General features: G+C 39.1%; 1 protein-coding gene and 1 pseudogene across 9 annotated transcripts; both read right to left on the reverse strand.

Moving 5' to 3' along the window:
• Positions 1-14,500: 14,500 nt before the first annotated feature.
• Positions 14,501-86,504, reverse strand: Fam135a (family with sequence similarity 135 member A). Of its 9 annotated transcripts, XM_048354708.1 has the most exons (25): positions 86,344-86,504; positions 84,430-84,518; positions 76,932-77,015; positions 74,518-74,633; positions 67,148-67,227; positions 63,017-63,156; positions 62,837-62,907; positions 60,770-60,943; positions 59,431-59,557; positions 58,404-58,557; positions 53,876-53,956; positions 52,235-52,284; positions 45,114-45,269; positions 38,336-38,409; positions 36,838-36,992; positions 34,261-36,610; positions 33,097-33,257; positions 30,393-30,484; positions 28,738-28,835; positions 27,538-27,689; positions 25,909-26,019; positions 21,172-21,285; positions 18,688-18,738; positions 17,420-17,480; positions 14,501-14,649 (listed from the first exon to the last, which is right to left on the reverse strand). In XM_048354708.1, the coding sequence occupies exons 4-25, from the start codon at positions 74,592-74,594 to the stop codon at positions 14,640-14,642; spliced, it is 4,539 nt and encodes a 1,512-aa protein (XP_048210665.1). In that variant the 5' UTR covers positions 74,595-74,633; positions 76,932-77,015; positions 84,430-84,518; positions 86,344-86,504; the 3' UTR covers positions 14,501-14,639. The 9 variants fall into 9 exon arrangements, with proteins under 9 accessions (XP_048210665.1, XP_048210666.1, XP_048210667.1 ...); XM_048354709.1 differs by lacking the exon at positions 14,501-14,649 and having other exon boundaries at positions 17,329-17,480; XM_048354710.1 differs by lacking the exon at positions 14,501-14,649 and having other exon boundaries at positions 17,329-18,738; positions 34,261-36,022.
• A 6,088-nt stretch (positions 86,505-92,592) lies between these two features.
• Positions 92,593-96,405, reverse strand: LOC125357791 (annotated as a pseudogene).
• Between the last annotated feature and the right edge of the window lie 47,774 nt (positions 96,406-144,179).

Below are 144,179 nucleotides of genomic sequence, written 5' to 3' on the forward strand. Positions count from 1 at the left end.
TGTGGCTCATGTGGTAGAACACTACCCTTGAATGAAAAAGCTCAGGGACAGTTCCCAGGCCCTGAGTTCAAGACCCATGACAACCAACAACAGTAAAAAGTGATGTTTCTCTCTCTGAACCTGACTTACTTCACTTACCATAATTTTTCTAGGTCTGTTTCCCTGCAAATGATATAACATTTTTCTTTCTAGTAGGTAAGTAAAATTTGTATCTATCTGTATCCAAATATCTTATTTTCTTGCCTCATTGATCCATTGTAGGGCATCTGGTCTAATTTCATGCCTTGGCTGTCATGAATAGTGCCATAAAGAGTATGCATGTTCAAGTGTCTTTACCATATCCTGACTTGCAATGTCTAGATAGATGCCCCAAAGTGCTATCATTAGGTCATAGGGAAGTTCTATATTTAGTGTTTTGAGGAATCTTCAAAGTGCCTTCCAGTGGGGTTGCACTAGTTTATATCCCCTCCAACAGTGCACCAGTGTTCCTTTTCCCCCCAGAATCCTCACCAAGATTTTTTAGTGCTCGTTTTCTCTATGCTGTCCAATCTAAGTGGGGTGAGATGCAATCTCAATATAGTTTTTTATTTAATTAAATTTTATTGTAAAGGTGATGTGCAGAGGGGTTACAGTTACATAAGGTAATGATTACATTTCTTGTCGAAGTGTTACTCCCTCTTCATTTCTTCCCACTAAATACAGATTTGATTTGCATTTTTTTTATGGATAGGGATGTTGAATACTTTCTCATATGTTAAGAGGCCATTCTTACTTTTTCTTCTGATAAGTATTTAGTCCTTTTTCCCATTATTCTTGGGTAATTAATGGAGGGGCTAGCTCTTTGTATATTCTGGATATTAGGCTCTTATCAAAAGGTAAAGATCCGGGCTGGGAATATGGCCTAGTGGCAAGAGAGCTTTGCCTTGTATGCATAAACCCTGAGTTCACTTCCCCAGTACCACATATATGGAAAATGGCCAGAAGTGGCGCTGTGGCTCAACTGGCAGAGTGCTAGCCTTGAGCAAAATAAGGCCAGGGACAGTGCTCAGGCCCTGAGTCCAAGGCCCAGGACTGGCAAAAAAAAAAAAAAAAAAAAAAAGTAAAGATCTCCCATGCTGTAGGCTGCCTTTTTAGCTTAGTAACTATGTCTTTTGCTGCACAGAAACTTTTTAGTTTGATGCAATCTCATTTTCATGTTTCATTACCAATTTGTTGATCCCCAAAACTCTGCCCAGAAAGTTCCTTTCATGTGTGTGTGTGTGTGTGTGTGTGTGAGTGAGTGTGTTGTGTGCCACTCCTGAGGCTTATACTCAGGTCCTAGGCACTGACTCTGAGCTTCTCTGCTCAACGCTGACACTCTACCACTTGAGCGGCAGCTCCCTCCCCACCTTTTAGGTGATTAATTGGAGCTAAGATTCTCATGGTTTTCCTGCTGGGGCTGGCTTGGAACCACAATCCTCAGATACCAGTCACCAGAGTAGCTAGGATTAAAGGCCCCTCCTCAGGGCACCAGCTCTGTCATGGCTTACTTTTAAAATTATTTTCCCAAAACTTTCATGCTTTCCTTGTAAAACATGCCTTGTAAGTTATCCACAAATTTTTGGAAATTGCATTAAAGAGACCAATGGCCTTGGATTATAGAAAATTAATAGAGAAAATGAGAATTCCATTTTATTTTTACATTTTTAAAGGGTAACTTTTCTGGATATCCATTCTTAATTACTTAAATATATTCTTTGATGAAAATATATTTTTAACTTTGTAAAGCATTAAATTTATGTACTTTCAGTCAAAATGAAGTTGATGTACATTCTGTATGTACATTTTAACTTTAAAATGTTAATACTAAAATGACACTTTATCAGCAAAAGCAAAAAAAAATTGGCACGTATTTCCTGAGGTCTGTTTCAGGCCAAAATTTCCATATTGCATTTCTAAGTTACTTTTTCTTAAATAAATTAACACTTCTGTGTCATTTTAATTATAAAAAATAATCATTATAAGCAAAAATATCTTAAAACCTGATGCTTGAAGTTAATGCAATGTCACCCTTCCCTCTGAATCTTGTTTATGTAGTACATGACTCTTATGACTCAGAAACATTTTTAACTTCTGTACATTTTCCTGTTCTTTTTTTATATGATAATACATATCTCGCATAGTAGGAGTTCCAGTGTTTGATGACATAGACGTGTTTTTATAAGACTACAGTTTTGCTAACTATAAGTGATTATGTTAACTATCCTGTACTAAAACTACATACACTATGATAGTGAGCCTAAGAGATGCTGAGAAGACTCAGTTGAGTGACTGTTGAGGGCTTCCTGGCTAATAAAAAGCCCTGGTCTGGGACAAAGTGCTAATTATTTTGGACACCTACATTTAATTCCAGTTTGCTAGAAGTAATTCCCTGAAAATGTTTGAGGATATAAATTTCATACTGTTCCCCACAATAAAATTTAACATATCCCAGTACTTCAAATATTATCTAGAACTTTCAATAGCAAAAGTATAACTGATTAAGTAACAACATGATTAATGGGAGTATAAAATAGCTCTTTAAACTCTAAAAGTAAAAATAAATAACAACAAAACAAAAACATTTTGATAATATAGCATGAAGTGTATACTGGTCTGCGCCCCCCACCCCCCCACCCCCCCACCCCCGTCCTTGGGCTTTGGTTTCTGTTGGCTGTGGGGCTCAAACTCAGGGCCTGGTCACACTCCCTGAGCCTCTTTCTGCTCAAGGCTAGCCTTCTACACTTGAGCCACAGCACCACTTCTGGATTTTTCTGAGTAGTCTATCGAAGATAAGAATATCAGGGGCTATTCTTCACCAAGCTCGCTTCTAACCAGGATCCTCAGAGCTCAGCCTATTGAGTAACCAAGATTACAGGCATGAGCCACCAGTACTAGACTTACACTGTAAGTGCAGTGTAAAGCACTAAATACAAGAGTAATTGCATTTGAATTCTAGCAACCCTGTACAGTGAGCAGAGAGATTATTTCTGTTTACAGCTAAGGAAACTAGCTCACTGTTTAATTAGACATGAGTCACTCTGATCCTCTTTCTGGGGAATTCATTGCTCTTATGGATTATCAAGCACTGTGACTATTATTGTCAAATTACTGTTTGATTTGACAGTGACTCCAATTTTTCTTTTTCTTTTTCTTTTCTTTTTTTTTTGTCATTGCACTTGAACTCTGGCCTTGGGTGCTGTCCCTAAACTCTTCAGCTCAAGGCTAGTGTTCTACCACTTAAGCCACAGTGACACTTCCAGCTTTCTAGTGGTTAACTGGAGATAACAGTCTCCAGGACTTTCCTGCCAGAGCTGGCTTTGAACTGTGGTCCTCAGATCTCAGCTTCCTGAGTAGGTAGGATTACAGGCGGCACACACCAGCCACAGCTCCAGTTTTTCTTTTGTTTGCAGTTTGTTCTCCACTCTTCCTCCTCCTCCTCTGCCTCCAAACCTGTCCTTTGGCTTGAACTCAAGACTTGGGTTCTGTCACTGAGCTTCTTTTGCTCAAGGCTACTGACCGCTTGACCCACAGCTCCACAGCTGGCTTTTTGTGAGTAGTTTATTGGAGAAGAGTCTCATGTGCTTTCCTGCCCTGGCTGGCTTATATGATAATAGATGAGTCACCAGCCCCCCAGCTTCTATTTCCTCTTTCTCAGCAGTATATGTGCCATCAACCACAGTCTGAGGTTGTTATTGTTACGGGGTTGGAAGGAGGAGATTCCAGTCTCCCCAAGAGTTTCCCTAGTCAAGATGGAGTCATCTGCTCCCTACAACAGTTATCTCTTGCTTTAAGGGAATATCTTTCCTACCAACAACTAATGTCAGTAGAACGAGTCACTGAATTTGTTATAATATGAAAATGAAGAACTACAATGAAAAGTTTGGGCAATCTACTTTACTTACATGTGTGTCCATTTCTGGATCTTCATCTGTAGTCCACTACTATTCAAATGTAGATTTCATGGTGTTATAATAGCCCTACATTTTAACAAGTGATTCAATATTTGTACACAAAAATTAGAATTTTAGGGAACAATTTAGCTATATAAATTTATGACTATCTTAAATTAGAAAAAAATCTACATTATAAAGTTGTAGGTTTTGGGCTGGGAATATGGCCTAGTGGCAAGAGTGCTTGCCTTGTATACATAAAGCCCTGTGCTCCATTCCTCAGCACCACATATATAGAAAATGGCCAGAAGTGGTGCTGTGGATCAAGAGGCAGAGAGCTGGGCTGGGGATATGGCCTAGAGGCAAGAGTGCTCGCCTCATATACATGAGGTCCTGGGTTCAATTCCTCAGCACCACATATACAGAAAATGACCAGAAGTGGTGCTGTGGCTCAAGTGGCAGAGTGCTAGCCTTGAGCAAAAAGAAGCCAAGGACAGTGCTCAGGCCCTGAGTCCAAAGCCCAGGACTGGCCAAAAAAACAAAAAGAAGCTATTGGGCTGGGGATATAGCCTAGTGGCAAGAGTGCCTGCCTCGGATACACGAGGCCCTAGGTTCGATTCCCCAGCACCACATATACAGAAAACGGCCAGAAGCGGCGCTGTGGCTCAAGTGGCAGAGTGCTAGCCTTGAGCGGGAAGAAGCCAGGGACAGTGCTCAGGCCCTGAGTCCAAGGCCCAGGACTGGCAAAAAAAAAAAAAAGAGGCAGAGAGCTAGCCCTGAGCAAAAAGAAGCCGGGGACAGTGCTCAGGCCAAGAGTCGAAGGCCCAGGAATGGCAATAAATAAATATAAAGTTGCAGGTTTTGTGTGTGTGTGTGTGTCTGTGTGTGTGTGTGTCTGTGTGTGTGTGTGTCTGTGTGTGCTACCAGTTCTGGGACTTGATCCCAGGCCCTGATCAACTATCCTTGACCTTTTGTGCTCAAGGCTAGCACTCTATCACCTGAATCACAGCTCTACATCCACATTTTTGGTAGTTTATTGGAGATAAAAGGCTCACAGACTTTGCTGTTCTGGCTGACTTTGAACCAGGATACTCAGATCTCAGCTAACTAGAAAGCTAGGATCACAGGCATAAGGCACTGGCACCTGGCTTAAAATTGTAGTTTTAAAAATATATTTTGCTGTTTTACAAAGTCATTTATTCACAATTTTAAAAAAAATGGTAGTTGTTATAATACATAGTTCATAAAGTACTAGTTCTGTGTTTATAGTTAAAGGACTATTAACTAGAGTCTAATGAAACTGCATTTTATGAAGTTTTTGCCATGTGGGTGTTGTGCCAAGTCACGAGATGACCACCAAGAAGGCCACCGAGACTCAGACGTTCCGAAATGCAAAAGCAAGGCAAGGCTTTATTTAAGCAAGCTGCAACTCGGGCCTCGTCCTACTCACCAACACAGCGGAGGTTAGGAGGGAGCCCCGAGCTGCGGGTACACAGGGCTTATAAAGGCAAAAACAAAGTTACAGCAATCAGGTGTTCAAGCAAGCAAGATTAGGACACAGGTACAAATCTGATGCTGCATCAGCAGGACCCAGAGCTTGGTCATCTATACTTTGGAAGAGCCAAGACATCCCTTGTAAACTCAGTTGGGAATGTGACTCAGGAAGATGCATGAAGAGGCTCCTGGTCATGGCATCTTACCTGTGTCCACAGAGCCCTGGTTAAGCCTTTAAAGGGATGAGCATAGAACAGGATGTGTATCCACACCCTACTCAGAGAGGCCTGGGGTGGAAAGGGAGGAAAGAGGCTGGGTGTCAGGATGTTAAGGATAGGGACCCTTCCCTAAAGAACTGAGGATTGATGAAGGGCTCCTACTCCATTAACAAAAGGGCTTCTGTACAGTGTGCAAGTGACCTTCTCAGGAGGCCAAGGCCCACCAAGACTCAGCAACAGGAGATTAATCTACCTTCCTCAATGTGGACATGAAGCAGCTAGTCAGGTCAGAGTCTCGAACTTTCAGGAGAGCCTGCTGCCTGACAAGAATGGGAGAGAGCAAATGGGCTTTGAGTCCTCAAGCAGTCTACACCTATGACTGTGGCCAGCTTCCTCACAAGTAGCCCTTTGCTGGGTATCTGGGCTCTGCTGGATATAGGAAAGACCACAGGCCTGGAATGGGCCTGGGGTTCTCCATGTGGAACACAGACAGATGGAACTCACAGCAGGAACCTAAAATGCAGTAGTCACTGCTGCCTCCCTCTGACTCTGCAGGAGCCAGCATGGCAGGAAAAAGGGATCCAGTCCTCCTGGGGCAGGCAGACAGAGAGCTTCCCACCTCCCATGCCCCCTCCACCTCATACTTGCCCTCTGCTACCAACATATCATCCTCGGAGCTCAGGAACCCCTGGGTGGGCAGGCCCAGTGCCTTCCTCCTCATCCAGGCCTGAGGACTGCCAGGGGTGCACTGGCTATAGGTAAGCAGTGTGCTGGCCTGCCAGGTTCCTGGCCAGTTGTTCCTGGCAGGCTGTAGAGAGGCTCTATCAGCCCCTGCCCAGGCCTGAAGCAGATGACAGGGTGCAGGTAAGGATTCAGGCAGCATGCTGGGACCCACTCTGTCAACAGCAGCTTGCTCTTCTCTAGGAAGCTCTTCTCATGTCCAAACCCATTGCTGAAGTGTCACCAATACCTACAAGGCTCTATATCCCCAGGATATCAGCCTGGTCTCAATCCAGGAACTGGAGTCCCTTCAAGTCCCTCTCTGCTCCCCAGCCCTAGCTCAGTAGTCTGTACCTCGGTGCAGACATTTACAGGTGCCAAAGACAAGGAAGACTCCAGATGGAGAGCTGCCCACAGCCTTGTAGAAGTAGCAACTGACAGTGGATACCTATGCCAGTACATACACAGGACAGGAAACAAAGTCAGAATCCTTCTATGGGGGCACATGACGCCCTGCCACAAAAAGATAGCTGGTGCCTCAGGGTCCCAGCAACTCCACCAAATATTCTCCACAGACCTAACCCTCCATCACTGTACTGCTCTTAAATCGGTGATCCACACAGAACCAGACCACTCGAGGGTCTGGGTCACTCTAGCAGGTGCCATGTTACCATCAGGAGGAGTACAGGGCCTTTAAACATGATGATACAGTCCAGGGGTAATTACAACCCTATCCCCACAGACCCCAGGGAGGGAAGTGTGCAGGGTCAGCCAGTCCCCAGGGAAAAGGACCCCTGGGAGGGAGGTGTGCAGGGTCAGCCAGTCCCCAGGGAAAAGGACCCCTGGGAGGGAGGTGTGTAGGGTCAGCCAGTCCCCAGGGAAGAGGACCCATGCAGGAGGTGTTCAGGTCAGCCAGTCCCTCAGGAAAAAAGGCTAGAGAGAGTCCTGCTGGGAAGATGATCACCACCCTTCTCCCATCCACACCCCTAAGGAAGAGGCCAAGCGTCCACCATGCAAGGTGACAGAGAGCAGGAGCTGCGCCCCCCATCTCTGCCCACCCACTTTGCAGGCACCAGGATGGTCAGCCAGCAGCACCACTGTTCTCTGTTTAGTGGGGTGATGATTTACCTTCTCTCAGTTGAGAGGGAGCTTTCCAAATATTTAAGCATATACAAAGTAGAGAACAAGCTATAGTGGCTCCAGGTTTCACAGTTCTCAACCATCGTCACATCTTTTTATTCTTTAACATCTACTCTCCAATTAGAGTGTGAAGAATCTCATAATTATCCATAAATATTTCCATGTGTATCTCCAAAGGTAAGTTCTCTTCAGAAAATCAATACTGTTGCTACATTATATAGTAGCAGCAAGAATTCCTTTATTTCATCAAGTAGTCCATTTACAAAGTTTGTTCATTGTGACAGTAATTTTTTTTTTTTTTTTGGCCAGTCTTGGTCCTTGGACTCAGGGCCTGAGCACTGTCCCTGGCTTCTTTGTGCTCAAGGCTAGCACTCTGCCACTTGAGCCACAGCGCCACTTCTGGCCATTTTCTATATATGTGGTGCTGGGGAATTGAACCCAGGGCTTCATGTATATGAGGCAAGCGCTCTTGCCACTAGGCCATATCCCTAGCCCTGTGACAGTAAATTTTAAAATATTTTTTTTCTCTACTTCAACACCCAATTGCAGGGACTGCTTGTATCTACTAAGGCATCTTTTTTCTTTGGGTATCTTCTTTTCTCCCTTTCCCCTGCAGAGTTGTTACACAGTTATTGCTCCAATCTGATTTTTCAGTTGATGTTGCTAAATACCCTTCACGTGCCATTCACTGTTGTTCTAGCTCTGACTACCTCGGGAATTTAGATAAGTTTTCATAGATATCAGTATCGTTTTCAGCAAGTTGTTAATAGGTGATCTTTCCTTGTTTCTATTTTGGTGCTGGTCCTGGGCCTTGGACTCAGGGCCTGAGCACTGTCCCTGGCTTCTTTTGCTCAAGGCTACTACTCTACCACTTAAGCCACAGCACCACTTCTGGCTTTTTCTGTATACGTGGTGCTGAGGAATTGAACCCAGGGCTGCATGTATACAAGGCAAGCGCTCTACCACTAGGCCTTATTCCCAGCCACAACCTCTGCATTTTTATTTTTATTTTATTTTTATTTATTTTTATTTTTTTATTTTTTTGGCCAGTCCTGGAGTTTAGACTCAGGGCCTGAGCACTGTCCCTGGCTTCTTTTTGCTCAAGGCTAGCACTCTGTCACTTGAGCCACAGCGCCACTTCTGGCCATTTTCTGTATATGTGGTGCTGAGGAATCGAACCCAGGGCCTCATGTATATGAGGCAGGCACTCTTGCAACTAGGCCATATCCCCAGCCCCAAACTCTGCATTTTTAATGTGTGTTATTTAGGTTATTTTTGAAAACATTCTTTGCATGTAGAGTGATGTTTGTGTGTATCAACAAGGAAGTTATTTTCTAGTAGCTATGTCTGGCCCTACCCCTAGCCCCTAGACCAAAACCCTCACCCTCTGACTCCCCATAAACCCTCACTATCACCATAAAACCCTCACCCTCACCCTAAAACGCACACTCACATCACCCTAAAAATGTCACTCTAACACTCAGCCTTACGCTAACTCTGACCCTTAAAATCTATAACAATAAAGTTAACACAAGCACTTGGCCCTAGGCCTGACCATGCCTCTACACACTGGGCCTAAACCAAGCCCCTGGTGCTGTCCCTGCCCCTAGTCCCTGGCACTAACTCTGCCCTACCCCTGGCCCAAACCCTAGTCCCTAGACATGGCCATGCCCCTAGCCCCTGGCCATACACCTGACCCTAGCCCCAGAGACTGGACTTGCCCAAGTAGCTAGCCCTACACCAGCCCCTAGACCCTGGCTATACCCCGGCCCTTAGCCCCTGCCTTAACCTTTGGCTCTAGCCACACAACTAGCCCATGCCCTAGCTCTATCCCCAGCGCTAACCCAGTGCCTAGCCCTACCCTAGCTGCAATCCTAGCCCTAGCACAAGACTGAGCCCTACCCCTGGCCCTATCCCTAATCACTAACCCACACCCACACCCTTATCCTAACAACCCTAACCACCCTAACCCTACCAACCTTAACCCTAACCCTACCAACCCAACCCTAACACTAAATCCCTCACCCTAATCCTAAACCCTCACCTCCACCCTCACCCTCACCACCACCCTAACCTAAGAACTCTGACCCTAACCCAAAAACCCTAAGCATAAAACCCTAACCCTAATCCTAACCCTAAACCCTAACTCTCAACCTATCTATGAATATGTGCAAAATATAAAGTGCCTATAGTGCTATTACAATTAAAGCCAGAGTTTGTGAGAAGCACTGGTTCCCTTATTCTTTTGAGAAAGAAGACTGCGTCCCAGGCAAAGTCCAAACATGTATTCCACTTCATCTTGCTTTCAAGGCCTAGCTCTCAGCACTTGCAGCACTGAGGAAGGAGGCAGCATCCCTGTCTCTTAACCCTCTCCATAGCTGGCTGTTCTAACCTCTTTGTAAGGCCAGTTCTCAGTGTTCCAAGTGTTGTCCAGGGGACATTCCAACCTCTCAAATCTTTTCCAGGTCTGACAGCTGTAGGAAACAGTAAACGCAAAGCCATAAGGTCAGCCTTAGAACACTGGACTGCCATTCTCTGTCACTCAGAAGGCTGAGGGTGGCCCTGTCAAAACCTACTGTGCTTAGCATTACAATGGCCACAGTCTTCACCCTCCTGTTAATCCCGAACATCACAAAACCTTGGAGCCCTGCTGGTAGCCTACGAAAATTGGTTGTGGGCTGGGAATATGGCCAAGTGGCAAAAGTGCTTGCCTCAAAAAAGTGCTTGCCTTGAAAACTGGTTGCTTATCTTGTTTAGGGGTAATTGCCAATCCTAGAATTATTCCTCCCCAACTTATCTCCCTTATCTCTTTGATGTAGCCACCTTTCTGCCCTTATTGAAGTATTCTCTTTGATGTAGCCACCATCCTACATGTACTTTTGTATGATAATAAATAAAAACCCTGTACATGGGACCAGCGACATCTCATGCTGGACAGAGGCAGCAGGTCCCCTGGTACCCAGTAAATCAATTCCATGGTCCGGTCTTGCTCCCTGCTGCAGTGCCCACTCGAAAGGGTTTGCAAGCTCAGCTTCAGAGTTTCCTACACTCCCCCTTTTTTTTAAATTTGAACAAGCATTATTTTCACTTTAATTTGAGCTAGTGCAAGCTGAATGCTAGACAACACACACTGAAAGAGAAATGGGGCAACAAAATTATTCCATGATTGTAGTTGGCAGTCCCCAAAAGTGCCACAACCCAGGAAGCCATCCTGGGAGTTCCCCGTTGTCACTAATTTTCATCTTGCTCAATTCCTTTTTGAGCTTCTCCTACTGGCTCTGATTTTTTTAAGATTTGCCAATTATATTAAAATAACATATCCTTCAAACTATTCATATCCTAAATGATTATCAGCAAGTAAGTATATAGCAGTTCAATTCTATAAATCCATGTTCTTAATGTCCTCTCTTGATTTATAGCTATACCATTTGTTAGCTTGTTAAAAAGACAAGCTAACTGATTAAATTCTCTTTTACACACCTACCACAAGTTCAAGCATGGGTAAAATAAAAGCTGCTGCTACACCTGTATGAGCAGTGTTTAACAATACACGATCCTCATCACAATTTGAAGGGAAATCGCATTTAGTTCATCTCACACTTTGCTTACTAAGCAAGCAACAGAGATACCATCCTTCCAATAAAACAGAGTCCTGAATAATATTCTTTAGATTTGATATGCTTTTTTTTCCACAATAGAAAGACTTGCCAACACCAAGTCTTTTTCCTTTAGACAGAGTAAGGTTTGCTATGGAACAGTTGCTAAGATCATCTACACAAAGCATAAACATTGATGTTGCACCATAAGTCAAGATTCATAGTTTATTCAAAGATTTCATCTTGATAATATCATCCTGAGTTTCATTCTTTATCCTTCACTACTGACACCAAGTCCAACTAAATTTTGTGATAGAATATTTTGTACAGCGGAGCTTTCCTTAATATAAAAAGAAGTTTCATTTATGGTATTAACTGACAACTGAAGCCAAATATTTGGAGTATCAGTAAATTCTGATTCAGGAACCAAATATATAGTAATATACTTTCCTGAAAGAATGTTGTCTTGTGGGTATCCTTTCTGTAATTTGGAACAATTATATTTCCCTTCATCCTCAAGGGAGACCATAGCTTGACTATACCAAACTGGATATTATCTTTTTCAGATTGAACAGATGTTTGTCCAAGGTCCCTCAGACCTTTTCCAGCTAAATATTTCAACTCCATCTTTAGGTCCCACTTCTGAATTGTTATACATCACAGTACAATGGTCTACCATTGTGCCATAAGAAACCCTCCAAAAGAGGTTTGCACCATGAATGAGGCACTAGCTGTATGAATAAATGCCATCATCATTACAAAGAAGGACATAACACCAATTTCCTATCCACTACATTTCAAACGTCGTTCAGATTCCTGGGAAAGACTCTGTCCCCATGTAGGAATGGTCACTGTTCTAGTTCACGCTGTTCTTCCTGTGCCTTCAGTCATCCTCATTCTCTGGAAGGATTCCTCCAGGGGTTCCTTGATTTTCTCCTCATTCCTGGGTTTTAGTTTCTGGGCTGGCAGCCAAACATCTGTAGGATCTTTTATATCAGTATTTATGAATTTCCAATTAGGTATCATTGTAGAAGGCAGTCTTGGCTATAAATCACCATGGGATAAATGGCACTTGCCATTTCCATGATTTTTTTCTTTATCACAAATACTGGAGTGTTCCAACGACTTAATTAAAGGCTCAATATGTCCAGCTTTAAGTTTCAGTTGAGATAAAGGATGTAAAGAACCCAGCTTTTGTGTTTACAACCATTGATCAACCCATATGGGGGTGGTAGTGAGCCCTTTAAGAGGCAGGGTTGGGGGGGAGGATGCTGATTAATAGCCATCAAGACAAACCCAGTGGGGAGAGAAAGTAATCTGAGTATCCCATTGTTCCATAAGATCTCTTCCACAGAGACCAATTCCTATATTGAAGGTTTTATATGCCCCACCATCAGGTCCTATACAGGTCAGTATAGAAGCACTTGGCCAAGGCTCTTGTACATTTCCTACTCCATACCCTCGAATGTTGTTTGTTTTTCCTGTCCTTTCTCTGATTAGCAGGCCAATGTTTCTGGGCAATTACATCTGCTCCTATATCTTATTAATTCTTTGAATGTTTGTGATTTATGTTAAGATTGTACTCAGGGTGATCAGGCCCAATAATAGTATTATACCAAACTTGCTTGTTAATGTTTCCAAACACTCCTTCCCATGGATGTTTTGTATGGAAGCAGTGGAGGCCAGGCAATTCTTTCTCCCGTTTTGATATGCAGTGGAGACAATGCTGAGGCCATAATTTATATATGTCTATTAAGAGTGGCTCACTCGCTCATTTCCTGAAGGAAACAGGTGTGCACATAGTTTGTCTTAATGAAATTTAATAAACCTTAGACACATTTGTTAATACCAAAATATAATGACCTTTTGAAATTTGAGTTTAAAACTGCCCGTTTTAATTTTAACTTCTAGAATAAGGGATTTATCTAACTTGGCTAGTTGGTCACAAGCAGCACATGCAGTAATTACAATTTATTCTTTTAACTCCTTTGACAAAAAAAAAATCACACTCCTCATATGTAGTCAAAAAGTAATTCCAAGAAATATCAATACCAAAAATATCACTATGCAGGAAAGCACTTTAGTTTAATAAAGACTACTTTTTCTCACACCATCATGACAGTTCTTATGCATTAAAATATTAGATTATTTTGAACATGTTCATACATATACATACACACATAATTGTGTACAAATGTTTTAGAATGCACTTAGGTTTTAAAAATGAAAACTGGCTGTAAGCATTTTGGGAATTCTAGTGGCAAATGACATCTTTTGATTATTGTATGATAAAACCATGAGAGAAAAACAAACATTAAGCAACACAAAATACATGACAAAATGAAACACAAAATCTTTTACCAGACAAACAGGATTTAAAGACTGAAGTTTTAATAGATTACTGATTCCTGTTTATGGGCCTTCTTAAGAGACCCAAATACCTCCTTCCATTGCTGTATATGCAGTGTTCTTTGTGGAGGTAACCAATAACAGTATTTTTCTGCATATTGTTTTCTATATATTGTATCCTTTTTACTTTCACTCCTGATGCTGCTAGCAACATCTATTCCAACTTGAAACACTCCGCACTCTTACTTTCTCTTTGACCCACTGTTACCCTGGCCCTGAAATGTGTCCCAGTTTACCTTTCCTGCATCAGCAACTCCTCAGCTTTTCTTCAGTTGACCTCTTTGAATACTATGATTCATCTATCACTCCAACCCCACATTGGGTGCTACCTGTTGTTAACCACAACAGGAGAAAGCATAACAGTACTAGAGCAGAAGAAATAAAGGACAGAGACATAGAGAGAGAGAGAAATTCAGGGGGGACCAGGGGGCCCAAGGTTCACTGGCACTTGGACCCCAAGTTACCACAAGCAAGCATATTCATTTGAGTTCACACAGGCAAGGTTACCATGGATACATGCAAAACATAAATTGTCTATAGTCCTACTACAATTAAAGCCAAAATAGTTTGTTAGAAACACTGGTTGCCTTACTTTGAAAGAAGACTGCACCCCAAGCAGATATGTATTCCACTTTATCTAGCTTTCAGGGTCTAGCTCTCAGCCCTTGGAACAAAGGTGGTGACATTCCAGTCTCTTAATCCTCTTCAGAGCTGGTTCTTCTAACCTTTCCAAGGCTAGTTCTGTGTTCCAAGTGCTATCGAGGTGGTGTTCCAACCTCAAACCTTTTCCAGATCTCACAGCTCAGTTTCGAGTTCCCTACATTCTACAGTCACAATTCCAAGTGTCTGGACTCTACACTGCACATCTTGCTCTCAAAACACCTCTGGAGGAAAATAGAAACTTAACTGACATAAAATAAACACTGTAACGTCAATGTCAATGTGGTCCTCAGTGCCACACTGTGGGAAGTGGGACTCTGCTACAGTGTAGTAACACTGTCTGTCATTCATCCAGTATGCAGCTTGTTCTTATTACCTGCCTTCTTGATTGCTGTCAGAAAAGCAATTTTTGGCACAGAAGAGCACTTCTTAGGGGATATAACTTTTTTTTTTTTTCTAAATTGGAACTGGTCTCATTTCATCTCATTTCTCTAGGTAAAGCTAGAAAACACAGTAGAGTGATGGCTTGAATAATGGATTTTTAGGTGAGTAAACTCAAGACAATACATTTTCCTCCCAATATATTAAAGTATCAGGCTCAGTTTTACAAATTACACACACTATTATAACTACATGTGAGTAAGATCATCCATGCCTCAGATTCTTGACCCAGCCACTAAGAAAACCTCATAAGCAGAGGTTCTGGTCAAACACACAAGGCATAGAGGCAGTGGTGGGAAGCCCAGTGCAGGAGTGGCTTACCATAGTGTTTTTGTTTTATTAAGGAAGCTTAGGACATGGAATACATTGCTACTTACTCACCAGCCTCTGAATTTCTTTTTTTTGCCAGTCTTGGAGCTTGGACTCAGGGCCTGAGCACCATCTCTGGCTTTTTCTTTTTTTTTTTTTTTTTTTGATCAAGGGTATCACTCTACCTCTTGAGCCACAGTGCCACTTCTGCCTTTTTCTGTTTATGTGGTGCTGAGGAATCAAACCCAGGGTTTCATGCATGCTAGGCAAATACTCTACAGCTAAGCCACATTCCTAACCCCCAAATTTCTATTTTTATTTATTTATTTACTTACTTATTTATTTTTGGCCAGTCCTGGGCCTTGGACTCAGGGCCTGAGCTCTGTCCCTGGCTTCCTTTTGCTCAAGGCTAGCACTCTGCCACTTGAGCCACAGCGCCACTTCTGGCCGTTTTCTGTATATGTGGTGCTGGGGAATCGAACCCAGGGCCTCATGTATACGAGGCAAGCTCTCTTGCCACTAGGCCATATCCCCAGCCCCCAAATTTCTATTTTTAACAAGTAGCTTACATGATTCTCACCAAGGAATTTTTACCACTGTGCTACATCAAGTTCCTTTCTCACTGTCTCACACATGCTGACATAATTTCCTTATACTATACAGGGGTAGTGTTGAGGTCGCAATTTTGTCCATAAGATAAAATCATTACAAGAGGTGGAGGGCCTCCCTAAAGAGGTCAAACTTTAATAATGCCAAAAACAAAGACGGCAGAACCAGAGGAGATAATGCTGACATCCTGGATCTAGGAGACAGTAGTAGCCAAAAAACAGTATTGTCAATACATGCATATAGGTAGAATTTTAGATGCGATGTCTATCAGATATGATCTGAGCCCAAGTCTTCATACATGCGAGCTAAGTACTCTACCTCCAAACATCTGCAAACTCCTCACCTTATCCTTTTAAATTGAACTTTGATTCAGGTTCTTAGCTGTCGAGACTGACCTCAAATTTGTGTACCACCATACTCAATTTTATGTCTTGTATCAGGTACTATTACTAAGCCAATTTTGTATGTCTGGTGAATCTCAGGGCCACTGGGAAGTTGGAGAAGGTTCCTGCTGTCTCTGATGCCCAATCACTTGAGCACCAACACAATGGTCAGCTGGAATTCCCATCAGATTCTCAATCTGGAGATTGAGCTGCAAGTAAGTATTTGAAATTCAGTTATTAGAGGCAATCATGCTAATAGATGCATACAGTACAGCTTATCTTATGGTCAGAACTAGTTTAGTATTTTTGTTAACTGTTTTTTTTTCATTTCTGTTTTATAAACCTGCCAAGCAGATTTAGTTCCACTAATTATGAAAGCTACCTGCTGTTCTTCAAATAAATCCTTTCCCCCCTGATGTTTCCAACCAAGAACTGCTATTGATATACTATAATGAATTTCACTCTCTAAAAATCAATTATATATAGCATGTCAGATACACTTTCTCCCTCTTCTTCAAAACATCACCTGACGGGGTGCTGGGGATATGGCCTAGTGGCAAGAGTGCTTGTCTCGTATACATGAGGCCCTGGGTTCAATTCCCCAGCACCACATATACAGAAAACGGCCAGAAGTGGCACTGTGGCTCACGTGGCAGAGTGCTAGCCTTGAGCAAAAAGAAGCCAGGGACAGTGCTCAGGCCCTGAGTCCAAGCCCCAGGACTGGCCAAAAAAAAAAACAAAAACCAAACATCACCTGACCTGACACTCTGAAAATGGAGGTCAGTAGTGTATGATGGTTTCCCAGATAAATCAGAAATTAAAACTTAGATTTGCAAACTATGATCACTGGCATGTTTTTAAAACTTGTATCAAAACAACCAATGACCACCAACAAAATCTTGTGAGCAGTTTACCTTTAAATACTGCTTATATTATTATCAATGACAGGAAATTATCTAAACTTAGAGGATCTAGGATGTTTCAAACGGAAAAACCAAAGTATATGAAGATGAAAAATGTGTGGCAAAATACATGACAGTTTATGGATAAACTTCTATTTTCTTCTATAAGGCTTTGGGTATATTATTGCTTAGTCAATTTGTGAAACTTGAGTATGTCTTAGAAATTAATCAAAACAATCAACAAAATTCGTTTAGCTACTTGCAAGATATAAAATACTGGCCCACAGAATAAATTTAGTATATTTACCTATAAATAAAAACATATACAGTCATTCACTGCTTAATGATGGGGACACATTCTGAAAAGAGACTTCAGTGCTGTGTGAACATCAACTGTATTTACACAAAGCCAGATGGTATGGCCTACTGCACAGAGATGGTATATGTTTATGAGGTCCACTGCTGACTGAAATAGCATTATACTGTACCACTATCATCCTAAGAATAAGTAAAGGACTACACGTTTTAGCTACTCCTCAAAACACATATTTCTTCATTTATTTACACCAGAAGCAATGAACACAATACTGAAAATAAACATGCATCAATTATATAACTCATACTTACAAAAACCCTCTGTCCATTACAATTGATGAAGGCAAACAGACTTTCCATCCACCCTTAGTGCATCACAAGAAAAACGGAAGAAAAATAGTGAATTTAAAGTTATTTAGCACCTTTAGTGGAGTCAAAATTTAACATCTCCATATATCAAAAACATCTGCATCTGCATCACCAAACATGTAAAGATAATTTTTTCCATTTTAACATGAAGCATTTTATTTACATTACTCTTCGGATCAATAAATTGTAACAATAGTTAACATTTATCTAAATTCATAAAAGTATTACATAAATTTCAACATTTAATTATTATGTACAAACAAGAAAGTATATGAAAAAGTTAAAGAATGAGTCAAAAAGTTCAGGCAACATTACCAAATGTAGCAAAATTCCAACCAAATCAATGCAGAGGAAATTAAAAAATTTGTATATGCTGCTAATGTGAACACAAAAATTCCAGTAATGAGTCAATATGAGAAATGATGTTTAAACCAACAGTAGAAAAATATTGTAATAGGCATGATATGTGTGTAATAGCGATAGTAATGGTTTTGTAGAAAACAGTCACAACACTATCATGTCTGAGCTACCTGGTCTGATGACAAGATAAAGGGATGTTTTAAGAGTAAAGAAGTTGATCTCAAAAATATATTTTAGCAGCCATAATTTTATTTCCAGTTAAAATACAGTAAAATGTTAAAAGAAAAAGTTATAGTGAGCTAAATAACACCCCCCCAAACTAGAAAATTAAAAATCCCATGCTATTCTAGCAATAACAGCCTGTAGTAAGATGTAGTCTGATGTAAGAATCATGAAAGCCAATCAGATGTCCATATAGGCTTAAAGTTCCACTGAAGTTCCACTAAGTTCTACTTAGGTAGCAAAATATATGAAAAAGTAATAGAAAAGTAAAAAGATAAAATTTAAAAAATATTGCACAGCCACATTACTTAGAAAATAAAGTTGATGTTTAAAAAGCTCTACTCATGGATGATATAAATTATCTTCCATATAAAAAGGTATAAATATTTCTTAGAACTTAATTAACTATTATAATACATCATTTAAATCACTGTTGGATGAGGTAATTGTCAAGTCTCTAACAATGTTTTTATCCTACTGGAAATATTTGAGGGCCGCAACCAGAAAGAATTTCTCTAAAAATATTTCTGAATCAAGAACAGCTATATGAGCAGCTCTCCCAATGAGTGAATCTGCTGTATTGGGCAATGCATTGATAACATTGTATCGAACCAAATTACAGTCTTTACTTTGTAGAACTGGGCGAAGCAAGTTGTGGATCATTTCTGAATAGATTTGTCCTAGAGAGAAAAAAGAAAACAGAAAAAAATGTTACCATGAATGATTTTTTTTAAAGTAATTTATTAACTCTCATGTTTCTTTGACAGTTAATATTCTAAATTACATTGAGAAAAAACATCAACTTCATATAGTCTGAAGAATAACAACTTGACTGAAAGAATATAATTACTTTCTTGGTTTGAAGGTATACTTATTTTTTTTTTTTCTGCTTTTAATTCACAGGTGTACTCCTGCCAGTCCAGGGCTGTAATCCTAGCTACTCAGGAGGTCGAGATCTGAGTTTGAAGCTAGCCTAGCAGAAACATCCATGATACTCTTTATCTGCAAAAGGCAGTTAACAGAAGTGTGTGCTCAAGTAGTAAAGCCCTCTCTAGCCTTGACCAAAAATCAAAAAACAATAACAAAAACGCAAAAAAGAACAGCCAAGCTAGAGCATGGTGCCTGAATTCATGCCTGAATAGTGATATGAAAGCAGGCAAAAAAGAAACACATACAAAAACGAAGTTGTACTTTTCCTTTTTTGGTAAAATCTTAAAATGGGTTTTCTGAGGTCATGCTAAGTATGAGAGAAAAAGATTAAATCTGTATTCATACAGATCACTGTACAAGTTAACTACAAGGCAAACCATTGCTTATAGATCTTTTTTTGGGGGGAGGGGAGAGTGAGTGGTACCAGTACTGGGGCTTGAATGAAGGAACCCTTGCTCTCTTTTGACTTTTTTGTTCAAGGCTAGTACTCTACCACTTGGATTTTTGCTGGCTGACTGGAGAGAAGAGTCTCATGAATTTTTCTGACTAGACTACCTTTGACCCTCTATCCTCAGATCTCAGCCTCCTAAGGAGTTGCTAGAATTACAGGCACCCAGCAAAGCTACAGATTCCTAACAGATGACAACCAATAATTGCATGGCATCACTTTCAGAGAGGTAGATTTTCTTTTTTTTCTTGTTGGTGGGTCATGGGGATTGAACTCAGTACCTGGGAGCTGTCCCTAACCTTTTTTGCTCAAGGCTAGGGTTCTGCCACTGTGAGCCACAGCTCTACTTCCAGTTTTCTGGTGGTTAGTTGGAGATATGAGTATGAGTATCATGGACTTTCCTGCCCTGTCTGGCTTCAAACCATAATCTTCAAGTTTCAGCCTCCTGAAGATTATAGCCATGAGTCACTGGTACCTGGCTAGAGAGGGAGATTTCTTATTGCAGGACAAACATTGAATGTAGTCCCAAGGAATGGTCAGGGGGGAAAAAGTACAATCACAGAAAGAGCAAAAAGGTATTTTAGAGAAAAATTAAGAAAATCTAAATTACAAAACTCTGTTACTCTTTTTTCTTAGTTTTCATTGTAAGTCATACTGGATTTCTGGGACATACTAGCTATAAACATGTTTATATAGGAAGAACTTCATACTTTCTTTAGTAGATTTACTTGGGATCACTAATAGTTAGAGGACATTCAGCCGCCAAAAAGCCAGAAGTAGAACTTTAGGAGGCTGAGATCAGAGGACAAGAGTTTAAAGCCAGCCTGGTCAGGGAAGTCCATGAGACTCTCATCTCTAGTAAACTACTCAAAAAAGCCAGAAGTGGTGCTATGGCTCAAGTGGTAGAGCACTGGCCTGGAACAAAAGGAGCCCAGGGCTAGGAATGTGGCTTAGTAGTAGAGTGCTTGCCTAAGCATGCATGAAGTCCTGAGTTCTATTCCTCAGTACCACATAAACAGAAAAAGCTGGAAGTGGAGCTGTGGCTCAAGTGGTAGAGTGCTAGCCTTGAAAACAACAACAAAAAAAGCCAGGGACATTGCTCAGGCTCTGAGTTCAAGCCCCAGGACCAGCAAAAAACAAAATAAATTAAAAAAAAAAAAAAAAAAAAGGAGCCCAAGGACAGCACCCGGGTATAGAGTTAAAGCCCAGGACCAGCAAAAAACAAAACCAAGTATAACAACTTAAAATTTATAACACACTGATTTTTAAAAAGCTTTGTCACAATTCTGAAAAAGCAAAAGACTTAGAGTTAAAATCAGCCTTACTCCAGAAAAAGAAGTGGGAGGTGTGAGATCAGCTTCCTTCTGGATGAACACGTTCTATCTCTAGGATTACTTATATAATGGGCAAACAGGACCCATATCACCTTCTAGCTCCAAAGAACTATGATTTAAATATCTTTTGTTATTAACCAACAGTTGTCATCTTTGCCTCTAAATGTTACCCATCAGAACATGAAGCATGACTGAAGAGGAATACAAAGCAGATTGCTTTGGAAACAGAAAAATGGAGAATCATTGTTTCAGAATAAAGACCTTAGATGGTAGGAAAGAAAGAATTGAAGAGAAGCTGAGGACAAAGAGCTGTTGATTATAGTACATAGAAAAGGAAGTTAAAGAAAAGAGAAAGCAGAAAGTAACACGAAAGTAACTAAAATTCCCATTTATTGCATTACCTGACTGCTTGTCCTTTAAAGCTGTTTTACACATTTCAATGCGGGCAGAATGGTAAGGAACATAGCGATCCTGTAGGGATCCAACCAGCACAACATTTTTGAAATAATGAAGTCCTAAGAAAATGAATAATGCAATGATTAGCTACATTTAAAACTATTATCATATAAAGTAACCAAGAAGTAAATTTATTTCCCAGGGACTATGAAATTTTTGTTGTTATTGGTTGTGGGGCTTGAACTCAGGTCCTTGGCACTGTCCCGGAAGCTTTTATGCTCAAAGCTAGTGCTATACCACTTGAGCCACAGTTCTATTTCCAATTTTTTGTGGTTAACTGGAGATAAGAGTTTCACAAACTTTCTTGCCTAGGCTGGCTTTGAACTGTGATCTTCAGATCTCAGCTTTCTGAGTAGCTAGGATTATAGGTGTGAGCCACCGGCACCCACCTATTATGAAAATTTTGACTCTTAATATATATTACAAATCTTTCCTTCAAAGTACTATATATTCTCTACAAAAAGCCAGCAAGGACTGATATGTAGTGGGAAGCTAGATATGTCTGTGCAACTTGAAAATAGGGACAAGTGGGGGACAATGAGGGAAAACAAAGAAAGGAGTGACAATGCCCAAGAAGCACTGTACCCATACCTGACATACAGAATTATAACCACTTGTACAAGGGGTTAGAATAATAATAATAAGAAGAAGAATAAATATAATAAATTAAACATTGTGGATTAAGTTTCATTTGCAAGTATATGGTGACACCCTTATCTTCCAAAGGATAAGAATATCCTTTTTAATATTTAAGGATACTTTCAAAGAAACAAAGTACACTTTCCCATAGAAACAAAACATTCAATGCATTGCCATTTAAAGCTGTTATTTTCAGTTTTCAGTGATGACTGACTAGTATTATTTATGTTTTCTGTAAATATGAGAATGATATCAGGAGAACACATGCATTTCCAGTGACAAGAATAAGTGATTTTGCCACAAATTTTGTCAAATCTTTAAAAAAAACAGAAACAAAAAACTAAAGAAATTTAGAGCTTAGGAACTTGGGTTACATTGCTAACTCATTTAAATAATGAAATGTTACTGACTTCCTTAGCATCAGTAATATTCTAATAAACTATCTGGCTTGACTAGTAAGTAAAATTTATGTGCTCTCTAAAGAAGTTAGAAATTAAGAATGGCATTACAACATTAGAATTGAAATGTACAGACATCAAATTTTATTCTAGAGTGTTTCCAAGTAAAATTTTGGTACTTCACAGTAACTTTTGAGTTTAGATTCTTAGAAACAGGCCAAATGCTAGGACTATTGTGGAGTTGAAATGTGGAAGAACTTTATGGACATTTCCTTTCTCCCCTGGAACTCAAGGACCAAAATCTGGAGAAGGCAGGACATACATAATGGCAAGTAAGAATGTATAATAGATATACTATGTAAAAAATAAAGCCATTCTTCTTTTTATCTAATGAAAAGATATCATGTTTTTGGGTGATGATTTGGAAAAAATATAATTCTATAAAGATAAGTGAAATAATCAAATGTTTATAATAAAATTAATTACACAATTTCCTTTATTATAGAAATGATAGTAAAAATGAGTATTTCCCCTTCTTGGTTAACATTTAGACTAATCTTCAGTGCATCACTGGGATTGTCTCCATGTCCTAGTGTTTGGGTTTTCAAAGGGTGCACAACTAGCCTGTGAGTACTTAAGTCTCTTCATAACATGGATGGGTAAGCATGGCTTTGAGAAAATTTTCAGATCCCAACCTGACAATGAGTTCTTTCATAAAATTGGCTTATTTTTCCTCACTTTTAAGGTATATGGCCCCTGAGTGAAAGCCTCATATTTTCTGAAAATAGAGTTATGGCTTCTATGAATAAATTATACCAAGGAGTTTTTGAAAGTTTTTTTTTTTGAGGGGGGGGTCTGGTATTATTGGGGCTTAAAGTTAGGGTATCATGTTCTTGCTCTTGACCTCCTGAGTTCAAGTCTTTTATTCATAATGACACAGCTAACAGCTGTAATATAAATTCCAAACTCCTTTCTGGTTTCAAACAAGATTTTTATTTTATTTATTGACTGATAAGATTTGAAGGCAGTTTTGTGGATCAACATTCAGGGACCCTTGCATGCTATGCAAGCAATCTAATATAGAGTTATATACTTAACAAAGTTTAAGATTTTACAGTGTGAGTGGGAACAGAGTATTACACTATTTTTGCCTTGATTTTTCACTTAATATTTTAGGGAAAGTCTTTTATGTCCGCACAATACAGTACCTGTTTTCAACCACTATATAGCATTTCTATATTTAAATTTTAGTATTTCTCTTACAAACCTACCAATGGTCATATAGGCCTGTTCTACTTCATATAGCAGGGGATATATAAAAATCAAAAGGCAAAACAATAAAACCTACGGTGATGAGCAGTCTTTACCTACTTTTGTGTATCAACTCAGTACTGCCAAAAGAGGGGCAAAAGAAAGGTAATTTCTTTTTACTAGTAGTATTTTGTAATCTTTCATCAGAAAAATTGTGTTTGCAAACAAAAAGACACTATTGTAAATACGTGGGTTTTATTGAAAATAGTCTTTCAGCCTTTAGAAATCACACAAATTTAGACTTCAAAGATATTTTCTTCATTTAAAACTAATGAAGAGAGATGGCTCACACCTGGCATCCTAGCTATTCAGGAGGTAGATTTAAGGGTCAAGGTTCAAAGTTAGCCTGGGCAGGAAAATCTGTGAGACTCCTATCCAATTAACCAGCAAAAACCAAAAAGAAGAGATGTGACTCAAAGTGGTAGAACAGTAGAGCCTTGAGTGAAAAAGCCAAGTGAGAGTGTGAGGTCCTGAGTTCCAGTCACACACACACATATGCATAGCACAAGGGGCGCGCGCGCGCGCGCGTGCACACACACACACACACAAATAACTTTCAATTAAGGAAAGCTAATGATACATTGCAGAGTAACAGAATGCTTCAAGTGGAAAACTCAATAGGGAAGTTTCCTTAAATAAAAAAGAAAACAGAGTAAAATACTAAAATTTGATCCAAGTAAATTTATGTTTCCCCAAGAGAATGAGAACTTGGCTGTTCAGATGAAACTGCATCAGTTACCAGACCACCACATGCAGTACTTTACAAGGGCCTTAACCAACTTTGGGTCGATTAAAATATGAAAGAGAAATGATCACTTCTGATCATTTTACAATATGTGAGAAGAATAAATTAGTTAAGTACATTTTTTGAGAAAGGATCCCTCTATGTCCTCAGGCTGTCCTTGAACTCCCAGACTCAAACTACCTACTTGGCTCACCTTCTCAAGTATCATTTGAAGCTTATTTAAATTAAACAATCTAATCAAAGTTTGAACTGTAACTAACACTCATGTATGATGTCCAACTTTTCCTCTTAAGTGGTAATTTTAGGCTATTACATCCTGAACAGGATGTAGTAATCAGTTGTATAATACCTGTTAAGTAAGTTTGAACAGGTAGTGTAAGGTAAGCAAATTTTAAATTTCAAACCCTTATGAAAGAATTCCAAATTTGAAAAATCGACTCATACCTATTATTATAATAATAAACATAGTAATATCTGTTCAGCCAAGAAAGTCATGAGCGACAATATCTATAAAGTAAAATTTTATAGTTTCTTAGGACTGAAAACTAAATTTCACTTTGTATAATATAAAATAAATACGAAGACCTAAGGGAATAATTATGTTCAGTTTGGCTTTTCATACAGCTTTGAACCTGTCAGTGCAATGCTATGAACACCAAACTAACAAATAATGTTTCTCTTGCCTGTAATCTTTTACAACATGAGACAACATTTGTGAATTGTAACCCCTTTGGTTCAACTATTTAATGATAACATTTCTCTTAAAAGTGAAGAAGGGCTGGGTGCCAATGATTCATGCCTGTAATCCTAGACACTCAGTAGACTGAGATCTGAGGATCATGGTTCAAAGCCAGTCCAGGCAGAAAAGTGCCTATGAGATTCTTGTCTCCAGTTAACCACTCAAAACCCACAAGTGGCACTCAAATGGCTCAAGTGGTAGAGCGTTAACCTTGAGCACAAAGAGGCTCAAGGACAGTGCCCAGGCCCTAAATTCAAGCCCCAAAGCCACCACCACCAACAACAAATGTGAATAAAGTTGAACTAAAGATGCAGTAAAGTGGAAGAGAAATATTTGTACCCTATTACTAAGAAAGCTGAAAACTCTAGGTCTTGGTCACTCAGTAGATATGAAGAGGTCAGTAGATATGAAGAGTAGATATGGAAGGTGTCTAAAACAACTTCTAAGGTGAAATAATTTAAGAAACAATTTTCAGAAGTGATGGCCCTGAAAAGGGAGAACAGAAAAATGTGTGGGAGTTGACTCACTAAGAAGAGTCAGGAACTAGAGTGAGGAACAGCTAGAAGGATAGGAGGGCTCAGACTTATAGAAAACTCATGAAACCAGACTTTAATAAAACAGGCACTGATTTCAAATATAAAAATTTCTAGAACGATTATAAACCACAGCTTATACAATACAAAACCATGGAGAAAAAGAGAATTATGTTATTAAGAAGTTCTGTTGTTCTGTAATTTCATTTCTACAAAGTAAAGTAGAATACTTTTTAACTATATGAAAGAAATGCCAATAATTTGCTAAAGGCTTATTTTTTTAAAAGTGCATATTTACCTAATTATTATGTACTTACCAGCTTTATTACTGAGTTTATATAAAAAAGTTTGGCGAGGGTCAGAGTGATCTCGACATGTCAGTTGCAAAAGAGAACCTGATTTTTTCCATTTCTGCATAAACCAGAGACCTAGAAGGTTGTTTATAATGTTAGTATAAATGGCAATATATGCATACGACAGCTATTAGCATTGGTTTTCGTCTATAGTTTCACTTGACTTATAGGATCAGTTTTCTTATAATGTTTTCTAATAACAGCTGATACATTCAATTTCATATGTAAGTTACTTCTTTATATTATGAAGGACTCATTCCACTGGATCTTCACTTGAATAGAAGTCAAATTTCATTCATTCAAGACTAGAATATTCTTTTCCATGAACGCCGTTTCTGGAGTTCCATAGAGGGAAAGAAAGGGAAGTACACAAGGAAAATGCTCTTTAACTGATCAAATTTGACACCCTAACCCTATTGTTAGGTTCTACTTCGTGTGATATAAGGTTCTTATTTTCCTTGTGCTTTCTCTTAGTGGCACTGGGGTTTGACTTCAGGGTCTTCTCTGGTGTGATGCTGCTGAGCCAAGCCTCTCACTGTTACGTTATTTTGAGCACAGGGCCTTGCTTTCTACCAGGATGCAAGACAGAGCCATGATCTACCTACTTTTATGCCTCCCGTGACTGGGATCACAGGCACATGCTGCCATGCTACCTTGCCTCCATACAGATGGAGTCTCACAGACTTTTCTATCCTATTTGACCTGGTGCCCTTCCAGTCTCAGCCCCCATGTGGCTTGGGATGACAGGTATGTACAACTGTGATATGGATTAAGAAGGGGGTCTCACAGACTTTTCTGCCTTGGTTGACATTAACTTTTAATCCTCCTGTCCTCAGCTTCCCAAGTAGCTAAGATTACAGGCATGTAAGATTACCAGCACCCACTTGCAGCTTTTTTTTTTTTTTTTTAAAGGTCTTGCTATGTAGCAAAAGATGGCCTTATACTTGAGATCTTCTGTGCTGGGATAATAAACATGTACCACAGTTCCTTTTATTTTCTCTGGCTGTGCTGTGAAATTACCAATATAATTAATATAAGACAGGGGGAAAAATAGGAAGTGGGAGCTGTCCCTGTGCCTCTCCACAGCACTACTTTTGGCTTTTTCTGAGTAGTTTATTGGAGATAAGAGTCTCATGAACTTTCCTGTCTGGGCAGGCTTTGAACTGCTATCCTCAGATCTCAGCCTCCTGAGTAGCAAGGATTTCAGGATTGAGCCACCAGCGTCTGGCATGCATTAATTTCATACAAATTATTTAATCATTTAATGCCACCATCCAAAATCGAAGTATCTTATAACTTTAAAATATTTTATTTATATGTTCAGCTAGTACATGGGCCAAAAGGAACAAAATATTCTTGTGATTTTTGACAGACACCATCTCATTGACTATTGACTATTCAATATCTGAAATGACTTTTGTGAACTTATTTCATGTATATAGCAAAATAGACAACTGGTTACATCTTCTGTTTCATGAAATTTCAAGTATGGGACAAATGTAGTGTATACTAAACATTAGAAAATACTAAATTTGTATTGAACTTTCTGCCTACTTCATATTTTTTTAAAACACAAATAATAAAACTTTTTACCTGTATTAACTAGAGCACTGCTGTTGTAGAGGGTACCAAGATGAGGTCCAGAAAGAGAGAGAAAAGTATGAAGTTTGCTGAGGTAATATTTAAACCTTGGCCTTGTAAGCACTGAACGAATGATTAAATTGCCCAATGAATGTCCAATAAAGCTTTAAGAGAAAAGAAAAAAGACATTTCTCCCATAGTATTCATTTTTAAAACAAAAATACGCTCTCTACAAAAGATTCTTACTATTATTACTTAAATATATAGAAATAACATCAGAAAATAGTTACCTATAATTAGCAACTATGTAGAAATACATTATAAAAATAGTAGTATAATGATTACATTATATGTCTCCTAAAAAACCACACATAAATCATATTAAAGTCATTTCAAATAAAACACCAAAATTGTACTTATAATGGCAACTTAGGAAAAACTGCAAACCTATTTGTACTACTGTCTAGACTATACCTTGAAAGCAGATAATTTGATAAGAATAAAATTTTAAAAAATTAATTGACATAATTTTTATTATCAATGGGATAGTGTGACTATTGAAAATGTGTACAATGTATAATGAGCAAATTATAGTAATTAGTATTTCCATTTCCTCAAAAAACCACTTCTATCTGTTGTCAACTTTTGAACTCTTCTAGCTATTTTATACATTAAACTGGACATCTTTTGAGTAGCAGTATTTACAAGGCACAAGCAACATATATGAAACCACTAAACTACTTTCTGACTCCAAAGACTTGCTTTTTTTTTTGTAATTTATTTATTAATTAAACAAAAATTTTCTGACAAGGTGTTATGCAAAAAGGGTACAGTTACATAGTAGGGCACTGTGTACATTTCTTGTGATATCTTACACCCTGTTTTTCTTTCCCTTCCCTAGGTCAGGTAGACATATAGACAATACACAATGTACCAAGAATATATACAGTAGCCACGTGGCCTACGCCCAAGAAAATTCGCCTAGGACTTTAAATGTAATGTCGACATTAGACAATATGTCTACAGTAGCAAAGACTTGCTTTTTCTGAACATTTTCAAATATATGAAATCATAAAATACAGCCATTTTAAAGGTTTTTCTTTTAATTAGAATTTTAGTTTTACTTTTAAGATTAGGACAATAAGAAATTCATAGAAATATAACATTCATGAAATTAAGGGGAATATACAAACTGATTATTACATAAATTACCTTATTTTTGAGACTGTTAGGCTATATATCTGAATATATTGTATTATTTCATCCAAAAGACGATCAGTCATGCTCTCAAAATCAGCAAAAGTATCATTCTAAACAAAATAAAAAACAGACACATTACATACTAACATATATTACATATTAACAGGTATATTACATACTAAAATATGTGGTCACATTTGAGAAACTATGTGAACATAAGCTAGAGTTGTTGTTATTGTATTGTTTTCTTCCTTTGAGACGGAGTCTCCATGTAGTCCAGACTGACCTGGAACTCATGATTCTCCAGCCTCTACCTCCCAAGTTTTAATTTAGGTTTTGCCAGTAGTGGGTAAGCCCAACTTTTTTTTCAAAGTTACATTAAAATGAATAAATAGTAAGTTTCTAGAGAAACAAGTTCAGTATTCTTAACACTTGACTCATTTACTAATTTGTTTAGTGAACTACTAGTATTAAAACAAAGCTATCTTAATGACTTAATGAGACAGAATATGAAAGTGTGGAAATGTTTCATATATGAAGACAAGAACTCAAGTGAACTGGAAAATATTCTTTGGATAAACATATTAAATTTCATAGAAAACAGAAAAAATATTATTGGGTTTTTTTTTGTGTGTGTTTGTGTGCTATAATTGAACTCAAGGCCTTGCATTGACTTGGCTGGAGATCTATAGCTTGAGGTATTCCTCCAGCCCTGCTTTGGTTGCTAGTTAATTGGAAACTCAGTCTCGTGGACTTTTCCATCTGCACTGGCTTCAAACAATAATATTCTGGATCTTGACCTCCTGAGTGGCTAGGATTATAGGTACTCAGCTCAGAAAAAGTATTTTGACCAGATAGTTTATTAAATCACATTTAAATGTTACCGTATGATGTTAAATTCCTTAAAAAGAATATTTAAACTACCCTGAATACTTCCTACCAAGACACCATCCAAGACATCAAAACATTATAATCTTGTATTAATTTATCTTCTATGTGAATTTTGCCCAATTAGACATTGTGCCTTATTTTACTAAGTTTTGTTAAAAATCCAGCCCTATGTTCTCAATGAAAAAGAATTTACTCTTAAAGGGGCTGGGGATATGGCCTAGTGGCAAGAGTGCTTGCCTCATATACATGAAACTCTGGGTTCGATTCCCCAGCACCACATATATAGAAAACAGCCAGAAGTGGCGCTGTGGCTCAAGTGGTAGAGTGTTAGCCTTGAGCAAAAAGAAGCCAGGGACAGTACTCAGGCCCTGAGTCCAAGGCCCAGGACTGGCAAAAAATAAAAAATAAAAAAGAATTTACTCTTTAAAAAAAATCTAAAAGAGGGCTGGGGATATAGCCTAGTGGCAAGAGTGCCTGCCTCGGATACACGAGGCCCTAGGTTCGATTCCCCAGCACCACATATACAGAAAACGGCCAGAAGCGGCGCTGTGGCTCAAGTGGCAGAGTGCTAGCCTTGAGCGGGAAGAAGCCAGGGACAGTGCTCAGGCCCTGAGTCCAAGGCCCAGGACTGGCCAAAAAAAAAATCTAAAAGAAATAGAAAAACAGAAAAAGTATTTCTACTGCCATAGGCATACTGAAGCATATTTCTATCTAATATTTAAGGTGAAACAGATACAAAAATGCTTGCTTCTACCAAAAAGACTGTCATACTGTACCTGATTTCTCTCAGACATAAGAAAATCAATTCTTCCTCCAGGTAGTCCAAGTTCAATATACGTTTTTACCAGTCGGAGATCTGCACTGTTACCTAGGAGGAAACATGATGTTTAAAGACTAAGGTACCAGGGCTGGGGATATAGCCTAGTGGCAAGAGTGCCTGCCTCGGATACACGAGGCCCTAGGTTCGATTCCCCAGCACCACATATACAGAAAACGGCCAGAAGCGGCGCTGTGGCTCAAGTGGCAGAGTGCTAGCCTTGAGCGGGAAGAAGCCAGGGACAGTGCTCAGGCCCTGAGTCCAAGGCCCAGGACTGGCAAAAAAAAAAAGACTAAGGTACCAAGTGGATTTCTCAAGGCATCCCCTAAGTTAGATAAATGACTTTTAGTTTTCCTTTGTCCAAAGCCAAGAATTTACTCTCAGAAGAAATAAGCTATACAATGAACTATACAACTTGTGGAGGGGGACAAAAAGGGGGAAAAAAATAGAAGAAAACAAGGGAAGAGTTGACACTGTTCAAAAAGAAATGTCCTGGGCTGGGGATATAGCCTAGTGGCAAGAGTGCCTGCCTCGGATACACGAGGCCCTAGGTTCGATTCCCTAGCACCACATATACAGAAAACGGCCAGAAGCGGCACTGTGGCTCAAGTGGCAGAGTGCTAGCCTTGAGCGGGAAGAAGCCAGGGACAGTGCTCAGGCCCTGAGTCCAAGGCCCAGGACTGGCCAAAAAAAAAAAAAAAAAAAAAAAAAAAAAGAAATGTCCTCATTACTTGACATATGTAACTGTACCTTCTCTGTATATCACCTTTACAAAAAATTAAAGGCTTTTATAAAAGATGGACTGAGGCTTCTCTACACTCATTCTAAGATTAAATGGGATCAGTTATTTAAGGGAAGATAAGGCAGGGCAGAAAAGACAAGACAGGGAACATGATATTTTAACGAACATCAAAAAAAAGATTCAAAAGTTACAACTAGGAAGTAAACAGAAAAAACAGGTAAGCTCCCATCCCTTCCATTTTTCCTTTTATTAAAAAAATAAAGATTAAGCTATAAAATTAGGAGAAATAGGAGGAACCACCTAAGTGTGCCTTCTCCAATGACCCCAGGAAGGAAGGGACCATCTCAATCTTCCTCCTTTGAAATGGTAAAAATCTGGAAAGTATTCATAAATTGGTAAAGACAGAAAGAAAGGCAAAAGGAAGTTCTAAAGGTTACCTATGTTTGTGATGAGCTTCTCTCATCTGCCCCACTTAGAACCATAGTCTAAGGATTGGGAGCTGAGTGTATATTAGCAGCTCAGAAACTATGAAAACTAAGGGGAAGAAAAGGTATAAAAACTACAGGTAACCTGCCAAACTCAAAAGAAACATAGGCTACATGGTTTCCCTCATTTGTAATTACTGTATGTTATTTTAAAAGTTCCTTATAATTACTTATCTTTTACATTATGGGAATTGAATTCTGCTGTAGCAACCATAATATATTGATGTACTTACTAGTTTCATAAGTATACTTATGTCAGAATGGTCTACTGTTCTTTTTTTTGGGGGGGGGGTAGCATGATAGCATAATGAAACTTGGTTATCACTAGGTTAGTAACTTTAAGGATGAGGTGGATTCCATCATTTTCTTCTTCTTCTGGTTTAATTTATGCAACATAGGGATAGTCTATTTACTAAAAAATGCAAAGAACCTTCAAGTCTTCTTGCTGAGATAATTATTCAACTTTATTATTTGGGGACAAGGAGGAAAGGTAAGTATTGAAGTACATTTTTTTCTGAAATATTTTTTGTTAGGTAAAATTAATATTTTTTTTGAGAATTCAATACCAAAGATCTTTGCTTAGTATTCCCCCCCCCCCCACCTCACCCCATTTGGTGCTGGTCTGAGGGCTTGAATTCAGGACCAGGGCACTGAAGCTTTTGTGCTCAAGATTAGTGCTCTACCATTTGATCACAGCTCCAGTTTTTTGGTGGTTAACTGGAGATAAGAGTATCATGGACTTTCCTGTGTGGGCTGGCTTTGAACTGTGATCCTCAGATCTCAGCCTCCTTAGTAGCTAGGATTACTGATGCCATAAGCTGTCAGTGTCTAGCTGTTTAGTATTTTTTTAGCCCATAAAATCTAGTTTGTTGTCACAGAATCACATTACAATGCAGTTTTTACTATGTATTTACATTACATTATAATAAATACCCTCCAAGGGTAGACACTTTTATCCTCTCTGAATAGTTTCTGCATCTAGAATAAAAATGCTGAGTAACCAAAGAAGCTGTCATAAGGCCATAACACAAATTTTCCAAGTTTTTAGATTTTAATGTACAAATTAATTTCCAACCTAATTCTTAGCTATATTCTGGCCCATGTGGTTTAAGAAGCAAACTGTAAAAGAATTAGAAAGACAATCTGAGGGAGACAAAATAACTGTTATAAGGCGACAACTAACAAGACTAAGAAGCCAGACAAGTAAAAATCAACAAAACTGTTGACAAATGATCATCAGTTTCAAGGTAATTTTATGTTAAAATAAAATCTAGTATCATACTTAGTAAAATTAAGCATTTTTCTGCTTCGGAAGGTATTTAAAATCCAATTGATTTAAGCAACTGAATATATTTTAAAGTGAAACACTGAAGAAAAGAAAGATCTATGAGAAAATAATATGGTGAGTTGCTATTGGTTAACTTGATATCCCATACCATCTAAACCATGCACACAGACAATGAGATGCACTCCATCTTCAGAACCATCTCCTTCCTCCATGCTAAAATACGGTATTGATGAAGCCAACAGGGGGGCATCACTGTACATGAACCCAGGGAGTTTAAGTTGCTTCAATTCTTCTTTTGCCTGAAGGAAGCTGAAAAAAATATTATAAAATATATTTTAACAAAAGATTATAACATTTTTTTATTTTAGAACCAAAGAAACAATCACCTAAAATTTGTAGAACTGTAGAAGGGGAAACCCAGCAATTCTGTGTGTGTGTATGTTGTGTGTGTGTGCGTGCGTGTGCGCACATGTGCGCTCAAGTGAGTAGGGATAATAGTCAGGACCTCAAACAGCATGTTAGGCAAGTGCCCTACCAAAAGCACTTTTTTGTTTTTGTTTTTCAGATAGGTCTCAATTTATTTAGTGATCAAACTTGTAATCCTCCTGTCTCTACCACACAAGTAGCAATACTTAGTTGTAGCAAACAAAAATATGTGGGCTCATCTTAATAATATACACTAGACCACTGAATCTTCTCATGAAGATTCAGAGACCCTAAGAGAGGTATCCAATATGTGGTACAGTTAATTTTAGGTTCTAGAAACTTTGTATGTAAATCAGAATAATTTATGTACTTTAAAAATCTACTGTATACAGGTCCAGACTTCTAAATGCAGATTTTGTAAACTGGTCTGGGTGGGAAGCTGTAAGGTGCACTGAGAATCAGTATATGCAAGTACATCTGTATCATCCCCGATTTTTCCAGATTTTCACTGGTTCATGAAATCAATTCTGGAAATGACTGACAACTGAGGCAATCAGGGCTCAGTAGGTTTAAGAAGTTTCTACCTCCTTATTACTTATGTAACACTGTCTCTATTTCCTAGCTGTAAACATGATACACAGCTTTTGTCTACAAGTTAATGGGTAGAAAACAGAGTATTAGCTCCAATTATTATGTTGTTTTAACATAAAATAACCAATGCAAAATTTTTATCAGGAATGTCTAGCATACAGAAAAGACCATTTGGAAACTATGAGTATTCCTATATTGTGTCTAGTTACCCATGTATGATAATCAAAGGAGAAAACATTAGTTAAGACGTTACAAATTTATTTAATAGAATAGACTGTTGAGCTCCATTACTTACGCTTGTATTTGAGGTTTTGGTGAATTTTCATACCAAGAAATTGAAGATGTGAAGTTGTAAGGAATGCTGCATGGCTGCTTTGTAATGGCATCAAATTTACTTTTCGAAGAATATTTAAAACTACAAGGAGACTCTCGTGGTGCAGATGGAAAAGATAAACACCCAGAAGTACAAACAGTAGGCATATTCATCCCATCCCTTGGATAATCACTGTTAACTTTTTCAGATTTTCTAAGTCCTTCTTCAGCTTCAGCATCTCTGCTTATATAGTGAGCATTTCCTGTTCCATCCAAAGCTGGATAATGTGTTTCTTCATAATACCCATTTTGAACCATTTCTTGATCCTGTTCTTCCTCCTCATCCTCTTGGCCCTGTTCCTGCTGAAGATTACTATTTCCTTTTCCACAGGTTTCCTTCTGAGAACTATCGGAATTGCAGAAGCCAACAGCACATGCATCAGAAATACAAGTACTTCTCTGAGAGCCAAAATAATTTTCCACAAGCCCTTGCTTTACTACATCATCACTGGCTGAAAAAGGCTCACTCACACTCATATGAGCTTCACTTTCAACAGTTTGGGCTTCTGAATAAATTCGTTGGAGATCTAATGGATCATTACTTTTTCTTTCCACAGTCCTACCATCACTAACTTCTCCACTAGTAGAAATGGAACCTGAAACAACACAAGCAGTGCCCAACGAAATCAGCTTTGAACTTAATGCAATTGCTGTTTCTGCAGAGTTACTACGTTTATCAGGAGTCTGGGACTCTTTATAAAGAGTGTCCAAGTTAGGTTTGGAGTTGCAACTACTTTTTACAACACTGGAACTGTCTTTATCTGGAAAAACAAGTTGGAAAGGGTCTTTAGTGCTTGAACTTGAGGAATGTATCGAAGTTTCACTGTCCAAATGCCCTGAAAATGCAACACATTGCTGTTGCGAAATAATACTTGACTTTTTAGTATCACCAGATTTTGGTAAATCAATTGTTCCTAGACTTAGTACAGTTTTGCTATCTACTAGATGGCATTCAGGTACAACAGATTTCTTAGGTTTTTCATCAGGTGACAGTTCATCATCAGAAGGTAGAGAATTTATAGATGTCAACGATGATTGTATCTCACTAAAAGCACTTGTACTCTCAGTGCAGTGACTTCCTAATGAAAATTTTACATTATAATCAGGTTTCACCAAGAGCTGAGGAAATAATCTTTCATTGAAAAGACCTTGCCCTTGTGCAGTTTCCATGACTATCTCAGGGTTTGGATGGGTTGCAAAAGAACTTGGTTCACTTTCAACACCTGAATCTGAAAATCTAGAAGAGGCATAAGTGGTATTAATATCTGGTAATTTAATTGTATCTCCACTTACTGAAACATGATATTCTTTTGTAGAAAAAGCAGGTGGATTACTTCTAAATTTAGCTAATGATTCTCCAACAGAATGGTACTTTGCTTCCTGCAAAGCTTCCTTTTCAACTGTTACTTCTATGTATTTCGATTTATCATTAGGTTCTAAGGATTCAAAGTTGGGTAGTAAATTCTCCAGAAACAGTTCTTCTTGTCGCTCTGTCCAAGGTCCTATTTTAACTGTTACTTTCTCCTCACTGAAAGGATATTTACTACTGGGCTTCCCTTCAAGAGTTCTAGCTTCTGAAGGTGGGGCTGTTTGACGACCATGGCAATCATCTGATGAGCTTCTGGATGCCAGATTTTGTTCCATGGGTGCAGTTTCACTATCATCCTGGCAGAAAGCAAGTTTACCTGAAATGGACAAATTTGCACAAAGATTTAGGCTGCCAGAGTTCAAAGCATTGAACTGGTCTGCTTGCATGTTTTCAGTATCTGGAGACTTTTGTTCAATTCTTTCTGTATTAGTTGGCAAATAACTAGTTTCCTTTTGGCTTGTCTGTCTGGCGTAGGTCTTTGGGTTAAAATTATATCCACATATTGTGGGATCCAGACCTTCCTTCTCACTATGTGAAAGGTTGCCGTCACAGCATTTGTTTAGATCATTTGATGGTGTACTTTTCAAACATTTGTAGCCTACCAAAACCACAGAATCCTTAGAGTTCTGTTTTATTAATTTTTTTGTGCTTTCTGGTTTCATGGTTTTTATGAGCTTAGTGACCTTAGCCTTGGACTTATTTGATTCTTCATTCTTTGCTTTTAGAGATTTTGTTAGTGGATTTTCACCTTCTGTATACCAAACACTGGAGGCAACAGCCGTTCTGACCTTCAACTCTGGGCTAGAAAGTCCTGCTACAGAGCTTTCTTCAGTCTCATGTTTATCCATTTTACTGGACTCTGATCTCTGAAGATTCTGGATTCCCATCCAGGGTGCATCTAAGTCTTTTATCCAAAGAAAGAAAGATTCATGTTTACAACAAGTATGAGAACTCATATGATTAGAACTAGTTTGTCTAACTATAACTTTCTAGTATCCTCGAAAATACATAAAACTGCAGGAAAATTTTTTTTTTTTTTGTTTCATTGTAGGGAATGGTTTTATGTATATTTGAAAGAATACACTGAAAATGATATATGTGGCTTATATATTTTATTTAGGTTATACTTACCTTCAACAACTGAATCTAAATACCTATCTTCAAAGATTATAGGTAATGAATTGAGATCTCCATCTAATTCACTACATTCAATAGGTAGGGGTGGAAGAGAACTGCAGAAGGAAGTGGTTTTGATAGCGGTGCACATCTGTAGATGACTCTGAGCACTGAAAAATATTTCTTAAGTCAGACTGTAATAAAAAAAAATTATACCCAACTCCACTTTACAATCTACCCTGTTCTCTTCCCCCACCATTCCTATTCTTTTGTTTTATAATATAACCCCCTTATGAAAGAGCTTCTTGGACAGAGATAAGACCGTGTTAAATGAAAATTATGGTTTGGTGACAGTAAGCTGACTTATCAATTTATAGTCTGTTGACAAATTATTTCTATCATATTCTTCTATGATTTCACTTGTTATTTCAAGGTACCTATGATTGGGCTTCACAATTTGCTGTGAATAGTATGTAGAAAGGTACCAGAAGCTTGATGCCTACTGATTATTTGTTGAGAACACTAGGAAAAAGTGGGCTCCATTGTGGTTGCTTTACCTAACACAAAGTAGCTATTTTTACAAAAGGTATATGACTTTCTAACACAAAACTTGACTGTTTTTTTTTTTTTTTGACATGACACTATATGGGAAATTTCAAACAAAATAGAATACAAATTTTCAGGGACACATCATCACTGAGGATAATGAACATTTGCCACTCTTGTTTCAGTATACCCTAATATTTACTACCTATCCACACATTCTGTCACTGCTTATGGTAGTTTCAGGAGACAGTTTATTAGAGATAGTTTATTAGAACTGAAATATATAACTCTTAGCTGTATGATTCTGACAAATAAAAATACAGCATTTCCACCCACTCAAGAGAGTTCCCTCATGTCTTTCTCAATTTCTTGGCACAAATCAACTGGAAAAGGGCCACTGTTTTGATTTTTTCACCTTATTTTGCTTGTTCCATATGGTCAACATATACAAAATTATACCGTATTCATTCTTTTATGTCTACCTTCTTTTACTCAGTATAATGTCCTCAAACTATTCCTTAAAGCCAAACAAGATCAGACATAAATATACTCAGGATGAAAAGATGAAAGGACAATTTTCCTGGACACTGTAACTATAAATCAGTCATACAACAGAAGGAAATGTCAGTCAGGCTACCTATGGAAATCTGTAATAAAAATGATGCATGTAAGAGATTATGACCTGTGAAAATAAAGACAGAACAAAATGGCCAAATGGAAAGCTGGGATAAAAACTGAATGGGACAGTTGAGGTTACAGTATATTTGATATAAGAGGAGACAGGCAAAATACATTGGGTTACTTATGTAAAGTATGAGGCTTTCATGAAGTAATTAATTCATAAGATTAAACCCAAAACAATTAATGAACATATTTCTAAATTTCTTTTATTTTTAAATACTGTATAAATAAATTCTGGTATAAATCTTATGCAAAAAGAAATGTCATCTTAATTTACGCTACTCACTGAAGTTCCTGGAATGCAATAGCAGCTTCTCTAGGATGTTCAAAGCAAAAGAAAGCCTCAGAAAATCTGCGAACCTAAAAATTCCCAAATGGCATTATTAATAACATGGAACATTCAAGTCAAGCTGGCTTATAATAGTGAGGAAAGAAGCATATATGTATGTTAAAAAAATTTTTTTTTCTGGTCCTGGGGCTTGGACCATGGAAGGACTACTACTTGGCTTTTTGGTGGCTAAATGGAGGAAAGAGTCTCACAAACTGTCTTGTTGGTCTGGCTTTGAACCATCATTTTAACACCTCAGTCTCCCAAGTAGCTAGGACAAAAATGTTTACAGAAGAATATTCATAGTATCTTCACTCAGGATAACCAAATAAGGACAAACAAATCATCAAGGGGCAAATAAATTCTGAAATACCACACAATAGACTACTACTCAGAAATAAAAACAATTGACTTCTATAACAAAGCAAGATGAACTAACTTCAAAAGATCATAGAGTGAAAAAAATAAGTTTTATTTATGTGGGTTTTAAAAATAGATAAAGTTAAAACTATGGTCATAGAAATCACTATAGTGACTACTTATGGAGTGAGGAAATTGTACAAGGTCATTTTCTAAAGTAACAAATTTCCTATATAGTGGTTGGTTATCAAAATGGTACCAATGACAGACTCTTGTATCAGTTAGCAAAATTTAATTTTTCTGTTTCTGTCCTAAATCTGGGTACCATCAATACTTTACAAGTCTAAAATATGTATTGAAATCAGGCATGCGAGTGTGCTGTAACAGAAATATACAAAATAAATTCAGGTTGAAAAGATTGTTTTTTCTCGCATTGCAAGGTAACTGTATTAGTAGTAGTTTTAAGCACAATAATACCTACAAAGAAATAAAAATTAATCATACCCTTTACAAATTTGACTGCAAAAATAACTACTGAATGTATCTGTACCTTTACTGGATCCTTCCTATTGGGAGGGAGGGGATAAATGCTTCCCTCCTATCCTGCTATCTTATGTACTGCCGGGCATTATCAAGAAAGTCAAAAGAAAGCCAGACCCCAATGGCTAATGCTAATGTCTGTGTTCCTAGCTACACAGGAGGCTGACATCTGAGGATAGTGGTTTGAAGCCAGCTCAAGGCAGACAAGTCTGAGACACCCTTATTTCCAATTAACCACTAAAAATCCAGAAGTGAAGCTGTGGCCCAGTGGTAGAACACCAAGTATGAGCAAAAAAGCCAAGCGACAGCAACCAGGCCCTAAGTTCAAGCCCCATTATCAGCACATAAAATAAGATAATAAGTAAAAAATTAAAAACAATATACAGAAGAAAAAGTATTTGTAAGTCATATAAATAAGGGCTTAATTTCCAGAATATATAAAGATATTCTAAAACTCAATGACTAAAAGACAAAGAACAGAATTAAGTGAGAAAACTTGAATATATTTATAGAAGGACTTGAATGTATTACATACATTTCTCCAAAGAAGAGATATAAGTGCCCAATAAGTACTTAAAGGGTATTCAAAATCAAGTCATTGGTGGAAATGTAAGCCCAAACCATAATTTAATACAATCACCTGCTTGTTAAGTTGACCACTTAAAAAAGTGAAGAAAATAACAAGTTTTGGCAACGATGTGGAGAAATTAGAACACTTTTTTCCATAGCCTTTGGGAATGTAAAATGGCACCCACGCTGTGGAAAATAGTTTGGAGGTTCCTCAAGATGTTAAGCAGTTAAGCAGTTATATGGCCTAGTAATTCTATTCCTATGTATATAACCCAAATAAATGGAAAAGGTATGTAAGCAAATAGTTTCAAATAAAGTTTTACAGTAACACTTTCAAGTACGAAAACAACCCATATTATTTTGTAAAGACTTCTTTCTCTATAAAAGGCTTCTTTCTGTAAGACTTTAGGCCTGGGGCTCAAAAGGTAGACTAGTATCTGACTAACATGTGAAAGGCCCTGTGGTCAAGCCCTAGTACTGTAAACCAAACAAACAAACAACAATAACAACAACAAAAAACACTGAGATCCCAGGCACAAGTTATAATTAACATTAAATACATTATAATCCTTCAAGGGATATCTTTGGAAACACTAGAAATAAAAATTAGTAAAATTCCTGGGGAGAAATAAAACTACAGTGAAAACATGTTTGCTTCTAAGACATGTGAGAGATACTTCTCCATAGTTCTATTGCATTTCTCCATCTTTTTTTGTTACTTTATATTAATTGTACAAAGAGGTTTTGTTGGGTTATTTCCATATATGAAAATAATGTATTGTAATCAAATTCACCCAGCACTGACATTCTTTGTTACAGGCTAGCTTTTCTAGGATATTTATATTGGGAAAAGTCTTGGAGACAGAGATAAAGGGAAGATTTTGCACATTTTTCGAAGATACAGACCTTCCTTAGAGAAAACAAACGTCTATCATTTATTACAGTATTTCTCCTTTAATCAACCTATATGTGGCATATTCAACATAAGTTAATCAGCCAAGAATCAGAAAACATGCACTTTTAGAATCTAAACAAACAATACCTTAAAACAATATTAAATTAACTTACTAAATCACAGATTTAATTTAATCCAAGTACAGATTTACATTTCTTCTTTTCAGTATAATTCTGTCTGTTTTCAAACCAGTAAGGAAAGATTTCATATCAATGGTTAATTTCTGTGACTGAGCTCAATTGTGCTGCTTCTGAATATATTCTTTAACTATCTATATAATTTTTTTTGGTTAAATCTATCCCTGCACAAACATAAATGACCTTTGGAATATTCTGGTTAGTGTAAGTTTAGATCTATATTCTAACAATACCAAGACATTTCCGTAACAAAGTTACTGTTGAACTGAAAAACAAAGCCAGATTGATATGCTACCATTCCTATGGCTTTAGTGATTCCCTACATGTAGGAAAGGGGAACTTATTATTCCTGTTTAAGTAATAGTATTTTCTAATACTTGAATTACCTTTTCTTAATTCTTAATTAAAAAGAGTAAGAAAATGGAAGCTCTAGATATAACGTTAGAGAATTTCTTCGGTATCTCATTCTTGTCTTGGTCTCTTGTGCCTCAAACCCCAGACCTTCTGCGGTGCTGAAATTTACCATTTTGCTTCTACTCTATTCTGGAAAGCTTCATCACCACAAGAGGTCATGTTATAAAGTTATCTTGAATATATGCTACCATTCTCTTTCCAGAGCTTCCATGAAGGTGGGACTAGATATTAATAGAATGATTTTTTAAATTAAAAATACAGTTCTAAAAAACATTGAAAAAAGTACTTTCCCACATTAAACATTTCTTGCTAATTGCTTTTACTTATATTGTATTCTAAAAGCAATTTTGACTTCAAAAAGATTTTTATGAGCCAGGCATTAGTGGCTCACCTCTGTAATCTCAGCTACCCAGGAAGCTAAGATTTGAGGATTAAGGTTGAAAGCCAGCCTGGGCAGAAAAGTCCATGAGACTCTAATCTCTAATTAACCACCAGATAAGTGGAAGTGGAGCTGTGGCTATCTTTGAGCAAAAGAGCTCAGAGACAGTGCCCAGGTCCTGAGTTCAAGCCCCATGACTGACCAAAAAGAGAAAGAAAAAAGAAAAAGATTTTTATTTGTGGCAACATATATGAGGAGTTGTCACTTGGAATTGGTAAATTACATAGTCCAAAGTCAAATCAGGACTACAACTTCTTTTTGCAAACAACTTTATTAATAAAGTCATGCTCACTTAATTTACAAGTTGTCCTTGGCTGCTTTCATTATACAAAACAAGGCTGAGTAGCTGTGACTAAGACACATGACGCCACCACCAAAAAAAAAACTACAAAATATTTATTGTGTGGCCCCTAACAGTTTGCTGACCCCTTCCTACAGAACAGATGCTTAGGCTGCTGATCACATACCCTGATAACTACTCTACAAGGAAGTAGTAGTCACCTCTCTAGAAGAGGACTAGAAAATTCAAGTACTGAGCTAATAATCCTCTACCTTCAAAAGAACCAGTGAGATGTTTTAATGCTTATCAGTGCCAATTTAACTTAATATGAAAGCTGGCTATATTGCTGATAATACTGATATTCCAACAATCATCACTATTCAAAATCTTGGTAATAAAAATGTCACTGAAAATAGGCTGGAAAATATCTATCCATTCACTATTAATCCATTCTAAACTGCTATCTAAGATGAAGCCAGAAATCAGTGAGTTTGATTCTGTGATTATACTACTTGATCCTCTATAGAATCTCTTCTTGGTCTTTTAGAGAGAACTGATTTTTAATAAAGGACTTCTAGGAAACAGCCCTAAGAAACCCCACAATATTCAACATGACAAGCCTGATTACTACAATGTAGAAGAAAAAGAAAAAAGAAAACAGAAAATAAAGCATACAGGAGAAGTAATAATTGCCAGGAACTGGTGGCTTAAGCCTATAGCTACCTAGGAGGCTGAGATCTGAGTCTCGGTTCTTAATTCCATAGTTCTAAGCCAGCATAGGCAGGAAAGTTCTCTTATCTAAGTTGTCTTAAGTGCTGGAGGGCCAGCCTTGAGCATAAAAGCTTAGGCAGCGAGCCCAGGCCCTGAGATTAAAGCCCCAGGACCAGTACAATAAATAAACAAATAAAAAGTAATAACACAGGTAGTTCTTGAAAAAAAAATCAGTAAAATAGCAAATTTCTGGTAAGAACAAAAGCACAAATTTATCAGTGATGAAACAGTGGAAAAAACTATAGATCTGGCAGATATTAAAAATATCTTTGAAGGGTATTATGAGCTATTTGATTATTTACAAAACATTTAGATTGAATGGGGGAAAAAACTCCTTAGAAAAATATAATTTTAACTTTTTTTTGGTGCCAGTCCTGGGGCTTGAACTCAGGTCCTAAGCAATGTCTCTGAGCTTATCTGCTCAAGGCTAATACTCCACCATTTGCTTCTTAGTGGAATCTCATGGAATTTCCTGCCTAGGCTGGCTTCCAACTGTGATCTTCAGATCTCAGCTTCCTGACTAGCTAGGATTACAGGCCTGAATCACTAGCACTTGGCATTTTAATCAAATCACTAGGGGGAAAAACCCATATTCAAACTGATAGATATCGATCATTTTTTTTAAAGTCAGATTCAAGGAAGACAAAGAAAATATAGAAAACAATCGCAGGTTAAATGAGCCAATAGAAACATTAAAACTGAAGTCATGCAAGCTCACAAACCCGATCTTGACAACAGGGAAAATTGTCTTAAAAAAAGAACACAATAAAAGGTTGAAGGCATGGCACAGATAATAGAATGCCAATCAATGAGCAAAAACATCAGATACCAAAAAGTCCCAGTTTGGGATCAAAACAACAACAAAAAGAAACACATAAGACAACTGATAAAATTTAAATATAGCCATATCCTATATATTAATATTTGATAAGTAAATGTTCATATGTCCACTTAGCACAAAATTCTATATATATTTAAATATCAAATTATCTAAACACAGTTACTATAATGGTAAGTGATTGACTTTGTTATTAGGAAATATATACTGAAATATTTAGAGATAAAAGGATATTATGTCTATCCAAATGGTTGGGGAAGAAAGTCTGCCTTTAGAGATATTTATCTATATACATATATCTATATCAATGTGCATCTACATAGAAAAAGAGAATAACAAAGCACATGTTCTAAATGGTAATTTTGGATTTTCATAAATACTATATTCAGTATTTGTACTAGTTTTGTAATTCTGTAAGTTTTTAACTACATTTTGACAATTCTTCAATTTGCTTTTCACATTCAAGTGTTTAGGCCACTTGGAGTAGAATATTTTTTTCCACATGGACAGTTAACTGCCATATCATTTATTGACAGCTCACCTTTTCCACAATCACAGGCATGTATTATACCAAAAAGGTATCTGTACATTTTTTTCTAAATCAAAATTCTACACTATGCCAGTCTGTCAAAAGATAACATACAGACAGTTTAAAAAAAAGTGTAACCAAAGACTATAATTTAAAATACATGGAGTTAATTTTTAAAAAGGCAATTGTACCTCATGATGTCTTTACTATATTCCTACAGCAAATGTGTATGTCTAGACCACTCTAACAAAGTTTACTTATGTATTCCTATGTAAGGTGAGGGAGAAAAGAGGTGAGGAAAGGAGAAAAGGGGAGGGTTGGGAAGATGGCCTAGTGGCAAGAGCACTTGCCTCATATACATGAAACCCTGGGTTCGATTCCCCAGCACCACATATATAGAAAATGGCCAGAAATGGCGCTGTGGTTCAAGTGGCAGAGTGCTAGCCTTGAGCAAAAAGAAGCCAGGGATAGTGCTCAGGCCCTGAGTCCAAGCCCCAGAACTAGCAAAAAAAAAAAAATGAGAAAAGAGGTGAGGAAAGGAGAAAAGGGGAGAGAAGCTGTATTTAAGTTTTGAGAGGAAGTTTAAGTTGCTGATTTCTATCCAAAATGAGGCCTGACTACAATTCCTGTTTTAAGCTCTGGGGATTATCCTTTATCATTGATTTTCATATATTATTCACCTTTATAGGTAGTATGTTTCACTAACAAGGGTTGTGACTAAGGTACCATATTTATAGCTATCGTATTATATTATTAACTTTGGAATTTAAGCAGGAATAATGATAAATCTCTCTTCTGATTAACCAACATAGTAAATAAAAATCAAGTTTTCTATTCTGAAGAAAAATGTAAAGATACATAATACTTATTAAAATGCTCTAGCATTTCTTTCCTTTAGCTTACCCTCAAGGTATGGTGTTCTTGTGCTAATAGTATTCTTAGTTCTTCATGTAGTGTTATAACTTCTAGAAATTGTCCCCATAAGGCCATCAGAAGTGAGCAAAGTTGTGCAAGATTCATATTGATAAGTTCTGCAAGTTCATCAGGATTTTCTATTTTCTGAAATGACAAGAAAAAAAGAACTTCAGTGCTTTCCAAGACTTCCTCCAGCTTATCAAATATAATTTTACTGACAATATTAATGTAAAGTCAAGTTTACTATTAAAAAACAAATAGATGTGTATGCACACTCAACTCCAGCAATTTTCTACAATTTTATTTATTTATTTGGTGGTCCTAGAGTATGAACTCAAGGCCTTGAGCATGCTAGACAAGCTCTTTACCACTTGAGCCATAACCCTATATCACACACACACACACACACACACACACACACACACACACACACCCCATACATCTTTTTTTTTTAAATAAGGGCTCACATCTATGCTTAAGTGGCCTGGACTAGAAACTTATTTGATTCCTGCATAGCTAGGCCGTTACCACCTTGCTAAACTTGCTAAGCTTTGTTTTGTGAACTTCTTTCCAAGGCTGGTTTTGACCATGATTCTCCTGATTTCTGACTCATTGATGAGCTGAGATTATAGGTATAATCCATTATAATTCTCTAGAAGATGATCAACTGCTATCACCAAAGTACTGAGAATTTTAAATACATTGTATGTAAGGCATGATCAAAGTTGTAGAAACTTTGTTTTGTTTTTTGCCAGTCTTGGGGCTTGAACTCAGGGCCTGAGCACTGTCCCTGGCTTCTTTTTGCTCAGGGCTAGCACTTTACCACTTGAGCCACAGTGCCACTTCCAGCTTTTTCTATATATGTGGTGCTGAGAATCGAACCCAGGGCTTCATGTATATGAGGCAAGGACTTTACCACTAGGCCATATTCCCAGCCCCAAGTTGTAGAAACTTTGAAACACAGAAAGATCATAGTAAGATTTTCCTCCCCAGTCAGCTAAATGAAGTACTTAAAGAGATCTTCAACTCCTCAGAAAGGACTGAAAAACTTTTGGAAATGCTTTTTCCCCTCATTTCTATGTTATCAGGTTCTACCTCAATTGTGGCCAATCCTTTTACAAAGTTATCAAGCACTTCTTTTTCTTTCTAGAGGGCATACATTTCAGAAAGATTAATTTGAGAAGCTCACAGATGAGACAAACAAAAGCTGTTAAAGAAAGCACTTTATCACTCCCCCGCCTTCTCATGGAAGAAACAGAGGGCAAGTCTCACACTCTACTGGCTGTTACAAAGGCAAGCAAATATCAACATGCATTTTGGAGGGGACAGTCCAACCCTCACAGTGAACATATTCCCCATAAACTTCTTCTTTCATTGCCTATGCTGAGCAATGATTGATCTGTGATACTACTTAGCAGTTTTTTAGACTTTGCTACAAAAAAGCAGACAGTATATATTTCTCGTTGTGGCTTCTTTCTCTTGCTATGCTTATTTGGAGACTCGTGTGTGTAGTGGCCTGCCTTGTAGCCCATGCCCGGTATTGTAGTGCATGCCCTTTGATGTAGCACAGAATTTCATTGTATATACTAGCAGGTTGCATATCCAATCCCCTGTGAGTGGATCTTTGGGTTCTTTCTACTATGGGATTATTATGAACAGTGCATAATGTATTCATGAATATTCACAATAAATGTTTGCATCAAGTGTTAAAAAAAAAGAAACCACTCTATTACGAGTGGTTAAGGAAAGTATGAAATTATCCCATTGATTTAATATGTTCATCTAAACTAGTGTAGAGGAATACATTATGTATGACATTGTATGACATGCAGAAGTTGCTAAAGTGTAACTCATTTTGTTGAATTGATAGAATAAGGATAGCTATTTACTTACTTAATTTTTAAATCATTTCTATTATCCTTAAATAGTTATATGAAGGGGTGTCAATTCAACAAGTCAATTTATGTGTACAATGCATCTTGATCAATGTTATGCCTTCCATCATCCAGAATAAGTATTTTTAAACAAAGATTAAGACCATAAATTAAATTTCTCTCTTTTGGGTGCAAGGACTAGGGCTTGAACCTACGGCCTTGTATTCTCAATTGGCTTTTTGGCTCAAGGCTGCTCCTGTACCACTGGAGGATATATGAACTTAAATATTTTAAAAACATGCACACACACACACACACACACACACACACACACACACACTCCCAAATGCTGAGTATCACAAATGATTTTTTCTTTTTAAGTTTAAAACTCTTTAGGTTTTTCCTCCTTCATCTCAATCAAGCTTCCATTTATCTCTCCACATGACACCCAAACTAAGAAAAAATATTAAAAAGTAAAGGGATTATGATTGCATAGTATTCACTTTTTCACTCTAGCTACCAGTACATAGGAGCAATTCAGTATATTGCAGAGTAAGGAATTACTAGCTTCAGTGAAGAAAAAGCACCCTAGAACTTTTAGGCAAACTCAGTAAAGAGTTATGAACTCCAGACTTCTGGAAAGGAAGCCAGTAAGAGTCGACATGTGAGAGAGAGGGATTTGTTAATATATGATAAATCTATAAATATGTTCTGTTCCAGGAAATGATTTTTAAAATTTAGTAAAGCCAAGTGCCTGTGACTCAACCTGTAACCCCAGCTACCCAGGAGCCTGAGATATAAGACTGAGATTTGAAGCTAGCACAGGCATTAAAGTCCATGACACTCTGAACTGCAATTAACTACCAAAAAGCTGGAAGTGGTGGTGTGGCTCCAATTGCGGAGCAAAAAAGTTTAGGAACAGAGACCAAGATCCTGAGATCAAGCTCCTAGCCTAGCATAAAAAAAAGTGTTAGAGACAGATTCCGGGATATGTCCTAGTCACTCAGGATGGCAGTTTGAAGCCAGCCCAGGTAGGAAAGTCTTTGAGACTCTTATCACCAAGAAACTAGCAAAAAAGCTGGAATTGGAATTGTGGCTCAAGTGGTAGAGTGGTAGTCTTAAGCAAAAAACTCATGGACAGCACCTAGATCTTGAATTCAGGCCCTGATACAGGCAAAAAAAAAAAAAAAGATGAGTGCACCTTTAAACTGATGTTTAATAGCTCTTTAGACGTCCTAATCATATATATTTTTTATCATATCAGCTGTCAAAAATGTACCCAAGATGCGGATGGGAAATTTTACGTCCTTCCATGCTTCTGGATTGTGAGAATTAACATTGTGAAAATGGCAATGTTGCCAAAGGCTGTATATACACAAATTCAATGCAATACCTATCAATATCTCAACTTCTTTCTTTAATGAAATAGAAGCAGCAATCCAAAAATTCATACGGAACAATAAAAGACCCTGAATAACAAAACACACCTTGGCAGGAAGAACAGTGCTGCAGGAATATCAATACAAAACTTCAAACTCTGTTACAAAATCAGTTACCAAAAACAGCTTGGTACTGGCACAAGAACAGGCCTGAGGACCAATGAAATAGAACTGAAGACCTAGAAACTAACTCGCAGACCTATGGCCACCTAATCTTAGACAAGGGAGCCAAAAACAATAGCATGGAAGGAAGATAGCCTCTTCAATAAATGCTGCAGGCAAAATTAGTTAAATACCTATAATAAAAATCTAGATCCTTATATATCACCCTGCACCAGAATCAATTCTAAATGGATCAAAGACCTTGAGGTAAGAACAGATACCCTGAAAATATTACAGAAAGGAATAGGAGAAACACTAGGGTTCCTTGGCACAGGTCAAAACTTTAATAACGACCCAGAACCACAACAAATCAAAAAAAGGTTGGACAAATGGGATTGCATCAAACTGCAGGCAAACTGCAGCCGTGCTTCTGCATGGCAAAGGACATACTTGCAAGATAAATACAAAGCCCACAGCTTGGGAGAAGATCTTTACTAGCCATACAACAGACAAAGGCCTCATATCTAAAATATACCCACAGCTCAAGAAATTAAATTCTCCCAAAATAAATCCCCAAAGAAACAACTATTAAAAAGTGGGCAAGAGATGTTGAGACTTTTCTCAAATGTCCACAAACAAGGCCATACTAAAGCTACCAGCACAACCATGTTCATTACAGCATTATTTACCATACTAAAATAGGGAACCAATCCAGATGTCCCCCAGGAAATGAATGGATTAGGAAAATGTGGTATATATACACCAAAGATTTCTATGCTTCCATCGGAAAGAATGACATTGCCACATTCATAAGGAAATGGAAAGACTTGGAAAAAATTATATTAAGTGAAGTAAGTCAGACCCAAAGAAAAGTAGGTTGCATGATTTCCCACATTGGTAAATACTAGAATATGTCTATGATATTCTTAACAGGGGATCTCAATAACTCAATTGCTTTGTGCATTGGATCATATATAAGGAAGCATATCAACATGAACTCCAATATATGGAAATAAGAGATTATTATGATGTCCTATATGTAGTTTTTTTTTCCTCTCTCTCCATTTTTGTTTTTCTTAGTTTTCCATATCTCCCGTCTAGTATATAAGATTATTTGGGGGCTGGGGATATAGCCTAGTGGCAAGAGTGCCTGCCTCGGATACACGAGGCCCTGGGTTCGATTCCCCAGCACCACATATACAGAAAACGGCCAGAAGCGGCGCTGTGGCTCAAGTGGCAGAGTGCTAGCCTTGAGCGGGAAGAAGCCAGGGACAGTGCTCAGGCCCGGAGTCCAAGGCCCAGGACTGGTCAAAAAAAAAAAAAAAAAAAAGATTATTTGATACATGGAAGGGAAAGGGAATCACAGAAACAACAAGACAAAGGATGAACCAATGTACCATTGATTGATACTTGACACTATAAAAACTTTACAACTTGGGGGGAGGGGAATAAGGATGGGTAAGTGGGAAATAATGAGGGTTGGAGTAACAATGATTAAAAACAAATGTTCTCATTACCTTACATATGTAACTGTACCCCCCCATGCATCACCTTTTCAATAAAACTAATACATTTCTGTATATTTTTTCAATTAATTTTGTTTTTCAGAATAAAAGCAGCACTTGATAAAGATTAATATTAGGATGTCACTCAGTGGTAGATAGTTTGACTAGCATATAGAAGCCACAGGATCAGTCTATAACAAGGCAAACAGCCTGGGTTAAGTAATCTATCAGCCTAGTTTTTTAATGGCTACATAATTTATAATAATGCCATTTATTATACTCATATTTGTGCACTGTGAATACTATTATAAACAGATTACTAAATAAAAACTTATATGCGAAAAATGTGCATTTGATAAATGATTTTGAAACAGACAGATGAATTGACCTAAATAACACTGTAGAGACTTCTATCACCAACACTGTATGGACACTTGGTTTCCCTATATCCTTAACCTGCAAGAGAAATTTTCAAATATCACACTAAAAAAAATAGCCAGCCAACTTCCACCTAGTAATCTTTGATTTAAATCTGCATTTCTCTACTTTACCAAAATAGGAAGAACTCCTATTTGTACACTGCCTCTGGGAATCCCTTTCCACAAATGTCATTCCGAAGATGATATGTGGGAGTTCCTTATACAATTTGAGTATCTGTTTTAGTAAAAGGGGAAAGATTTATATGATTTGAAGAGAAACCAGAGTACTGAGCATCTGTTTTAGATATTGCAAATATTCTCCTCCAATCTATTTCTTCCTTTCAACTTTCCATATTTTGTTTTAAAGAAGTTTCAAACTCAGCATCTTAGTTCATTTTTTCCTTTACAATTAGTTCTAAGAAGCCATTTCATATTCCAATATTGGACTGTTCATGGTCCTATTTTTTTTTTTTTTTTTGGCCAGTCCTGGGCCTTGGACTCAGGGCCTGAGCACTGTCCCTGGCTTCTTCCCGCTCAAGGCTAGCACTCTGCCACTTGAGCCACAGCGCCGCTTCTGGCCGTTTTTCTGTGTATGTGGTGCTGGGGAATCGAACCTAGGGCCTCGTGTATCCGAGGCAGGCACTCTTGCCACTAGGCTATATCCCCAGCCCCATGGTCCTATTTTTTAAAAATGTCATTAAGTAGTTGTACAAAGTGATTACAATTCCATGTCAGGTTATGATTACAATGCATCCTGATCAGTGTCACCTCTTCCATCATTCTCCTCCCATTTTTCTTCCTCCCATCACTACCCTCAAGTAATATGGTTCAACTTTTATATAATGCACATTGAATTATAATGACTGCATTTGCTTAACATTCTTCCCTTCTTGCATTTTGTAACATCTTTGGTTCATTTAGAATTGCTTCTGTAGTATGGTATAAAGAGCAATGTTTACCACCCCATTTATAAATCTAATAGTCTTAATATTTTGTCATATACTTACTTTTTCAAATACTGAAACAGATTTTACTCATATGAACTACACACATCTTAGTATTATTTTTAAATGACTACTGCTCTTTTGAACAACTAAATCAAGAACAGTGACTTATTTAAACTATGGTAAAACTCTAGGACAGCATATAAAATTACTTATAAATTCTGCATATGCAGTTTTTAAGGAAAAGGTAGATATCTGTTTCAAAGGAGACTAGTCTTGTGTAAATTTACAGCAAAACAGACACCAAAGTAAATATTTTTTTTTTACTTATGCCTCTGATTTGTTCCATTAAGGTAGCTGACCAAGAACAAATACTAAACTTAAGAAAGTAAAAAAATTTGTTTCCTGGTAAAAGGAAAAGAAAGGGAGAAAGGAAAGGGTGAAAGGGAGGGAGGGAACAAAAAAGATCTGTTCAATTTGATTGTAAGAATGAACTAGAAAAATGTAACCTGATGTTGAATTAAAATAATCCTTTTTACATACATTAAGCCATTTCACAAATCTGTCTATAAATCAATTTAATAAAAGAAAATGTACATTTTCATTAGCTGTCTTTATTAGTTCACTTATATGAAGACTATACTTTTACAAAAGATAAACTGACTTTATGCGGAGGCCAGATATATTTTAATCAGGTAAGTGGTGGTCAACCAATTTATTTTTGCAACTCCAGATAAGTCTGTTTTCTTAAGCAAATGCTTAGAATAGGAATCAGGAATCACTCAAATAATTTGATAATGTGCTTTAAAAAAAAAATTCCAAGTACCTTAACTTCTTCACATAGTTCAGTAAGTCGAGCTTCAACATCCATTTCCTCTGAAAGGAGTAGAGAGTAATTAGAGGAAGTATTTCAAAGTTAGACCTGAAAACTAGCTTTGAAATTATATATATAAATTCTCTTTAGGAAACTCACAAAATGGTATGAGGGATGAGGTAACAAACAGTACAAGTCATGTATCCAATGCCTAATGTATGAAACTGTAACCTCTCTGTACATCAGTTTGATAATAAAAATTTGAAAAAAAAAAAAAAGGAAGAGAAAAAAAAAAGCAAACACTTTCTCACTGTAGAGAGTCATTTTTTACAACAGGAAGAAAATGAAATAAAACGTGTGGTCCAATAAAAAAAAAAACTCACAAAATGGGCTGGGAATATGGCTCAGTGGCAAGAGTGCTTGCCTCATATACATGAAGCCCTAGGTTCGATTCCCCAGCAACACATATATAGAAAATGGCCAGCTGTGGCTCAAGTGGCAGAGTGCTAGACTTGTGCAAAAAGAAGCCATGGACAGTGCTCAGGCCCTGAGTCCAAGGCCCAGGACTGGCAAAAAAAAAAAGAAAAAGAAAACTCACAAAATCTAAATAGCTATGCTATTCTCAATAAAGTTGAAAGTAATATTTTTCCATTAATTAAATGCACATTAATGAGGTAAGTCAATTATGAAATTACTAGATATTCTGATAATTTAATGGTGTGCTTCAGTTTTCATAAGAGGTCAACACTGTCAATAAAATATTAACTGTATGTAAGTTAACTTGCAAAACTGCCTTAGGCAAGAAATGACAAAATATATGATCACCTTTCACTGTAGTTAATATTTTACAATATCTCATTTAATATTTACTGTTATATGTGTACACTCTGCTTTTTATAAAATTTATTCCTAAAAAGTTAAAGTAAAATTATTTATTATAACTAAACCTTTTTATTTTTGGCAGTTCTGTGGCTCAAACTTAGTGTCTCCAGCTCTTATTTGGGTTTCTTGTTCATTGTTGGTGCTCTACCACTTGAGCCACACCTCCAACCTGGCTTTTTCCCTAGTTAATAAGAGATAGAATCTTACTATTTTTTATTCCCTGAGTTTGCCTTGAAGAGGCTATAATTACAGGTCTAATCCACCAACACTCATCTTCAAAACATACTGATTTATATGGTGTATGCTATATCATCTAAAAAGAAATATATAATTTATAATTTAAATAGCAAAACCAAATACTAAAGGCATTTATTTCTGCAATGAATGAAAGTAGGTTTATAAATCACACTTCATTATCAATAACCCAATGTAAAGATAATTACTTTAAGGAAATTTAAGGCAATATCAGCTAGCTACTCAGTCCCACCAATATACATATTTTTGAAATGATGGTCTTTGGAGAAACTCAAAAGAATATGGAAAATGCTAAAGAGATCATTTTAATAATCATTTCCAGTTTGAAGAAAAAACTTCAATATTACAAATCAATTAAGAAATTAACCAAAAATTACCTATAAACTAAATTGTTTCTACAAGGTAAGTTTTGAAAAAAAAGTGGTAGGGATACATTAACAAATACACTTATGAAATTTAACAAAAATTTATTACTAATTAAAAGGGATTCTTTAATTAGCCTATTTGTAAACATACCTACTGTACAGGTGTCTTTCTGGGTTCTTGACTGTTTTCTTCTGAGAAGGCGCTCATATAGGACCTGCATGTTGGCCTTGGCTAGTTGTAAGGATTGTACACAGCACTAGTTACTATACTCTTCTGACAACAAAATTTACTAGAATTTTCCAACTTGTTAATATAGACTTAGTATTGCTCTAATAGAACAGTTAGTGAATTAATTTATCAGAATTACAAATGATGTACACTCAAGTTTATATTAGTTTGTTTTTTTCAAATTTAAATGTGTCACTCAAAAACTTATTTCAGGGGCTGGGAATATGGCCTAGTGGCAAGACTGCTTGCCTCCCATATGTGAAGCCCTGGGTTCAATCCCCCAGCACCACATATACAGAAAATGGCCAGAAGTGGCTCAAGTGGTAGAGTGGCTAGCCTTGAGCAAAAAGAAGCCAGGGTCAGTAATCAGGCACTGAGTCTAAACCCCAGGACTGGCAAAAAAAAAAAATTTTTTTTAAATTTATTTCAATTGTATCATGTTTAATTTTTCCTTCTCTCTTTCCTTTTCTTATAAAACTACATATTCAACCCAGGGCTTTTCCATAGTAGGCCAGTGCTGTACCGCTTGAGCCACACACCTTCAGCCCTATGATTTATTTTCATACACTTAAAATAATTTTGGGGCTGGCAGGAATCAAAGAGCTCAGCAAGGGTACTTCTCTGTTTTTGTCAGAATAGATGTTATGATTTGCCAAAATCTAGATTCCACAAGTCCTGACTCTCATTTTCAGTTGTGCTCAATGGCTCAAGCCAATCATCATAATCATCAAAAAAAAATGTACATCATTCATCTATAAAAAGAGAAAAAGGCAAAAACAGAAAAGAATTATTTTTAAAGGAGGGAAGAGAATTTAGCTAAAAATTTTAAGACATGGTATAGTGTAAGAATTTTAAATTTTAATACGATCCATAATACATTCTATTTTAGACCTCATTATTAAACCTGAAGAGCATAATAATGTTTAAGAAACAACTAAGTTGTATTTTAAATAGCTAATAGTATTTTCACACATTCTTCTAGAGGAGGCATTCAGAACAAAGAAAAATTCATAATAAAGAGAAAAGAAATTATAGAGTATAGAAAAGTTTGAGAATACAGTATTATCAATGAGTCTTTAAAAAAATTCTTACAGAACTGTCCAAGCTATGTGTTCATGGCTAAACTTTTTCAGGAAATAGGAACTTTTTATGTAATAAAAACTGTACTATGCTATTTCAACTATTCATTCATTTATTCAAATATATTTTAAATATATAGGTGGGGGGATATAAGGCACTAATAATCTTAGGACTATTTACTTATGTAAAAATGAAATCTGGGCTTGCTCTAGAAATTTATTTTCTGATGAAATATTTTAAATAATTCATAATATGATTTATATTCCTTTGGAAACTGATCTCTGAAATTATGTGAGGCCATGTTTATTATAATGTTATAATGTATTACACATGTAACCCTAAAGTTATACATATAAAAGTCATCCTCATTTGAGGAAAAAAACTGAACACAAGAATAATCATGGTGAACTTAAATTAATAAAATAGTAAAAAAAAAAAAGGGGGGGGGTAGAGGGCTCACATTGTATAAACTATTTGACATAGGGCTTTGACTCTGAAAAGAGAAATCCTTTTGCTTAATTACTCATTACAAATTTTATCAATAACTCTTAGTTTTGCTTTTTTTTTTTCAGTATGGGGGGGCAGATTTGAACTCAAGAGCTTCACATTAGCTTAGTTTGCTTACTCAGCTGGCTTTTATGACATGAGCCATATCCAGCCCTGCCATTTGTTGGTTATTTTAGAGATAGTCTCATGAATTTTGTTGCCTGAGCTGACCTTGAACCATAATTTTGATCTTAGCTTCACAAGAGGCTAGGATTCCAGGTGTGAGCCACTGACATAGAGTAATTTCTTAGATTTTGGGAAATATTCTTTCCTAGGTTAAATGTGGGTTATGTGATTTTCATATGTACATATTACATGTCAAATGTACTTGAATATATTATGCAGATGGATATCTTATTTACACAGGTATTTATTATCCTATCTCACATATTAAAGCCACAAGAAACCTTGTTTTACTGGATGAGTTTCTCCTGTTCACTTCCCCCCCATTTCCTGAGCTGAACTGGTTTCTTATTATTTTTTTTGTTATGAGAGGAAAGGGATGAGAAGTCAAAGTTCTTCAAAGATGGGGCATCTTCTTTCCCCAGTACCCAGCAAAATGCCTGACTTAGCAGGTGCTGAAAAGAGCTCAGGGAATTATATAGTCCTTACATTTCCGACTCACCTTCCCTTGAGAGTGAGCAAGTAACAGAAATACATTCACATGTGTATGCTTAGGGAGAAGACAGGGCCTTCTTGACTTCTACTATGGCATTCCACACTGAAACTACTAAGTTTTCTTGAGATATCATCACTTGTGGTTTTTAAGTTTTACTTCACTGCACTTGATAAACAGTACTTTTCTGGAATATGTTATTGTCCTTCCTTAATACCTGTAGTTTAAGAATTTTGTGAATATTAAACTGGGAATATTAAACCTAGCCAAAATGTGTAATGTAATTTTACAAAAAATATCTTTGAGTTCAAAATTACCAAATAAAAAAATGACTGAAATACTATATTGTCATTGAGGATAAGTGATAGCCTAAATTAACTATAAACTAGATCCATAAATGATTCATTACTGCGAAAAAGAACATTTAAAATAATTTACATCTATGGTACCAATTTCCCAAAAGATTATTCTGAGGGCAATAAATGGAGGGATTCTAAGTATATAAGGCACAATACATAGCCATAAAAAAACAAACAAAATTTATGTTCCAAATGGTTTTTAAACATACATTGTCTGCCACAGAGAAAAGGTTCTGTTTTCATTTTTGTTTTTAAAATCACAAGCTAAAGCTAAAGTGATTTTTTAAAGCCTTTGGTTCATTCATTGTTTCACAATAAATGGTCTTATGGTTTGGAGTCTTTCATGTTAAAAAAATTCATGTTCTTACTGCTTGTGTATTTTGTATACACTTCGGGATTAATGAATCAAGTGAACAGTTAATGACACTGTTTAGTCAGGTGAAGAAAGTGTTATCTGGACTGATTACATGATGAAATTAATCATATTCACTAGAATAGCCTCTGACAGGTAGGCAGTGAAGTACAATATAATATAATATCCAGCATTTTTTTCATAGCTGAATTTGAAGTGGGGTGCAAATCATTACAACTGATTGTGATTGCTTTTTAACCATACACAACATTTATAACTTAGTAAGTCTCAAACTCAAAAACTAACTTCAATAAGTTATTATTTTAGACAATACTGATTCTGATACAATATTGAGATTGTTGAGGAACAGATCCATGTACAAAGAATAGCGTTTTATTTAAATTTTAAGTTTTCAGAGTCAGGATCTCACTATGTACTCCAACTGATCTAGAACTCAGAATCCTCCTGCTTCAGTGGCCCTCAGCTACTTTTAAGTACAACTGTTTTCTTTCTTTCTTTCTTTCTTTTTTTCTTTCTTTCTTTCTTTCCTTCTTTCTTTCTTTTTCTTTCTTTCTTTCTTTCGCCAGTCCTAGGGCTTGGACTCAGAGCCTGAGCACTGTCCCTGGCTTCTTCTGCTCAAGGCTAGCACTCTACACCTTGAGCCACAGTGCCACTTCCCGCTTTTTCATGTGGTGCTGAGGAATTGAACCCAGGGCTTCATGTATACGAGGCAAATACTATACCGCTAGGCCATATTCCCAGCCCAAAACTCTACAATTTCTGACTTATTCAAGTATATAATGATAGAAAGAACTTATGCTGAAGAGATAAATATCCTTTTTTTATAGCTGCCATTTGCAAATGAAAGTTTATAAAACTACTTACCATACAAAATTCAGATTTAAAAATTGCCATTTCCAATCATTTCTCCTTTGTGAAATGCAATGTGTAAAAGTATTTGCAAAGTCCAAATAGTATACAAAATGAAAGCAATATGATTTTTATTATGTACCATAATTTATAGCCATTTCATTTTGGATTAAATCTGAAGTTTTATTATTTTTTAAAAAATGATATAATTTTCAAAATGTTGAAACACTGATTAATATTATTATTGCCTAAAGTGATATAAATGTATGCAAAAATGTTCCAAGTAACTACAATCTATTTCAACTGTTAAATTTGGAAGTATGTAACTGACTTTTTCCTATTCCATAGGTAATTATATTTATAGAGAAATAGTATATTTACATGTAATTGTTTTTTTCTCTAATAAAAACACTCATTTCAAACGGGGCTCCAAAAAGTTATATCTCAACATTATAACAAATAACCTTAAATTTCAAGAAATGATTACCAAGGGCTGACAAAAGATGGAACTGAGAGAGAAGTGAAAATGAAGCGTATATAAAGAGCATAGTTTTAGTACAGATAAACAGCAACAGAAGAGTGAAAAGGACTTGAATCTTAATGCAGGTCTGGCTAATTTTCACATACCCAGTTCTAGTTTCTGACAAGAAGGGATCTCTTCTGTTACTGTAATGAAGTAGCTGTGCAATCCCTTGAAGGCCAGTAGCAAAGTGGCACAAAGCGTATAATGAAAATGATAAGCATGGCGTAGGAAAGAGTCTGCAATGAGGAAGTTACAGCCCTAAAGAAGGAATAGAATGTCAAGTGTTAAAAACAAAAATTTGGAAATATTATACCTGAAATTTTAAAAGTATTAAGAAACATAAAACTACATATTTGCCAATTTCTAAAACATGGAAACTTCAGAAATATTGTGCAAAGTTGTTCATATAGATAATTTAAACTTATGACAGTGGAAATTTCAGCTACCATGGATCTTTATAAACAAGCAGATTAAATTACTTTTTTTTTTTTTGGCCAGTCCTGGGGCTTGGACTCAGGGCCTGAGCACTGTCCCTGGCTTTTCTTTGCTCAAGGCTAGCACTCTGCCACTTGGGCCACAGCGCCACTTCTGGCCATTTTCTGTATATGTGGTGCTGGGGAATTGAACCCAGGACTTCATGTATGGGAGGTTAGCACTCTTGCCACTAGGCCATATTCCCAGCCCCTTAAATTACTTTTTATAATATGTAATGCATACTATGTTTGTACTGAAATACACTTTATTTTTATATTTTATAGTACAAGTCCCATTTCCTTTCATAATAATAGCTATACTTGTACTATTCTAAGTTGGAACTAAGACTCTGGTCATTGTTTTTTAAGGGCACCTTTGGAACATTTCTACTTATTCTGTTAAGGGAACAAAAGATGATAGTAGGCATTAGATTTCGATTCATTAAGTTTGGTAAAATTTTGAAATATCAGGTTGACTTTCATAATGGATAACTAAGAAATTAATTATGGTAATAATTAGATATGTGATTTGCTAAGCTCAAGTAATTAATTAAAGAAATATCTCATCCACAGATAAAATAGTTTAAAATACTTCTTTGAAGTAAAAGGGTAAAAAATAAAAAGGAAAAGAAAACATAAAAATATATCTAGTTCTTACATCTGGTGATAACTGTCTTGTGTAGTTAATACCAAAAACAACACTTTCCAGAGTGGGAATCATGGAATCTTTGTTTTGTATTGGTGCATTTCTATTTAACCAAGTAGTCTTCACAGGGCGAGGAAAGCTGAAGGAATAAGAAGTACATTATTATTGTCTCAATAGTCTACTTCAGTGTAAGATACTTACAAAAGAAGTAATATAAAAAACAGTACAATTGTGAGTCCTATAGTATTCTTCAGGTTTCTGTTAATTTTTTCAGTTACTTAAAAGACAAACTTAAACTAGGAATTCTTGTTGAAACTAGAAAAAAGAACAGATTCAGGAAACTACAGTAATAAACTTTTAGCATTAAAACCTAATATGTAATTCACATTGGAATTACATTTCTAGAGTTATACTTTTATGAATGTAACTTGTCAAGGAAATTTTCATTAGAATGTTATTACATAGTAATCTATTTCAAAACTTCCAAAAATTTCATAAATTCAAGTTTACATTAGTAATACACTCTCTAATTTATAAATGTGGTAGAAACTAAGTATAACTTCTCAGGACCTAAGAGGAAAGACAATGATGGCAACAAAATCAGTTACAGATCTTATTAGAGAACAAGGAAGGCAGGGCTCTGCACTCTAAAAAAGCTTTGATAAATCATCTTACTGTCCTATTCCTTAAAGCATCATTCCTTATAATAACTGTCAGAATCAAGTTATTATTAAATCAATTGGAGTATTTTCATATAAATTACTTATCTGAAGTGTCCACCTACTGCCCATACTATAAGTATGATTGATCATGTGAAAAGGTTTGAATTATATTCTTACATTGATTAAAAATAATTCTGCCCATGGAAGGGGGCAGAAAAAAAATAGCCCAACGCACTTATACAATCTAGAATACCACACATTTTTAAACTAAAATATAACATACCAGTCATATAGTTATAATAAAAATATATACAATTGGTTAATGTTTCATGGAACAAGTATGACATGCAGTTAAGGAGGTAAATTAGCCTATCTAGAAAAGAGACAAAAAAAAACCTCATAAGTACAGATGAACCAATACTATATACAACCATTTCTGGACAATATTTCTAGACATTTGGGCTGACAAAGATTGCTTCATACTTCTGTAATAGAAAAAAGCTATTGGCCTATGCTCTTGAATTTTATTACTGTATTATTTTTGTACAAAATGAGAGCATGTAAACATTATGATTTTTTAAATTATCAGGAAATAATTTTCAACCACCTTTATTTATCAAAGTATTTGTGTTCACCAGAAAAATGAAAAGCATTCCATGAATAAGAACTAAGGTACTGGTTCAATTTACCTTATTAGTGGCTGGTGTAGTGCAACCAGTGATGCATGAACTGTAACAGACACCACGGAAAGGTGGAAATAATCAAACATTACATTCACATGATGATGAAGCCCTCTATAGAGGCTAAAGTGCAGCTTCAAAGTTCGGTTACTTATTAGTTGTAAAGCATTCAGATCATCTGCCCTATTAAAAAAAACAATGAATTTGCAAGTAAGTATGAAATATTTAGTCAAGGCTCAGGTTTTACAGATTACTTATAACTGACAAAAACATTATACTAATTATTTTTGTTCATATGAGAGTAACGTGTGTGTGTGTCTGTGTACATGAGTATGCTGGCCCTAGAGTTTGGACTCAGGGCCTGAGTTGTCCCTCAGGTTTTTGCTTTAAGGCTTACACTTTCCCACTGAGCCACAGTAACTTTTGGTGGTAATTGGAGACAGGAGACTCACAGCTTAAAGTAAATTTTAGTACATAAGACATACTGTTCATTACAAGATTTTTTAATACAACAGAAGTCAAATCCTATTGCAATCAATCCCCAAAGAAAAGCAAATTATTTTCAGTTAGAAAATTTTGTGAAAATAAGTCATTGCTTTCTCATTACAATGAAAAGCATTTTGCTGTATTTGCCTTGTCAGTAACATGTACACATACAAGAAACTACAACAATGTCTTGAAAATTATTTCCAAAAATACCTTAAGACCCTAATAAGCTACACATTCCTTCCGACAAACCCCACTTAAAGAATCGTGGCTGTTTAAAACATTTGTAATGAACTAATATTACAGTAGTTAACTATGTAAAACATTTTTAATCATCCAGAATGGTAAAGAGGACAAATAAAGCAGACATTTCATTAATACTACTACCTGTAGTACTACGTACAATCTGAACTTACATACAGTAATCTTTCTTATTTTATTTTTCATTTATGTAGTACTGGGGTTTAAACTCAGGCCTCACACCTGCAGACTTCAAATCATATTTAAACTATACTAGCTTGTTCTCTCTCTCTCTCTCTCTCTGTCTGTGTGTGTGTGTGTGTGTGTGTGTGTGTGTGTGTGTGTGTGTGTGTGTTCGATTGTTTGCCTTGAACTCTGGCCCTAAGCACAGTTCCTGAGCTCTTCAGCTCAAGGCTAGTGCTCTACCACTTGAGCCACAGCCCCACTTCTGGTTTTCTGGTGGTTAATTGGAGATAAAGACTCCCACAGACTTTCCTGCCCAAGCTCGCTTTGAACCATAATCCTCAGATCTCAACCTCCTGAGTAGGATTACAGGCATGTAATTTTTTTTTTTAAAGCAAGATCTCAGTTCCTTTTCTAGGAGCACATCTGGACAGAAATCCACCTATTTTAGACTTCCCTTTTTTTCTGGGATGATAGGCATGTCCATCTTTCTTTTGTTGAGATGGAGTCCTTAGACTTTTCTTCCTGGGCTGGCCTTGGAATTTTGATCTTTCCTATTTAGCTTCCCATGTAGACAGGATAGTAGACACATGTCACTATGCCAAGCTATGGGTTGAGAAGAAGTCTTACAAACTTTTTTTGTTTGGATTTGCTTCAAGCCACAATTCTCTCATTCTCAGCCTCTCAAGTATGTATTACATACAAATTTCAAGAAGCATTTCTAAAACTCCATTTAAAATGAGAGGAACAAAAACCTCCAGAAATGAAATTGTTAAACGGATCATTGACTCTTTTGTTTCAAGTGAGTATCAGTGCAGTTTGTATCTAAAATGACAGTGTGCTAAGATGTGCTGGCAAATTCAGAGTACTGAGTTCTAAATACTTGATAAGAGCTCTAGAAATTAATTATTCACAACCAACAAGCCTAATTGCTAGAGTTTAGGCAACTGTTTCACATTGCTTCAAACCGTCTGATTTTGCAACCTGGAGCTCATGAAATCACCATGGGCACACACACAAAAAAATATGGTTTCATGAGACTCTCTAAGAAACAGAAGTACTTCAAAATAGATAGAAAGCAGATAGGCTACATTCCAAACACAAAATGGAAATCTAACAAATCTTAAGACCTAAGGCTTTTAAAGATTATTTTAATAGCCTACTTACGAATAATCTCCATCTGTGAAGTGTAGATCCAAGGATAATAGAAAATTAATTTCCTCAAGGGTTTCTTCAATCTAAAGGAGAAATTACAGTATGAGATGATTTTTTAAATATTTATAAGAAGTTAGATATGTCTTGAAGCTTTACAAAAAATACATATGTATATCCAGTGAGAGAGTTTACCTTTCTTTCATCCAACAACATTTTAACTTTGAAGATCATTACATCATTTAAAACCACCTCTTCATTTTTGTATAGAATTTGAAATGTTTTACTGCAAATCAAAGAATCATGAACTGAAGCTGGAAAGGCTAAAGACGTACCTAAAACAGATAAGATACATAATTTGCATATGAAATACAAAAATACAATTAATTCATTACTACTTTCATGTAAATAATGTACTATGTTGTCTGTTACTCTACTTCCATTACTGTTTAACATAGAGTATTAGAACATTTATATTTAATTTCTATGATGAAAACAGAACAACAAATAAGCATTATAGCAGTTTAAAACTATGACTTCTTTTTTTTTTTTTTTTTTTGCCAGTCCTGGGGCTTGGACTCAGGGCCTGAGCACTGTCCCTGGCTTCTTCTTGCTCAAGGCTAGCTAGCACTCTGCCATTTGAGCCACAGCGCCACTTCTGGCCATTTTCTGTATATGTGGTGCTGGGGAATCAAACCCAGGGCCTCATGTGTATGAGGCAAGCACTTTTGCCACTAGGCCATATCCCCAGCCCAAAACTATGACTTCTTAAATCTGAAAGGTAAAAGAGGAAATCTCCAAGAAGATATTTAGAGCAACTGACTTGTATGTCACAGAAAAAAGTAAAATTGAAACAGCAATTTCCTGAGTTGGTAAAGTTGTTTTAGTGAATTGTCAACCATAAATAATGAGATCCCATAAATCTAAGGCCATCTGGTGAGGAATGAGAGTAGTTTGCAAGCCTTGAAAGTCAAGGCTGGATTTGACACAAGGGCAATCTTATCAAGGACAGTTTCCTTCACCTGTGAAGTTTGGTTGGCCACTGAGTCATTCATGTCGGGCCATTCAATCTGCTTCACAGTATTATGGGACACATAATAGGATATATAATAGGATATTATATGCTAATAGAATATGAGATAAACAGCCTATGAGTCCAAAAAGGACAAGAAAGACTGCCATGTGGTATTGGGGTAACAAAGTGGGGGCAACAGCAGCCTAAAATATTCTGCTTCTGTCTAAATAAAATATTCCTGATAAATGACCTCTTAGCATAAAACCTCAGTGAAGTGAGGAGAAAGAAAGGTGTTCATATTAGGGAAATGAAGTCTAGACTATGCAAGGAGAAAACCTGTAAGGAGGAAGAAGTAGGGGCAGGAGACTGGCACATAAAAGGTATTAAAAGAGAAAACATGCCAGGCACAAGCCTGTAATCCTAGCTACTCAGGAGGCTGAGATCTGAGTATTGCAATTTGAAGTTAGCCTAGGGAGGAAAGTCAGTGAGACTCTTATTTCCACTTAACCACCATAAAGCTGGAAGTGAAGCTGTGACTCAAGTGGTAGAGTACCAGCTTTGAGTAAAAAAAACTACAGGACAGTGCCCAGGCCCACAGAAAAAGCAGTAGAAATAATTCTCAAAATGATACAGAGAGGTGGTAAATGATTTTTTAAAACTTAATGATTAAGGGCTGGGGATATGGCCTAGTGGCAAGAGAGCTTGCCTCGTATACATGAGGCCCTGGGTTCGATTCCCCAGCACCACATATACAGAAAACGGCTAGAAGTGGCGCTGTGGCTCAAGTGGCAGAGTGCTAGCCTTGAGCAAAAAGGAAGCCAGGGACAGTGCTCAGGCCCTGAGTCCAAGGCCCAGGACTGGCAAAAAAAAAAAAAAAAAACAAAACACTTAATAATTAAAAAGGTTTCTGACATGCTTACAAGCAAGGGGTTGGTCATGGGTGTTATGGAAGTAAGTCAGTCACCAGCAAAACATAGGACTAACTCACAAGCAGCCACCTGTGGTGTGTACACTCCACCCATGGACCAGATGGCCTACTAGCTAGATGTCTTAAAGATAGCAGCTAGTGTGGTACACACACACCCCCCTCAGGATACACGACAAAGGAATGCCACCCACAAAGCTAATGAACCAGTTCCAAGGTAGTCAAGATTAGCTAGGACAGGCTAATGAACCCCTACTGTGGGCTAAGTGTTATTAAATAAGACCCTGAAAACAGGCCATAAAAATTTTGGCTGAAGATGCTCAAATCAGAGCTTGGTTCTTCATGGACTCCAACCTTCTAACTCCAACCTCAGATTCAAGTTTCCCTCCCCTCTCCACAGCAATGTATTCCCTTCAGAGAGTGCTGTCCAACAACACCAACGGTTCTAGTTCCCACCAATGTCATTACATATGTTCACTTGATGTGGGAGTGGCTGCTACTTGTTGGAATGTTATTTTGAATTGTTGTATTAGTGAAAGGCATCTCATGTTTGAGTCTTTTATTGCATGCCTTCACCATAGCCATCACCAAATGATTTGAAACCAAGAGTGAGATAGTTTCAGTGGTGGCCACCACATGGCTCAAGTGGCAGAACACTTGCCTAGCAAATGCAAGGTGCCGAGTTAAAAACTATATATACTGAAACAAGAAAAAGTTTCAGGCATAATACTTTTCAATCTCTTAAATATGATATCTATTTATCCAAGAGTTAATAGTGAAAGGACAAAGCAAAAATCACACCTAGTATTAACAAGGAGGTATTAGAATTTGATACACGTAAGACTGAATAATAACCAAAAACAGGACACTAAGCATTGTTTTTCTTCTGGTACATTTCTTTCTGCCTTTCAACCAGTCTCATTTGCTAAGAATTTACATTTTATCTGGTTTTGCCTATGGTCACATCCTCATTTCTCTTATCTAGAATTCTTATCGCCCTCTTCCCCTTTGGTTAGACTTCTCTGGGCTAACTAAATGATCTCACATCTAAACACTTTAAAGTGTTGCTATTTCTTAAATAAAAAATTACACTGAACCAAAATATATCAATTTACATCAGAATAGATTCTTAATTAACTCTTAAACCCGCTGGTGGCACACATCTGAAATTCCAGCACTCAGTGGCTGAGGGCAAGGAATTGTGAGCATTCAAGGCCTGAGCTACAAAGTGAGAGACTGTTCTCAAAAAAACTGAAAAAAAGAAAAAGCATACTTTAAAAAACCTAAGAAATAATTTTAAATTATAAATCAAATTATCTGTGCACATACATATTGTGTGTGTGTGTGTGTGTGTGTGTGTGTGTGCGCGCGTGTGTACATGCATGTCCCATTTCTGAGGCTTGAACTCAGGGCCAAGGTCCTTTCCCTTTGATTTGTTTACTCAAGGCTAGGGCTCTACCACTTGGGCTACAGCCCTACTTCCAGCTCTTTGATGATTAACTGGAGACAAGAGTCTCACAAACTTTCCTGCTCGGGCTGGTTTTGAACTTCATCCTCAGATGCCAGCACCTAGCTAGCTACTGAGTATTTTTAAAGTTCCAACTCGATGACATGACAGCTGCCTTTGCTGATATGACTGCTGCCACTACCTATATTGCTTTCATAGAACTTCCTAGGTCATTGTAAAAATCCAAAACAAACCTAATTTATTGAAGGTTCAAGTCTAGTGCTTGTAAGTACTAAATGACTTTTTTTGGCAGTACTAGAATTTGGAGGTTTTGTATTGGAAAGCCCTCTACCACTTGAGCCACACTGTTAGCCCTTTTAGTTTTAGTTATGTTTCAGATATGATGTCAAGATTTTGGTCTGGGGAAAGAATTAGATGTTGATCCTTCTGCCAATGTTTCTCTGCAGCTAGGAACATAGAATGTATCACTATGCTTGAGTTATTAGTTGAGATAGAGTCTTGCTAACTTTGGCAAGTGCGGACTCTAGCCAAGAGCCTCCTTCCTAAGTAGCTAGGATTACAAATGTAAGCTACTGCAACTAGCATATGATATAATAATGGTATTTTAAAAATCTTATTTCTAATAGAAATTTTTTTCTTATGAAAACATAGTGATTGTTATCTTACTTCAGGCTTTTTTGTTTTTAACCAGTCCTGGGGCTTTAACTCAGGGCCTGGGTACTGACCCTGGGCCTCTTTATGCTCAAGGCTAGCGCTACCACTTGAGCAACAGCGCCACTTCTGGCCCTTTCTGTTTATGTGGTACTGAGGAATCGAATCCAGGGCTTCATGCATGCTGGGCAAGCACTCTACCCCTAAGCCACATTCCCAGTCTACTTCAGATTTTTTTTTTAATGTTGAAAAATATTTTTGTCTCACCTGTTACATGTAACAAACTGGCTTCTACTCTGTGGGGAATTCTTGGTGGAATTCTCATAGATGCACGAATCTGGTAAAAACTAAAGCAAAAATATAAGGAAGTAATTTCAAAACATATTTGAAAGTACATTATGCTCAAACTTCTACGTATCATATGTGTTGAAATAATAAAGTTGACCTAGTCAAAGCAGTCTACATAACATTTACTATCAGTGGAAAAAACATATCATCAGACCTATGTGCCAATATTAGTATAACAGAAGGCCAGCAAGCATAAAGATAAGTGAAAGAAATAAGATATACATACAATATACAATTTTTTACTTCATATGAAAGAGTTGAAAGCAACCCGTAGACTTACAAAGGCATCTGAGAGTTTTATTGTTTAATTTGGTCTATTAACTTTTTTCTTTTAAAATATAATAAAATTGATCTTAAACATGTTTGTTCAAAGGGTTCAGTGTTTCAGTTAGAAAAAGTAAATCTAAATAATATATTTCTATGGTCCAGTTAATGTAATAAATTATTTCAAAATTACTACACAGATAGGCTTTAACTCTTGTAGTCACAAAATGATTGTCTGCCAGGTGTTATTTAGCTTGATTAAATCATACAACAATTTATAGAAACATTACACTATAGCCTATAAAATATACAATTATTTATAGTATTATTTAATTATTTAATGTTTCACATAAAAATAAAGCTACCTATGTAGAAAAATCTATTTGCTTTTTATTTTTGGTAAACATACTTGCTTTTTCTTTTTTGATCAGGGAGGAAAATGTATGAGTGTGTCTGTGTGTGTGTGTGTGTGTGTGTGTGTGTGTGTGTATGTATTTTGCCAGTCCTGGAGCTTGAACTCTGGGCCTGGGCATTGTCCCTGGGCTTCTTTTGCTCAGTGCTAACTCTCTAACCACTTGAGTAACAGCAGCACTACTCTGGATTTTTCTGTGATTAAGTGTAGATAAGTGTATCATGGACTTTCCTGCTCAGACTGGCTTCGAATTGTGATCCTCAAATCTCAGCCTTCTGAGTAGCTAGGAGTACAGGTGTGAGCCACTGACACCCGGCTAGGAAATTCTATTTAAATAATGTATATCACGAGTCACTATGCTGGGGCTGGGCACTGATTGCTCACACATGTAACCCTAGCTACTCTAAGCTGAGATCTGAGGATTGAAGTTTGAAGCCAGCCAGGCAGGAAAATCCATGGGACTCTTATCTCCAATTAACCACCAAAAAAATTGGAAGTAGAGCTAAGGCTCAAAGTAGTAGAGCACTAACCTTGAGCTCAAAAGCTCAGGGATAGTGCCCAGGCCCTGAGTTCAAGTTCCATAGTCAACAGGGGGAAAATAAAGGGAATCACCAACCTGGCTCTAGTGGCTCATGCTCGTAATCCTAGCTACTCAAGAGGCTAAGATCTGAAGATCACAGTTGGAAGTTAGACCAGGCAGGAAAGGTTGTGAGACACTTATGACCAATTAACCAACAAAAAGCAGGCTCAAGTTGGTAGAGTGGCAATTTGGTCTCAGATGAGATCCTGAATTCAAGCTCTAATGACAGCACACACAAACAAAAATCAATAACCTTACTAGATAACTTGTATTTTACTTTGTGAGATATGGTTTTTGTTGTGAGTACTCATTGCTGTTTCCAAGAAAAAGGAGAAATAGTGAATCAGTGAATGGATGTGGATTTGGCCTAGTAGCAAACTGTGTGTGAACTCTCATAATTAGCTCTGTGTACAGAATAATCCTATGTGACCGAGTACCAGATGAAAAAGTGTCTTTAAGTAATATGTACACTATCGGATTTGTTTCCTAGATTTTTTTTGGCAGCAACTATATTTTAAAATGGAAATTAATAAGAAAAACATTAAAATATTGAAGTAAAGCTTATTGCAACGTGTCTCCCATGGCCATAGTCAGCAGAACGTTCTAGAATGCCCAATAACATTTTCTATGTTAACTTTTTTTTTTTTTGGCCAGTCCTGGGGCTTGGTCTCAGGGCCTGAGCACTGTCCCTGGCTTCTTTTTGTTCAAGGCTAGCACTCTGCCACTTGAGTCACAGCACCACTTCTGGCCATTTTCTGTATATGTGGTGCTGGGGAATTGAACCCAGGGTCTCATATATACGAGGCAAGCACTCTTGCCATTAGGCCATATCCCCAGCCCCTATGTTAACGTTTTTTAAAATGAAAATTCTTCATTTAATATATAATGTCAAAATACCATAATTTGTTTTTTTATCTATCAGTTCAACGAACTGTGGATCAGACTGAGGAAATAACATACATGTAATGAACACAAACTTTTTCTTTAATTAACTTACATTAATTACATTTCCACATATGTTCACACATTATTCAAATCAATCTCACCCCCTCTTTATCACTGTCCCTTTCTCTCCTTCTCAAAACAATTGCAACAATTTTCATTATTCTATTTTCTTAGGTACAAATAACCTACTTTGGTGGTATTCATAACTTCATCATTTTTGTTAATCAACCCACTCCCAACCCACTAGTATCTACTCATCCACAAAGGTACAGACTTATTTTGGCAATTATTTTCTAGACAATAAAAACCAAAAATATAACAACAAAAGACATTTCACAACATTCACATTGTATTAGGTAGCTGAAGTAATGATATGACTAACAGTGTAAGAGAGGATATTCATGTGTAGGAGGCAAGCGCTCTTGCCACTAAGCCATATTCCTAGCCCCAAGAGAGGATATTCAAAGACTGTATAAAATACACTGGATTCAAGACCCTTATATAAAGTGATGTAGAATTTTCAAAGATCCTACCAACACATCTTAGATATTCTTCCACACAACTTAATAATTATAGAAGACCTATCTATACAATAGCCACCTGTTTATAGACACCAGGTATAGAAACACTTAAAACAAATGCATATATTACTTCGAATAAAGTTTATTTTTAATTTCCTATATAAAAGTAGACTATTATTACACCAGGCACCAGTGGCTCATGCCAGTAATTCCTAGCTACTGGAGGCTGCAATCTGAGGATTGCAGTTCAAAGATAGCCAGGGAAGAAAAGTCCCCATGAGACTCTTATCTCCAATTAACCATTCAAAAACTGTAAGTGGCATTGTGGCTCAAGAGGTAGAGTGCTAACCTCGAGCATAAGCAGGCTCAGGGGAAGTCCAGGCCCTCAGTTCAAGCACCAAAATAGACCAAAAAAAAAAAAAGTAGAGTATTACTGTAAATACATTTTTAATAAAATTATTGTCACCTTCAAGGTAATTTTTAAACCAAGAAAGTATATTTTAAGAGCAGGTAATTCAGGTTAACCTCTTGCAAAAAAATAAATAAACAAATAAAAAACTTTTAGATAAGCTAAAACAGGATACCAAAAACAGGATAGAGTATTAACAACCCAAATTTAAGCAATAACAAAATCCCAGCAAGGTACAAGTAGTTGGTTGTTTTTTTTTTCATTTTTTGGTTTTGTTTTGGTTTTTGGCCTGACAGCATTTGCTGGCCCATGCAACAAAATCTTAATTTTGGTCTTAAAACACAGTATTCCCAAAATTGATTTTTTTTAATGAGAAGAAAACAACCAGTGAATCAATAAAAAGGTATGAATAAACAGTTAATAGAAAAACAAATATATTAATAATATATAGTATATATAAACTATAACAAATATAAACTATAACATACATGAAAAAATATGTACAAATTACTTATAATTTACATAAATAGAACTATTATTGTAAGATAATCTTTCTCATTTATTAAACTGACAGAATCAGCCTTTGACAAAACAATTTGTTGACAAGGCTAGATAAACCACAATTATTGTATACTGATGTAGAAAATCCAGAATGGTGCAGTACCCTACATACATGGGATAATTTGTCAAAAAGCAAAAACTATATAGGCATTTGTTTATCTTTGGATTTAGCATTTCACATTTTTGTGTGTGAAGATGTCAGGGCCTGCACTCAGGGCCTGGGCTCTGACCCTGAGCTTTTTTGCTCAAGGCTAGCACTCTATCACTACAGCTCCACTTCCGGTTTTTGGGGGGAATGGGGAGAGCTAAGCATCTCACAAACTTTCCTGCCCAGGCTGGTTCCAAAGTTTGATCCTTATATCTCAGCCTGCTGAGTATTTAGAAGTCATGAGCCACTGTTATGTCGTGTGTGTGTGTGTGTGTGTGTGTGGGTGTGTGTGTGCGCGCGCACGTATGTTTAGGAAGGTACAAGGTGTTGGGTCTTCACTAAGTTCCAACAGGGTTAAAAACCTGTTGTATAAATAGCAGTGTTTCTTCCCTGCTGAGTGAATGATAGTGCTTCCTGGTAGCATGCAAGTGTTGAGAGGAAAAAGCTGTGTGCACGTCACTAAAATAATTACAATTTGCCTTTTAAACAAACACATAGGAAAAGTCTGCTGTTTGGAGGAAGAGCTGGAAAATGAGGCATTCAAAACCATATAAGTTATAATGATTTAGCATTTCGATGGCACATTACAATTGCAAAATGCACCATAATATGTATCTCTTTTGGTGACTCTGTATATCCTACTCTAAATGTCAATTCAAAGTTCTCTTGGAGTGTGAGGATTTTTCATAGCACCACCACTGGGACAGAGTTTATAGAAATTTTAAATCTCATTTAGTAATGCTCAGAGAAATACAGCACAAATGACATGATTCTGGAAATAAGAAAACCTACAGATTCCGACTACTGATGCCTTTAAAATTTGTGCAATTTTTTTAGCTTTGTGGGTCTCAAGCTTCATCTCCTTAGACAATTTGTTAAACAAATATTAAAGACTATACGACAGATTTTTTTTTTTTAAAAGCAACTGAATTCAAAGAGAGAGCACGGAGAATCAACAAAAGCAAGTGTTTCCCTTTGCCATGCTTCTGCCGTGAGCCATGAGGTGAGGATCTGGCACACATTTTTCCCCCATCAGAGAGGAAAAAACTATAGGTGACAATGACCAAGATACTTTGTACTCACAAACTGACATACTGAATTGAAATCTCTTTTACAACTACTTAAATATAATTTTTTTTTTATATTACTTTTTTTTTTTTTTTTTTTGGCCAGTCCTGGGCCTTGGACTCAGGGCCTGAGCACTGTCCCTGGCTTCTTCCTGCTCAAGGCTAGCACTCTGCCACTTGAGCCACAGCGCCGCTTCTGGCCGTTTTTCTGTATATGTGGTGCTGGGGAATCGAACCTAGGGCCTCGTGTATCCGAGGCAGGCACTCTTGCCACTAGGCTATATCCCCAGCCCTAAATATAATTTTTTAAGCATGAAAAAAATTTAAAGCAATGATTTCACAAGGTGCTAGTGGTCGAGCTTATAACCCTAGCTATTCAGGAGACTGAGATGTGAGGATCAAGGATTGAAGCCAGCCTGGGCAGACAAATCCTAGAGAATCTTATTCCCCAAAAGCCTAAAGTGGAGCTGTGGCTCAAGTGATAGAGCATTATTGGCCTTAAGCAATAAAGGTAAAAAAGGGTAGCACCCATACCCTGAGTTCAAGCCCTAGTTATCACCGAAAGAAAAAAAAAATGCAGTGTTGCTTTCCATGGTTGACCTAACTTATAAACTTGTCTTGACCAACACACTGTAAAGGAGTTTCAACTGGAAGTACTAGATCTCTCCTTACATGTCTTCTTTCTCTCTTTGGACTGCTGCACCCTCTATGAGAACAAACCACAGAAGAAAATTATAAACAGGTTAGCTGTGTCTGCTTAGCTGAGACCATTCTGCCTCAGTAAGAACCCACAGAATCTGCCAGCTGTGGACTCATACGTGCACCAGCAAGGATTGACTAAGCCAGCCTAGATCAGCAGAACAATTCAACTTACCAGTCTTGTGAGCAAAAATAAATGTATGTTGTAGTAATTCCACGGAAGCTGTGTTTGATGGTAATGGCTGCATTATTATTGGTAAATAATACAGAAACTGATACCTAGAACTGGTGTGTACCATACAAAAAACTTAAAATTAAGTAATAAAATTAAAAGAAAGGAAAAATGATCAAGAAACTGTAGTATATTAGGAAAATGGTAACTCGTATCACAGGTGTGGTGAAGTATGCTACCTACGATAACCTGGAAAAGTTATGCAAACAACTCCTAAGAAACTATAGGAGCCACGAAAGCTAATTTCTAGGCAGGAATTGAAAATGCCAACTAGATGTTCTCAGCTAAGTAAAGTAAGGCTGTGCAGGACAGAAAAGGTCTAAAGAAAGAACTCATTATTTTACATACAGAATCTAGAAAAAAAGACAGAGGGACCAGGACTTGAAGGCTGCAAACAAAACAAGACAGTTCTTGCTTCCCATCTCATAAAAGTAAGCATGCCTAAAAATCAATTAGGGTGTTTTTATAGTGTAGAATGTGCAATATCAGGCACAACAGGAACCCAAAAAGTTTTGTAAATGGGGTTGTAATGCCTTAAAAGCTGCTAGTCGGCTTTATGACCTTCATGGCCAACATTCTATAGTGGAAGGAACAGCATGCCAACAAGCAGAGGCTAGCCTGTGGAGAATGAGAGACTACATGGAATAGAGCACAACATAGCTACTTCTATTTTGTCAAAATGGTTGGTTTTTTTCTTAATGGGTGTGCCAAAGTCACTTCCATAAGACAGGATATTTTTCTTATTACTGTACTCCTGTTATTCATAATCCCTCCATCACCAATTGAAGTTACTCCTAACGCCCCTAAACTGCTACCTACTGTTTCTACTTCTTCTATGCAACCATCAGTCTAATAAGCTCAGTCTTCACCATCTTAGTAAGTGCTGGTTGTAACAACCTTCCTTGGAAACTATTGATGGCAACCTAAATTTGTAATGTCAAGTCTTTTCTAGACATCAGAGGAATTCTAGAGCACTTCAACAGCAAAGCCTTATCTTTATTACCTAGAAAATACCCTATTTCCTAAATGTTCTTAAATATAACCATCATTACTACTTACAAAGATTTGTTCCACTACTCTCTACATTCATGAGGCTATGTACTAAAAGGATCTATGCCTATCTAGTCTTATCCACACTTTGGCACTAACCCTGCATAATGACTTATCTAACATGCTAACCCACAACTAAATCCCTTTGCTCTAATTCTACAGCCTTTTCTATAAATATTTATTGAGGCTTCATCATGTATGCTCTGCACTACTACTTAGCTGTTTTGTGTGTATAATTCACTTCCCCTATTAAGCTCTACTTCAAAGAACAAATATGAGCTCTTACATGTTTTCATTAAAGTCCTCTTAATGCTCAGTACAAGCAAACAAAAGTATATAATTAAATTAAAACTCTGTATTGTATCTTATGCAAAATATCATTTTCACACTAAAATACATACCCTCTCTGGAATAAATCCACATTGTAGAACTTGTTTAGCTCCACAGAGAATTCAACCATTGCTTGAACTTCACTCATTTTCAACTTATTCTCAGAGGACAAATCTGGTAGTAACACTTTAGTTAAAAAGCAGGAAAAATGAAGAGCACAACAAGAATATGAACTTATTAAAATACTATTTTTAAGCTTATTTCATAATATGATATACAAGTAGAATAAACTAGTTCAATGTATCGAACCTTAGTCTAACTCAACTAAATAGCATCAGGATATGGATGTTTACTTACCAAACAGCACTTTTCTCTACAATGTTTCCTTTTACAATACTCTTCTAGGATTTATTTCCCTTGATGACACTTAATGTAATAATAAGTAATGCAACAAACTGCTAAAACAAACTCTTAATTTTATCTTTTATAGATGAAATAGTAGCATTACAGAAAAATTAAGATATCAAATTTTTCTCTTCTAGTTTACATAAGTAGTAGCTCTACAATCAAAATGAAAATTTGCATTACTTAAATTCATGACGCTTTCCCCCCCACCCCTGTTAAGCAAAGAAAGAATTCTTGTTGTTGTTTGTTTTTTTTTTTTGGCCAGTCCTGGGCCTTGGACTCAGGGCCTGAGCACTGTCCCTGGCTTCTTTTTGCTCAAGGCTAGCACTCTGCCACTTGAGCCACAGCGCCACTTCTGGCCATTTTCTGTATATGTGGTGCTGGGGAATCGAACCCAGGGCCTCATGTATATGAGGCAAGCACTCTTGCCACTAGGCCATATCCCCAGCCCAAGAAAGAATTCTTAAATGACTAGTCACTTTTTTTTTTCTTTTTCTTTTTTGGGTGCTAGTCCTGCAGCTTGAATTCAGGGCCTGCACTGTCCCTGAGGTTTTTGCTCAAGGCCAGCTCTCTACCACTTGAACCACACCTCTATTTCTGGCTTTTTTGCTTGGTTAATTGGAGATAAGAATCTCAGAATCTGGTTACTGGTGGCTAACATCTGTAATCCTAATTACTCAGGAGGCTGGGAGGATTGTGGTTTGAAGCTGCCCTGGGTTGGCAAGTCCTGAGACTCTTATCTCCAATTAACTACCAGAAAACTAGAAGTGGTGCTGTGGCTCAAAGTGGTAGAGCACTAGCCTTGTGCAAAAAGCTCAGGAGCAGTACCCATGACCCAACCAAGCAAGACCCATGACCAACCACAAAAAAATAGAATCCCAGGACTTTTGTGTTGGGCTGGCTAGGAATAAACTGTGATCCTCAGATAACAGCCTCCTGAGAGCTAGGATTACAGATATGAGCCACTAGCATCTGACTCATGACTAGTCACTTCTAAATTTATTTATTTATTTATTTATTTATTTATTGGCCAGTCCTGGGCCTTGGACTCAGGGCCTGAGCACCTTCCCTGGCTTCTTCCCGCTCAAGGCTAGCACTCCGCCACCTGAGCCACAGCGCCCCTTCTGGCCGTTTTCCATATATGTGGTGCTGGGGAATATTCCCAGCCCCACTTCTAAATTTTTAAGTAGTATTACAGGTATGAGTCACCAGCATCTGACCCATGACTAGTCACTTCTAAATATTTAAGCAGTTGTTTTCCTTCATTAGAAAAGCATATCCATTTTCAAGGAGATTAAAAAAGAAAACAAACAAAAAGTAAAACAGTCACAACTCTGCCCGCTGAAATATATAGTTTGATATATATTCACATGAGACATTAGTATAGTTTTTATAAAGGTAAGATTAATCACATGTACATTTTACAACTTGCTTGTTTCAGTTAATTTAAGATGACTATTTAGATCAACAATTGTATGCTATTATTTTTAATTATGACTACATTATGAGCATGCTACAGTTTAAATAATATCTGTTGTTGGGTATTACTGTGGCATCATCTTTTGATTATTTTAGAAAATATAAGTTATCCTACCAATAGAACATAGTTAGAAGGCAATTTGGAGTAAAAGAAATTGACAGACAATTCTCCACTAATCTCTGGCATTTCTGAATGTTTTACAGGCAGTGACACTGACAGCCTTTGTTCCACATTATCTTTACCAGGACATTTTCATAGCCCATCTGTCTCATACTAGAACAAAGGGCAGACCTACCTTGTGTTCTATACTATAAAGTCTCCCTCCAACAGAGATGCCAGGTGGGCTTACTGTCCACTATAAAGGCTCAGGTTCCCTTAGTTCAGCAATTCTGTAATACAGCCTACTCATATGTAGGAATTATCCAGTTATGTTGTTCCTGTTGTGACTCTAAACCATTTCTGTCCTTTATCCATGAGTCATGACACTGTGACAAGCTAACAACTTGCAAGTAAAACATATACCCCTCATAGTTCTTAAAATATTTAGCAAATATTCCAAAGTATGACAAATTAAATGCAAAAGAAATGTCACATACTTACCTCTCCTGATCAAAACTTCATTTAAACATTGTATACTTAATCTTGTTCTTCCAATTACTGATTCTTGTTAGAAATATGTTCCCCCTATAAGAAATAGCAATACCTCAAATATAACAGTAAAGTGTACTCCAGAGAAACCTACATTTCTTTATTTACTATTCTCAATTCTTAATTCAGCAATTCAGAAAAATCCTTATGAATACTTCAACAATATAAGTTTTAGATATCTTGAGAAGAAACTTTCCCTAACTATGCTATAGATTTTTTCACATCTTGAATGTTTCTTAAGTAAAATTGTTTGTCTTTCGTATAATTGTTAGGTAAATGTTCAAATGAAGACCATGTTCACTCATCACAATTTTATTTCCCTCCAAAAGTGATTTTACCAACTCCTAAAGTTATTTCACACTAAATAATCACATCAATAATACCAACATTCAATGCAGATCCAAACAATGCTATCTAACATATAAAGATATTCTCCATTTCATAGAAGTAACATTTAATTGAAGACAGCACATACATATTTTCTTATGTGAGAGGTTTTTATATCATGTTGACTAATCTTAAGTCACTGATCACATCTCTGCACCTTACCTTACTCAGACATAGAATAGCTATTCATTAAAATTTTTATTCAAAAATGGACTCAATACCTACTATAGCCTAAGAATTATAATAGTTACAGGTTATAGCTCAGCTCAGTTTCTGCCAAAGCCCAGGTACAAGTGGCTCACACCTAAATTCTAGCTACTTAGGAGGCCAAGATCTGCAAATTTTAATTTGAAGCTGGTTCAGATACAAAAGTCCATTAGATGCTTATCTTCAATTAACAACAATCCTAAAATACAGGTCAGTAGCTTGGTAATCATATTTTAGCAAGAAGAAAATGTACTACTGGAACACCATGACAATTTCCACAGTTATGGTAGTGGTTCTTCATTGTGTTTATTTTGGCAAGAACTGGCTAACTTGTAAGCAAAGATGGTGAGAAATAATCAGAAATGTGGGGTCTTGTAGTCAAGGACTCCAAGACCCAACACCAGGATTAGTATATTTCTCAAAGGAATTTTGTTTAAAGACTTCTTAACAAAACAATGGATCTAGTCTTGTGGTCCAGAGAAGAGTAAGGATGCTGCTGTCCTGTTTATTAGGTGCCTAAAGTTATACACAGACTCAAGATCGTGGCTGCTAGGGCTGGGAGGTAGCTCAGTGGCAAAGTGCTTGCCTTGCAACATCCTGGGTTCGATCCCCAGTACCAAAAAAAGAGACCCAAAAAAAAAAAAAAAAAAGATCGTGGCAGCTAAAATAAGAGATGAAGATGGAACTTATTAAAATAAAGTCATTAAAATGTGTAGGATGCATAGGGAGAAATAAGTCAGACATATTAAGTACATCCAGAAAAGAATTTGGTAAAGTCACTGGCACATACAATTGAATGGAGACAAACATATAGAGCCCCTATTATGTTTCTGACAGATTTGTATTTGGCAAATGTGGCCATGGAAGTGAATCTAATATAAGGAAGAAACGTATAGACAGAAAAGCCAAGGATCATCTCTGGCATTCTTTTTTTTTTTTTTTTTTTGGCCAGTCCTGGGGCTTGGACTCAGGGCCTGAGCACTGTCCCTGGCTTCTTCTTGCTCAAGGCTAGCACTCTGCCACTTGAGCCACAGCGCCACTTCTGGCCATTTTCTGTATATGTGGTGCTGGGGAATCGAACCCAGGGCCTCATGTATACGAGGCAAGCACTCTTGCCACTAGGCCATATCCCCAGCCCCTCTGGCATTCTTAACAGAGAGCAGAACTAAGGACATTCTTTATGGCAGGGATTTTCCCTACTCCTGCCTAGTACTGCAAACCACAAAGCGGGAGATGTTTTACTCATTTCTCATTTCTGATTCACTACAAAATGTTGGATATATGTGAGAAGGATGGAGATAGAACAGATAACTGGGTTTTGTTCACAGGCATGGGACTTGCAAAGTTGACAAAAAGTAATGTATCTCTCAGTGAACTTGGTTTAATTAAACAGGTATATGGTTATGTTTCTTTTTGTTGTTGTTTGTGTCGATCTTGGGGCTTGAACTTAGGGCCTGGGCACTGTTCCTGGGCTTTTGTGTTTAAGGCTAGTGTTTTACCCCTTGAGCCACAATTTCACTTCTGGCCTTTTGTGGTTAATTGGAGGTAAGAGTTGCTCAGACTTTTCTGCCCAAGATGGCTTCGAATTGTGACCCTCAGATCTCAGCTTCATAAGAAGGATTACAGGCATGAGCCACTGGTGCCTTGCATCCTGGTTGTTTCTTTATGGGAGAAGGTAGTAATACTTACAAACACCATACACATGGATATTTGGATGTTTAAAATGGCAGATATGGTTCATTGACATTTCCATTTTTGTCCTCTACAGCTAGTAATATTTGGATTTGTTTTTCATTCCCTAAGCTTGATATTAGGCATAAATTTTGGTCATCTGAGCTGGGTAAGTCTGAATATCTGAGCCATAGTCTTATCTCTACATTTACATTCAGTTCCTTTTTTAGCTGTATAAGGCCAATACACCTATCCATCTTTGTAAGCACTCTCTTGCAAGGCCTAAACATCTCAGTCACTGAATTACATCTTACTTCCAGCCACCTGCCATTTGCCTTAGATCACCACCACTCAGATGACTTTTAACTCACCCCACCCTTAGAATAATATGTACAACACAATGTCATCAGCACTATTTGTCATACAAACTGACTCATGACAAAGCTGAGCTTATTAGAATCATTATGGTAAAGAGAAACAGTGGAAGAAAGGGTGAACCAATTCAGCAGTAATATTGACTAGATACAATGCTGAAAATCAACTATACAACTTGGGCAAGGGAGAGGGGCTAGGGAGGGAAAATACTGGAGGGAAATGAGGGAGGAGATCACAGTGTTCAAAAAGAAATATACTCAATAGCTGACTTATATAACTAATACCTCTATACATCAACTTTACAATAAAATGAGAAAACATAAAGAAAAATCACTTCTCAGGTGCCAGTGGATCATGTCTGTAATCCTAGCTACCCAGAAGGCTGAGATCTGTGAATCACGGGTCAAAGACAGCCTGGGTAAGAAAGTCTGTGAGATTCTTACATCCAATAAATAACTCAGAAAAGGCCAGAAGTAGCACTGTGGCTCAAGTGGTCCACTGACTTTCAGCAAAAGAAGCTCAGAGACAGTGCCCAAGTCCAGAGTTCAAGCACCAGGACCAGCAAAAAAGAAAACTCACTTATCTTCAAACTTTTATTACCACTGCTCACCTACTAAAATGAACTCCACTTCATCGGCCACATGCCACATTGCAGGAGTTAGAGAAATATTTAAGAGAACTAATTCTTCTTTGGAGAGAGAAGACACTATCACTTTCCAAATGAAAGATAATGAACATGTCTTCATAGACAAATACATTTTATTAAGCTATGTGTCTACTGGTGATACTAAATATAGTCCAAGTAGTAAAATAAAATAAAAACCAAATAAAGGTTCTTAAAATGCATCAGTGAATCAACTCTTAAAGAAATAGACTTTTGTTACTATATGTAATTTTCCTAAAAATCTGAAAAGCTTATTACTCTATTTCACGGGTGAAGAAACTAAACAGCAGAAAATTTACATAACTTTCTAAACATCACATAGTAAGGAAATAATGGAAAAGAACAAAAATTCAAATGCATCAAACTCCATGACCTGGATTTCTACCTGCAAAATTCTAAAATACACATCTGAATTGCTGTATGAAACAGACTTACGATCACCAAGACATGAAATAAATGTAGCCACCAAAAGAAAAAATCGAAATCAGAATGCAACAATAATGAAAAAATTATACTTAACTATATTCAGTTTCTCACACAATTAAAATTACTTCCTAATTATGAAATTTTCAAAATTCTCACACACAATACCATTTTTAAAGGCTTCTTCTCTTCTAATTTCTCTAAAATAGTTGTTGAAAGTTGTTTATTAAAGAGAAATTAATTATTACTGATTTTAGAACTGGATTTTACATTAAATGAACATTCTCAAAAGAAGAATGTTTTTAATAAAGCAACTTACAGAAAAACAATTTTTAAACACAATTTACAAGGGACCATACTAATTTCTGAGAGCATTTCTACTGTTCACTTACTACATGAGAACAAAGCAAGGAAACAGAATTTTAATTGCTCATTATGCAACACTTAATAAAAAGCTGCCTGTGGATTGATTTAGATAAAGGAAAAATAGGATTGTATTTTTTTTTTTTTTTTTTTTTTGCCAGTCCTGGGCCTTGGACTCAGGGCCTGAGCACTGTCCCTGGCTTCTTCCCGCTCAAGGCTAGCACTCTGCCACTTGAGCCACAGCGCCGCTTCTGGCCGTTTTCTGTATATGTGGTGCTGGGGAATCGAACCTAGGGCCTCGTGTATCCGAGGCAGGCACTCTTGCCGCTAGGCTACATCCCCAGCCCCAGGATTGTATTTATTCAAGTTTTTCATACAGGCTTTTTTTTTTTGGTGATACTGAGAATTGAATTAAATAATATGATTCCATTTGAGAAAATATTTACTGGAGATTACTGCATGGCTTAAAAATATTTTCATTTATATAGGTCAAAAGACCTTGGGAGGAATTAAAACTAAAATCAAATCAAATCCAATTATCATCTGTTTAGATCTGAGAGAAAAGACAGAATACTGCAATTATCTACTGCAATAATTTTTTAATAATTTTACTCATAACTAAAAGTTCTCTAAGATCACTCTACATGAGTACTCTTTTGAACTCTTCTTACAAAATGACTTTTTGTTTTGTTTTGTTTTTGTTTGTTTGTTTTTGCCAGTTGTGGCCCTTGGACTCAGGGCCGGAGCACTGTCCCTGGCTTCTTTTTGCTCAAGGATAGCACTCTGCCACATGAGCCACAGCGCCTCTTCTGGCCATTTTCTATATATGTGGTGCTGAGGAATCGAACTCAGGGCTTTATGTATAGGAGGCAAGCATTCTTGCCACTAGGCCTTATTCCCAGCCCCACAAAATGACTTTTAACCAGCATTTAATTTTATATTATGCACTGACAAAATGGCTATTAAAGGTGCTAAAAATAGCCTACATACCATATTGTCATCTGATGAAAGATAAAAATGTTAATTTATGTCTTAAACCTGAGTAAGGACTAGGATAACTTAAAAGGGCTCTGAATTTCCCCCAAATTAAAGTGATAATAAAGAGTACATTGGCTTTCATGGTCTTAAACTGTGATTTACAATATGCTCTGGCTGTTGCTTAGTCATTTATAAATAGCAGTATTTTCAAAGTAAGCCTATGCATGGACATTTTATGACATCAAAGAATGGATATCACAGTTAATACTGTTCAAACATCACGAAGAATGCACTTACATCCTAGAAGGTATCTTCAAGGGGATTTCAGATTAAATTAAGAACTATAGCAAAAATGCATTTTGTAAAACTTAGCAGAAATGCTCAAGCCCACTATCAACAAATTTCTATATTGATAACATATTTTAGTAATACTATTTTCTGAGCTGGCACCAGAGGCTTAAGCCTATAATCCTAGCTATTCAGAAGGCAGAGATCTGGAAATCAGGAAAATCTGGGAGATTCTTATCTCCAATTAACCAGCAATGGTTCAAGTGGTCAAGCAGTAGCCATAAGCAAAATAGCTCAGAAAAGTGACCAGGCCCTCAGTTTAAACAGTAAGACAGACAGACAGACACACACACACACACACACACACACACACACACGCTATATATATATAGTACCAATGGCCTGACAGACCTTATACAACAATACAAAAACACACTATTACGTTCTCTGAATTATTTTTTCGGTTGAGTATTTGTAGGGTTATTACACAAAAGTGTCAACTACTTAAGGTTTTTTTTGTTTTGTTTTGTTTATGTGGGGCTTGAACTTGGGGCCTGGGTGTTGTCCCTGAGCTCTCAAAGCTAATGCTCTACCCCTTTAAGCCACAGCACCACTTCTGGTTTTCTGAGGCTTAATTGGAATAAGAGCATCATTAATTTTCATGTCTGGGATGGCTTCAAAATGCGATCCTCAGATCTCATCCTCCTGAGTAGCTAGGATTACAGGATAAAGCCACCAACACCCAGCTATTTAAGTTCTTATTCAGCTAAGTTATTTAAGCGGTATATTCTAATGGTATAATACCTGACATTTTTTTATATTTTGTCAGAAGTTAATTTTTCTTTTAAATTCAGCATACCATTATAGCTAAATATGTACATGTTAAAAACTGTCAATCTTTAGAAATGTTTAAAAACCCACTACAGAGTTGCTTTACTATATTTCTTCTGAAAAACATATAGCTAAAAACTGTTTTCGTAACTTTACTGGGAAACCACTGGGTCCCTTGAAAATACTTTCCATATCACCACTTTGCTTTTAATTCCTACTAATTTCTAAACATTCTTCCTGAAAAAAACATGAGACAAAAACAAGACAAAACAAACCTACTAAACAAAAACTCGTACTCACTTCAAATCTATATACCCCCATTTCCATTTATTTAAACACACATACACATTACAACTGATTCTTAAGTAGCTTCCTTCATTTCTAGTATCAAAACAAAGGAAATCTCTGCTCCACCAAGTCTCTGAACAATCTTCCTGCACACTCTCTAATACAGTGAATAAAGATAGCAACCAAAAACATAAGCCTATAAGCAATTCTCAGTACCAACTCTTGTCCTCTTGTCAAACACTGAATGTCCCAGTGTCTGTTTCACTGCCCGTGAACTTTTACTACTCCAAGCCGGTCCACCATTCACTTGTACTGTACTAGATTTTTCACAGTAATTTAAATTTTTTTTTAAGTTTCAGTTTGATTTTTAAAAATTTAAGTGATTATACTCATATAGTCTAAAATTAAAAAGACAAAATTAAGTATTTCTGTGGTGGCTCTAAGTATGTATTAATGAGTAGGATCTGCTACTTTGAGATTACTGGGTGGCAACCTTTATTACCCACATTGTCTCAGGTGGAAACTGTGAGGTATAGAGGTTAAGTGACTTCTACAAACTAATGTTACAAGTCATATAGCTTGAAAGCTCAAATCTTAACATCAAACCCTGTGTCTACTGTATACCATAAATCCTTCATTTCTGAGAGCATAAAATCAATTCAATATAATACTGAGTATCTACAGACATTAACTATGAATATTTCCTTTAAGAGGTCAGTATTTAAACAAGAAGAAGATTCTTTCAGACATAGCAGTTATCTTTATTTGCACTCAAAAAATTATTTTTTAAAAAATCTCACAAGCTAAGAAATTTCTTACTTCTTATCATACAGAGTCATTGCTGGTCCTAAAGGAAGTGTGGTATAATGATAACAAGCATCTTTCTTCTTTTACCTCTAAATGACCTTGAACAATAAACAATACTTTTTTGTCTTGCTATTTCCATTCTTAGAATCAGAAAACTTTCATGCCTACCTGACAAAGATAATACAAGGAAGAATTTACTGTTTGTGGGTTGTTTTGAGGTTTCAAAATGAAATTCATAATCCAGCTGATCTTCAACCCTAGAGAAAAGACAAACTTGACTTAAAACAACTACTTCATCAGATGCTTCCAAAATGATTGCCATTAGTTATAAAAACGTTTATTAATGCAATCCTGATCACAATAAAATAAGGGGATATGTTTTCACTCTTGTCCAGAAAGTTCTTTTGCACAGTTCAAAAAATTTAATACTTCTGTCTTCATGTATTTCTTCTTCAGTAAGCACACTAATTTTGTCAAATTGGCAAAACTTGTTGTGCCTTTATTACAGAGAACAGGTGCACTGAAGAAAATGATGCAATTAATTGCAACATTAATGTATAAAACATGAAATAACAGATTTTACTATACAAATTTTGCTAAACTTAAACTATGTTCTTGGAAAATGAAATAAACTTTTAACAAATATTAACCCTTTATAGTTTTATGAAGTTTGTCCTCAACTGCTTCTTCTGCCATGACAGGTAAACAAAATTAAAACCAAAGCTTCAGTCACTAAGTGTAACAGTAAATATAGCCAGTCTTTACTCCTATAAATTTGGTGAGAAAAAAGCTAGTGAGGAAAAGTGAAGAGGTTTTATTAAGTTGGAAATTTCAAGAACTGAGTGGACACCAACCTTAAGATAGGAGAGCTGAAAAGATTAAAAGCAGGTCAGAACTCTTTAATAAGAAGTAAACATGAACAGACAAGTGAAAAGGGTGCATCTACACCAAAGTGTTTTGGAAGGAAAGAGAAAACACGCTTGGAAACTGGAAGTGGACAGAACCACTGGACAGAAAGCAAGAAGGCCAAGGGCCAAGAGAGAGCTAGGGCAAGGGAGAGCCCCGGAGGAGCACACGCTAGTGCAAAGCTAGACAAGCAAACACCACAGCACCTGGCAAAAGGGAGTGAGGACAGGCATGCAAGGAGAATCGTAACCTCGGGAGAGCCGAGAAGGCGCGGGATGAAGCCGAATCACCAATGGGGTGAAGATGGAGGGGGTCCTGGGGGCGCCGGGGATGTGGAGGAAACACCCAGGACGTGGGGGTGACCGCGGGGCCTTGGGGGGGGGGCGCCGGGGCCGTAAGGGGGCACCGTGGACGTGGGGGGGGAACCCCAGACCGTAGGGGGGCAACGGGGCCGTGGAGGGGACACCGGGGACGTGGGGGGGGGGCCTTGCCGGGGACGTGGAGAGGACACCGGGGACGGGGGACACCGGGACCGTAGGGGGGCAACGGGGCCGTGGAGGGGACACCGGGGACGTGGGGGGGGGGGCCTTGCCGGGGACGTGGAGAGGACACCGGGGACGGGGGACACCGGGCCGTAAGGGGGCGACGGGGCCGTATGGGGGGCACCGGGGACGGGGAGGGCGACGGGGCCGTAGGGGGGGCACCGGGGACGGGTTGGGATACCGGGGCCGTAGGGGGGCGACGGGGACGGGCGCCAGGAACGTGAGGGGGGACACCAGGGGCCCGGGAGGCACGGGGGCCGTGAGAGGGACGCCTGGGGCGCACTGGGGCCGTGGGGGAGAGACTAGGGCCCTGGGGGGTACGCCCGCCGAGGATCCGGGACCCGCGGCCCAGCGCCTCCCGGAGAACGTCCCGCACCGCCGTCCCCACCGACCTTCAGCAGGCGGGGACCCGGCTCCGGAGCCTCTCGCCGGGACGCTTCGGGAGGCCGAGGACCGGGCGGCGAAGGCCGCTTCCGGCCCGGCCCAGGACCGAGCCGGGGGTGCAGAGGCGCCTTAGCGACCGCGGGGGGATTCAGCGACCACCCCGCCGGCTCGGGCCTGTCCCGACGTCAGGCTGAGAGGCTCAGATTTCGGCCCTGCCCGTGTCAGCACCATTCCGCCCGGGCCCACTCACATCGCCATCGCAGCCACAGCGATTACCGCAGCCGCTTCGTCACCGCCGCGGGTCGGTCACCGCCGCTCCGCCTCGGGCCCAAAGCTGCCGGCGAGCATGCGCAGTCCCCGCTGTCCCGCGTCCCCGTCGCCCAACCGGCGGCGCTACCTGCGCTCCACAGGTCCCGGCCGCGCGGCCCCGCCCCCGGCCTCTGCCCTCAGCGGCCCCTCCCCCCCGCCTCCCTTCCCCTCCCCGCCTCGCCCCACCCTCTCTGAGGACAGGCCCCGCCCCTGTTCTCTGCCTTCCGTCCTAGGCCTCAGTCCTCCGCCCCCGCCACTCCCTCCACTCCGCGTGCGCCCCTCCCTCTCTGAGAACAGGCCCCGCCCCCCTCCACTCCGCGTGCGCCCCTCCCTCTCTGAGAACAGGCCCCGCCCCCCCTCCACTCCGCGTGCGCCCCTCCCTCTCTGAGGACAGGCCCCGCCCCCCCTCCACTCCGCGTGCGCCCCTCCCTCTCTGAGAACAGGCCCCGCCCCCTGCCACTAGCGCCCCGCCCCTCGGTGCTGCGGCCGCTCGGGCTCTAATGCCCCCTGAGATTTCCAGATTTGCTCGCCCGGCTCGGATCCCGTTCCCTCCCGCGAGAATGGGATTTTGCGTCACCAAAGAGCGCCCTCTCCCGCGGCGAGGCTGCAGCGGCCGGCCGCAGTGGTGTGGGACCTACCTCCTCTCCTCTCCCAGCCCTCCCCGTTCCTGGGTAGAGGAGCCGAGTCCCGGGCAGTGGGGACGGCGGAGTCCTCGCGCGCCCCGGTGCTCTCGGGAGCCCGCCGCGGCTGTAAGCGGTGCCCATCTGGAAACTTCTAGGTGCCCCAACGTAGAGACCGCTGAGGAGGCCTAGCCTCCAGCAACAGGCGCGGGAACAGCCCTGGGTGATCGCGTCCCTCCGTCTGGGATCGGCAGGTCTTAGTGGGTGAAGCTGCGCGAGCAGGCACAGCAGTGGATGAAGTGGTGGGTGGATAGTAGTGATGGCTGCCCAACTCTCTGAGCAGACTTACTGCTGATCTGTGCACTGTAAATGGTTAAAATTTTATCTTTTACTGCAATAAAAATGACGTGGAAAAAGGTTCTGTGCACTCATTTGGGAATTATGGACTTGCCCAGGCCGTATGACTTAACCTGTTCTTTTCTTCACCTTTGGATAAACTTTTTTTTTTTTTTGGCCAGTCCTGGGCCTTGGACTCAGGGCCTGAGCACCGACCCTGGCTTCTTCCCGCTCAAGGCTAGCACTCGGCCACCTGAGCCACAGTGCTCCTTCTGGCCGTTTTCCATATATGTGGTGCTGGGGAATCAAACCGAGAGCTTTAAGTGTAGGAGGCAAGCACTCTTGCCACTAGGGCATATTCCCAGCCCTGGACAAACTTTTAACATAATTGGTATTGCCACAGTTATACCATGGTAAGTGGTTGCTAGCATTTACATTTTATCTTCCTTCTGGAGTAGTCCCTCGTCTCCTTGTGAGGCATAGATTTAACCATTTGCAAATGGCATGATGCGTGGTTAAAGAATTTTTTTTCTAAGGAGGTTACATTTCTTTAACAAAAGATACAAGATGGAGCAAAGCCAAGTTTCATTATACAGCTTCCTCCATGGGAACAGCTACAAATGGGAACTGACACATGTGTTACTTCATAACTTAATGTTGTAATATTATTTCATGACTTATTGTGATCGTTTTAGAATAACTATAATATGAAACACCATAACTATCTTTTCAGAAGGAAATTTGTTTTTATTTTTCTTTCTAAATTGATAATGTTGCTTGCATCTAGTTGTTTGGAGGATGATGGAAGAAAGACTATTGTGTATTGTGGACTCAACTCTAGTATTAAAGGAAAATGAAATGTATATAAAAAATTTAAATTATGCATATACCAGTGCTATACTGTTTAGTAAAATATTACAGGGAAAAAACCTGGTAGTTGAGTAATTCATTAAAATACAAAGTAGTTTTCTGCTTGGATCCTTCAGAACCCATCTGTCAGAGAAGACATTTCCTCCCACCACCATGCCTCTAAATCATTCCTGTGATGGTTAATTAGTATCAAGTGACACAGCAGTGAAATAATCCCTATTTTGTGTTACATGCCTGCCTGACACTTAACCTTGGTTTTTTAATGTGATATTTATATTAATTACGTTTTGTGATAGCAAATAGTGTCTCACTGTTAGGTCTGCCCAGGAGAACTGCCCCTCCCCCCTTCTTCACCTGTCTGATACCAGTTATCACCTGTCACTCTCCTGAGTCAGCAAAGGACCCTACTCTGAGGTCACTTCCTCATCTGCCTGAACCACCCTGGACTCATCGCTTCATTAAAATTAACCCATATCTCTTGACCTTTCATATCAAAATGCCACTATAAAAAAAGACATTGCAAGCTGTAGTACTTGTGTGAGTGTGCACATGCATACACACACAAAACAATTCTGATTCAATAAATACATCCTTTCATCTGTTTGGCACAGAAAAGTCCCTTTGATGGCAGCTTTCAGTGCATTCAGACTTGAGTTGAAGCACTTACAGCAGGTTCCTGGTTGCTAAAATCTGAATACCAAAACACCTGACTCACCAAATTATTTCCTAGAATAGTTACTTGGGTGGAGGCTCATCAAGTTAATAACTAAACCTAACTCTCAAGTGTGTTGGCCAAGGACATAATACTGCTTAATGATGCAGTATCCACCCAGAAAGATAAGGAAGCTTTGATATCCTGATCAGTTGACTTGAAAAGGAACATGACTCACTGGCACCCAGGACGTTGAATAGGTGGTTTGAATTGGAAATATTTTGGAAGTTGAAGAACTAGGCCAGTCTTTAAGAGAATGCTCTATACCAAGCCCGAGGCAATTGGGGATTCAAAATAGAAAACTTTAAAAAGCAAAAACCTTGTGTAAGAGAAACAGGCAGAACATTAATATTTGCATTGTGAGATAAGAGTCAGGGTTGTGCTGGCTTAGAACAACTAGTTAAACACCTCTAACAACCTTCTATACAAATATATCACTAAAATGACCTCGGGTATGTCAAGCTCTATCCTGATGCCTGGCTCATAGTGCCACGTTTGTTTTTTTCTCTTCTGTGATTTCCTTTTTGTGTAAAAATAAGAATCTTTAAGATGATACCTTCAACAGCTTTCATATAGTTCATATTTCTAAGGTGTTAGTGTCTCAAATGTAGCATTTTAGATCTTGCTATGGATAATTACCAAACATGACAATAAATGTAGCCATTTTTATTAAATTTCTGGCCCAGAAATTATTTTGGAGAGGGCATTTTGGTACAAAGACTCTTAGCTCACGTTGATACCCTTGCCATGATTCTTGCCAAAACCAACCAACCAACCAACAACTGTATACAGTCAGAATATAAAGATTTTAAATGTCACTGATGATTCTATTTTGAACTGGATCTTTCTGGACCTTTTCATGAGAATATAATGAATTAAAATATAAGCAAATTGTACAACTTATGGTTCCCAAAGCACAACATGAGTTCTGAGTCAGGGTGAAATGTACTCAAAAGATAAAAGAGTACAGGGGCTGGAAATGTGGCCTAGTGGTAGAGTGCTTGTCTAGCACACATGAAGCCCTGAGTTCACTTCCTCAGTATCACATAAACAGAAAAAGCTGGAAGTGATGCTGTGGCTCAAGTGGTAGAGTGCTAGCCTTGAGCAAAAGAAGCTCAGGGACAGTGCCCAGGCCCTGAGTTCAAGCTCCAGGACTGGCAAAAAAAAAAATTTTTTTTTAAATAGAACAAGCCGGGCACCAGTGGTTCACAACTGTAATCCTAGCCTACTCAGGAGGCTGAGATATGAGGATCACATTTTAAAGCTAGCCTTGGTAGAAAAGTCCATGAAACTTTTGTCTCCAATAAACTACACAGAAAAAGCCAGTGTTGCTTTGGCTCACGTAGTAGAGGGCTAGCCTTGAGCACAAAGAGGCTCAGTGACAGCCCCCAAGACCTGAGTTCAAGCCTCATGACTGGAAAAAAAAAAAAGATAAAGTACATATAAAGTATACGTGTATGTATTATGAATATATAAGGAATGAACATCTAAAATACTTAGTTTTTCAATCCACTCAGCCTATATCATGTTCACTTCAAGTGATCATGTATGTAGTCATGCTATATGTTTAGAATTTTATTAGTAAAAAATAAATGGAATATATACACAGTAACATCATTTTTATCTAACAATCCTCCATTTCTTGTTTGATGTTTTCCTGATGTATATTTTCTTTTGTTTTCTAGAATATGCTACCATTGCTACCTTCTAGAACAAAATATTTTTAAAAATCACAAGAATTTATTTGAGTTTGTATACAATGTTGATAGGTTGCATTTTCTTGAGAATTTACCTATTTCACACCCTTCCTTTCCACTCTCCTCCAGTGAACACCCTTGGGGGCAAGTTTCATTGAAATAGATACAGCTTTGTTGTTGGGCTAGTCCAGTTAGACAGGAAGAAACTTGCATGGAGAGGCACTGCTGTGCCCACAGGATCACCCTGGCACCCAGCAAACAAGCCTGCTGTTCCTATGCTTTGCGTCACATGCCTGAAGAAGTAGGACACTGGAACTCAGGAGCTTGTACAGTTTTTTGTAGGGTTGAGGGAAAAAGACAGATGCAGAATAATTGAAGGGGAGGACATGCTCCCAAAGGAGAGGAAAAGAAAGAATGGTCTGAATATTTCAAAGACAGGAAACTTTCTAGATTATGAAATAACCCCAAACACTGCTGGTCAACCTGTGTCTCTTTGAAAGACAACAATTAGATTTTTTTTGAATAATTTCCTAACAGGAAGTAACACAATGGAAACTGGAGAATAGTGGTGTAGAAAAAAATATCTAAGAACTTGGAAGAAACAAGGCTGAGTATTTGATTACAATAGTATGCAAAATTCAAGTTGGGAAAATAGAAAGGGAATTTTGTGCATCTAGTTTTATTAGCTAGGCATAAGATTTCAAATATGTCAAAGCATTTTAACAATCTCATTTTCAAATACAATGGCAAACTATATTATCTTAGTATTGTGACATTTTTAGACTTCCAAAAATGGTAGAAAAAATTGACAAAGCTTTGATTGTATAGATTTCAGAAAAAAATAAAACTATTAGTTTAAAACTGAATAATAAAGATAACTTGTTTATTGTGGGATAAAAAGGCCCACGTTAGTCAAATTACAGAAAATCTATCCTATTACAAGGTAGAGATCTATTTGTAAGATTAGCTATCGGGAAGCAACTGATTTATTTTGAAACAATTGCTTCTAAGAACTATTTTTTCTGTGTGCTAGTCCTAAGACCATGGCCTGTGTGCTGTTCCTCAGCCTTTTCCATTCAAGGCTAACACTCTACCACTTGAGCTGCACCTCTACTTCTGGCTTTTTGCTATTTATTTGGCAATAAGGATCACACAGACTTTTCTGCCTGGCTGGCTTTGAACCATGATTCTACTAAGATTATAGCCATGAACCAGTGGCTCCTAGCTCTTTAAGACCATTATTTTTAAAAATCTTTTGTGCCCACATCCACAATGCATCACACTTTTTTTGGTGATGGTCCTGGGGCTCGTACTCAAGGCCTAGGTGCTGTCCTTGAGCTATTTTGCTCAAAGCTAATGCTTTACCACTTGAACTACACTTCTACTACTAGCAATGTTGGTGATTAATTGGAGAAGAGCATCTCAGACTTTACTGCAGGTGCTGGCTTCAAACTACCATTGTCAGATCTCAGCCTCCAGAGTAGCTAGGATTACTGATGAGAGCCACAGGGCCTGCCTCCTATCAACTCTGTTTTATCATAATAGTTTATCAAGACCTGCATTTCTCTCTGGACACAGAATGCTTGTACAATCTTTTTTTTTTTTGGATGTTCAATGGTTTCTAATACTTTTGTGGATACTTTTATTGGCTTTTAACGGTAATATAAAATGGACATATCTCAAAATGGAAATGAACATATTTACAACAAACCAACACAAGCATCAATCATGGAATTACAGGGTCACTTTTTTTTTTTTTTTTTGCCAGTCCTGGGCCTTGGACTCAGGGCCTGAGCACTGTCCCTGGCTTCTTCCCGCTCAAGGCTAGCACTCTGCCACTTGAGCCACAGCGCCGCTTCTGGCCGTTTTCTGTATATGTGGTGCTGGGGAATCGAACCTAGGGCCTCGTGTATCCGAGGCAGGCACTCTTGCCGCTAGGCTATATCCCCAGCCCCCAGGGTCACATTTTAATTCCTGAATTTTACAGCTCAGCATTAATATCACCACATGTATACAAATGTTGTAAAACAAGTACAGTGGTATATTTTTAATACAAAATAAACATCTGTTTTATGGAAAAAACTATACTTCATATCTACACAGACAGCCCATCTTTTCCAAACAATAGTCAAAATTAAAATTAACTACAAAATTTCCAAACAGGGGAAACTGCTTCAGTTTAAGCTACTCTGGGAAAATGGACCCATAACACATTACAAAAGGTGATCTAAAGACTATAGCTGGGATTACTATTTTTTAGAATTTTTTTTCCCAATGTGCATTGTTAATTGTAGTTTGGGGACAATTTTTTTTTAATCTCAGCAGGATCTCAGATCATAGATGAGCAAACTAACATTAAAATATTTACAGTTAACTTGTTCTAAAAATAAAACCTCTTAACGGTTTGCCTCAATTATTGTAAATTCATTCACGTACATGGAATGTGCTTTTACTCTTATAAAAGCAGCTTTCATATTACACCCTTTTTGTATATGGGAAAGCTTCATGTGCTGCATGTGATTAAGATAACCTAAGTAGCTTTATGGATCAAAATGGCCTCTAGCTGTTAAATGCCATTTGATTCAGCACTATTCCTTTATACTTTAAAACTTGCCCGAAGATCTCAAGAGACACAACTTTACCGACAAAATAGAAAGTGTCTTTTTATCTTCCACAAAAGATTGTACTGGTAAGTGGATGGAGACATCCTCTTCTACCCCACTTAAGTTTTCAGAGTATCAATTGGAATGGAATACTATTGCACTGTTTCTTAACTGTGGTTATCCCCTAAAAGTGCTGATTTTAAAGTAATATTAGCCCATCCATTCTGAATCCATGATTTTGTCAAAATACAGTGAAATTTCTGATGTATAGAATTTAACATGTGCTGTTATATAGGGTGTACTTCCCTCCGAATTTCTGTGAAATCTTCAAAGAAATGGTCCCAGTCACTTGATTTCACTTCTATATGACAATTCAATGTTTTCTATTAAAAATTCCTTTTAAAATGAGGCAACTGATTAAAACACCATGCCAGCACCATTGTATAAGTAATGTTATTGGATTTGCAACTGAAGCTTTAGATTTTTCCTGGTTTGGTTAACCCTCTGCATTAATATTTTATCAACTTTTCCCTCCCCAAAACTGTCCCAAAACCTGAGACTTTCCTTTTTGAGAAGCTATCTCCCATTATTTTTTGACAGCCTGAAAGTCAAAACCCTTAATTACTAGCAAGCAATTAAGTTCCTGGGAAGCCTGGTTTGTTTTCTTACACAACTAAACTCTCCTAGGTGATATACTGTGTGTCTGCTATTCCTTGTATATATTTATAGGTTCAAGTGAGAAAGCTTTCTGATTGAGATTTTCAGCTCATTGAACAGTTGCAGCATTTTAGTAAGATCACATGCTGGGTGTCCCCCAGCAAATATTTTATGAACCAAGGCGAGGTCTTTTCCTGGGGGATGTTTCTTCTTCATCTTCCTCTTCGTCATCTAGATAATCCACTAAGCCAACCAAACTCCCCTTGGTGGCTGTTACTGATGCAGCCACGTTTGTAGTTTTGGAAGAAGACCCATTAGAACTTGTTGGTGGTGTCTGAGCCACTACGGATTTACTGCTTGTTCCATTAGCAGCACTGGCAGAGTGGGAGAAAGTAAATTTGAAGCTACCAGAAGGTCTCCTTTTAGGAAGATTTTCTTTATCTTCACTTTCTTTGGCTTTTTTAGTCTCCATAAATTTTTCATAGCTATCTGGGAAATCATCTTCTGGCTTAGATTTTTCAGCTGGTGCCACTTTTCCTTCTTCCTCTTCATCCTCATTAAACCACATTTCTTCATCTTCTTCCAAAGCCTTTGCATCTCTGTGAAATCTGTTACTACGCAATATAGATGGTATACTGTTCTGTTTCAGGTTTTGTCTGTCTTTTTCTTGTTCATATTTAGTCTTCAATCCTTTGAATGTCTGAACATATTCAATTGCTTTATAAAATTGCTTTATATTCAAGTGCTTTATAAAAGTTCTCAACTATGTGTGAAGTAAGAGACTTGATATCTTCCACTCTTATAAATTCAAACAACTCAATAATAGCTGAATTTAATAGATTGTACCGAGTTCCATTATCCAGAAGAGCATTTATAACTGGCTCAAAAAGATTTCCCTTGGTGATGTAACAATTGTAAAATTCATCTTTAAGGCCAATTATCAGCCTCATAAAGCGAAGAGCACCAGGACAAATTGTATTGTTTCTGTCAGATCCATCTATATCATCCTTTTCACCTTTGTCTTCTGAAGTATTGGTCAAAAGTGGTGCAGTGAGGACATGCATACAATGGTTGCAGAAGAAATTTAGAAACTGACTCTTTTCAGTTTTATTACTTGTGGCCAGCATGTTCTCTGGGTCAATTAAAGCCCAAAGAAGTCCCATTAATTGGACTGCACCTCCTAGTTCAGGATCAGAGTCACAGATCATTTGTTCAATTACCACATTAATGAGAAGGATATCATCATCACTCTGCTGGGCTTCTTGCATCACAAATTCTCGAACCATCGATGGACTAAATTCTACCAGATAAGAAAATATATCCGTAGCAGCTGATCTAACTTGCAAATCGTCCATGCCCATGACAATTTCAAGAGCAGGAAGAATTCCTAGTTTTGCTAAAGTTTTGAAAAATGCATCCCTGTTTTGAGGTTGCTGTATTTGAGAAAATGCACAAAATTCCTTGAAAAAATTAACCAATTCACGCCGTTTATCATCATCCGTAGCCTCATCTGTTAATTGTGCAAAAACTTCAGACAAAAACTTCTCATCTTCATGCAACATGCTGACTATCTCAACTTGTTGAAGAAAATAAACGATGTTAGAGTAGAAAGAAAATTCTCTTCAAAAACAGATGGTGTAGGTAAAATGATGTCCTGAATATACTGTACCCTGTAAGTCTGATGTATTTTTTGTCTTAGTTCAGAGTCTGTTACTGGTATAACTTCTTTAAACTTTGCAGTTTTGGTCAAGAATTCTCTATTTCTTTTTGGCTGAGCCAAAGCAGGGTCATATTCAAGGCATCCCACAACATCCATGATACACTCATCAGAAAACAGCACCTCAAAAACAGTTGCCTTATTTAGGAATAATATTCCTCTAATAATTTCATACAGATGATGTAAACCTTCAGTGTTTTCTAGGTTCTCACAAGCTTGGAATCGCTGCAGTCGTTTTTTAATAGAGCCTTCATTTTCCAAGGCTAAGGCCAACTTTCCCCTACGAATAGGTGAGGAAAGAACTGAGGTAACGACGTCAGCAATCTCTTCAAGCTGATTGAGTTCACCGGTGGGCAGGTCAATCCGATGACTCGTTCCAGGCATTTCTTCACATCGTTCTTCTTCTGATTCATCAATGAGGTCTTGTGTGACTTCTACTGATGGGTCTTTACCTTGAACCTGACCAATGTTTTCCCAGATCTCGTCACAGCCAGCTTTTTCCTGAACACTTGGAGCCAAATCATAGTTCTCAGCTTCTGACCAAACCATTCATGTGTCCTGCTGTTTCTGACACGCCGTGTTGGGATGTATCTAGCGACCCGTCGGACTCTGCCCGAACCAGCAGCGACATCCCCTTCAGCTCCTCCACGTAGGTGGAGGAGACGTGCCCGGTGCCTCGGTCGTCCCCCTGCCGGTCTTCGTTCAGGGTACAGACCTTTACTCGTGGCCGTGTGTCCGACATGGTGGCTGCAGTGCCCGCCGCTCCGGCCGCCGCCTCCCCGCTCGCCCCGTCGGTGCACCTCCTTCTCGAGAGACGACGCGGCGGTGGCGGCGGCGGCGGAGGTGGCAGAGGCGGCGGCGGCGGCGGCGGCGGCGGCGGCGGCGGCGGCGGCGGCGGCGGCGTCGTCGTCTCTGGAGAGGTCCGAGCCACCGAGACCCCTCCGCTGGGAGTCTCCGCCTCCCCTCCCCTCCCTGTGCCCCCCAAGAGCTCGCTCGCTCTCCCCCGCCGCCGCCGCACACTACAGGCCCGCCATCTTGTAACCCGACTCTCGTACAATCTTTTATCTTCAATTGTGTGTGTGCGCGCGCGCGCACGTGTGTGGCGTATGCCTGTCCTGGGGCTTGAACTCAGGGCCTGGGCCCTGTCCCCGAGCCTCTGCTCAAGGATAGCACTCTACCTCTTGAGCCACAGCACCACTTTGGTCTTTTCTGAATAGTTTATTGGAGGTAAGGGTCTCGTAGACTTTCCTGCCTTGGCTTCAAACTGTGATTCTCAGATCTTGGCCTCCTGAGTAGCTAAGATTACAGGTGTAATCTATGCCTGGCTCACCTTACTATTCTTACTTTAGTTCTTTTCATATCCTTTTCTTTTTTTTGGAGGTACTGGGGTGTAATGCCCAGATTTTAAGGCCCCCAAAGACAACCGTCAGAGTCGAGTCAAAGCCAAACCCCAAGGGTCGTTTTATTGCGAGTTCGAACCCGGTCCCCCCTGCACACTCATTCTCAGTGACGCTGAGAGGCCCCGAGCACAATTCCAGCACAGCTTTTATAGACAAGTACAGGGAAGATGAGGAAGACCCCTGGTTACAAGTACATGATTGGTTGACATTTGCCCTAGTTTACAGGTTATCTCAGGATTGGCCTGGGTCTTCCCGCTGAAGCATGGGTCAGATGGCCTTAACCCTGGGGGTGGGCCTCCAGGAGTGGTCACATAGCCACATTCCTGGAGCCAGGCAGGTCCGGGCTGGGGTCTGAGAGCTGTCCAACCTTGAGTGGGCTCCAGGCACCGACAATTAATCACGTCCGGGCACCAGATAATGCCCAGAGTCAGGTAGTACAGAGTTCACAGAAGGGGTGTGGAGGTGGGGGGGCGTGTGGTTACAGAGTAGCTATCCACTTCCTCATGGGTTAGCAGGCAAAGGTACAGAAGCAAAATACCTGTTAGGGGCATAATGGTCACAATTTTATTCTCTATGCTCTTCAGGGGCTGGAACTCAGGACCTTGCTAGGCAGGGGCTCTACCACCGAGCCACACCTCCATCCCTGCTCCTTGCTAAGTATTTTTTGGAAAGGATCTTACTTCCTGCATGGATGTGAGCATCCACTCTCCAGTCTTCCTGGAGAGGGTGGCAGACACACTCACCCTGTCCATGATCACCTCTGTTTTGAGCAATTCTCAGGGATTCTGTAGCCCAGCTGAACTGCAACCACAATCCTCCAGTCTCAGCCTCACACATGGCTTGGGAGGACAGACACCATCCATCCTGGGCTCAGCCATGGGCTGAGAAGAAGATCTCACGTTTTGTCTGGGATCAGCCTCAAACCCTGGCCTCCCAATCTCAGCTATAATTATAGATGTGAGCCACCAGTACCCGGTTTCCATACCCATTTTGTTCTCCATTCCCACTTTCTGTGCTTCAATTTCATTGTATTTTTCCTAAAAACTTAAAAACTTCCTTAAAAACTTTGTTCTGGTGTTGAGCATCAGACTGAGTCTCTTTAAAATGTTCTTATTTTCTAAACATTTTTAAAAAATTGACATATGGCTCCTGGGGAAAAGGGTGAGTAATGATTTTAAACTTTAATGAGTTTACTATTTAATTCTATAATGCTTTGTGGATTTTGATTGAGAAGCTTAAACAATTGTACCTTTGAAATGTGATTGCATATTTATAGCTAAAACAATTTAAAACCGACTGCTTGGTGCCAAATTGAACAACAGTGTTATTTATTTGAATAAGACCTTGCATGCAGTAGTTCTAAAACACCCAATATGGTAGTAGTCCTTTACATGACAAGTTTAAATCAAATGGGGGATATTCAAATAGAGGATTAAAACACCTTGTAGATTTTACACTGTGTATGAAAACTCAGGTCTTCTGATGTTTGCACTGATGTTTCTTTTATTTCAGCCTCACACTTTACATAATTTACTACTGTAATAGAGTTTGTAAAATTTCACTGTCTTAGAGTTTCTATAACTCCATTTTGTTTTTGTGACTCCATCTTAGAGGGCTGTACTCCCACCCTCGAGACTAGTTCTTCATAGTTTGATATTTACAGATATATGTAGCCATTGTTCCTTTCTGTATCTAAATAGCAACCACAGTAACAGGCTATGGAAATGATCGGAGTAATGAGTTATAAAAATAATCATAGTGGTAGTTACAGAAATGCAATGGTAGGGGCTGGGAATATGGCCTAGTGGCAAGAGTGCTTACCTCCTGTACATGAAGCCCTAGGTTCTAAAACCAGAAACAAAACACAGGTGCCCACTTTTACTATTCTTATTTAATATAGTACTTCAAAATTTAGCAGAACCAATGATAAATACATAATTGTGATACAGATAGGAAAAGAGGAGTCAAGTTATCCCTGTTTGCAGATGATATGACTCCATACTTAGAAAACCCTACAGATGCCACCAAAAGGTTCTCATGACTAAAAAGTACCTTCAAGCAAAGTGGCAGGGATATAAAAGCGATATACAAAAGTCAGTAGCTTTTCTGTACACAAATAATGAAATCACTGAGAAAGACATCAGGAAAACAATCTTATAGTAGCCTCAAAACAAAACATAAAACAGGAACAGAGTTATCTTAGGAGATGAAAGAACTATATAGTGATAATTTCAAAAATACTGAAGAAAAAATACTAAAAGTATGGAAAGAGTGTTGTGCCAAGTTGCAAAACCAACACCAAGAAGACCACCGAGACTCAGACATTCCGAAATGCAAAAGCAAGGCAAGGCTTTATTTAAGCGAGCTGCAACTCGGGCCTCGTCCTACCCACCGACACAGCGGAGGTTAGGAGGGAGCCCCGAGCTGTGATTACACAGGGCTTATAAAGGCAAAGAACAAGGTTACAACAATCAGCTGTTCAAGCAAGCAAGATTAGGACACAGGTACAAATCTGATTGGCTCAGGGTTCGATTCTAAAATGGGGTTCATGTGGTAAAATGGGGCTCACGTGGTAAAATGGGGTTCACGTGGTAAAGTGGGGCCTGACTTCAAAGTCTGGCACTTCAAGAGCTACCCTATTCATGGATTAGAAGAATATTAATAGTTAACAATGTTAATATCATTCCATAGCCAGAAGTGCCAGAGGTGATCTACAAACTCACTAGAGTAACTATCAAAATACCAATGGTGTTCTTGACAGAACTAGTAAAAAAAAAAAATCTAAAAATGTTAGGTCCTCTCCCTGAGGGCTCCATGTAGATGCCCCCACCTCATTAAGTCTCCACCCAGTTACCTGGGTAACCTGCAGACCTGGAGGCAGTTACCTCCCCTTTCCCTGAGGTCACATCCTAATCCACCTGGCCACACCCCTTGCCCCTACCCTAGATATGAGGCAGGGCTGGGTGGGGGTCTCTCTCTCTCCCCCTTCTCTCTGGCCATGGATCACCTCGGCCACAGGCCAGCAGTTCAGTAATAAACTTTCTCTCCTGCCTGAATATCGCGTGGTGTTCTCTTTTACCGGCTACCTACTTTTAAAAAACCTAAAATTTATTTGGAATCATAAAGACCCTGAATAGCCAAATTCTGAGTGAAAAAGCAATTCTAGACATATAGCAATAACTAATTTCAAATTGTAATACAGAACCATTTTAATAAAATCAGCAGCATGTCATAAATAGTATCATAAAACATGTGAACCAATGAAACAGTAAAGGACCCAAAATAAACCTATATAAACACAACTATTCTGATATTTGACAAAGGTACCCAAAGCACACAGTGAAGAAAACACTACTTCCTAACAAATATTGCTGGACAAACTCCGCATCCACCTATAGAAGCCTGAGACCATACCTGAGCCTCTTGTGTTGTACTAAATTCCACTCACATGGGTTATACACTTTAATGTAAGACTTCAAACTATGAAATTACTGGAGAAAATCAAAAGTGACCCTCTTTTAGGAAATAAGAACAACATTTGACAAAAGGAATTTCATTCAATAAAAAGCTTTTGTGCAGTAAGCAAACATGAGAGTGAGACTACCTACAGAGTAAAAAAAAAAATCTTTGTCAGCTTTTCATTTGACAGAGGATAAACATTCAGGATATCTAAAGGGCTTAAAAAGCTTAGTATCAAAGGCGCTATTGTTTCAATTAAAAAAGAGCCGATGATCTGAACAGATATCTCCCAAAAGAAGAGGAACAAATGACCAATTTAAAAGGCCACATAAAGGCATGGTGTTTTTTTTAAAGAAAAAAGGTCAATATCTTTAGCCATCAGGGAAATTCAAATCAAAACCATGTTGGAGTCCAATGTGGTAGCACATCCACACAATCCCAGTACTATGGAGGCTGAGTCATGAGAACAGCAAGTTTGAGGCTGTTTTAGACTTTGTTCACTTGATTCTACTCAAGTGACTCTTATAAAACAAAACAAACGAAAACATTTATTGGGAAGGAAAAGAAAACCTTCTGCACTGCCGTATCAAGGTGTAGCCAATGTGCAAATCATGATAGTGTTCAATATCTAAAAATAAGCCAGGCATGGTGTACTTGCTTGTCTGGCTCTCAGCTACTTCAGACATAACACCAGTCATGGTTTTTGTTGGTTGGTTTGGAGATGAAGTTTAGGAAACTTTTCTGCCTGGATCTTAATCCTCTGGATCTCAGCTTCTTGAGTAACTAGGATTACAGGTGCAGACCACTGTCACCTAGCTTAGCACCTTCCTTTGAGTTGAGCAAATGAAAACCTCCAATCAAAATCAAACCCAAATGCCTCTGTATGAACATAAGAATAGGAACTTCGTGGCATACGTTAAACATGTGGTATTTCAAATGAATAAAGTGGAAATACACTTAATGGCATGGTTAATCTCAAATATATAATGCTAACTGCAGAAAAGTTATTAGGGAATACAATTACTTGACTTCATTCAAAAAGGGCTTAAAAACACAAAAAGTCTTTACCCTTCTAAAACTCAGAAAAAAATGTAACCTTTCTCTTAGTAAATATGCTATCATTTCTATTTGTGGCTGAAAACATTGGAACAAGTAAATATAACTATTTTGAGGACTAATGGTTTAGAACATAGTGCTGAACTAGTAAGTCATATGAAATTAGGTTATAGTATATTTAGTGTTGAATGATCCTGGCAACCTCTAATCAAAATGCTTTCCAACTAGACACCACACAGCTCCAGGGTGAATCTTTTGGGCCAGGACACAGATAAACACTTATCTAAACCTGCTCTACAACTGCACCCAATTATATTAGGGGTCTATGTGGCTAGACAGTTGACATATCTGTAATAGAGATGTCTAGTAACTACTTTGGGCGTTATCTGCTAAACTGGTTTTAAACATTTAAGTATTTTATTATGAAACACACACAGAAAAATTCACAAAACAAACACACAGGTGGGAACTATGGAAACACATCAAGCTAACCTCCAGTCAGCACCTCAGATCCCCATGTGCCTTTCCTCATGACATCTGTCTCTGCACGGTTCACAGGAGCACTTTTCCCATGTTTTTTGCTCATTGATTCCTGCCTCTGCTTTATAGTTTTCCCTCCTAACTCTACATCTCCAAACAATGTAATTTGTTCCTGTGTTAAACTTTTATGGATGGAATGGCAGTGCTATGTAATTAAGTCTGTTTCTTTTGCTCACCATTATATTTGCTTAGTGTCTTATGTGTAGACCATCATACACAGATCTTCTCCAACATCTAAATCTTACTTATATCATCTAACTGCCATTCTTTGTATTTTATGTAGCATTTTGGTAGTGGATGGCATCAAGGATGCTATTTTTGGTATTTTAATATGCCTACAACTGTAACCCCAATAAGCTTTCTACCCTATAATAAAAGTTTTAAAAGCTATAATATTTCTTGAGTATCTACCATGAACTAAGACCAATGAAACACTGGTCACATAATATTTTTGTACTTAACGAAATGCTGTATAGTACCGAGGGTTTGCCTACTGCTTTTTCATACGTTAACAAAAAAAATTCACAAAGATAAAAGGACTTAGCCTTTCTGAGATCTAGTTATCAGGGGCACAAACCTTGTTTTTATTATGTAAAATTGTATTAGTTATGTTAAGTAAATGAGTAACCTTTTTGTTTTACAGTAGTCTGTATGTTGCCAACTCTTGATATTTTGCTTTATTGTTCAGTTGGTGCTTGGATACAGATCAGACACTGAAATTCAAAAGGACAAAGGTAATGGTCTTAAGGTAAAAAAACAAACAAACAAATTGCCTTTCGTCTGTTCTTCTCATAGTAGAACATAATGACCTTCCTTTCATGGACTGGAGATGTGACCCTCTTCTTATAGGAACCGAGAAGGAGGGATCTGGCAGTTGGGGCCAGAGTGAGATGAGCAGGGAACTGTGAGTGGGCTGAATCTATTCCATGCTGGGTAGTCATTATCTAGCTAAGTGGACTTTGGTAAGTCGTATCTCCTTTCTGAAACTCAATTTCTTCATGTTAGTGGATATGCTGATCAATAATTTTAACCCTGAAATTGAAAAACCACCCTAAGTTCCTGTTTTAGCTACCTTAAGACTTCCTAGCCTGGGAACTTCTATGTTTAGCATGTTCCCCTGGCTGAGAACCAGTGGAGCAGATGATGACAAAAGTCTCTCTGGTGTAAAAATTCTGGGATAGAGTTTAAACTTTCCAACCTCAGCATCTTCGACCACAGTTATGTGAAGTTTTTCAAACTTCTGTAATTTTGTTAATAAAAATTAAAATAAGGGGACTGGGGATATGGCCTAGTGGCAAGAGTGCTCGTATACATGAGGCCCTGGGTTCAATTCCCCAGCACCACATATACAGAAAATGGCCAGAAGTGGCACTGTGGCTCAAGTGGCAGAGTGCTAGCCTTGAGCAAGAAGAAGCCAGGAACACTGCTCAGGCCCTGAGTCCAAGCCCAGGACTGGTCAAAAAAAAAAAAAAATTTAAATAAGGCCATTCAAAGTCATGATGCTAAACAAACACATTACTATTGGCTGTGAGTGATCATAACACAAATCTAAAGTTATTTATCAAGATAGCTTGAGAAAATTTGATGTTCCAGAGTATCCTAATGCACATCATTAAAATGTCCTCTTTGGCTGAGACAAGAGATGATCATAGGATATCTAATGAGATGACTTGCCCAGTCTGATCTAAAACTGGAGAGAGAATAAGAGATAAGTATCCCAATCTAAATCATTAAAAATATCAATAAAGTATAGCAGGAAAAAATGCAGCATGGAGGACAGGCCAGAGAACATCAACATCATCAGTGGTGGATAATAATAGAATGCCATATAGTCTTATTAGGAAAACTAAATAATTGTTTATACTGTCACAATGTTGTTAAAAATCAGCTCATTTAATTATACACTGTGTCCAAGTGTCACCCACCAGGTTAGAGATGTCTATTGGTTGATTTATTTTTACTTTGCTATTGTGTTCCTTATGTGTTTTACAAATTCTTTTGTAACCATTAGGGAGGTAAAAATATCCTTGTACTCAAGACCAGGAAATGTGCCAGAAGCGGGTAGGGGAAAGAGAAGGGGAGTAGACAAATAAAGGGGGGAAGGGGAAGAGAATGAAGTCAAGGATTCATTGTATATGCCACAGAATTAATGAAAGGAAGGTAAAGAGTGAGAAGAATAGGAGTGAGAATGTTGAAGGCTGAGACAGGGATCAAGATACTGCTTTGTTATATGGCACCTCCTTTGTACAATGACACAAAGATAACAAAAATTTAGAAAACATTCTTGAAATCGTTGATGTTCTCCTGTGGCTAGTCTTTATATTCTGAGAAAGTAGAGTCATCCAATTAATTGCAGTCATTTTTTATGGAACTTTTTTCCACTGGAATAAACAACCTTGAATTGTGTGATAGTTTCTCCTTTCTCCAAGCAACAGATTCTTCAGTACTCTTCAAACCCGTATCTGTCCTACATGCTCTTCACAAAGCAGGAGGGTCATTAGCTGGGACATAGCCATTGAGAGACACAGAACTGAGGGGAGCATACTATTTTTAAGAGTTCCCAGGTATTCTCCTCTAGTTTTTGAATTGTGAGGCTGAGTCCAAAACCTGTATAGCAGCAGCTGTTCACATTTGCAGTCATATGCTGGAAACAATAAACCTAACTGCCACCCATGAGACATTGCTAATGTTAGAAGCAAACTGAGTGTGCGATTGACAATGACTGTCCTACAGGAGCTCGGCCAGCACTCGAGGCACCTGCTCTGGACTCTAGATGGAGTTAAATGTATGCCTAAGACTTGGTGCAAGCAAATTTCCTCCCCTTTACTGAACAAGGAGCTGGATGGGACAATTTCAGGACAGTGAAAGACAGTGGTGCCACACTGTTTCTCCTCACATCTCTTCAGTGGTATGCTGCCACTTTAATAAAAGCCTCCTCCTTTTCACAATAGGAGTGTGTTTCTCTACTGTGCTTTCTTTCTTTTTTTTTTTTATTGTGCTTTCTTTTGATGTTTATTCTACTTTTTCTGCCATTGGGGGCCAGCGTTCTTATTTTAGATACTGTACCCAAACAACTAAGGTCATTGCAATGCCATTTACCCAGGACCAACTGCCAATAGAAACAATCAGTCACACTCTATTATTCCTCCTCCTCTCCTCCTCCTCCTCCTCTTCCTCCTCCTCTTCCTCCTCCTCCTCCTCCTCTTCCTCTTCCTTTGTCTCCTCTTCTTCTTCCTCTTCCTCCTCCTGCTCCTCCTCTTCCTCTGCCTCTTTTGTCATAGATGACTTCAAGTTAAATTGCTCTTTGATGGTATTCAGTCAGAAAAAGAGCATACTTGGAATGTGGGAACAGTGAAAAGTCTTCCTTGGTTGAGACAGGTAAGAGATGGTCATAGAATGTCTAATGAGATGACTTGCCCAGAAAGTGATTTCTAAATGTATCTATAAGCAGTCTGCATTGAGAACATAATTAACTTATAGATTTTTAAAATTCAAGATCACTACCTTGATTATATAGAAAAGCTCCTTAAAAATGTTTGTCAATGTCATTTTTTAATACTGGAAGAAAAATATATTCTGTTGTGTCTCATGTAGTGTTTAGGATGTCCTTCACAGAGCTGATTAAGTGAAGAAACCTGAATACAAACACAAAAAAAAAGAGATGAGGAGGGAATTTTGAAGTTTTTTGAGAGTGGAATAATGTAAGTTCATTAGTGTTCTCTCAGCAGGATGGAAGATGGCTTAGAGCAAAGAGCACGTAGCAGAGTTACTAAGAGGAGGGACAAAACCAAGAGGCACACAAAGAAGTCTTGACAGCAACAGAACAACTGAAGAAAAAAGAAGTCTCAGTCTTGGAAATAATTTGAATGAAATAGCCATGGAATGTATTTGCTATTGGAGGGAGAAAAAGTAGAAGACAGAGACAAAGTCTTCATCCTTCCATCCTGCTATCTTTAAAGTTGCAACTTGGTTTTCTTCTTCACTGCTAAGCTTCTTGAAAAAGTTATATCTCCACAGTCACAGTTCTCTCCCACCACTAATAGCATTGAAGTGGTTTGGAAAAAGATCACCAGTGACTGGCGTGGCCTTCTCTCCATGTCCCACCCTAGGGCACTGGAGAAGGCTGGGTTGTTTATTCTATACTATTGTTTCTGTTGGCCTTTAAAACATTGTACCCATTTGAATCTTTTCCATAGCTTTGGTTAGTTACTGAACACATTTAATGCCTCCTTTTACTGTGTTAACACTTGATATATTTTGAATCATCAGAACAATGTTCGATTTTATTTCCTCATTCTCTGCATTCCCTGAACTCAACTTAGCCCATTATCTACAAAAAATCCCAAAGCCCATGCACAATGGCTCTACCTGAGGTATAGACTTGTAGTTTTTCATACCTTTTGGACAGTTCTACTTGAAGAACTCATAGATAGTTCAAAGTCAACATGTTCAACATACCCGACTCCCTCCAAAACTAGTTGCTCTGCTAAGTCTCCTCATGTTGGTGTTGCCTGTGCTCTGTGCTGTCCTGCTGCTCCACTGCTTCTCTTTTTTCAGGTCCACATAGTTTCCCACTCTTCCCAATCAATTCCAAATCATTGAGGCCATCCTCCACAGTCTCTAGATATGTTAAAAATAATTCTATTTTATAGATTTTTAAATATGTACCTATATATAAATATATATCATACCTATATCCATAAATACATATTTATCTACACATTTTATAAATAGATTTGATTCTGCTAGGCCTTAAAGAAAGTACAAACTTACCACGATAATTATAGGATGCCAACTAAGCTTTGCAAATATATTCCCCCAAAGAAACATTGCTCAAAATTGTGGCTTATGCTCCGTTTACAGTAAATGATAATGTGAACACTAGACTTTCTTTCTTGATGCTGTGGTTTTGAACACTTTTTCCATACAGATTTTCCATGAATTAGTGCAACATACAAATTTCCTGAGGATTCAGAATGAAGAATATTGATTATACCAACCATGGCTTCCCAATAAATGCAACCGACCTAATTTATTAATTTACAAGAAATCTCTGTCAACAAACTAGAAGTTTGTGACCTAAGTTTAGGAACAAGTTTAGGAACTTGTTTCTTACAGGAAAACCTCCACAGGAGGCTACTTTATAATTAGGTAATTAATTCAGCATGGAGTTAATACAATAGGGCTAAGTTGGCTGATCCAAATGGTTGCTGCTACCAAGGTTAAAAAGACATGATGCATGCACTTGTATATTAAGTATATATGTGCCAAGAAGACAGACTAAATGTGAAAAGAGTGCCATCATTTTGTCTCTCTTATGACACTCTAAAGACAGAAAAATAAAAGCTACTGTTCCCTTTTCTAGCTCACAGATCTGACTATATCTCTAATGGCCCTACGTTATTTCTCCATAGCCACGAAGCTCTAACCTCCTAGATTTCTTTGTAATTGCAGAATCACTGATTGATTCTACCATTGGGTTTTCAGGAACCTCCAGTAATGCTGAGTGGGTCCACACACATGGTTTGGTCATCTCTTTATGCCACAGATAGCTGTACTTGCAGCCCTTTGTATTTCTAAAGAAATACAGCTTAATCTTGGAGATTTTCTGCCTGTGTATGGATGTAGTTGTTTATCACCTAATACACACAGTCACAGTTGTTGCTTGCCTGGAGTATGGTATCTGAAAGGCCTACCCTTTTCCACTTTTCTTCCCATAGTCCTTTCGCCATGTAGTAGCCAGAGCAGTCATTCAAAATCACATTGGATCACGCCATTACCATCATAAAAATATTCTAATGGATTCCTATCTTACATAGGGAAAGACTTTGTCTTCTGTAATTCTCTCCCATGAAAACTATACTCTAGCTGCACACACCTGCCTTATTGGTTAAGATGGAGGTCTTACTAATTTTTGCTCAGACTGGCCTTGAACCATGATTGTATTGATCTCTGTCTCCCTCAGAGCCAGAATTATAGAAATGAACCATTGAATTCAGTTATCTGTGTTTCTTAGAGTTTACCTTAAATCCAGGTCATTGGTTTAATTCTCACATAGAGCAATTAGCTCATTTGCCTTGGGGTCTGTAACACCAATTCAGACTGTCTCTTTTCATAGTGTAAATGAATACTAGAGACCAACACTGGCTCTATTTAAAGGAAAGAAAGCATGTGTTCTCATATGCAGTTATTAGTGGAAAATCAATTGAAGTCTGCATACCCTATAAGGAGTGGTTTGAGATTGTACGTAAGACTACTTTGGCAAAAGGGAATGTCTTTAAAATAGATACCTTTGGTTGTTTGTGTCCCCCACCCCCAAAAAAGAAGAAAATAGAATTGTAAGCAAACTTTCACATTTATTTCTCCTACAACAATTCAAGGATCTCTCTAGTGTTTTTTTCAGGATGACCTTTTTTTTTTTTAGTACTGAAATGATGTTCATTCCTCCTCCATTGACTGTCATGTCTCCCGCAGTGCCAGCTGCCTATGAGACAGGATTGTGAACATTATCAAGGCTTCTTTCAGCTAAGGAAGAATTGTCACCAGCAGTGATCCCTCCATTGACCTAAACACAAGCTCTGCATTTTTCAGAATGATTTGAAGCACAGCAAATTCAGCACACTCAAGCCTAAGAATGCAAATTTTCTTTTACTTGAACCAGTACAAAGGCTTTAACTCAGGGCCTGGGTTCTGTCCCTTGGTGTTTATGTCCAAGGCTGGCACTCCACCATTTGAGCCACAGCTCCACTTCCAGCTTTTAGCTGGTTAATTGGAGGTAGGAGTCTCAGAGACTGTCTTGCCCAGGCAGGCTTCAAACTGTTAGCCTTAGATTCCAGCTTCCTAGAGTAGCTCAATTACAAGTGTGAGCCACTGGCACCCAGTTAAACATAATGATTTCAGTGGAGGACAGGAGCATCTAATCTAGGCACTATGGTTTCAGGGTAGCCACCTAAGCCACTGGCTTGTAAGATTCTGAGTCTGCCTGCTCCCTTGCTTCTGTTTTACATGCTGATGCCTTCTCTTGCCTTCCAATGGTCTAATCTTGCCCAACTATACCTTCTATTGATGTAATTAGTGGTGCTTGGTTTTGTCTTACAGCGATTGAGATTTAAGTTCTTTCTCCATAACTAATGAGTTCCAGAATCTAGCACGGGAGAGCACTCTTGGTCTTTGTTCCATTGTTTCCTTAATCTACCAGTAAACTAGCCAACGACAGGCAATCCTGGTCTTATAAAGTATGTTTTTTTTTGGGGGGGGATGGGTAGAGAATGAAATTGCACAATACAAATGTGGCAGTCTGGGTTGGTTCTTTGGGCAGTGCTATAGTTAAAACTAGGTTTCTGAGACAGAGATTAGAGATTATGGATGGAGCTGGCACCCACTAGACACATCTGCCTCTAGGAACATGCAACTGTTTAGTGAAAACCACTCTGAGAGATATGGCTACAGTTCTTTTGCTTTTTTCTTGGAACATAAATGACCCCCTCTTCTGTGTACAAGCAATCAATGCAATAAATTGGTAAATCATTACCAACAGAGGCGTGGAGTGACTAAAATTGTGTATTGCACAGTCTGATGCCTGGATGGAAAAATTCTGTGTGGTCCCAGAGCTGGGGAAACCTTTTTTTTTAATGGTGCCAAAAATGTGCTTGAATTCAGTGTCTGGCATTCCCACTTGACTTCTGCTTTCAATGCTGGTGCTGTACCACTTGAGCCATAACTCCACACATAGGATTTTGCTTTTTAATTGGAAATAAGAGTTTCACAGACTTTCCTGCCTGGGGCTTTGAACTGTTATAATCAGATCTCAGCCTCCTGAATTGTTGGGATCTGAACGATCCCTTTCTCCCCAAATTCTCGGGGAGAATGGTCCGAACCTCAAAAACTACGAGAGAGCACTCGACCTTATCTTCCGCCCGCAGAAGGTGGGGGAGTGCTCTCGCTGGTCTGCGTTTAGCCGAGGAGAGTGAACTACTGAAGCCCCCCGTCCCTGCCCCTCCTCACGTGTCGACGATCGGCGCAGAGAAAGAGAGACTCCAGGAAGACGGTCTGAGGTTATGAACCGAACTCACCGCCCAAGGGGCGGGGGAAGGTTTTTATTATGGTGGGGAAGGCGGGAAGGTGGGCTTCGCTAATTGGCTGAACTGGGCTGTCTCGGTCAGAGTGGCATCCTGGGACTCCCCCCATGGGCTGACGTCACGCCCCAATAGGACCGCCCCTTGGCACCGGCGGCGCCATCTTGGAGGCATCCACGTGGGCCTGAGATCGAGACGGGAGGCGGGCCAAGCCAGAACTACTCCTTCCGGTTCCGGACCCGGGAGGCGTAGGAGTGGCTTCCGGCCATTTGCTCCCAGGGCGGGAAGAAGGGTGGTCGATCGGGGATCGCCCCTCTACGTGTCCGGCCAGCATCCCCACACTGAATATCTAGGATTGCAGGTGAGAGCCACCAGGGCCCATCATCCGGTGTTTAAGTTATGTCTGTCTGATGCCTTGGGAAAAGCTTCTGGTTGTACTTGTAAAATATATCCTGAATCAGAGTATTTCTCATCATATCCACTGGCCACTTCATTTATTCACTTAGAATACTCTCCTTTCCACCCATGGCAGTTAGGCCTTCTAATGGTGAAAAGAGCCTACATGATCACATGACCCAGCATCACCAGACTTCAGCTCCTACATTGTCAGCCAAATGTATAAAACTGAAAACGACCATGTTTTTAGAAGGAGAAAAAGGTATATCTTAATGACTTTTGGTGACATGATTCTTTCTTAGAACAGTGAGTCAGCAGCATGGTGTTCTACCCTTATATCCAGGGAGTATCACTGCTCAAGGCCAACTGGGTAAAAACCTGAACAATTCCCCATCTCAAGCAAAATAGGCACAATGATTCGTGCCAGAGGTCCCAATTACATGGGAAGTTGTAAATAGAAGGATCATGGTCTGAGATTTTAAAAAATACAAGAAATCACCTGAAAAATTCCTGAAGCCAAATGAAAGGCCAGGGATATGGTTCAAGGGTGGTGAAACACCTGTTATCAAGCATGAAGCCTCAATAAGGAAGGAAGGAAGGAGAAAAATCAAGATTTTCAGGCTAAACTATATAAAAATAAACTTTGCACTGCAAATAATGCCATTAAATGAAAACTACAGGAAGAAAAAAATATTCGCAAATCATTTATCACATAATAGACACATCTAGAATATGTGAAGGATTCATAGAGTTTAATAACAAAATGATAATTCAATCATAAATTAGTGAAAGATTCCAGAGCACATTTCTGCACAGAGCACACAAAAGGCTTATCTGCAGGTAAAGAGGTGCTAAACACCATCAGGAATAGTAAAATAAAAATTAAAGGCACAGTAATATATGTACACACTAGCAACAGATTTATCTTAGGAGATATATCATTAGCTAGTTTTGTTGTGTGAAGATCACAAAGTATACTTCCACAAACAGATGTTGTAGCATGAAATTAGGAAACAGTAAATATGACTTACATGCAGCTGTTGCTGGCATTCTACAGGGTATTGTTTTACAGTAAGCCTTTAAAAGAAGTAGGAGTACACTGTAATATAGTAAGGATAGCGTGGTAGCACACAACCAGTAATATAGGTGTATAGTATCACTATCTAACACCACGTGCAGAACATAAGTATATATGCTATACTTTTGTTTTTATGTGCTGGTACAAGGGCTTGAACTCATTGCCCTGGGCTGTCACTTGGCTCTCACCTCAAGGCTGGTGCTCTGCCACTCAAGACACACCTCCATTTCTGGCTCTTTGCTGGTTATTGGCAATAAGAGGCTCATAGAATTTTCTGTCCGTGTTGGCTTTGAACTTCAAGCCTCAGATCTCAGCTTCCTAAGTAGCTAGAAGAACAGGTGTGAGCCACCCACGGGTGTGAGACTATGTATAACCTAACACTTAAGTACACATATGTTCTGTGTTTATTCCCAAAGGAGATGGTGAAGATCTCTAATTTCTTTTATCTTTTGTTAAAGATGAACAATACATTTTTGTTTTCCTTACTAGTTTTCTTTCCTTTCTTGTGTGTATCCAATTATAAAATTCTAGTACCCTAAATTTCAAATGAGAAAGTTAAATCTGACACAAAGAAAGATACATGATTAATTATTTATTCTTATTTTCTTTGATACAAAGCATTATAAGGCCTTTTTTTTTTTTTTTTTTTTTTTCCACCCGGCTGACAAAGATTTTGTGCTGTTTCATTTCACACTACACTTCAGGCCAAGACTGGTCTTTGAGACAGTGCCATCTTGTGGTAAGATTGAAGAAAATACCGGTCCCTTTGGCGCTTCCAGTGCACAAATACTGGTAGTTGGCCAAGACATGTTAAGGACCACTCGCAAATTAATAACTAATCTTTACGTTTGCTCTCTAATCCACAGCACATAGCTATGTGTTTGTATAAAAATTTTATGACTTTATTAGTCTTTTATACTTTGGATGCCTGAAATATAAAACCTAGGAATGCAGAACACAGTAATATAGTACTACTTTCAAACTACTTACAATTGACACAGGCGAGGTTTCACAAAACCATTTCAATTCCTAGCGTAAACAGAAGAAACATGAATAAATTGTTAACTTTTTCCAGTAATACTTATCTATATTCATCCTTTGTGTATGTGTGTGCTGGTCCTGGGGCTTCATCTCAGGGCCTGGGTGCTGTCCCATTTTGCTCAAGGCTGGCACTTTACCACTTGAACTATAGCTCCACTTGCTGCTTTTTGTTAGTTAATTGGGAATAATTTTAATGTCTGATATATGCATATAGGAATTATTGCTTCTGTGTACAACCCTAATTTTCAGCTGACTATATATTCATATAGATATATATATCTCTATAGTATAGAGTTATTTATTCTTTTAATTTAGTTTTTATTGTCAATGCAATATACAGAGGGGTTGCAGTTATATATGTAAGGTAGTGAGTACATTTCTTGTCAAACTTGTTACCTCCTCCCTCATTTTTCTTCCACCTTCCCTCTCCCAAAGTCCCCCGCCCCGAGTTGTATAGTTAATTTCCAACATATTGTCCTGTGACTATTGCTGTTGCATTGGTTTGCCCTGTATCCTTTGTCTCATCATTTTGAAGTTATTATGGACTCATTTATATGATGAGTGAAATGATATCTGTCATATTCAAAGTCAAGAATAGGCTGTTTCATTCCTTAGAATCTGTAAAACCTGGTATACTTGTTTTAACCCACTGGCAACATTGTAATAAAACATTTTTAATCTGTGATATACTACATGTATCTCATTTCACTATAAGCCAAACTTACTTCAGAATGAACTGCTCTGATAACGTTACTCAGTGACAAAAGTACTTTTAAATAAAATTGGTAAACACCCCAGTTTAACTTAAAAGACAATAAAAATTCTTTTTAAGTGGTCATTTTAGCTCACTTACAAGTTCATTTAGCTCACTTCTGAGTAAATGTTAATTTACTTTTAGAAAAGACATAACAGACATGCAGACAGTTTATTAACAATTTGGGATTTTAGTAAATCCAGCTCCCCAGTCAGCACCATTTGTCTTCAAATGAACCAGATGGTTATTCTTACAGAGGGATTTGGAAGGGATAAGCTTAAAAATTAATCCTGAATGGATCATGTAGCTTGGAAATGATACTAGCAGGCTGTGAAACATTCTATCACTTTAGAAAATTATTGTGCATGGTGTTTATAAGTTATAAAGTTGTTTATTCCTTTCATTTATTTTTTCTTTTTGTCTATTGAGACAGTCTTGGGTAGGAAAGGCTGGCCTTGAATTTGAGACACCCCTGTCTCTGGCCTCTCTAGTACAGGGATTACAGGCAAATGCTGTGTGCCAGGCTTACATGTGATACACTTCCCATGTATATGTGTACTGAGGCTTGAACTTAGAGCCTGGAGCTCTCACTTGACTCACACAAGGTCGGTCTCCTACCACTTGAATCACTTCCCTCCTTCCAGCTTTGGGGTGTCTAATTGAAGATCAGAGTCTCACAGACTCTTTTCACAGTTCCACTTCTGGCCTTTTGCTGGTTAATTGGAGAAATGAGTCTCCTGGACTTTCCTACAAGGCTGGCTTCAAACCTTGATCCTCGATCTCAGATTCCCAAGTACCTAGGTAGGAATACAGAAATGAACCCTAGACCCTAGGCATGGTATTGTTTATTTTCAATAGATTTGCACAGGAATAACAATGGAGAATAAAACTAGTTTGTACTTAGTACACAATCATTTTGTCTATCTTGCAGTATGGATTATATGCTACTAAGATTAACTAAAGGAAGTCAGCAAGTCACCCCAATATCTCTAGAAATAAGAACCATTTTGCTTTGTTAGTAAATCTTAACTTGTGGTTACATGAACTGCAGGGCCCTCCGCCCTCGAGCGATTTCTCCCGATCCGTGGGTGAAATGCTGTGGTATGCCCTAGTGTGTAGAGCGGGGATGCGTGTTAGTCGCGAATAACGCCCACCCAGTCCCCTTACATTTAAATAATGGACTCAGGATACCAGGCGCAGTGAGGATCCGGCATGCAAAATTCGAGGTTTTATTCCAGGGTGGGGTTTATATAGCAGTAATGGGGGTAGGAAGGGGAGGGATTTGGAGTGGCTAGCTAGACACTAGTGATAGGCTGATATGAGCTGTCCACCCAAGAGTGGCATCATAGCACCTCCCCCATGGGCTAATGTCACATCTCACAGGACCGCCCCCTGAGTGGGCCCATCGCCATCTTGGCATACACAAGGTCTCAGGCTGGTTAGAGCCACCCTTTCCGATTCCGACTGGGAAGAGGGTAGGAGTGGCTAACAGCCATGCCGCCCCAGGGCGGGAGAAGAGGCAGGTCTCTCGGGACCGCCCCTTAAAGCTATAGCCCGAGCCCAACAATGAACTATAGTGAAGGCTGGTAGAACAAGCCCTTTGTAGTGTTGTCACAGTTTGTGTTTATACTTGCCTTCTCTTTGATGAGTATTTTAATTTCTTTATAAAGACCTAGTTAAGCTGGGTGCAGTCAGCTCCCACCTGTAACCTTAGCTATTCAAGAGGATGAGATCTGAGGATTGTGGTTCAAAGACAGCCCAAGCAGGAAGTCTGTGAGGTGTGTGTGTGTGTGTGTGTGTGTGTGTGTGTGTGTGTGTGTGTGTTTCCCAGTCCTGGGGTTTGAACTCAAGGCCTGGCTCTTGGCTTTTATCTGCTCAAGACTTGCACGCTACCACTTCAGCTATACTTTTACTTCTTGACTTTTACTAGTCTCACAGACTTTTCTTCTCAGGCTGGCTTCAAACTACAACCCTCACATCTCAGCCTCCTGAGTAGCTAGGATTACAGGTGTGAGCTGCCAGCACCTGATCAATAAGACCCTTGTCTTCAGTTAGCCACCCAAACTCTGTAGGTGGAGATATGGCTTAAGTAGTGAAGTGATGAAGATAATTAATCTGCTGCTATGCTAGCTTTCAACAACCAAGTATTGCTAATATTGTTCTGTAGTGTCCAATGTAAATCTTTTCTGAAGCTGGCCCCAGCTGTAAAGTTATATAGTTGTATTTACCCAACTTGCTTTGAACTTGTTTTGCTCTGTATTGATCAACACCCCCCACCCCCAGTTTCATCCTGTTTGGCCTCCAGTTGTTAAAGAATTTCCAGTGAAGATCAAGAGGCCTTGCCCTATTGTTGACACCCCTTGGAAGTAATAAGCCCCTATTGTTAAGCTAAAGGGAGAATTCCTGTAATTTTGGGGTATATAAGCAGCCTCCTGAGATGGCCTGGGGCTGTATCTTGAGATCCTGACCTTGAGTGCAGCCCTGGCATGCAGCCCTGCAGCCCTGGAATGTCAGTACTTTCTTTCTCAATAAAATCCTTAAAAAAAAAATTTTTTTTTGCCAGTCCTGGGGCTTGAACTCAGGGCCTGAGCACTGTCCCTGGCTTCTTTTTGCTCAAGGCTAGCACTCTGCCACTTGAGCCACAGTGCCACTTCTGGCCGTTTTCTATATATGTGGTGCTGAGGAATCGAACCCAGGGCTTCATGTATACGAGGCAAGCACTCTTGCCACTAGGCCATATTCCCAGCCCCCCTTTTTAAAAAATTTTTGACTCTGAGTATCTCATTGCCTGTCAATCTGTGGACCCCACAACAATAGTAGAGTGCCAAAATTGAGCAAAAATGCTGAGAGACAGCACCCAGGCTATGAGTTCAAGCCCTAGCACACACACCCTAACTCCAGCAAAAAAAAAAAAAAATTCAGTTGACTTAACCTTTAGTGACCTGATCTCATAACCTATTCATTAGAATGCCACCACCAGAGTAAGGAATAACAGTGAACAAAATGAGACTGTAGAAACAACAAAATACCAGATGTAATCATAGAAATATATGACTATAATTGTGGTTATTTGAAAATCCTAAGGAGATTTTTCTACCTTAGAGTGAGTGTAAAAGGAAAGATGTTCTTGAACTGCTTCTTTGATGTTATTATTAATAATACAGATAAAAGTTGTTAGCATTTCCCTAGCCTCAGGTCCTCAGCTCCTCCCACTAGCCCCCAGATTCACCCATACCTAATAAGCCACTCCTACTCACTACCTAACTACTTCCCCTTTACCCCCAGAGAGAGAAGCTGCCACCTGGATAAGGTGCAGATGCCATGTAGCTCCCTCTCCTGTGGGAACTATAGCCCCACCAATAAACCTTATGAACTTTGTTCTCCTGTCTATGATTTTCTCCGCATGGTCCTCTGGGATGGCCGGGACCTATGCTTTCATTGGTGCCCAAACCCGGGATAGGCTCCCCGGTGGATTTGCTCCCCCATTTCTGGGGAGTCCAAGCTGCCCACGGGACCTATTCTGCTGTCCTAAGCCCACCCAGAGGACCACCGAGGTAACTTCTCCTGACCAAGCACTCTACTTCCATCCATCACGACAATCTACAAATTTGCCCTCACACCCAGGGTAAGTGATAATCTAACCGAGGGCTCGGATCCGATTTTCCAATTTACTGTAGGGCCACAGGGCCGTGGCTTCAGGGCCACACTAAAAATCTTGGCACCAAGTTCTGAACCCCACTCCAAATGACCGTACCATAGGGCCATAGGGCCATGGCTTCAGGGCCACACTCCGCGCTCGGTCCAGAACACAGCAACTGGGGTGATGGCCTCATTGCTGATTGTCTCCTACATTTCAGCTGACCAGAGTAATACCGAGGACACTTGGTATTTAATTCCTCACCTCCGCTAATCATTTACCATGGAAGGGGCACAATCTAAAAGCTGCTCAAGTTTGAGCCCAATCTTACAAATTTGAAATATTTTACAGGACTTACATAACTTCTATGAGCACTCGGGCAGATGGAGGTCTCTCTCTCTCTCTCTCTCTCTCTCTCTCTCTCTCTCTCTCTCTCTCTCTCTCTCAACTCTGCCTGCCTGCCCACTAGCTTCCAAAGGTACCAAAATTTGTTTAACATCTGCTTTGATTGATGTTTGTTAAGCTTGGAGATTCTGTTAAGTTCTGCTTGTTGTTGGCTAAATCCTGTTTTCTCTAGCATTGTCCACGTGGTGGACAATAGAATTGGTTTAGCAAGCGCCATCTTGGTTCCATCAAGGTTTCAAAAACTCTTGGAGGTGGAGCCCACCCATCCCCCAGGTAAAGGGCGTGCTGAATTCCTGGAGGCTGAGCAGGGATGTGGAGACTCAAGCTCCCGGTAACCCTGCCCCCCACCCTAAACTCTGTAACTGTGGCCTTGCAATTCAAATGTGCCTTGCAATTCAAATGCTGGAAGGTGAAGGTCTCATTGCTTGGATAGGTATGTGTCAGTGGCTCATTGTCCTAAATACTATGGCCTATTTCCTAGCTATCCCAACTACAGTGGCCTATAATCCTAGGTACTCAGGAGACAGATCTGAGGGTTGACTTTTGAAGCCAGCCAAGGCAGGAAAGTCTGTGAGACTCTTAACTCCAATTAACCAACAAAAAGCCAGACGTAGAGCTGTGGTTTAATGGCAAAGTGCTAGTATTGAGTGAAAAAGCCCAGAGAGAGCATGAGACCCTAAGCTTAAGCCCCAGTACTGGCACCAAACACAAAGACTAAAAGGATGAAATTCAGGAAAGAACTTGCAAATGTTTAATGAAAGAGAAGTTATGAAAAAATCCAGGAGGCCAGTTGTCTCTTAGCCAAATCGGAGTAAGAAGCAGGCGGAGTCCTCAGTGCATCACAGAAACATGCCCAGGCTTGAAGGGAAAGGAGTGAGAAGTCACAGGTTTTGAGCAAGGGGTTCATGGTAAACTGGTTCCTATCAACTACTTTCCAATGGGCTGACATAGCCACTACAGCCCTGCAACAGAAGAGGGCAGCAGAGTGCTGACCAGGTGGCCCAGGTGAGCTGGGACTGTTGCAGGAGCTGGCTGGAGCCCCTGAGGCCTGCTGGTGAGTTAGAGCACTGCCTGGGGGGAAGTTTGAACTAGGAGCTCAGAAAGTTACCTGGGATGCCTTCCTTAAAAGGCCATTTAGAAGTTCCAACAAGCCTGGCCCCAAGAAAGACTCAGATCCTAACAGAGACACCAGACTGAAGTACATTTCCCAGAATTTTCATCCCAATTCCAACACATTAAGGATACAATACCTTTGGAGACTGGTAGCAGTGATCAAGGCTCTTCCTATGCCTTGGTTGCATGTGAACATGTCTACAAATCCCCCTCTGATCTTCCCATGTTGTCTCTGAGCATGGCCTGCTCTACTCCTTGGTGATGCTGTCAGTGAGCATCAGCTCCAGCCAGCCAGACTCAGATAGCCACCAGTAGGCTATTGCCAGTGCTGCTGAGATGGACGATTCCTAGGGTTTGGTATTGTGAAGTTTGGCACCTGGATTTGAACTCAGGGCCTTATGCTAGTTGGGAAAATGCTCTACTACTTGAGCCATACTCCTAGCTGATCCTCGAAAAGAACCAACTCTTTGTTTAATTGATTCTTTTTGTTCCTTTAATCTCCATTTCACTAATTTCTGCCTGGGGCTTTATTGTTTATTTCTGTCAACCAACTTTGGATTTGTCTTGTTCTCCTCAATACACTTTGAGGCATATCATTAAGTAATTTATCTAAGACTATTCGGAATATTTTTACTTTGGGATTTTTATTTTTTGAGGCAGCATCTTACTATATCCTAGGTTGTTCTTGAGCTCAGTATATGTCCAGGTTGACCTGCCTCAGCCTGGAACAGTACTGGAACTGCAGGTATGCATGACCATGCCCAGCTTATCTCCAAGTTTTATTTTATGTGTTTATTTTCTTATCTGTTTTTATTTTGATTTCTTGTTTGAGTAGATGGATTTTCCCCCCTTTGTTGTTATTATAAAGGTTATGTACAGAGGAATAACAGTTACATCATCAGGCAATGAGTACATTTCTTTTGGGGACAATGGCCCCCTTCCCTAGCTCTCTCCTCATTTTTAATGTAGATACTCATCCTATAAATTTCCCTTGTAGAGCTTTGTTCCATCTTAAAGGCTCTGCAAGTTATGTTCAGTTTTACTGAATCTCTTGAGCGTTCTCTGGGAGTGGACCTATGCCTTGGTGGGGCATGGTGAGCATTTTCTGTCCCAGTCCTAACACAGTGAAGAATGGAGGTATTTATGGATACAGGATTCCAAAGCAGAGAAACCACTGAGGAAACCATTATCTGAAACCAGATATGCCCTTAGGTGAGGCTTTGGATTGCACTGATCAGAACAATTTTATAAAGAGCTCCAGGAGTGGGACAAGCTCTGCTTCTTGCAGTGGGACACACGTTTGCATAATGGAGGGTTCAAATACCACCAAAGCCCTACTCTTCAAATTAAGTTGTGTCATTTGTAGAAAACTGCCGGGAGTCAAATGGCTGTCATATTGTAACATGAAAAATCTATAGGGCTTAACTGAAAAGAATGTTTGGTTCCTGTGACATCTCATCCATGCAGGTTGGTCAGTCTTGATATCCTGCTTGGCAGTACATCCTACCCTTCATTGGAAATCACCAACCAATAACCTTCTTGTAACGTACATTTTGTAGTTTAGTAACCTAGCAACCTAACAGCTCTGCTTACGTTAGTTACCCTTTTCTAATCACTATATAAGCTGCTGTGCAAAAAATAAAGTTTGAGACCTTGATCAGAATCCTGTCTTGGTCTCGTTCCTTGTGTCTGGTTTGTCTCTCATTCAGGTCCACTCCCCCTCGGGTTCCTGTTGACAAAACCCCCCTGGCTGGGGCAGAGTGGCGCCCAATGTGGGGCTCGAGGAATGGAGTTTGGTCTGAACATCAGCCAGATAGAGCAGCTGCCCCACCTCTTCGATCACCACCCAGCCGGTGAGTGAAGATCCACACTGAGATCACCGCAGAAACACCCGCCTGCGATACAGATCAGTGAGGTAAGAGAGGCAACGCAACTATGGGACAAACACTTAGCAAGCATGAGCTATTTCTCCAGGGGCTTAAAGCCTCTCTCAAGGCACAAGGAACATGGGTCAAAAAAAAAAAAAGGATTTGGTAAAATTTTTTATATTTTTGGAAGATCTTTGTCCATGGTTCCCACCAGAAAGGACGATAGAAGATAAAAGATGGTGTCGTGTTGGCGATTGCCTTAAAGACTTTTTACCACACTTTCCATCCTGAAAAGGTACCTGTGCAGGCCTTCTCCTATTGGAATCTTATACATGAGGTGTTACAAGTCCGTCATTATGAGGCAGATGTCTCCAAGGTAGTTGAGGATAGTGAAACTTTCCTAAAAGAAAAATTCAAAGGGAGCCAGGCCTCTCTCCACAAGGAGCCTGCTAAAATATCCCGCCCTCCCTCTGTTCCATTCCCATGCCCGAAGTCAACAATGATCCCCAGCCTAGGGGCCCAAAGTCCATTTACCTGGTCCTTTCTGGTATAGAATCCAGTGGCTCTAATGATAATATGTTTCCACCAGAAAATAAGGCCACTTTAGAAGAAGTGGCAGCCAGATATCACAACTCTGACTGGCCCCCTCAGGCCACCTTGGGTACACGTCCGCCTCCTTACAATACAGTGCTGCCCGATCTTGAAAAAATAACCAGACAAGCAACAGCTAAACTCTCCCGGGAGGCTCAGTCCTTAAAAGCCCTTCTTCAGGCAAGGTCTCAGGCCAGGAAAGGTCTCAGTTACTTAAACAGTTGCGAGATCTTGACTTAGAATTAACCTCTCCTTCCACTTCTTCACACAAAATTAAGCCAAAATCTAAACAGACCCTGCACGCCTTCCCTGTGACTCGTTCCCAAATTAAATCAACAAAGAATGACCCCAGTGAGACTTCAACTCAGGAACAAAGGCAGAGGAGGCAGAAACAGAGGGTGAAGGGGAGGGTGAAATAGATGTATCGGAGACAGGAGAGCCTGCTGAGTCAGAAAACTCAGAGGAGGAAAAGGACGGTGAGTCTTTGATCATCAGAGCTCAAAAATATCACCGCCTCAAATTCAGACATGTTAAGGAACTAAAAAAATGCAGTTTCTTTATATGGCCCTATTGCTCCTTTTACCATTTCCTTTCTAGAATTGCTGAGTGAGGAATGGCTTACAGTTAATGACTGGGCCATGCTGACCAAAGCCACCCTAACACGGGGCGATTTCCTCCTATGGAAGCTGATTATACTGAAAGATGTCAAGACATGGCCCACCACAATATGTCTGCTGGCGGCCATTCTAAATCTTGGACCATAGAAAAATTGTTGGGCAATGAACCATTCAATACTAATGAAAAACAGGCTAAATTTCCTCTGGATCTGCTTGTTCAAATTCAGCATGCAGCCCTTAAAGCCTGGAAAAGCCTTCCCTCTCAGGGATCTGCTGTCAGCTCCCTTGCCAAAGTTCGGCAAGGGCCCCATGAGCCATATAGCGATTTTATCGGACGTCTTACTGAGGCTGCCGAACGCCTTATGGGGTGGGAAGAGACAGATAATAAACTTATTCAACACCTTGCCTTTGAGAATGCCAATTCTGCTTCCCAAGCGGCTATGTGCCCTCATCGCTGTGGCAAAACTATTTCTGACTTCATAAAGCTTTGTTTTGACATTGATCCAACCTCTTGTAATATTGGATTGGCCATAGGTGCAGCTCTTAAGGACTTTACCCAGGGACAAGAGCCAAAAACTTGCTTTAACTGTAAACAGCCTGGCCACTTCGCAAGGGAGTGTACAGCCCCAATGCTGAAAAATCACTTCCTTCATCCTTATGTCCAAGATGCAAATGGGGTAGACATTGGGCCTCTGCGTGCCGCTCCAAGACTGACATACAGGGCAATCTTCTGCCTCCCAAACAGGGAAACTTCATGCGGGGCCCACCCCAGGGCCCCAGAAATCAGATAGAACAGAACCCTGGGGTTGTCAGGTTCGTTCCCCAATCAGCCCCACAACCACCATCGATGCCCTTAAATGAGCAACCACCAGTAGCGCAGGATTGGACCTCCATGCCACCTCCCACACAATATTAACCCTGAATTAGGAACTCAAATTCTCTCCACAGGGGTATTTGGCCCACTGCCCCCCGGACACCTTATCCTGGGGCGTGGCAGTTGCACTGTTCAGGGCCTTAACATCTTTCCGGGAGTTATTGATAATGATTATACTGGGGAGATTAAACTATTAGGCATCGCTTCTCAAGGGCCAATCACTGTTTCCCCTGGCCAAAGAATTGCTCAGTTGATATTACTCCCTCTCAATAATAATAATTAAAAAAAAACCCTGCTACAAGCAACAAAGAGGTCTCACGGCTTTGGTTTTTCAGATACTTATTGGGTATAAGAGATCACTCAAAAAAGACCCCTTCTTAAGTTAAAACTGGATGGGAAAGTCTTTGAAGGCCTCATAGATACTGGTGCAGATGCCACAATTATTTCTAAAAGAGATTGGCCTGTATCCTGGCCCCTCACCACCTCCATGACTCATCTCAAAGGGATAGGACAAACCTCCAACCACCTACAAAGCTCAAAAATTCTCTCTTGGGAGGATGAGGAAGGAAATAAAGGCGCTGTTCAGCCCTATGTGGTTGAAGGCCTTCTGGTCAATTTATGGGGCCGAGACATTTTATCTCAAATGAAACTCATAATGTGTAGCCCTAATGAATTGATCGCTCAACAAATGCTTAATCAAGGTTTTCGCCCTGGGTAAGGACTAGGTAAACACTCTCAGGGCACTAAAGAACCCATCCAGGTTAATATAAAAACCAATCGCTCCAGCATTGGCTATAAAATTTTATCCTAATGGCTGTTGACATGCCTGTACTCCATGCAGACAAAATATCCTGGAAAAGGACAGCGCCTATATGGGTTGATCAATGACATTTAACTCTCGAAAAATTGACCGCGGCTACAATGTTAGTACAGGAACAGCTCGCTGCTGGCCACATTGAACCTACCACTTCTCCTTGGAACACTCCCATTTTTGTAATCAAGAAAAAATCAGGAAAATGGAGATTACTTCAGGACCTTAGGGAAATCAATAAAGCTATGATACCCATGGGAGCCCTTCAACCAGGCCTCCCTACTCTTGTGGCTGTTCCTGTGGGATATTGTAAAATTGTCATTGACCTAAAAGATTGTTTTTTTACAATTCCCCTGCACCCTGAGGACTGCAAGCATTTCGCATTAGTTTTCCTGTGACTAATTTTAAGGGCCCTATGCCAAGGTTTCAGTGGAAGGTGCTGTCCCAGGGAATGGCAAATAGTCCCATCCTCTGCCAAAAATTCGTGGCTCAAATTATAGATCCATTTAGACAAAAATGGCCCTCCATATATTTAATTCATTACATGGATGACATACTCTTAGCAGGCCCTAATTTTGATCAGCTTCTTTACTACTCTCAAAAACTTTCTAAAGCCCTCACTGACGCTGGCCTTCAAATTGCGCCAGACAAAATTCAGTTAAAACCTCCCTACATGTTCTTGGGCTTTGAACTCTTTCATAATAAGATTCTTTCACAAAAAATTCAACTTAAAACTGGTCACTTAAAAACCCTAAATGATTTCCAAAAATTTTTAGGAGACATTAATTGGCTTCGGCCATACCTTAAATTAACCACTGGCAAACTTAAGCCTTTATTTGACATCCTTAAAGGAGATCCAAATCCAACCTCCAGTCGGTCACTAACTGCCCCAGCCCAAGAGGCCTTAAAGATAGTGGAAACTGCCATCACAAATCAACAAGTAACTTTCATTTCTTACAGTAAGCCCCTCCAATTTAATATTTGTGCCACCAGCTTTATAACTACTGGAGTTTTCTGGCAAGAGGGACCCTCTTTGGGGTACATTTACCTGCCAACCCACTTAAAGTTCTCACTCCTTATACCACCAGGGTGGCGGAACTAATTATAATTGGAAGAGAACATAGTAGAAAAATGTTTGGCAAAGACCCCGATAAAATAATATTGCCATATTCCCCCACTCAAATTCAATGGTTAATGCAAAATGATGACGCTTGGACGGTGTCTTGTATTTCCTTTCAAGGAATTTTTAATAATCATTACCCTGCTGACAAACTCCTCCAATTTTTAAAATACCAATCCCTTGTTTTCCCCACTCAAACTTCTAGTCAACCTCTTTCCCATGCTTCCCTGGTGTTTACTGATGGTTCCTCAAATGGAATGGCAGCCTTTACTATTGACAACCAAACCACTTCCTTACAATCTCCCTATCGCTCTGCACAAATGGTTGAGCTTTTTGCTGTTTTACAAGTGTTTACTCAGTTACCTAATACTCCCTTTAATTTGTATATAGATAGTGCTTATATTACCCACTCCATCCCCTTACTTGAAACTGTACCCTATATTAAACCAACTACAAATGCCACTACCTTGTTTTCCTTAATCCAACAACATATTTTAATTAGACATTGCCCCTTTTATATAGGACATATTCGTGCTCACTCTGGTCTCCCTGAGCCTTTGGCAGCAGGCAATGAAGTAATTGATCAAGCAACTCAACTTACCCTTTTGGCTGAATGTGATCCTAAAGCTCGAGCAAAAGAAGCTCATTCTCTACATCACCTTAATGCTCAGACCTTGCACCTCCTCTATAATATTACCAGGGAGCAGGCACGACAAATTGTTAACAATGCCACAATTGTGTCACCTTTTTGCCGACTCCTCACTTAGGTGTCAACCCCAGAGGATTGGTCCCTAATGAAATTTGGCAGATGGACGTCACCCATGTCCCTTCCTTTGGTAAGCTTAAATATCTTCACGTTACCATTGACACTTTTAGTGGCTTTATTTTTGCCAGCCTCCACACTGGAGAGGCCTCTAAAAATGTTATTGCCCATGTACTTAATTGTGTAACAGTCATAGGAAAGCCCAAACTTATTAAGACTGATAATGGCCCTGGGTATACAGGGAAAAACTTTCAACAATTTTGCCACCAAATGCAAATTAAACATATTACTGGCATCCCCTACAACCCTCAAGGACAAGGAATTGTTGAACGAGCTCACCAGACCCTTAAAAATACCCTTCAAAAATTAAAAACGGGGGACCTTTACCCCTCAAAAGGGTCCCCAAAAAATATTCTCCATCATGCCTTGTTTGTCATTAATTTTTTTAACTCTGGACGTTAATGGAAAATCTGCAGCCGATCGTCTTTGGCATCCACAAACAATCCATAATTATGCTACTGTTATGTGGAAAGATCCACTGACCTTCCAATGGAAAGGCCCGGACCCCGTATTAATCTGGGGTCGAGGGTCCACTTGTATATTTGACAACAAGGAAAGTGCAGCTCGCTGGCTTCCAGAACGCCTTATTAAACCAGTTCATAACAATACTAATCTCTCACCTTCCAAGGCCCTGAGAATTCCTCCCCGCTCTTTACAGATGCAGCTACTACTTAAGAACCTGGTGCTCCTCCATCTGCTGATACTGATTCAAGATATCACCACTGAAGCTAACACTGGTCATTGGGAATTCCAAGTTCATGCAATAGGGTTTGATCCACCGCTTTTGCTAAATAAGACCCGCTATGACCCCTCAAATGATGACAAAGTGGAACTGTATTTTGATGCCTGCAAATCAACTGTCCCATACACTTGGGGATCATGTGGCAGCTGGGAACAAACCTATGCCACAGACCATAAATATATTTGCTGGAAACATTTGGCTAAACAAGTAGGCAGTTGTGATGACGTTCAAGAGGGATATTGTCCCTACTGGACATGTCCTCATGAACATTCTAACTCTCTTAAATCTCCATTGGAAATGTTACACCCTGTGGGTAAAACCTGCTCCTCAGGCAATTGTAACCCAGTAAAATACACAATTGTAAACCCAACTCTCTCTAGTTGGATATCAGGACTAAAAGCAAGCATACGGGTGGATGGCAAGGGGCGAGACCCCTATGGGCTCATACAAATTAAAAAGGTCTGGGTACCAAAACTCACTGCTTCTCCTGTGGAGATTATGATTCAAAAAGTGGTCATTTCCCCTCACGATTCATCCCCCATAGTCTCACAATTAAACCCAATACGCTCATGGACCTTTTCTTTATTGTTGGAGATGATTAAGACATCCTTCTTGTTACTTAATGCTACACGCCCAGAGTATTCACAAGGCTGCTGGCTGTGTATGCGTCCATCCTATAAAATGCCTTTAGATGCGGCTGAATACTTACCCCCTATTAACAAAAGATTGCTAGAAATAATCACTCCTTGTGAAGCTCCCCATAGTTACTCATACTCCCCCCATGTCCTTTTAGAAACCTTGCCAGAAAATTTCACTTGTATCAATAAGGTGATTCCTAACCATGGCAGATACCCTCTAGACTGCCAGAGGCTTTTTGATACTTCTAAAATACAAAATAATATGGTCTACTGTCGGCCCACCAATGCCTCTTTCCTTTGTCAAAGCGGCCTATATCCCTTTTTTAGAGGAAATTGGACTGAAGCTTGTATAATTGTTTTTATATTTCCCCATATTAATATTCTCCCTAGATCAGAACCAGTCCCCATTCCCTTGATTGAGCCTATCCGTGCTAAGCGAGTGCCTATCTTAATCCTGTTTCTTGTTGACTTGGGAGACACTGCGGGTGTAGCTACTAGCATTGCTGGCATCACCATGTCTGTCTCCCTTCATAACTCCCTACAAAATCAGTTAATCAATGACATGCAGGATGTAACCCAAATTATTTTGATCGTTCAAGAACAACTAAACTCCCTTGCCCAAGTTGTGCTGCAAAATAGACGAGGACTTGACCTCCTCACTGCCGGCCAAGGCAGCCTTTGTGTTTTCTTACAGGAAAAATGCTGTTTTTACGTCAACCAAAGCGGAGTGGTGCAAGATCAAGTTAGATGGCTACAAGAGAACCTTGAAAAAAGAAGACAACAGAGTGACTCGCCCAAAGAGTGGTGGGGACTTAAAGGCATACTCCCCTATGTACTTCCCCTACTTGGGCCCCTTAGCGCTATTCTGCTAGTTGTATCTGTAGGACCATGCGTGTTTAATAGAATCATAAACTTTATAAAAGAACAGATTGACTCCCTAGCATCTAAACCCCTTCAAATTCATTACCACAGGCTGGATACAGCCGCACAGGAACAGGGTGAGTCCTGCAAAGCCACCACCTCCTGCTACCTGTGTGGCCAGGACAGAGAGTCTTGCGCTTCCAAGGCGGCCGGAACCCAGACTGGCTAGACACATATGCCATGGGCACCTATGGAAGGGTAGAACCTAGCGGTATCTACCGACGAGGGCTGCAAATAATTGCCGTTCTGGCTCGTGGAAGCATACCCATCTGCATAGAGGTTGGATCCATTCAAAATCCTCTCTCCTCAAAAAGGATCATTAAAACACTTAAGGGGGATGGGTCCCTACTTCCTACCATGGGTTAATGCCCCCATTCAGGACATAACTATACAAAAACTGCCTTCTAAGAGCGCTGGCTGTATTGTGGGCCTTTCACCCCTACCAAGATAATAATTGGCTTGTTAATTAAATAAAAAGGGAGGAGATGCCGGGAGCCAAATGGCTGTCATATTGTAACATGAAAAATCTATAGGGCTTAACTGAAAAGAATGTTTGGTTCCTGTGACATCTCATCCATGCAGGTTGGTCAGTCTTGATATCCTGCTTGGCAGTACATCCTACCCTTCATTGAAAATCACCAACCCATAACCTTCTTGTAACGTACATTTTGTAGTTTAGTAACCTAGCAACCTAACAGCCCTGCTTACGTTAGTTACCCTTTTCTAATCACTATATAAGCTGCTGTGCAAAAAATAAAGTTTGAGACCTTGATCAGAATCCTGTCTTGGTCTCCTTCCTTATGTCTGGTTTGTCTCTCATTCAGGTCCACTCCCCCTCGGGTTCCAGTTGACAAAACCCCACTGGCTGGGGCAGAAAACTGGGGTCACCATGTTAAAAGATATGAGTCAAGCTCAGAAAGACAAAGATAAAATGTCCTTATTCATATTAGAATGTATCCTTATCACCATAAACATATTGGAAAGAGGAACTTTTGGTGGGGGTAATGATGGAGAGAGAGTGAATGATATGGGACAAATGTGATCAGAAATAGCTCTACATATGAAAATAACAATGAAATCTACTAATGCATTTAAAAGGAGGGAGAAGAGGCAGAGTAGTTAAGAATAATGCAAACAGTGTGACTCTGACCAAAGATCACTATGTGTGTGTAGTAAACCTCACAATGAGCCCCTTTGTACAGTTAATATATGCTAATAAAAATTAAAACCTTTTTACCTTTACCTGGATCTGAATGTTCATTCCTGGTACTGATTTTAAAAAATAGAAATATCACTCTTGCAAAAGACACAGCATAAGTGTCACCTGGGTACACTGAGAGCATTCTGATCCTGGAGTGCAACTTGGGGCCGTTTGGGAAATTTAGGCCCAGAGAAGGCATCTTGCTGCTCTCTCTAAATCTGACTCTGATCCTCACACCATATTTTTCCTTTTCAAATACCCTGCTCTTACTCAGTTTGCACCAGTTTTCCAGAGTCTGGACCTGTGCTGTTCTTTTCAAGGGCTGTGCTGTTCTTTTCAGGGACAAGTCTCTGCTGGACCTGTGCTGTTCTTTTCAGGAGCTTCAGGCAAAGCCCTCTGGAGGAGTGGCTCCTCCACAGGTCTCCAGCAGCCACTGGCGGTTTAATGCAAAGTATTTCAGGAAAATTGCAGTTTGGACACTGGGGGTGTGTTGTCTCTGTGGGATCCAAGAGCAGACGTCTGGGGCCATGGGGCTTGCTAACTTGTTTATTTTTAGGTGACTGTTCAGTGAATATTTTCATTATAAATGACAATCTGAGTTTTATGATTTTTTTTCTGAAAGGAAAGCTTTTTGCTTCTTGCCTTGACCTATTTAGACTTTACCCAGCAGCCATTGCTGGGAAAACAAGAACTTGCCTTGTGTGCTGTAGAGAGGCCAAAAAAATGACAAGAAGAGCACACTGGGCCCATTTATAAAATAAAACTGTTTGGTTATATCACAACCAACAGCATTCTAGTTCAGACTTTCCAGATTATAAATTTTTGTAAATATAAAGAAACATTTTCTACTTATTAAAATTTCCTTTAAACTGTTAGGGCCTAGAATTTTTTTTTTTAGCCAGTATGTACTTCATGTAAGGAATATATAGAGAAGGGATTCATAGGAATGGGGGAAGTACTAGTTTATAGTTTATTTGAATTCACATTAAAACTACTTTGAGCTATATAAAATCAAGGCTATAAATGTGTTGCTGTTACAACTGAGTATGACATGAATGGGTTCTGCACATATTAAAATAATTGGAGATGGGATTTCTACTTGTTCTACCTAACTTTCTTGTACTACTAGGTACAGAAAATAAGGAGAAAATAGCACCACACAAATACAAGGTGAATATATATTTATAAAACTTTTATTTTTATGTGTGTGTGCATGCATGAGCACGCACGCGCACCGGTACTGACACACACCAGTACTGAAACTTGAGCTTAGAGCCTAGATGTTGTCCCTTAGCTCTTTTGCTCAAGATTGGTGCTCTACTACTTGAACCACAGCCACCAGCTTTTTGCGGGAGAGGTCTCATGGGCTTTTCTGCCCAGGGCTGGCTTTGAGCCTGGAACATCACCTGCAGAGTAACTAGGATGACCTGTGTGAGCCACGTGCCGAGCTGAATAATCATTTTTTTAAAAGTCTAGCTCTTTACTTACTAGCTACATGCAGGGGCTCAGTGGTCCCTGTGGCTGGTAGAGGCCATTGTAACCAGCAGAGATTGCCCTAGACTTCCGTTAGCACAGCAAGTTCTCGGGCAGGCTGCATGAATCTCCTGGTAAGACAGCAGTGGCTTGTGAACCCCAGGAAGAATGCCAGGAGCAAGCAGTTTATTGGCAACATATTAACCAATTAACATAGCAACTAACAATTTATGGTTCCTTTTATTAATTTTTGTTTTTAGTCTTCCTGATATAAATTCTGAAGAAAGTCATTTCTGATCTTGCCCTTTTGCATAACAATATGACTCTTAATCACTTTACATTTGGAAATATAGTGATTTCAAGGAGACAAGAGGTACAAGAGAGACCAAAATTTAAAATGTTGCTGGGCATTTGTGGTTCCTGCCAATAACACCTGGCCCACCCCAGCCTCGCATCCCAGCACCAGAAACAGCTCTGGAATCTGGTTAGGAGATGGAGAGATACTCCTGCCCCTTCACCATCCTTGCAATTCCTGTCCACCTTCACATCCACACTGGTCCTCTCAGGACGCGCCACTCCCGAAGAAAGCAAATACACATGTGTGAACACAGGGTCTTTCAGCTTGGAATGGTTCTAAGTCCAGTCTTCACAAACAAGGGCTCTTTGTCACCATTCCTGTGCAGTTGCTCTTCCAGGGGGTTCAGAAATATTTGGAGTAAAAGGAAAGTAGGTGGCAGGATGCTCCTGCGGTTATGCTTTGGAGCTTCTGAAATGCCTGCACATGCTTTTGTGGATTCCTGGCTAGTTGGGTGGCTGTGATCTTATAGTCCACATTGCTTAGGTGAGGGGGGGGAAAAAAAGAAAAAACATTCCTTTCAAAACCACTATGTGCAGGAAGAATCTTCTCCAGTTACTTACACATCTCGGTGCACTTTTCTCTCTTAAGGTTATAGAAGTTTGAATCAAAAGCTGCAATTTTACTTTCTTCTTTTTTTTGTAATTTATTTATTAAGTAAACACAAATTTTTTGACAAGGTGTTGTGCAAAAAGGGTACAGTTACTTAGTAGGGCAGTGTGTACATTTCTTGTGATATCTTACACACTGTTTTTCTTTCCCTTCCCTAGGTCAGGTAGACATATATACAATACACAATGTACCAAGAACATATACAGTAGCCACGTGGCCTACGCCCAAGAAAATTCACATAGGGCTTTAAATGTAATGTCTATATTAGACAATATGTCGACAGTAGTCTTAAATGAACGTACATACATAGCTTTTGAGCTATTGTATTCCACTGAGAGGTCAATTTTTTAACTATTTATGTTGAGTAGTTGTTTGGTTTTAGTTACATAATGTTGGGTTGTTGACCCAATCCTGTGGGAAATACCATTTGACAAGCAGTTTTTGGTTTCACAGACCTGGTCTCTACTGTCTCTCCATCACCCCTTCTTAACAGTTATATATCAGGGAGATCATGCCCCTTGGTTTTCTGTGTTCTAGGCTTGTCTCGCTCAACAGTATTTGTTCAAGTTCTGACCATTTCCCTGCAAATAACAATATTTCACCATTCCTAATCGCTATGTAGTATTCCATTGTGTATAGGTACCATATTTTTTGGATCCATTCATCTGTGGAGGGGCATCTGGGTTGTTTCCATATTTTGGCTATTGTGAATTGTGCAGCGATAAACATGGAAGTGCAAATGTCTTTTTGATATCTTGGGACCTGCTGTTCAGGATAGATGCCTAGGAGTGGTATGGCTGGGTCACAGGGTAGGTCTATATTGAGCTTTTTTGAGAAACCTCCATACTGTTCTCCAAAGTGGTTGTACTAATTTGCACTCCCACCAACAATGGAGAAGGGTTCCTCTTTCCCCACACCCCCTCTAGCATTTGATGTTGCCTGAGTTCAGAGTATAGGCCATTCTAACTGGAGTGAGATGGTAACTCAGGGTTGTTTTTATTTGCATTTCCTTTACTACCAGGGATGTTGAACATTTCCTCATATGTTTCTTTGCCATTTTTATTTCTTCTCTTGTGAAGTCTCTCTTTAGCTCCTTTGCCCATTTCCTAATTGGTTTATTGGTCTTGGAGGGGCTTAGTTTTTTTAGTTCTCTGTAGATGACAGATATTAGGCCTTTGTCTGTTGCTGTGCTGGTAAAGATACTTTCCCATATGGTTGGCTGTCTTTCTATTTTGGTGGCTATGTCCTTAGCTGTGCAGAAACTTTTTAATTTGTAGTAGTCCCATTTGTTGAGTCTCTCCCCTATTTGTTGTGCCCCTGGGACTCTATTCAGGAAGTTCCTTCCTGTGCCTATAATTTCTAGCGTCTTTCCTACTCTGTCCTTCAGTAGTTCCAAGGATTCAGGTCTGATATTGAGGTCCTTGACCCATTTTGAGTTGATCTTGGTGCATGGTGATAGGCTTGGGTCTACTTTGAGTTTTCTGCATATGGCTGCCCAGTTCTCCCAGCACCAGTAGTTGAAGAGGCTATGTTTATTCCATTGTATGTCTTCAGCTCCTTTGTCAAATATCAGCTGACTGTAGAGTGCGGTTTTATTTCTGGATCTTCAATTCTAATCCATTGGTCTTCCGGTCTGTTTTTATACCAATACCAGGCTGTTTTTGTTATGATGGCCCTATAGTAGAGCTTGAAGTCTGGTATTGTGATACCTCCTGCACTGCTTTTTTTTTGCCTAGAATTGCTTTGGCTATGCTAGGTCTTTTGCTGTTCCATATGAATTTATGGATTGCTTTCTCTTTTTCAGTGAAGAATGTAACTGGGATTTTGATAGGGATTGCATTGAATTTGTATAACAATTTGGGCAATATGGCCATTTTCACTATATTGATTCTGCCTACCCATGAGCGTGGGAGGTCTTTCCATCTCCTTGTGTCTTCTTTGGTGTCCCTTATTAGATTTTTATAGTTCTCATTAAATGGGTCTGTCACGTCCTTGGTTAGGTTGATCCCTAGGTACTTTGTTCTTTTTTTGGCTACTGTAAATGGAATTGTTTCCGTAATTTCCTTTTCTGTTTGTACATTGCTGGTGTACAGAAAAGCTGCTGACTTTTGTGGATTGATTTTGTATCCTGCTACTTTGCCAAAATGGTTTATTAGGTGTAGGAGTTTGGGGACTGAGTTTTTTGGGTCCTTCAGATATAAGATCATGTCGTCTGAAAATAGGGATAGCTTGATTTCTTCCTTGCTGATGTGGATCCCTTTGATGTCCTCCTCTTGCCTTATTGCTATGGCTAGGGATTCCAGCACTATGTTGAAAAGAAGTGGGGAGAATGGGCATCCTTGTCTTGTTCCTGAGTTTAGGGGGAATGATTTAAGTTTCTCTCCATTTAATATGATATTAGCAGTTGGTCTGTTGTATATGGCTTTTATTGTTTTGAGGAATGTTCCATCTATTCCTGTTTTCTCCAGAGCTTTTAATCACTATGGATGTTGTATTTTGTCAAAGGCTTTTTGGGCATCGACTGAGATAACAATGTGATCCTTGATTTTAGTTCTGTTTATGTGGTGAATTACATTGATTGATTTACAGATGTTGAACCACCCTTGTGACTGTGGGATGAAGCCTACTTGGTCATTATGTATAATTTTCTTGATCAGTTTCTGGATCCTGTTAGCTAATATTTTATCGAGGAGCTTTGCGTCTGTGTTCATTAGTGATATTGGTCTGTAGTTCTCTTTTTTTTTTTGTTGGGTCTTTGCCTGGTTTGGGAATGAGTATGATATTAGCTTCATAGAATGAATTTGGGATTTCTCCCTCTGTTTCTATTTCGTGGAAGAGTTTGAGGAGTATTGGTGTTAGCTCCTCACTAAAGGTTTATAGAATTCGTTGGTGAATCCATCTGGGCCTGGGCTTTTCTTTGTTGGGAGGTTCTTGATTACCCCCTGTATCTCGCTGTAAGTTATTGGTTTATCTAGTTGATTTATTTCTTCTTGGTTCAGTTTGGCAGTTTATACCTCTCTAAGAATTGATCCATTTCTGTAAAATTATTGTTTTTTAGTGAGTAGAGGTTCTGGAAATAGTTCCTTATGATTGTTTAGATATCGTGTGTACTTGTAATTTTTCCAGTGGAGTCTCTGATTTTACGTATATGAGTCTCTTCTTTTTTTTGTAAGTCTTGAAAGGGGTCTGTCAATTTTATTTATTTTCTCAAAGAACCAGCTTTTAGTCTTATTTATTTGTTGAATGGTCTTTCTATTTTCAATCAGATTTATCTCTTCTTTAATCTTTGTGATCTCTCTCCTCCTAGTCATTTTAGGTTCGATCATTTCTTGTTTCTCCAGTTGTTTTAGTTTCATCGTGAGGTTATTCACCTGCTCTGTTTCCATTCTTTTAATGTGAGTGCTGAGGGCAATGATCTTGCCCCTCAGTACTGCCTTATCTGTCCCATAGGTTTCTTTGTGATGTATTTTCATTGTCATTGTGGCTTATGAATTCATTGATTTCATCTTTAATTTGGTCTGTGGCCCATGTGTTGGATAACAGTGTGGGGTTTAGCCTCCAAGAATGTGTATAGCCTCTGTGGTAACCGTTGTTATTGAGGGTTATCTTTAATTCATTGTGGTCAGATATAATACATGGGATGACATCAATACTTTTGTATTTGCTGAGGTTCTTTGTGTGGGCTATGACATGGTCTATTTTGGAGTATGATCCATGGGCTGCTGAGAAGAAGGTGTATTGGGTCTCTGTAGGGTGGAAGATTCTGTATTATAGATCTGTCAGATCCATTTGGGATATGGTGTTACTTAGGTCCTCCACTCCCTTGCTAATCCTCTGGGTGTTGGATCTGTCTCTTGGAGAGAGTGGGGTATTAAAGTCACCCACTATGATTGTGTTTGGGTCTGTCTTGTTCTGTAGTTCTGTGAGAATTTGCTTGACATATGTAGGGCCTCTTTTGTTTGGTGAGTATACATTTATCACCGTGCTGTCTTGATTCTGGATTTTTCCTTGTATTAAAATGTAGTGACCTTCTTTGTCTTTTTGAGTTGATTTTAATGAGAAGTCCAGCTTGTCTGAGATCAGGATGGCTACTGCCGTTTTGGTAGGTGCGTTTGCTTGGAAGATCTTGCTCCATCCTTTCATTCGGAGCCTGTTTTTGTCCCTTGCTGTAAGGTGGGTCTCTTGTAGACAACAGATGGCAACTTTTTGTTTGTGGATCCATTCTGCCAGTCTGCTCCTCTTTATTGGAGAGTTTATACCGTTTATATTCAAAGAGATCAAGGATAAGAGTGTTTTTTCTCCTTCCATTTTCTTGTTGGGCTGTTTTTCCTCTTTTTTTTTTTCTTGTCTTTAGTGAACTGCTCTTTCTGTTGGGCTCTGGCTATTGTAGTTTCTTTCTGTTTCTGTCTGTGTGTCCTGTATGATTTCTGTTGGGTGGGATTCCCCTCTTAGAATTCGCTGTAGGGCTGGTTTTTTATTCACATACTCCTTTAGATCCTCTTTACTATGGAAAGATCTGGTTTTCCCCTCAAATATGAACTCCAGCTTCCCTGGATATTTTATTCTATGTTGGCAGTTGTTGGCCTGTAGAACTTGGATGGTGTTCTTCCATTCTCTTCGTGCGTGGTAGGTTTATGTGGAGAGGTCTGCTGTTATTCAGATCCTCTTCCCATTGTAGTAAATTTCTTTCTTCAATTTGGCTGCATTCAAAATTTGCTCTTTATTCTTGAGATCTGAAGTCTTGAATATTATGTGCCTTGGAGTGGCTTTTCTGGGGTCTGGTCTGCCAGGTGTCCTATAGGCTTCGGTTACCTGCATGGGGTCCTTGTGAGATTGGGGAAGTTTTCTGCAATAACTTTATTGAAAATATGATGAAGCCCTCTGCTCTGGTATTTGGCTCCTTCTCCTATTCCAATTATGCACAGATTATATCTCTTGTCTTTGTCCACTAGCTCCTGGATTAGTCTGCCCTGGAGCTTCACCGTTTCTTGAAGTGTGGTAATTTTCTGGTTCTTATCGGCTGCATCATCGTCCAAGAGAGAGATTCTGTATTCCATATGGTCAATTCTTTGTGCTGTGGATTCAATTGCGGAGTTTATGGGTGTCAGAGAGCTATTTATGGTTGCCAGATCAGCTCTGATCGTGGAGATTTCTTCCTTTAAAGAGTTGTATTTTAAATCTATTTTTCATGCATTTCACTTCTCAGGATGTTAAGGTCTTCTTTAACAGAGGTTTGCACTGTATCCATTTTTGCTTCCATTTCTTTCTTGGCTTCCTGGATGTCCTTTGAGACTTTCACTCTAAACTCGTGGAATTGTTTTCTGATTTCATTTCTGAAGCTTTCCATCATTTCTGCTAACATGGCCTCATTTGATTTTTTATTCTCCATCTCCTCTTCAGTCATGCTGCTTTTTGGAGCTGGCGAGTTGGCTTGCCCTTTGATGAACTGTGTTATATTTCTTTGTGACTTTCGCATCTGGAGATCTGTGGGTGGTTTCCCTGGTTTGGCTTTGTGCTGGTTCCTGCTGGTATGTCAGTGGGAGACTTGTGTCCTGGCTCTGGGTTTGAGTTTGGCTGTTGAACCTTGCTGCCCAATGGGTGAGTGTGATCTTCTCGGTCTTGGTCTCGGTTGTTGCTGGGGTGGTCACCCTCCCTGCACTTGGGGCTGGGTAGGTTCTGTGTCCTTCTCTGCAGGATAGTGTTCTGCCGGTGTGTTGTGCTGACCCTGGTGTGCCCCTGGTGGGGGTTTGCCGTTCGCTGGGTCCCCTTTGCCAGCCTGGCCCTGTTTGGGCCAGGGTCGGCTTGTGGGGGGAGGGTACCCCGGAGATTCTCCAGCTCCGTGCAGTTATAAGCTCTTCTTTTTTTGTTCCTTTTTGTTTCCTGTGTTTCTCCACTGCTTCTGGCTTCTGGTTTTTCTGGATTCTTGATAGGGTATTGGGTGCTGGAGTTCCCAGCTCGCTATTCAGTTGGAGCAAGTTGGGGTGCCTTCCTACTGTGGTGGCGCCATTTCCTCTCTGCAATTTTACTTTCTAAGGCAAAGTTCTTACATTTGTCTGTTTTGTACGTAACATGATTATATTTGAATTTTGAGAAAGCAAATATATAAGTGCTTTAAGTGAGATGCCTTTAAGAAGGTTGCAAAACTTCATACTCTGTAAACCAGGACCAAAGCTGAGGTATAAAAAAGGGACTCAAAGAAAGTATACTGTGTTAGTAGTGAATTTTCCCCTGGTGGTGAAACTGAATGACTGCATTTTTGTCTTATTTCTACAATTTGTAATTTTCTGTACTGTTCATATATTACTTCTAAAGTAAACAAATCAGTTATATGTGCATGCATAGATGTGTATATATGTACAAATCAATATGCATATGCATAGAAATAGTATGTAAGTATGCATAGACATGTATATAGGCACAAATCAATTATGTGTATATTCACAGATGTGTGTACATACGTGAACAGACACATGTGTAATTGTACAAACCAACTGTATAAATGCATAGATGTGTGTGCATGTACATAAATAGACATGTGCATGTAAAATCAGTTATGTGTACATACATGTCCAGGTATAGAAGACACACATGTAACTGTACATGAAGCTGCTCAACGGAGGCCTCAACCCCTGACACTCATCCTCCCAAATGTGGTGCTGACTCTGGTTCTCCAAGGGCTGCTGGAGAATGGAATCTGTCCTCTGTCCTTGCTCACAGCTCCGTCAGAAGCCTCAATGCCTCTTCCATCACTAAGTGACCATGAACTTGTCCAGGGGTCTTCTTACATCTCTTCACCCAGAAAACAGGGTGGTCATGCCAACCTTGTTGGCTTGTTGTGACCTAAAAATGAGATTATGATGGGAAACATTACTGAAAATTTAGAGTATTAGGAGAGAGAAGGTGTCATCAGTTAGTGAACTCGAAGGACACATTAAAGACACTTTTTTTAGGAGAATAAAAGTACATAATCTGGACAGTGATGGCTCATGTCTGCAATCCTAGCTACTCAAAGCCTGAGATCTAAGGACTGTGGTTCAAATCCAGCCCCAGTAGGAAAGTCTATGAGACTCTTATTTCTAATCAGCTATCAAAAAACTAGAAGTGGAACTGTGGCTCAAGTTGAAGATTGCTAGCCTGTAGCAAAATAATGCACCAGGATTGCACCCTGGCCCTCAGTTCAAGCCAGGACTGGTAAAACAAAAGGAGGAAGGAAGGGAGGAAAGGAGGGAGGAAGGGAGGAAAGGAAGAAAGAAGGGAGGGAAGGGAGGGAGGGAGGGACAGGGGAGAGAGAGAGAGAGAGAGAGAGAGAGAGAGAGAGAGAGAGAGAGAGAAACAACATCAAACTGGGTGCTGGTGGCTCAGGTTTGTCAGGCTTGTAATCCTAGCTACTCAGGAGGCTGAGATCCCAGGATTACAACTCACAGCCAGCCTAGGCAGGAAAGTGTACATGACTCTTATCTCCAATTAATGATCATAAAGCTGGAGGTAGAGCTGTGGTTCAAACGGTAGAATGCCAGTCTCAAGTGAAAATGCTAAGCATGAGCATCTGAGCCCTGAGTCCAAGCGCCAGGATTGGCACATGTGCTTGTGTGCATGCATACACATGCACACACACATGCACAGACACACACGTATATCAAATAGCTGAAGACATGAGCATAAAGGAAGGAAAGCTGTCAATGGATATACCTTGAGATTTCTAGGCAAGTGTTTTGAGGTCATTTCTAAAAACTTGGCACAGCCACTATTCTCAGGAGATCCGAATGGGACTTGGGGAAGAGATAAAGTTGAATGAGTGAAAATAAATGAATCAAGCTAAACTTCATCTGGTGACAGGTGCTATTTGAAGCTCTAGTTTAACTTTTAAGTAATACCAATAAAACCAATGCCTTTTGCATATAAGGAAATGGAGGCAGAAAAGTTAATTACCTATGCACGCTCTCTCAGCTAGAAGATAAACTTTCTAGCAAGTTGAGATTTTAATTTAAGGTGTCTGGCTAGGAGCTCATGCCCTTAATTGTTGTGTGGGATTTGCTGGTGGTTAGCAGTCAGTAGGGGGTAATAAGGACAGAGTGGCAGTTCATCTATTAGGGCAGAATTACTTTTAGTTGTCCTTGTAGTGTTCATTTTGTCTTTCTTCAGTGGATTTTCATGAACAATTGGAATGCATTGTTCTCTGATTTCTGCATTTGTGCTTTTATTCTGAGAGTAACCTTAAAATTGTGGAATAGTGTTCCTATTCCCTACATCCCCACCATCATTTGCTGTTCCAGTTCATGATGTTGGCCAATCTTACTGGGGTGAGATGGAATTTCAGAGTTGTTTTGATTTGCATTTCCTTTATGGCCAGGGATGATGAGGATTTCCTCATGTGCCTCATGTGTTTCTTTGCCATTCTTACCTTTTTCTGAGAAATCTCTCCTTAGCTCCTTTGCCTATTTCGTGATTGGTTTATTAGCTTTGAGAGGTTGTAGCTTCTTGAACACTTTTCATATTTTGGATACTAGGTCTTTGTCTGATATATTGCTGGTAAATATCTCTCCCAGACTGTTGGCTGTCCTTCTACTTTGGAAACGATGTCTTTTACTCTACAGAAACTTTTTAGTTTGACATAATTGCATTTGGTAAGTCTCTCTCCTATCTGCTGTGCCCTTGGGAGTCTTTTCAAAAAGTTTCTGCTTATGTCTATGAGTCCTAGTGTTTCTCCTACTCCCTTTTGCAGGTCTGACTTTGAGGTCTTTCATGTACTTTGAGTTGATGTTGGTGCGCGGTGACAAGCAGGGATCCACTTTCAGTTTGCTGCTTATGAATGCCCAACCCCAATTATTGAGGAGGGCATCTTTCTTTCTCTGTATGGCTTCTGCTCCCTAATCAAGTATCAGATAACCGTGAGTAGGTGCTTTTATTTCTGGGTCTTCTAGTCTGTTCCATTGATCTTCAGGCCTATTTTCGTGCCAATATCAAGCTGTTTTTGTTATTATAGCTCTGTAGTAGAACTTGAGGTCTATGATTGTGATACCAACATTAATTTTTTTTTTTTTTGCCTAGAGTTGCATTGGCTATTTGAGGTCTTTTGTTGTTCCATATGAATTGTTTTCTCTATCTCAGTAAAGAATTTCATTTGGGGCTTGATGGGGATTGCATTAAATTTGTAGATCATTTTTGTCAGTATGGCCATTTTTGCAACATTAATTCTACCTATCCATGGACTTGGAAGGTCTTTCCATTTCTTGATGTCATCTTTGATTTCTTTCTTCATTTTTTTTTGTAGTTTTCACTATAAATATATTTTGCTTCTTTGGTTAGGTTTATTCCTAGATATTTTATTTTTTGAGGCTATCACAAATGATGCTCATTTCCTGATTTCCCTCTCTGCATGCACATAGCTGGTATACAGAAAGGCTACTGATTTTTGTGAGCTAATTTTGTATTCGGACACTTTGCCAAAGTTATTGATAATCTCTAGTAGCTTGGGGATGGAGGCTTTTGACTCCTTTAGATATAAGATCATGTCATCTGCAAGGAGGGATAGCTTGACTTCTTTCCCTATGTGAATCCTTTTTATGTCTTTTTCTTGTCTTATTGCTCTGGCTAGGAGTTCCAGAACTATACTAAAAAGGCTTGGAGAGAGGGACATCCTTGCCTCGTTTCTGATTTTAGAGGAAATATTTTTAGTTTTCCACCATTCAGCATAATGTTGGCTTTGGTCTGTCATATGTAGCCTTTATTATTTTGAGATATGTTTTTTTCTATCCCTACTTTCTCCAGAGCTTTTAACATGAATGGAGGTTCAATTTTGCCAAAGGCTTTTCTGCATTTATTAGATTATCATGTGGCTCTTGTCCCTTGCTTTGTTGATGTGATGTATTACATTTATTGATTTACATACGTTAAACCAACCTTACATCTCTGGGATGAAACTTACAAAAATACATAAAAATAAAAATTCACAAAAAATAAAAAACACATAATTAAATTAAAATGGAATCAGTTAAAAAAACTAAAGGATATTCAAGGTAGCAGAATATTTAAGAATATTGACACTGATTGATTGCAATGATGACAAGTTTGGGGGCTATGTTTTTTAATTTTTTTATGGTTTTTGTTGTTGTTTTGTTTTTGCCAGTCCTGGGCCTTGGACTCAGGGCCTGAGCACTGTCCCTGGCTTCTCTTTGCTCAAGGCTAGCACTCTGCCACTTGAATCACAGCACCACTTCTGGCTGTTTTCTATATATGTGGTGCTGGGGAATTGAACCCAGGGCTTCATGTATACGAGGCAAGCACTCTTGCTACTAGGCCACATTCCCAGCCCAGGTTTGGGGACTATGAATCCCTCTTTTTAGACCCAACATCCATGTTCCCCATGTTGGGACAAAAGTTGGGCAGTCTTCATGGCTGGGAGAGGTCTGCCTGCCTTCTCCCATTCCATCAGCCTGGGAGAGGGCCTGGGCATGGGTCATGGTGGTGTGGAGGGACTGTCTCTCTCTAGCTCTGGGCTCCAGAAACTCACTCCCAACTTGTTTTGGTCATAGTATGCAGCTTTAAAACCCTAACAATTGCAAAGATTAAGTGGAAACAACTACAGACTGGATGTCACATTTTCTCAAGGTTTCCAGCCCTGTGGCTGGAACCTTGTATGTACAAGATTTATAACCATAGAGTGTTGAACAAATCACCTCATATCGGTAACTGTTTTGTCATTCAGTGAGAAAGGGTGATTTCAGCCTTACCTTATGGTGGGGTTGGTAGAAGTAAAAGCAGTTAGGTTCAAGAAACAGAGGGATACACAGAATGCAGTGTTAGCTATCAGGACAGTAAGATGACAAATAATGAGCTTGATGTTATACCCCTTGTTTTTGCTTATCTCATCTATTTAATGTGGTGTGTGTGGGATCTGTGTGTGTGTATGTGGTGTGTATGATGTGTGTGTATATGAGTGTGTGCTAGTATTAGGACTTGAACTAAGGGCAACTGTCTCTTATCTTTTTCCACTCAATGCTGGCAGTCTACCATTTGAACTATAGCTCTATTGTAGACTTCTTGCTGGTAAACTAGGAAGAAGAGTTTCACAGACTTTCCTGCTTGAGCTTCCCTAGAGCCTTAATCCTCACGCCTCAGACTCCAGGCATGAGCTACTGGTGGTAGATTACAGCTAGGGTTAGATGTGAACCACCAAAATCATTGTTTTCATGTCAGTATTTGTATGTCCTGTATAGTTATAGTTGTTGACTAACAGAGTTCAGCTAACTTGTCTAAAGTCTGTGGCTAGGAAGCTCAGAATAAATGGGCTTCAGGCCTGGGTGGAGGGGCAGCAAAGTGCTGGTGAGTTCCTCTACCTCTCCCTTCTCTGGGTCTCTTGTTTGGTGTCTCGAGGCCCCTGAAAGCGTCCACTGTCTTCCTATAGCAGCTCTGAAAGCGTCCACTGTCTTCCTATAGCAGCTTGCCTAAATCTTTCTGGTGAATTTCCCCACATCCTGACTTTACTTTTTCTTTTTCAGCAAACCTTCCCCTTGCTGTCCAGCCAACCCTAGTAGCCTCCTTCACTGGGAGACCACGCCCAGGTCCAGCAGGTCTGGGCTTCCAGGGTCTGTTCCCACCCTTTTCCTCTGCTCCACTGTAATATCATTGAAGCCCTGGGTTTTTTGCTTTGCTTTTAGCCCTCCCAGGGGCAGGAGCAACAGAGGTTGGGGCCAGAACTCAGTGTCTAAAAGAGACAGAAAGAGAGAGTTGAGTGTGTACTAACTCCCCTCCAGCTCTTTCTTTACAGGGACTGTGGACCACCAAAGAAAACCTACGACAAAAATGAGGAACTGCTGGTAAGACTGGCTTTGGAGACTTGTTGGGGAGACTGAGATAGGGTGTCTTAGAGCCAGGGGTCTATTTCTGTAGTACTATTACAATGAGAGGAGAAGAGAGGGAGAGAAGCAGAAGGATGAGAGTAAGACAGGCAAGCTTGTTCCAAGTAGAAATGAGAGAGAAAAAAGAAAGAAGGGAGGCCACCATGGAAAGAGAGACAGAAAATCAAAGGTAAAAGACAAGAGACAAGGAATAGGCACAGAAGGCACAGAAAGTCAGTGAATGGGATGCTGGGATCACTAGTGACAGAGGCCATAGAAGCCAGAGCCAGTCTCAGTGTGCAAGTGAAGATCTCTGCCCTGGGATCTGATCAGTTGCATGAATGTAGTTAACCAGGCACAAAGATGGGGACCTAGTTCCCTCCAGGGATTTCTGCTGCAATGAATTTCCTCCCTCTTCTTCAGGAAAATTCCTGTTTTCTTCTTGGTGTACAGCTTCCTAGGACCTGGGGAATCAGCAGCTGCCAAGCGCCGCCCAAGTAAGAGCCATCATTTCTGGGTTTTGAAAACTTATTTGTCACCAGAAACAACCGGAGCGGTGGTAAAGCAGAGAGAGGTGTGGGTGGGAAGACTGTGGGGTCCCTGGACCTTTGTGCTTTTCCTCCATTCTCTTGCTTTGGGACACAGAGATACTCTGGTGGCTAAGCATAGAAAAGGAAGTCCTGACTGTGATCACAGTTAGCAGAAAGGCCAACAGAGTCAACACCTGGAGTCAGCACCTGGTTCAGCCAGTGAGTGGCAGATGTTTAGGGGATACTTGTGTGGGTGGATGTGGATAGGCTGGGGTGAGGCAAGATAGGAAGAATAGTTTTGATGTACTCTGACTGCTAGCCCAAACTGTGTAGCTGGAAAGAATGTGTTTTGGCATCAGGCGAATCTCATTAAGGCTCCAGGTGGGTCTACCTCACTACAGAGCTCCATGAAACAGAGCTGCCCTGGTTCAGTTCTAGGCCTAACTTGCTTATGATTATTTCATTCTTGTTATTCTTCCCACTTCTGGGACATTAGCAATAATCCACCTGAGATGCTTAGACTCTTGAAACGAAGTTGCTGAATTCAATATGCCAGTGTATTTATGTATGACTATAAAATGTCAGGACTCTACCATAC

This window comes from Perognathus longimembris, chromosome 9 (assembly GCF_023159225.1).
Source record: "Perognathus longimembris pacificus isolate PPM17 chromosome 9, ASM2315922v1, whole genome shotgun sequence".
NCBI classification, from domain to species: Eukaryota; Metazoa; Chordata; class Mammalia; order Rodentia; family Heteromyidae; genus Perognathus; species Perognathus longimembris.

Excerpts from the sequence above, each read along its gene's own strand:
- Fam135a (XM_048354705.1), bottom strand. The coding sequence starts at position 74,594 with ATGAGTGAAGTTCAAGCAATGGTTGAATTCTCTGTGGAGCTAAACAAG. Across the intron at positions 63,157-67,147 it reads CAGTTTGTTACATGTAACAG|GTACGTCTTTAGCCTTTCCA; the intron begins GTGAGACAAAAA and ends TATCTGTTTTAG. Across the intron at positions 21,286-25,908 it reads TAAACTCAGTAATAAAGCTG|GACTTCATTATTTCAAAAAT; the intron begins GTAAGTACATAA and ends TCATTTTCTTAG.